At 44.8% G+C, this 141,434-nt stretch overlaps 4 protein-coding genes and 1 non-coding gene across 9 annotated transcripts; 4 read left to right on the top strand and 1 right to left on the bottom strand.

Annotated features, from left to right (window-relative positions):
- Positions 1–11,400: 11,400 nt before the first annotated feature.
- On the bottom strand, positions 11,401–12,763 carry FAM43A (family with sequence similarity 43 member A). The gene has a single exon (XM_026097505.2). It carries the CDS (start codon positions 12,636–12,638, stop codon positions 11,550–11,552), a length of 1,089 nt encoding a protein of 362 aa, XP_025953290.1. The 5' UTR covers positions 12,639–12,763; the 3' UTR covers positions 11,401–11,549.
- A 7,643-nt stretch (positions 12,764–20,406) lies between these two features.
- LSG1 (large 60S subunit nuclear export GTPase 1) lies at positions 20,407–33,907 on the top strand. 2 transcript variants are annotated; one of them, XM_026097542.2, is made up of 14 exons: positions 20,407–20,560; positions 20,670–20,787; positions 21,088–21,208; positions 21,812–21,898; positions 22,802–22,888; positions 25,015–25,075; positions 25,861–26,037; positions 27,122–27,544; positions 27,848–27,949; positions 28,797–28,940; positions 29,258–29,381; positions 30,082–30,161; positions 30,811–30,984; positions 32,320–33,907. In XM_026097542.2, exons 1-14 carry the CDS (start codon positions 20,480–20,482, stop codon positions 32,497–32,499), a joined length of 1,959 nt encoding a protein of 652 aa, XP_025953327.2. In that variant the 5' UTR covers positions 20,407–20,479; the 3' UTR covers positions 32,500–33,907. The 2 variants fall into 2 exon arrangements, with proteins under 2 accessions (XP_025953327.2, XP_064372886.1); XM_064516816.1 differs by lacking the exon at positions 28,797–28,940 and having other exon boundaries at positions 29,267–29,381.
- A 4,325-nt stretch (positions 33,908–38,232) lies between these two features.
- LOC112981706 (uncharacterized) lies at positions 38,233–47,470 on the top strand. Its single transcript, XR_010390488.1, has 4 exons — positions 38,233–38,811; positions 39,007–39,848; positions 40,303–40,461; positions 44,829–47,470. It is a non-coding gene; the product is annotated as an uncharacterized LOC112981706 (transcript).
- A 20,344-nt stretch (positions 47,471–67,814) lies between these two features.
- Positions 67,815–133,377, top strand: ATP13A3 (ATPase 13A3). 4 transcript variants are annotated; one of them, XM_064516810.1, is made up of 34 exons: positions 67,815–68,042; positions 69,602–69,655; positions 92,488–92,581; positions 94,542–94,715; positions 95,525–95,695; positions 96,022–96,092; positions 100,043–100,123; positions 101,948–102,017; positions 102,627–102,761; positions 103,645–103,717; positions 104,479–104,610; positions 105,621–105,800; positions 108,664–108,821; positions 109,503–109,691; positions 110,699–110,760; positions 111,360–111,510; positions 111,976–112,092; positions 112,969–112,986; positions 113,086–113,239; positions 113,351–113,471; positions 114,695–114,819; positions 115,802–115,980; positions 116,439–116,561; positions 116,648–116,727; positions 117,454–117,496; positions 117,594–117,703; positions 118,632–118,728; positions 119,635–119,707; positions 120,631–120,808; positions 121,953–122,140; positions 122,870–122,958; positions 123,422–123,502; positions 127,310–127,399; positions 128,994–133,377. In XM_064516810.1, exons 3-34 carry the CDS (start codon positions 92,531–92,533, stop codon positions 129,189–129,191), a joined length of 3,762 nt encoding a protein of 1,253 aa, XP_064372880.1. In that variant the 5' UTR covers positions 67,815–68,042; positions 69,602–69,655; positions 92,488–92,530; the 3' UTR covers positions 129,192–133,377. The 4 variants fall into 4 exon arrangements, with proteins under 4 accessions (XP_064372880.1, XP_064372882.1, XP_064372884.1 ...); XM_064516812.1 differs by having other exon boundaries at positions 67,815–68,068; XM_064516811.1 differs by lacking the exon at positions 67,815–68,042 and adding an exon at positions 68,612–68,781.
- An 88-nt stretch (positions 133,378–133,465) lies between these two features.
- GP5 (glycoprotein V platelet) lies at positions 133,466–139,238 on the top strand. Its single transcript, XM_064516815.1, has 2 exons — positions 133,466–134,153; positions 136,570–139,238. The coding sequence occupies exon 2, from the start codon at positions 136,596–136,598 to the stop codon at positions 138,543–138,545; it is 1,950 nt and encodes a 649-aa protein (XP_064372885.1). The 5' UTR covers positions 133,466–134,153; positions 136,570–136,595; the 3' UTR covers positions 138,546–139,238.
- The last annotated feature ends 2,196 nt before the right edge of the window (positions 139,239–141,434 follow it).

Below are 141,434 nucleotides of genomic sequence, written 5' to 3'. Positions count from 1 at the left end.
ACACGGGCATGTGAGGTGCCCTCAGCCCAGCAAAACTTTTGTTCCAGTGAGATCTTGAAAGCCTCAACATACGGCACGAGTACGCAAACTGCTGTTTGATTTTTTTTCTGTTGTGGCCCTACACTTCAGCTTCCTTGTTTTACATTCTTGCTGCACCGGGGACGGCTGCCCGAGTAGTAACAGCACAGCAAGCGCCATCACAGTCATCTCCTGTGGTGGTATCTCGTACGGATAGCATATGGTCCGTAACAACTTCAGAATTATTTCTCTTCTGGCAGTCTGAATTTTAGACTGCTCCAAAGCCTTCGCTTGAAAACGTGCAGCACAGAAGAGACTGCACGTTACATTATGCAATTTTCTGTTGCAAGACAAATAGAACAAGTTCTTCTTTTTAAAAATTACCAAACCACTTCAGTGAGCAATTTCACTGCCTTTGCACTGCATTTTCAGTTAGCCGTATTCCTGGGTGAGGGAAAGTACAGCTGTACTTCTGAGTGACTTACTGCTGCTGGTGGTATTACAGACGACTGTATAAACTTGCTTCAGTACCTAACTGCTGGAAACAGCTTCCTGTGACTTGCGTTAGAGCTGAACTCGGATGGGACTTGCTGGCATTGAAGATGGATGGTCACCAGGAGGATGCTCTCAGCCCGGCCCCTGGAGCCAGGTCTCCAGGCTTGCGGCTGCCTCTGCCAGTGCCGAGTCCGGGTGCTGGGCTCCAGCGCAGCGGGTTCAAACCCTGCGTTCACATTCCCCGTGTCGCTCTTGCTGCGGTCAGGGCTAGCCCAGAGCGAGCAGCTTGTAGGAGTGAGTGGTGCCAGCTCGTGGCTGGGTTTGCGACCACCCCTGCCTTTCCTGTGGGGTCTCCGCTCTCTCTGGGGCGCGGGGCAGGGTCCAGCCCCCGAAGAGCCTCGCAGGCCCTGAGAGCCGCGCTGAGCGGCTCTGCAGATGCAGCCGTCAGCGGGCAGCCGGAGCTGAGCAAGGAGCGTGTGCCCCGGCATCGCTCCGGGTTTCTGCCGCCGATGGGCTGGGCTCCTCCGGGGGCAACAAGCTCTGCAGCCCCTGGCGAGGGGGGGAGGACTTGGGCTGAGTCTTGGGCACACCAGGTCCGTGCATTCAGGTCCTGGATGGTCTGAATGTTGCAACGGTTACGTATATTTTTTTCCAGGGATCTTTCAATTCTTTTTGCAGAAATTCTGGCTCTCAGCTAATCCCAGCTCAGTTCACGGCTCCTTGAAACCCCGAAGGCGCAGAGGAAGCCTGAGCAGCCCCCGAGCAGCCCCCGGGCCCCGGCTGGCTCCAGGGCTGCCGGTGGCCGAGCGGTCCCTGCCGTGGCCCCCCGCCAGCAGCAGGCTCGCGCTGACCCCTCCGAACTTCCTTCATTTGTTTCGCTTCAGCTATTTGGGGGAAGCAACGGGTTGTTATGGCTTCAGCTCCGTGGCTATTTCGAGAATGATAATGCCGTTGTGGGGGACGACAATGAAAATATTGAATGACTGAAATTCTGTCTCTCACTATTTTGACTAACCTCTTTTTTTTTTTTTTTTTTCTCTTCAGATGGGTATTTCCTTGGAAGACCACAGGGATCCTGAGATTTGATGGGCCAGGAATCTGCATTGCCAGATGACGGCAAGAGTAACCCCATGGTGCCGTACAGCTCGATCCTGGAGCCCGGACGTGGAGGTGGTCTATGGGTAATGGTGGTGGTCTGTGGGGCAGTGGTGTGGGGTGTGTGGGGTGTGTTAACAGCACAACCCCAGACCCAGACTGAGCCCTGCTTTTTGTCCTGCTGCAGGCAGCTGAGTGCAGCCATGGCGTGTTTAGAGACAGCTCAAAGGAAGGTCAGGTCGCAAAAGTGGAGTGACCCCCTTGCAGGAGCCAGCCGTGCCAAGAGACTGCCATGGGAACCGGCAGTGGCAGAGGATGGCAGCCACCATCTCCTGATGGTTTCCAGGGCTATGTTTAGCCCTGGGCTTGCTCAGGGAACCCACATGAGCACCTGGGATGTCTTAATGTCATTGTTCCACTAGAGCTGGCTTTAGGGGACTTTTTTGCCTTACGGGATATAACTAATTAGACCTGACATCAGAGTGTGTCGTGTTGGGTCCTGAAATAGCTTTATGCATGGCATTACTTGCAGAGATGCTCTAAGGAGCAGCAGGTGTGAGTGTCCTCGGAGCTCTTTCACGGGCGCAGCACCCGGGACCAGGCTGCTGCAGGGCCATGCAGCGTGCTTGAGGACAGGGAATGTCCCGAGTCCCGGCAGCCTGAGGTGGGGAGCAGGACTGACTGCCTGCAGCCCAGCTCATGGACTCTGGGCTAGCCAAGAGGTCTGATAAGGACTCCCAGACTTTTTAACCACTGCACACTAATTCCTTGTGATACCTCCTGTGTCTGCAATAGTCCGCACTCCTCTGTGCTGCTGTCTGAGAGCTCTGGGTGATCTATTTTCTCGTTCCTTTCTCTCTAAAGCATGTGTTCATAAGCAGCAGGTTAAGCCCAGTTCAAAGCAGCAGTAACTCAAAAGGTCTCTATGGGATTGGGGCTGGGAGTCAGGAAACAGGAGGGCAGGGAAGTCCAATGGCCTTTTCTAGAAACAGCAATGTACATACTGCTTGCCTGGCCACCACCTCCAGCAGATCCTAGTGGGCCTTAGTGGATCTGTGCTGCAGGCTCTGCTAGAGATCTGCTGTGGGACCTCGGCCTGGAGCCAGTGGTCTTTGCAGCAGTCATACTTGTCGGATAGTTTAAATTTTGGTGCAGGGACTCTGCCTTGCCATACAAAGCTGTCTGTGCAGAGATGCTCCCTAAAGCTTGGCCATTGATTAAGAAAATAAAATTAGATTGGAGCATCACTAAGGATAAGTGGCTCAGGTCTCATCCCGCACATTGCAGGCGCAGGTGCGGCAGCCGGGAGGCAGGGCAGGGCACGGTGTCACCTGCAGGGACAGTGGCAGATGGCAGCCTACCCTGGGGGAGCCTGAGCCCATGGACCTGCCCAGCCTCACGCGGGTCAGGGCTGGATCTGTGCAGGTAGCAGGGGTGCTGGGGCGACATGGGGCACAGAAACGGATGTGCCCCCCTGCATCTCAGAGCGAGCCTCTCCGCCGTCTCTTTTTAGGGCTGGTTGCTTCCCCTAGAGCTTTCCGCACAGCAGATCCTGAGCTGCTCCTGTCCATATTCCAAGTCACGGCCTCTAACACTCAGCTTTAATTAGCTGTTTCTGTGAATGTCCCTGCCAGTAAATGCCTGGGGGCAGATTCTCCTCTTGCACCGGTCTCATCTCCTGTGGCACCGTGGACGTGGACGGAGCTGTTCCCGATTCACCCAGAGAGGGGCTGGTGGGGAAGCAGGGAACAGACTATGCACAGCCAAAGCAAATGCATGTCTGCCCCTCGGAAACAAATGTTTCCACACTATTTTTCTCTACTTTCAAGAGAAGAGGAGATGTGTTTGCATATAAGCAGGCTGTACTCACAGGATCCCATTGTCGATCCTGGAGCTCAAGTGTAAATCACTGTACCAGGCAGAAGGGAACGAGGCCTTTTGACTCCCAGAATGAGGCACGGGAGAAATAATACATCCTTACCTGCCATGGCAGTCCTCTGTCCCTGCAGGCTGCCTTGCCATCCCTGCAGAATTACTTGAAGCAGAAGAATGAAAAGTAGCTGGTGGGGAAAGCAGGCGGCTGCATTAACATTCTGCTCTATTGTTTTGTAATTATTAGCAGAGAGATTGAAAACGTAATTATGATAATTAAGCTAAATCACAATCTTCCTACAGGAGCAACCAAATTATTTATAACAACTTTTCATCCTAATTCCCTTAACTGTTCCCTGCCCAGAGCAGCAGGAGCCTTGCAGCTGTGGGCTGCCCGGTGCTGTGTGCCAACGCTGGCGATTCTCGCGGGCACTCGCTGGCGCCAGAACAGCAGCGAGCGGCGGCTCTGACTTGGCATGAAATTGGGATGGGAAAAGAGTCTGAGAGTGAGGTGGACAACTGTCCCGGAGGGCTGCTCCGGGGACGGGGAGCGGCGGCGAGGGGGGGCAGCTGTGGAGGAGGCTGCAGCCGTCGTGCGAGGCTGGGGAAGGCAGCGCCCACTGCAGGCAGGGCTGCCTGGAAAGGGCAGAGCACTGCGTGGCATCACGGGCAGCAGGATGCAGCCGCCAGGGCTGGATTTGGGCAGCAGGAGGGCACGTCAGGTCTCTCCCAGGCTGCCGATACTTCGCCTCAACTGCAGCCTCAGTGGGGTAGGAACTGAGCCGGAGCTGAGTCGTCCCAGGTTCGGAGGACGAGCTGCCACCACGGCCAGGGAAGCCAGGAGGGTGCATGGACCTTGCTTACAGCAAGGAGCTCTTTGCTCTGACACCTTCTATGGGTCGAGCCTGGACCTAGCACCAAGGGACAGTGACCCCCCCGCTGCCCACCAGCAGCCAGCCCATGCAGCCGCCGCAGGCGCTCCTGGGGTGCGCGGCTGTGGCAGCAATGCCATCTCTTTGGCACAGCATCATGCCACTAGCTGTACCCGCGTGGCTGTGGGAGCATGTGGCTCCCCTTCCCCACCAGGACCTGCTTTGCTCTCCCTGTCCCCTACGGCCTCTGGTGAGGCACCATGTGTCCCATCTCTCGGGGCCAGAGGGTGTCTCCAACACTGATTTTCGGAGCCGGGTGAGCACGGAGCTGAGCTTGGAGGGATGCGAGGGCCACGGCACGCACTGGCGGCACTGGCCAGCCCGGCCCGAGCCCTGTCCCCTGTGCAGGATTGCCTTCCCTCGGCAGCAGCGGCTCTGATGCTGCCGGCTGCCTCCAGGAGCAGTGTCAGCCATAATTAACATCACGTTTTAGCTTGCTCATGCGTCCGAGCAGACGGCGTGCCACTTCACAGTGCTGCAGCAGGATCGCTGCATGCCGCCCAGCAGCCCTTTGCTAGTGGCCCGGGGGTCGGCGGGCGGACAGGGGACAGGTCCCTTCACCGGGGTGAGTTCTCCAGGGCAGAGCTCACGTCCTTCACACGGCTTTGCCGCTTGCTGCCTGTTTCTTGCCTCCCCTCAACGCCTTGAACTTGCCTGCTGCTTTCCTGCCCATCTCTCCTGACATCCCGCCGGGGCCCCACAGGCAGGACCTGCAGCATGAGGGGCAGTGCACGTGCGCCATGGCCCCCCAGTCCCTGCCCCATGCCACCCCCCCTTCCTGGGCTGCTTGCAAGGACGTGTTCAAGGCATGGGGACAGACAGAGGGATGTAGCACGGCAGGCCACCACAGGGCCCAGGCTGGAGCACAGCAGCATGAAAGCCCGGACGCCTGCACCAAGTGAGGTCGATCCTGCCCGTTGGCTTTCGGGGCTGTGCCGGGGCCAGACCCTGCCCAGCTCTTGCCCTGAATTGGGCCTTGTCCCCCAAGGGCTTCCTCCTTGCCCCAGCCAGCGTCTCCCTGTGGCAAGGCAGTAATTAGGGAGGGTGGAGGTGGGAATATGCTGCTTAATTAGCAGGCCCTCCACCTATTTCTTGTGCAGCTTTGTGGGTGGGCAGCCCAAAGGGGGAAGGCTGTGCTGGGGCCCTGGTGGTCTCATCCTGCTCCCTCTGAGGGGTCTCTCTGTGGGAGCCTGGCATCGGCACCTGGGGCGACTCCCCATGTGGGTGCTGGAGAGACTCCCTGCAGAGTGGTGCTGTGAGTGTGGGGCAGGGGGTGTGTGGGGCGCGGATGCTGGGCTTTGCCTTACCGAGGCCTGAGCACAAGGGGCAGGCAGACACCTCTCAGAGCATCTCCCAGGTCAGCAAGGATCATTTTGCAGCCATTTTCCTGCCTCTACCCCTCACCAGCGCTGAGGAGCACAGTCCAGCTTATGGCTGAGGCCGGATCCTGGACGGTGCTGGGCAGCTCCAGCCTGGAGCGCTGAGCAGGGCAGGAGGGGCCCGCGTCCTTCATTATATAACCATTACTCCCGGTGTTTTTGTAGTGTTCAGCCTGCCTGCCGGGCAAAGCTCCCACCGGCAGCAGGGAATGGCATGTTTTTTGAGTGAAGAGCTTTGATTTCATGCTGGTTCATAGCGATGTCCAATCCTTCCCCCCCCCCCCCCCCGTCAGCTCATGCACCTTGCAGTGCATTAACCCCACGGTGATCTCTTCCCCTCCTCAAGCAGCCCCCAGGGGCCACCAGCAAGGCCACCGGCCAGTGGTGTCACCTTGCTGGGCTGGGCCGCGGAGGCGAGAGGTGGAGCGCAGCCCTGCGCGTGAACTGACCTTGCTGGGCTTCCCGTGGCCTGCTCGGCGTCCCTGCCGGCCTCCTCCTCGCATTCCTATCCCCGCACATCATCCGCCCCGCTGCCCACCAAAACAGCCCAGCCCGCCGGGGTCGGCAGGCTGCGGGGGGCCGGGGTCAGCGGGGGGAACCGCTCCCACAACAGGCGCCTGGGGAGGCAGGGGCTGGGGCTGCTCCTTGCCAAGGACATGCAGCTCTGCTCCCCTGCCTGCAGGAGAAGCAGGGGAAGGGAGACACAGCCGGAGTGAAGGAGGGACGCCTGGAAGAAAAGAGAAGTTTTGGATTGCTTTGTTCTAGTTTACACACAGAAATATTTCTAAAAGCCGCCATTCAAGAGCTTGTCCAACTCCAGGACCTGCTGCAGCACTGGAAAAATCAGACCTACCATCCGCAGGGACGGGAGCCCCCGGGACACATCCCTGGCTCTGCTCACCCCAGAGAGCTGCAAACTTCTGACTTCACCTCCTCCTTAGGAAGAGGCAGGAAGAGGTGCATACCCTGCTTTTGGAAACCCTGTGCCCCATCTCCCCTCTGGAGGAGGGTCCTGATCCCAGCGCGTGGCCAGACTGTGTGGCAGAGGCCAGGGGCACCCCCAGCCCCAAAGCCTCCAGGCGGCAAGGCAAGAGGAGAGATGAGGAGCAGCCACAGGGCCAGGCCAGCTGCCGTGCCCCAGCACACCTTCCTGCAGGGAATCCTGGCTCCCCCCCGCTTCGTTGCGGGAGTCTGTGTGCATGTGTTGAAGATGTTTTGTAGCTGGTCCAGGGGCTGGAGTTGTGCTTGATGCAGGTTACTGACTATGCCACAAAAAGTAATTGTGTTTCACCGCTGGCCTGGTGATGCAACGCTGTCCTGTTCAGCCAGGCCTTGCACCAGGGAGTTCGAAGCAGCCCCTCCGCCAGCAATGCTTGCAGCATCCCTCCTAGCGAGGCAAGCGGGCTATCCGCTTTACGGGGCATGTCAGCAAAATGAAATGCAAGCAGTCGTGAACCTAAATCAGTACCTCAGTCCATGCTATAAGTCATTTTAAGACCTGACTCTCACCACTTGACCACTGGCTAATTTTTCTGGTTATAAATGATGTATTTTCCTGTCGTGGATGAGGAAGCTCTAAAGACGGGGAAGGGCATGCTAAGGGCAGGGAGAAGCAAGAAGCTGCATGTGAGGTTCTGCAAACCCTTCCACATTTGTGTGGCTTTCCCCAGCTTCATTGATTTTGAGCAGAAGCAAGTCTAGATGAGAAGCAGCCAGTCTGCAGTACACCAGCAAATACACCAAGTCAACAAATGGCGCTAGCGATGAGTGCTCTTTTTGCCTGATCTCTTCACATTCTGGCAATCATCAGTGTTGCCTGGAGGAATATCACACTCTGAATAACCATAATACACTGGAAATCTCAGGCATCTGCTGTGGTTTCTAGGCTGGCTTGCCAAAGTATCAGTCCCTAGTGCCATATTCGGAAACTCTGTAGTGCCCACCTCTGCAGCACGCCATCTGAGCAGGAATGTTGTCTTTCCTGGTACTGTAACATTTGATACAGGGATTTTGGGGCCAATCATCACGTGCTGTCTCCTAGGTCAAAGCCGTGTGGAGTTCAAGTGGGCTCAGTGTTAAACTTTGCTGGGCTGGAAACCTCGAGAGCTGCCTGGACGGGGGGCAGCAAGCATGCCTTGCCAAGCCTGTGGCTGATGCGTCTGTGACCAGGGAGTGATTTATGCCGTGGGTTGACAGCAGTGACTGACCTGTAATTTTGCAAACATCTGTTCCCACTTTTGACTTCACCGCATGCAGCCCAAACATACCAGTATAGCAATTAGCCTGCATTTGCCCTGCCTTTGCATGCCAGGCCCTGGGAAACCGGTGCTGGGGACGGAGTTTCTGGCTGTTTGGGAGCAGATTTTCAGAGACGGCTTTGCTCTTTTCACAGCCCACATGCTTCAGCTGCCTCGGGGGCTGATTCACCACCCCAAGGGTAGAGCTGAGCTAGCGCTGAAGGATGGAGCATGATCGACAGGGGAACGTAAGCCTCCGCCGATAGCACGAGGGGGCTGTAACACATCTTGTAGGGTGCCTGCACTTCGTCCGATGGGCCCAGCGCCAGCGCTGGCTGCAGCAGAGGCCAGGCTGGGATGAACCCCAGCCCTGAGCAGACACCACAAACTAGTTTGTCCGCTACTGATTTAAGCGCTGCCAGCAACAGGAATGGTTACTCAGCAGTCAGTCCTGTCCCACGGAGGCTTTCCCACAGCCTCGCACCGGGACTATGTGTGTCCTCCCGGCCTGCCCGGGGCTGCTTCCCACGAGCAGGCGTCTGAGCTCGGAAGGAGGTCACTTGCTGCAAAGAAAAATCCCTAGCAGTTCAATCCTTTACCTGAGCCTATTGCGGAGAGGGCCTTTCTCCTCCTCCGCCCCTCACCCCAGAGAGATGCCCCTTCAGACTTGCTGTGCGGAGGATGCGGTGACCTTTTCCTGCTCACACGCTCTGTTCCGGCTTGCTGGCGTGCCGTGTGTGCCACCGCGGGAGGCGCCCAGGGGTTGAGCACGCATGGGTAACCTTGCACCGTGCTCTGGGGAGGCTCGCACGATTTTTTTTCAGTGCACTTTCGGTGGATGGTTCCAGTACCAAAATATCACAGCCACAAAGGGACTTGGGCCTGACATGGACAGCTAATGGTCTGTACGGGCCCCTCGCTCCTGAGGCAACCGCTTAAGACTGCGAGGGGAAATGCTTTAGGCCCTGGCGGCGGCGGCTGCTGCTCGGGGAATTCTCCTCTCAGCTCCAGCATGCGATAAAAATGTTTCCTTACTTTTGCAGACACAAAGGCCCTTCTGGAGAGGGGAAAGGCATTGATTGAGCTAATGCCATTAACTGCCTTTAAGCACACACAGAGGATGTAAAAGTAAACACGGCCTTGTCAGTCAGCAGCTGATGGTCGGTGGAAACAGACTGAATTCCCAGGTCGCTGCTGCGCTCCAGGGCCACCCTGACCCCCCGCCTGAGGAGGCACCGAGCTGCCATGTGCGGAGCGGCCGGGACAGCCCTGGGCTGCTCCACAGCTTGCAGCACACCGAGGTTACCGTGCTGAAAGCAAGGCACCCAGCGGCTTGCAGAGGGGGGAAAATAGTGTGGGGGGGGACTTTCCCTGGTATTTCATTTCGCCCTTGTCACCTGCCTCTCCCCTTGGACAGGGAGGTTTGAGCAGTGTGACACCCCTTAGGTGTTGGGGGCACCCTCTAAAGCGAGCTATTGCCCGTGCGGGTGGCAAGGCAGCAGCCGTGCTCACAGGGACGCCTCATTTCAGGGGAGTATGAACTGCCAGCTTCACTGCTCAAATCCAGTGGTGGCAACTGTCACCAGCTGCATCCCGCTGCCCTCACAGACTGGTGACGAGGGAAAAAGGTGCCCACTGGGATGGGTGTTCCCCCCCCCCGCCCGCCACCATGCCCGGGCAGTGCAGGCAGCCCCAGCGCACCTCCCTCCTCGGGCTGACTCACGCTGAGGCAATTTTAAAAGCTGCTCGCTGGTGCGGTGGCAGATTTTGCAATATGTTTTAATGAGGTATTTACAACTCTGGCGGCTGGCTCCTTGCACAAGGAGCATGCACTGGTCCCAGCAGTCTGGGGACACAGGAGTGGCCGGGCCTATTTGCCGGCGCTCCTGTGGCTCAGCTGACGGCAGCGCAGTCACCGCGGAAAACACGCGGCCATCAGAAATGCTGCCTTAATTATCTCCTAATTGATACCTCTGCGCGGGGACGAATGAAACCGGAACATCTCTGCTGCCCGGGGAGCTTGCCACTTACCAACAGATTTAGAGCTAAAAATAACGCGGCAGCCGTGTGGCTAAGCAACTTCCCTGACTCCCCGGGCGGCGTTATGAAATTGTCTCAGGCCGGCAGGGGAGGCGGTGCGGGACCGGCCATGGCCGCAGCGAGGGCTGTGCAGCCCCGTCCCCGCTGCTGCGGCTTGGGGGCTGCCTTGGGGGAGGCTGCAGGGGAGCCCCAAAGCACCCGCACGCTTACAGCCTTCCCCAGGCCTCCAACGCAGCCACGGCAGAGCAGATGCGAGGCATCAGGCACGTCCCTGTCATCCGGGACATGGACAGGCAACCTCGTGGCTGCGAGAGACCTGAAGCGCCCGGCGCGTTTCGCCACTGCGTCGGGTTTTCGCCCGGCCCAGGAATCGTGTTTGGTGCTGGCAAGGGCCCTCCTGCCCCGCGGCTCGCTGCAGCACCCCCGCAGGGGTCCCTCGCCCCTTCTCTACAGCAATACGCACAGAAGCCAAACCACCACAGCGACCCCAGCTCTTTTAAATTATTGTCATCTTTATTTTTTTTTCACATATGTGCAAACAGAGGAGATCGCAATGGTGGTGTTCTTAAAAATAACAAATGTATTTGCATACATTTCCCTATGTACAGGTGAACAGCCACAGGTAGAGTCGTCTTTTGCACAGCAAAAGATCTAGAGCATCGAGACCGGGGACAGGACCGGGGCCCAAAAAAGGGTCTAAATTAAAAATAATAATAATAATAAAAAAATCACGACAGTGCAAACCTCTCGGACACGACAGAACGATGGAGTGACTTTAATGTAGAAAACGGTGGGGCCCCCCTCTCCGGTGTGAATTTTCTAATTGTAAACAAGGCGCAACACCTCCCCCCCCCCCCCCCCCCCCCCCGGGAAAGCTATTCCAGGAATTTGGCAGATCTTCAAGGGCTGAGCCGGAGGTAAACAGCCCGCAGCCGCCTCCCGGCCGCGGCCCCGCTGCCACCGGCCCCGCCAGCGGCGCGGCTCTGCTGCGGGCCGCGGGGGACCGGAGCCCCGGAGGGACCGGGGCGGGGGGGGGCCGCGGCGCAGCTGGGAGGGGGGCCGCGGCGCAGCTGGGGGGGGGGCCGCGCAGTCCTGGCGGGGCCAGGGGGGCCGCGGCGCTCCCGGAGGGACCAGGGCGCACCGGCGGGGACCGTGCAGCCCCGGCGGGACCGGAGGGGACCCGGAGCGCTCCCGGAGCGGCCGTGCACCCCCGGCGGGACCGGAGGGGACCGCGCACCCCCGGCGGCACCGCGCAACCTCGGCAGGACCAGAGGGGACCGTGCGCTGCCGGCGGGACCGGAGGGACCCGGAGCGCTCCCGGCAGGTCCGTGCACCCCCGGTGGGACCGCGCACCGCCGGCGGGACCGGAGGGAACCGGAGCGCTCCCGGAGCGGCAGCGCACCCCCGGCGGGGGCCAGGGCGCTGCCGGCGGGGCCGCGCAGGCTTGGCGGGGCCGGAGCGCCGGCGGCGGGGCCGCGCGCTCAGCCGGTCTCGGGGTCGCCGGGGGGCGGCTGCTCGGCGCCGTTGCACGGCGGGGCGCCGCCGTCCTGCCCGTTGCTCTCGAGGGAGGACTCGCTGCCCGTGCTCTCGCCGGAGAGCAGCCGGCGGACGCGGAGGTCGGCGCGCAGCGAGCGCAGGTCGTTGCCGAGGCTGAGCTCGCCCAGGTCGCGGAGGAGCTGGCCCAGCTCCGGGCCCTCGCCGCGGCCGGCGCCGGCGCGCAGCAGCTCGCCCTCGGGCTCGCCCAGCGCCTCCAGGATGTCCTCGCAGTCGCAGAGCATGGCCCGCTCCTCCTGCTCCTCGCCCAGCAGGTCCTCGGTGATGGAGCCCAGCTTGGGCGCGCTGCGGCTCCGCTCCACCGGCGGCTTGTAGCAGCACTGCCCGTTGAGCAGCTTCCGCAGCGGCACCAGCGGGATGCTCTGCTCGCCCACCAGCTGCTGCTGCTGGTGCCGCGCGTCGTCCCGCTTCTTCAGCCGGCGGAACTCGGCCAGCGCCGTGGCCGAGGTCTGGTAGAGCAGCAGGGCCATGGCCTTCGCCTTCTCGGGCTTGGAGACGAGCACGGCGTGGCAGCGCAGCATCACCGCCTTGTGCTTCAGCTCGTGGCGGTAGATCCAGGCGAAGACGCGCGGCAGGCGCGGGTCGGCCACGCAGTAGGTGACGCGGTGCAGCAGGTAGAGGTGGCCGGGCCGGCGCAGCCCCTTGTCCTCGGCGTGGGCCATGCGGATGCCCTGCGCGCTGATGGTCAGCTTCATCTTGGTGCCCTGCCGGCCCGCCTCGCTCTTGCTCCAGATCTTGCAGACGGCCAGGTCGGTGCAGCCCTCGCCCTTGGACTGGATGGTGGTGGCGTTGCCCAGGTAGAGCACGGTGTACGTGGGGTCCTCGCTGGTCACGCGGAACTTCCTCCGCTTGGAGCGGAACATGCTGCCTACGCGGTGCAGGGCGCTCTCGGGGCAGGCGCGGGCCAGCGAGGTGAGCGCCGAGTAGTGCGCGCTCAGCGCGTAGCCCTTGGGCTTGCTCTGCCGCCGCGCCTCGCCCGCGATCAGCTCGAACTTGCTCCGCTTCCAGGGCAGCATCGCCCCGCGGGGCCGCGGCTAGGCGCCACGGGGACGGGCACGGGCACGGCTGCGGGCCGCGGGGCGCATGCCACGGCGGCGGCGGCTGCGCGGCCGCCCGCCTCACATCCTTGCGGGCGGCGGGCCGCCCCAGCCGTAGATATAGGCGGGCGCCGACCCTCCGCGGGCGCGCAGAGGGGAGGCCCCGCGCGCGCCGAGGGCGGAGCGGCCGCCGCCGCCGCCGCCCGGTGCCCGCGGCCCGCGGAGCCGCCGGCGCGCTGCTCGCCGCCCGCCGCCGCCGCTCTGCGCCGCCCGCCGCGGCGCCCCGGCTCCGGCCCCGCGCGGGAGGGCGGGCTGGGGGCGGGCCGGCCCCGGCGGGGCGGCCCCGGCCTCGCCGCCGCCGCCCCCGGCCCGCCCCGCGGCGTCGCCCTGGCGGGGGACGCGGGGCCGGGGCCGCGGGAGCCTCGCCGCGCTCTGCCTGCCGTGCGGGGCTCGCTGCGCGGGGGCGGTCGCCCACCCCGCGAGAGCTCCGCAGGGCCGGCCCGTCTCGCTCTGCAGCGGCTGCGGCTGCTCAGACGGTCTATCACATCCTCCGGCAGAGCGAAAACCCCCCGAGCGGCAGCAAGCAGCACCTCATCGTTATTTAAACAAATGAACTACAGAAGGGGAGCGATATTTACCGATGCAGTAGAGCACACACTTATATGTTTAAACTATTCCGCAAATCATCCATAGAGTCCAGATCAGTTAAAACAAATCCACGTATTATTATCATCGATATTATTATTATTGCATCGTGCCATCTAGCAGATTGCTCTGGAACTGCAAGTAACCACAGTGACCCGTGTCAGGTTATTCAAGGCATTCGACTATTTGCTTACAATTCAAAAACAACTGCTTATTGGAGGGAAGGTTTTCAAATGTGGTCCCTTGAGATTGAACCAGAGCTTCTGCAGCAGCTCTTGCCGGGACACACATGATATAGCATGTATCGCTTTCGGAGGCCGATAATGGGTGTGTATCTGTAACACATTGCATTTCCTGTCTTTGGTGGTTCTAGCAAAGCACTTTTGGAGCAGCAGAAAGGCTGCTGTCGTCCCTGCGGAGTGAACGCATTAACCCTTCATTTCTCGGCGGGAAAACTGAAACAGGAGAGCTTTAAGAGCCCTGGCCTGAAGAGCACTCGAGCACTTGCACAGTCCTGGGTAAACTGGCCAGACTAGTCATTGGCTTAAAGCCTGGCACCACTGAAATGCTCCTTTGGGCTGAGATCAGAGGGCTCAGCCCCTTGCTGAGCTGGGCCCTGTGCTGCTTGCACAGAGTTGCACCACGAGTCCGTAGGAGGGCAAGAGCGGGTCTCACATGTGCCCCTGCTCATGATGCCCAGCAGCAGGCTGCCCTCGCTCCGCGCCCCTCGCCGTGTCCGCCCGGCTGAGCGGGACCGGCGCCAGACCGGAGGCGCTGCCCCCATCCGGACCTTCCCGCCGAGCTCTGCCAGTGCAGTGGCAGGAGGGGCTATGTGCCAGACTGCAGCCCCCAGGTGTTACAGACTGCAGGATTATCCCGTGAGCCTGCGGGATAATCCTGCTGCACACCAGGGAGCTAAAGAGATTGCTTTATCCTGCTAATTCACTTTGTCTCCAGAATTGCTTTTCCTTTTTGTTCTGATGTCCGCAAGGTGAAAACCGAAGACACTTCTGTGTGCAGAGGTCCAGGGGCTTAGGGTGACGTGTGACATCCTTGCACACGGTGTGGCACTGGCCACATTCAGCAGAGAGCCGCTGTCTCCCCGTGTGGCACCCTGCTGAACCACCCGGGGCGGGAGCCGGTCACGCCTGAATTATTTCCAGTGGCTGCTTCATTTCTGAGCACGGCGGGATTGCTAACGCTCCTGCGATGGAAGAGCGCTTTGCAAATGTTAGTGGCCTGTGACAACGATTCCCAAACAGAATGCTGAACGTTCATAGTGCAGAGCTGGGCTGAGGAGCCATGTTTCAGCTCCCAGTTTGGTGGTGCTGGGTGTCCTTGTGAAGTCCAGGAGGCCTAACCGCGGGGACATTTCCGTGACGCTGGGTGCCACAGTGCATGCCCATCGGGAAGCTGGGACGCGGCGAGGCGGGGGCTGCCCTGCGGGGCGGGGGCGGGCTGCCGGCCCCCCCGTGAGCGCAAGGCCCATGCTGGGCAGGCAGCACGAGCTGCCTGGCCCTGCAGCCCGGGGCAGCAAAGCCGCCTGCTCTCCCGGCATGTAACACACTAGCAGCTGTGAATATCACCTGCCTCCATGCGCCAGCCTGCAGAGCTCGTGCAAGGCATGGGAAAGTCGGTGAGATACCATCTCTCCCTACTAGCCCAGCCTACCCCGCACGCCAGCCACGCAGCTAGTGTTACGCTTGGCCCTTGGCACAGCTCCCCACTTCTCGCCCCGCTCCACCCTCCTCCTCCTCCTTCCCTGCTGCCCCGTCTTACGCTGGAGGCCACAGCTGCACCAGCCGGGCTTGGCAGGGCTCCTGCGCGGAGCAGCCCTGCTCCTAGGATGCCCTTCGTGCCCCGCCACTGGAAACGGAGCTCAGGCCGGTCTCCATGGATGGGGGGAGTGGAGGGGAAAAGGCGCTATTTCTGCCTGAGCAGTATGCTCTTGGGAAACGCTGATATGGCAAGACCAAAATAATTCATGGGAATGGATTGATTTCATCAGCGTATGAAAACACTGAGGCTTTCTTTTCTCAGATGGCAATGGATCCCATCTTGCTGCAGCAGTTGAAGCGAGACAGTCAAAGTGAAACATTTCAAACAGGCATTTCAGTATTTCCAAAACAAAGTGTCTTAGAGCCTCCATACTGTGATAAATGATGAAGTTTCAACTCTGTTCTGAATCCGGCCAGAGGAGATGTTGAAATGTCAGGATTTCCCACAGAGCAGAAAGTCTGACTGGTGCCCAGCACCCTCGGGCAGTCGCCGCGGGGCACGGAGGGTGCCGAGCATCTCTGAGCCCCTGGTTGTGATCCAGCCCTCACCGGCACTGGCGGCAGGTTGCTTCCTACTGCTAGGTGCTCAGCGGCAGCACAGAATGAGTCAGCCGGGCAACAAGGCCACGCGAACCACTTGTGCTCTCAAGCAAGAGGGTCCCCAATTAATAGGTGCCTCACGCAGCCCCGGGCGGCCCTCCTGCTTCTCTGCACCATGAGGTGCCGCAGCAGCCCCGGCTCGGGCGCCCCAGGTCCCACCGCTGGGGCGGCCCGGGGGGGCCAGGGCTGCGCTGCTCGGCTTGGCCAGCTGGGGTGGCGGCGGTCGGTGGCACACCTCCTCCACGGGTGTTTTTCAGCCGCTGAGGGCGGGTACACCCTGCTTCCTGCACAGGCAGCGGCGGCGCTTCCTGCGCCCGCAGCTAAAATTAGAAGGGCTGCTGGAGGCCGGGGGTGCCGAGCCCCAGCTGCGCCCCCACGGCGGGCAAGCGGGGCCGGGCCAGGCACCCTGCGGCCGGGTGCTGCTCAGCAGCCCATGTGCAAGGGTACAAAGGCAGCACCAAGGCGGCACCTCCTGCCGTATGGCCCTGTGCCGGCTGGTGCAGTGCCGCAACGTCCGGCCCTGCGGCCCTCCAGCCTCGTGGAGCGGCAGACAGTGTGGGCGGCGGGGCTGGTGGGCAAGGAGGGAGGCAGGGATGTGGCGCGGCCGCCCGTGTGCGGGAGCAGTGGGCGCTGGAGAAGTCCCCACCAGCCTCCCGCCTGGCACTTTGCATCTCGAAAGACACATGCAATTCTCTCTAACCAACCTTCCCCTCCGCCCTGCCAGGCAGGAAGGTGATTTTATCTTCATACGGTTGGTAGAAAAGCGGAGTCTAAAAAACTTGCTTGGGGGCTCTGGCAGGGTGGAAGCCCGGCCTCCTCCCAGTGCCCTGCTGTAGAGGCTCACCAGAGGTGCCGGCTACTCCGAGGCAGAAGCGAGCCCTTCTCTGAAAGACCCCGTGGGCTCTGTGAGGCCCGGGAGTGATTCCCATGTCCTGGGCACAGAACCACTCCAGCAAAACCCCGAAGCCACTTCTGCCTGAGAGCACAGCCAGCCTCCAGGCTGCCAGGACTGAGCTACCCTCAAAGCTCCCAGCTTTATGGGGACGGAAGGTGTCTCTGGAGGAGGGACCGCCACTGTGTGTCCCCACCAGGGGACGGGGAGGAGGAGGCACAGGACATGACACATTCCCCCTTTCCCCATCAATCCCAGGCCACTTGCAGGAATGGCCTTTCCGAGTGTCCCCTCTCTCGCCAGCCCTGCTCCAGCTGCTCTCCACACCCTGTCAGGAATATGGTGTCCACAAGCCTGGCAGCAGCCCTCCTGGCTGAGACAAACTCTTCAAGTCCACCTTTTCTTATGCTCATGACACACTTCCATCTGCAGCTGAAAAGGTTGGCATTTTCCACAGAGCAAAATTGTTCTCAGGTTCCTTTAGAGGAGTGCTTCCAGCGGGGGTCTTAGCATATCTGCTCGTCAGGATCAGGCTGGTAATACTGCTGAATCAAGCCTTGTAAAACTGCATGAATAATGAATAGCCATCACATGAATATTTTAGAGACACAGTCCTGAGATCTCCCAGTGCTGCCTTAGAGGAAAATGGAGGAAAAGTTGTCCAGAAAGAACAATGTTTCCTTTAGGCAAAAATGCACCGGTGTCACTGGCTTTTGAAAATGAGCTGCTGCTACTAAATAATTCTCAGGATTTGCATCAGAAACTGGAGCAGTGGTTTTGCTCCAAGGCAAAAGAAGTTGGGAAGAGAGCCAGTCTCTTTGACATAAGAAGATGATTTCACCACACTAGAAGGAGAGCAGACTTTTACTTCATCTATACAATGGTGTTTGCAAGAAAAATCCCACACACTATGGCCACCTTGCAAAAAGCCGGCAGTACTTGGCACTCAATTAATGTAGTTCAAAGGAGCTGTGAGAAGTGCTGGTGATACACAGGCGGTGTTTTTTATCCTGGGACAGTGCTGTGCTCCAGCCCAAGCACAGGTCTGAAGGCTGCTGAAGGCTTTCTTAGAGTCATGAAAATAAGGCCCAGTAGCAAAACCTGCATTCACTTTGGACCATGGAGTAACTGCTGCTTCACGCGGGAGCTGTCTGCAAATCAACAAGTTCATTGAATTTATCGGCCACATACCTCTCTCCTCCGCGCTCTCGCCAGCTAAGCTCTTGACATGCGCACACATGTACCCTGGCCGCCTCTGTATGACTCTTGAGACAGTATCTCTTCTTCAGTGCCCATTTTCACACTGTGTGATAAATCCACACATGAATACATTCTAGGAGAAGCGGATTGTTGAGTTTGGGTAAAACCAGAAGAAACATTTCTTGCTCAGGTAGGCGCGACAGACTAATATGAGTGGGATGAGAGATGTTGCAATTAAGAATAGGCAATTAAGAATCTAACCGAGGCTCAGATGTCTCTATCACTCAGATCACCTAATCTATATCAGCTTCAGCATTGTTCTGCTCAAAGTAATCCTTGCTGACGCACTGTGTTGCTGGCATCAGCAAACAAAAATAATTCCTTAGGGTTTATGAAGCTCCTAGAAATATATCTGTTGCAAGAATGAGGGCAATTTGGGCATTTCTTCAGAGCTCCCACAAAGACAGTAGATAATATCCACAGTGACCAGTCCTGGAGCACTTAGGACTGGAAACGAGGAATTGTCACAAATTAACAATGCATGGGGAAAAAAATCCCAATCAAAATTCATAGATCTTCACTTTTCCATTTACCATACCCAGACCCCAGGATGCACAGAGTGTTGCAAACCATCCCTGGGCAGGCCGTAGGTAAACCATGAGCCTTGTTCTAACCAAACACCCTTTACCATCTCATTTTCCCATGGCTCCAGCTCAGCCTGTCTCTTCAACAGGCAGCTCGCCGGGCAGGCCTGGTGCTTGCCACACGTTTGCAAAAGGTGACGACCCTGGGTGAGGACGCTGGCCCCGTGGAAACGCTCGGAGGCCATAGACAGCTTGATCAGTGTCCCATGTTCTAACATCACCGGCCACGTGCTGCCCCCATCCCACGGGCATCTGTCAGAGAAGCGGGCAGCCGCCGGTGCTATCCGAGGCCGACGGCACTGCGCAGCCTGGGCTCGGCCGCTCTGCATTAATGGCAGGGTTGTTCATCAAGGAGCTGCAGTGCCAGGGCTGTGCGGAAAGGATTAAAAAGTTACCCGTCTCCTTGCCCAGCCTGGGAACGGCATCACGCGCGCCTTGGTGCCGGGTTAGAAGTGCTGCCAGACCCAACCGGTGGGGAAAGGCTGGGCTGTCTGGCTGTTCTGGTTGATGATTATGCAGTGTAGAAGGAAGGTAATTTTTAACTGAATTATTAAAGAAATATGATAATAAGTGCTTATATTGTTGCCTCTGTGCCTGCATAAAGACCTGAAATGGCTTTATTAAAGCCATGACTTGATTAAAAATGAATCTATTAAATCACTGTGTGCTGTCTGCAGCCCACCATCCTTCGATTGAAGCACCTCTCGTAAATGAAAATGCAAACACTGATTTCCCTTTCATCTTTCTCATTTGCCTTTTGGAAGAAGAGGAGAGACCAGGGCAGGTCATGTATGATGGGAGAGCTTGGATGAGCATGCCAGGGATTCAGACATGCTCTGGGAAAGTTATGCCATACAGTTGCCGACTCTGGAAAGGAGAATAAAGGAAGTGCTGCATCTTTATAACAAATGTTTATCATAGGGCGGCATCGTGTGTGTTAAGCATGAGAAAAGATCATTTCTACCCACCAGATTTTACATGTGGGCATGCTTTTGAAGATGAGCAACCACAGTTAAGAAACAGCTTTGCCTCTGAATGTAGGCAGTGCCTGTATATTCAGGGGGTTAGCTAGATTACTCTCCGATTACAACTAATACACATTACAAAGTTATAGTAAGACATGTCTGGCTTTAATCCAACACCCATAAAGGAGAAATGGTTCATAAACCAGTTTGCCTCAAAAGAACAAGTTGAGTTGTTTATTAATTTACCCTTCTCCTCCATTTTGACCTGGGCCTGTTGCAACGGCTGCTATCTGAACCCATTTGATGATTCCCTGGCTGGACAGGCAGTATCCTCTGTCCTGAAGATATGTGAAGGCTGGGTGTTGGCAGCTGTCTCTCAAAGCACTTTGCACATCTGCATCCCTGAATCTCTCTTTGTTACTGGCCCAGGAACAGGGAGATCATTGTATTTGGCTTCTTGAATGGAGCCTTGGACGAAGGTGGATCAGTAGCTTGGTCTTGCTTTGTGTTTCACACGGCAGAGAAGAGCTTTAAGTCATAGCTCTAGTTTGGCTCACAGAGTTGTTGTCCCTGTTGTTCTTCACGTCCACCATCTGCTGTTGGTGATGCCCAGGGACCCAGACCCCGGTGGCAGCGCTGGACAACACACGAGGGCCGGCAGCCTCCGTTGGGAAATGCACCGGCTCCCCCTGCGCCGGCGGCCGCAGCCGGGCTCCGCCGTCAGCCTGGCCGCTGGCGTGCGTGGCCGGCGCGGCGGGGGAGCGTGTCGGCGCTACATCAGGCGGAGGGGCAGAGCTGTGTGCAGGGCAGACGGACAGAGGGCAGACCCGAGGGCAGCCGGGGCCGTGCAAGGCCAGGCCAGGCCAGGCCAGGCGGGCGGCGAGGCCGGGCCGGGCCGCAGCGCCCCCCCGCGGCGGGCCGGGCAGGGCAGGGCGGCCCCGAAACGGCGCTGCCCGGAACCTTGTTCCGCGGCCCGCGCGGGGTGGCGGAGGGTTTAGCGCCGTCCCGCCGCGCCGCCGTCCCGAGGAAGCGACCGGGGGGGGGGGGAGGTCCCGCCCTTCCTGTTCCGGTCCCGGCGGCGGAGGCGGCGGGCCGCATGGGCAAGAAGAGGGGCGCGGGGCTGGGCCGCTGCCTGCTGCGGCAGCGCGGCCTGGAGCGCCGTGGCGCCGCCTCATGGGTAAGGGGGTCTGGGGCGGCCTAGCCTCGCGGCGGCGGGGGGCTCGGGGGAGGCCCGGCCCGGCCTGGCCTGGCCTGGCCTGGCCTCACGGCGGCGTGTCGTCCTGCAGCTGCACGCTAGCGAGGTGGGCGGCGAGCGCGGCGCGGAGCGGCGGTCGGCGGCCGAGCAGAGCCCACTGGAGGAGTTCCTGGCCACGGCTGAGCTGGCGGGCACCCGCTTCGTGGCCGGTGAGCGGGGCTGGGAGCGGGAGGGGGGGTCCAGGGACCGGGACGGGGGGTGGAGACCTGCGGCTGCCGGCCAGGACCGGTTCTGGCAGCAGAGAGGACCCGGGGCCAGGGAGAGGGGCTGGGATGGGTGTGGGGCTGCGATGGGGCGGGCAGGGGCTGGGGGTCCCGGGGCAGCAGTGGCTGTCGGCAGGGCCGGGGCGGTGACAGCAGCTGGGAGTTGATGATGGGAGCAGCGGGGCAGGGACGAGGACAGCAGGCTCTGCGGGTGACTGCTTCTGGTCTCTCTCGTCCTCCCCACAGAGCGACTGAACATCCAGTTCGTGTCCGCCCAGACCCGCACCGGCCTCCTCACGGCCCAAGAGGCCCAGCATGTCCGACAGCTGCAGGAGGAGAACCAGCAGTTCCTGCGCATCCCTCGGAGGCAAGTCCTGTTCCTCCTGTGTGCACCAGGAGTGGGGCTGGATTCAGCCTGGCTGTGCCGAGCAAGCTCAGCCCTTTGGTGGCTGTGACCTGGGGGACTGTCCTTTGCTCCCCAAACCCTATTTTTGGGGAAGCAGCTACCGGGTCTGCATGGCAGACCTACAGCCACAGGCGCCTGCTGGCTCTGCAGGCGTTGCCAGCCCCTCTGCACTGATAGTGTGGAGGCACTGCTGGAGCTGCCGCCTCTGTGCCCCAGGCTGTCCCCATCTGGCAGGCCTTCCCGCAGCTCTGTGCTTGGTGGGCAGAGAGGTGAATTCCTTGTCTTAAATGCCCTGCAGATGTTAGCTGGGGAAACCAGCTTTGTGAGCTCTTTTGTGTATGGAATAGCATCATATCGTTTTAGATAGCGGAGTTCAGAGGGAACAGGGAAACTAGGGATACTTAAAGCTGCTGAAAACAGGTGCATGCGCATGTAACTACAACCCTCTCAGTGTAGCTGAAATGTTTATTGCACGTGTTCTTTTTGGGTGCTTATTGCAGTGATGCTATTGGTATAACTGCACTAGAACTTCTGACCACTTCCTCTAAAATGCGATTGCTACAGGCCACACTGGGATAGGACAACGCGTGTGGAGGACCTGAAGCAAGCCGAGAGAGACAGCTTTCTGGAGTGGAGACGACAGCTTGCCCAGTGAGTATGCTGCTTGTGTCTGTGGTGAGTAGCCAGTGGGATTTGTAGACGAAAGGAGCAGGCGGTTGTATTTATGCTTACTGGAGCTATAAGGATAATCTTGTCAGCTGCTCCCTGTACTTTTTCTGAAAGTCTGGGCATCCCAGCCACATTGTTTTGCTGTGTGTACAAGTTCTTGCAGTGTTCACAGTCAAAATTCTTGTAGTACCTACCTGTACATGTTTACTTCTCCTTTTCTAAATTGTGTCATCTAAGTTGTTAAAGACAGTGCATTCAGCATTGCCGCTGTGATGACCTCATGTTCAGGGTGGGGTGTGATGTCCCCTAAATGTGTGTTCAAAGAGTAACAGTGCTGCTCTGAATTTCTAGAGTTTGGTGCTGGTGGCTCGTGCTGGTCCCACACTGCCTCTGCTGGCCTGGGAGGCTTTACCTGCACATACAGAGTGAACCCAAGCTGGCCCTGAGCGCTCTGGCTCTGGTAACAGTGGGTCAAAGCTTGTTTAGAGCCATTTCAACTAGTGTTTCCCAAATATTTCCTTTTTACCAGGTGGATCCTGACTGAATAATAACTGCTAGCATTTGGGATATCTCTTCTGATGTGGTTCAGTATTGTGTCTCTGAAATATCACAAGTAGTCCGTTGATGAGCTTTTGCCCTTTCCATCATTTATCATTTCTCCATTGGTATGGTAAGGAGCCATTATGTTACTATTGCACCAGTGACACTGGCTGTTTTACCTGGACATGTGATTTGTTTATAAAACCAGCAGAAATGGTATCAAGCGTTAGAGTCTGATTTTGACAGCTTCCTCTGGAAGGAAAGCCTTCTGGATCTAAGGAAGAACTGGTGTGATTACTGCCTGACATGGCCTGAATATGGTATCTTTTCTCTATTTTTCCATAGCCTTGAGGAAGAAAAAAATTTAATTCTAACCCCATTTGAACGAAACTTAGAATTTTGGCGTCAACTTTGGAGAGTCATTGAAAGAAGGTAATGGGTATCACTGTCTGCTTTTGAAAGTTACTGTTCAATGTTTTTTCTTGAATCGAACCAAAGCCTTTGAATCAAACATGAAGTGTCCAAGCACAGGAAAAATAAAGTACAGTTATTAATGTTTCATTATCAGCACTGAAGTGATTCTGTTTTGAAGTGATCAAAATATGCTGTTGGAAAGAGCAGCAAATGGTAGTGCAGTTCTGGCTCTCAGCGCTGCAGTTCTGCTCATAGGTCGCTGTGTGAATCTCTGCCGACTCTTCAGCAGCTGCAGCTCTGGCCTCCTCCAGTAACTCCGTGTGGGAGGCGCCTTTGAGAATGTCTTTTGCCAACATTAACACTTGCCCCTCTCTCAACCGCACAATCATACCCTGACATTTGAGGGCAAGAGACAAGAGAGAACAACTGAGTAACATTTGGAAAGAAAGAGCCTCTTGATCCTTGGCTGCTTGCCGTGCAGAGAGATTGCAGGAGCGTACAAAAGACAACAGCCTGTCATATCACAGAAATAGCTTTGTTTGCTGTACAGAGCTGTAATACAATAGGAGTGCTATCTGCTACTTTAATTTAACTGAGGCATTTCATTTCACTAGTAATTAAGTTTGAGATCATCTCTTCTGATTTTTGTTAAAATTGAAAAATACTTCACCAGTGAGATCATGATGAGCTGATCCTTTCACAGATGTGTCTTTGTATGGTCTCACTGGTGCTACTGGGGTTTTGGCTGGACGAAAGCTGGGTGAGGAGCATCCCCTGCTGTGTATCGTGATATGGAGTGTATTGTATGACTGGGACATGTTATTAACACCTTCCTGCTCTTATTGCAGCTCTTTATTTTTGGTAAGGTGAGGATGCAGTCTCGGAACAGAACAGGAAAGTCGTCCAGTCCCTTACCTTGCTAGTTAGATTTGATCAATTATCAGCCTTTTCTTGTGTTTGTTTCAGGCTAGTTCCCAACAGTGTGATTGTCATTTCTCTTTATCTCATCCCAGTACCATGGTGTTAGTTTTCTATCATATTGATCTTCAAATCTCTGTAACTGTTCAGTATCTCCTTGAACCCTTGTGGCCTATTAAACGATTCCCTTGGGGGTTTTATTGATATTTATGTGCAGCTATCTGCCTCTTGAGGCTTAAAATTCTTACAGTCTGCCCGTGTTGTTCTGAAGCTGTTCTGAGTCAACAGAAATCCCTGTCAAACAAATAGAATCAGCTTGTGACAACCAGTATTTTAAGTTATCCACCCTGAGAAGTTCTAGTGGAAGAGTATATGGTTAATTCTTTTCTCCCCTCTTTTTGAAAAGAGAAAGGACTCTATGGATGCCTCTGGTACCTGAAGCCAGTGCATTTAATTTGCATGTAGAAGGGATGAGTCTTGCTCATCTATATGATGGCACGCTGGTGCCTTGATTTGGGAAGATGGTTCCTAAAAGCATGCTTGCGAGGCCTCGTTTGCATGGGGAAACAACTGTTCTATTGAAATCTGAAACTAGTTTTTTGCAGTTCTATATTTTTAGTGACAAGAAGAGCACAAACAAAATTTTGAAGATGCCAGTCAAGAAAAGCTTAGTATCTGCAGGTCATTTTTGGGGGATTTTGTACATCTTCCTCCGTGCAAAGGGGACAACAGTGTTCTGGAACACCTTAGTGTGTAGGGAAAACCATCTCTTCTTCCTCTCTTTAGCCATTGGGTGGCAGTTTCGGTATGAGAATAGACTGAAATAAAGTTGCATTGTTACAGCTTTCAGTAACATGCTAAGTGATAGAAAACCAATACTCTGGTTCTTACCCGCTGAATATTTCTAAAGAACAGATGGTGAAACTCGCACACTTGCTTTTCCTGTGCCTGCCTTAAAGGAGAATTAGCCAAGCGAGACTAGCTGAAATATTGTACAACAATACTGACTTGTGGGATAAGCATGGCTCTGTTGGGGCATGTGGGGCACTGAGATGCTTTGTTAATTCAGTAAAGGTACTTAGCAGGATAATACAGTTGACAGTTAAAACAGTTAAGCAATTAAAATTCATGACAAACCTAAAAGCAAATGATACGCTGTGCCTTTTTGCCACCTTTGTGACTGTGCGAGAAAGAGTACTTAACGAGACTTTCTTTTATTTTTGCAGTGATATTGTAGTTCAGATAGTAGATGCTAGAAACCCCCTCCTGTTTAGATGCCAAGATCTGGTAGGTAAACCACCTTCTTGAATGTTACCTTCATTTTATTTCTGATAGTTCATGTGTGTAATTTTTGTTACAATGTGTTTAACCCACATAATAGCTTGAAGCTGTCCTGCTCTTTTGCCTAACTGGATGCCTTATTTATGCAAGTGTTCCAGCATCATCAAATTTATTTTTTTTCAAAGCTTTTTGATGCCTCACGCAAAATATAGTGGGTTTGGAGGAAGTTTTGCAGAAAAACTGACTTTTTTGTCCTCTTTCCTGTTTTGAGGAAGCTTCAGTCATAGCAGGATACCAGTCTTTTATTTCATCTAGCTTTGCTTCTCATTACCCTCTTGAAGTATCCACACTTAGAGGCAGTGTTCTGTTTAACAACATAATGGAATAAAAGTAGATGATTATTACTGTTCTGAAGGAGAAACGTCAAGAATTATTGAAGCGGCAGCCTTGTAATATAGACTATAAAACACTGCATCAATGAACTAGAAGTTTGCTCAAATAGTTAATCTTTAGACTTTCTGCTGTGAGGTCCTGGTTAATATCTTGACATAGATCTAAGCGGAGAATGTGTTTGTGCACATGGCCAGACATGACCTGTGTTATGGTAGATGCATGCTCCAATCTGTGCTTGTAGCTGTCTGCTGAACACCCGATCCATGTAGCCCAGCAAGCAGCAAGCTTAGCTGCACTCATATGTAGATCAATGAGGTTAACTTGCCTTGCTGCTTTAATATCACGTGGGGAGGAGCCCAAACCAGAGTACTAACTAATCCTTCTCTTTTTTTCTTCAGGAAAATTACGTTAAAGAAGTCAGCAGTGACAAGGAGAACATGATCCTGATAAACAAAGCAGATTTGCTGAGTGAAGAGCAGCGGGCTGCTTGGGCACGTTTCTTTGAGACAGAAGGTGTTAAGGTGGTGTTCTGGTCAGCCTTGGCAGAGTGCAAACGGCTAGCAGGAGAAGCTAAGGTACTGTAGATGACCGGTTCAAGCTGGGCATGTACTGACTGCCTCTGATAACTTGCTTTGCAATTATGCTCGTGATGTAATTGTGTTCCTTTCTAAGAAAGGCACAGCCCTTTTCTTAGGGATTACTCTGGGGACCTATGCAGCTGTAAAACAGCATTTTAATAGATTCAGAAACAAAAGTGAGGAGAGTAAAATGGTGAATAAAGTGATACACCCTTCAGTCACTGTTCATAGTGCTTGCAACTTCTCTTTCAAGGCTAAGGAAATGATAATAATATTGAACTAGAATGTAAACTTGGAGCTATTGCTGAATAGCTACAGAAACAGCCCTTGCAGATCTGTTGGCAAATTCTACCTCTTGTTTAATGAATTGGAATCTTTTCCAAGGGGGATGCTCTAGGGAACATGTATCTTGCACAGGGTTTTTCTTTCCCAGGGAGGGGTGGCATTTCTTAGAGAACCTAAAGTAACTATGAGAAACTCTCTTTGCCTAGTGGAACAAACTGTGCTACTGCCTCAAGTTACATGTTTATTAATAAATGCCAGTTTCAGGTTTTAGTGGTTTCATTTGTTAGAGCCATCACTATTCAGTTACGGAATATCCCCTATCTCTATCCAGACATACCTAGTCTGTACAGCTGGCTCACAATTCTTGGATAAAATATTTTTACAGACTGATTTTTAAAAACAAGACTGAAAGTGTTGGTTCTGTTGTTTTTTTAGGGGGAAAAGTCAAAATATTGTCATGAAGAGGTCTTTTTAAGTGTGAACTATTTGCAGGGAAAAAATGTAAAGAGTGGGTCTGAAAGCAAGACAACTTGGAAGAGTTTTAATGACATATTTTGACCTGAAACAAAATATTTTTGTTTTGAACTTTGTTTTTCTTTCATTCCTATTACTAAGAACAGTTGATAATTTAAAAAAAAATTGATGAGCTCTATTGCTGCTGTTTATAATGTTGCTCTGTGTGTGCGCACATTCACAGTTGTGCTTCTGGAGAAGACTTCTAACAACTTCACCATGAAGCTAATAATGGAAGCTAGTGTTGTCTTTGAATTTCATCTGTGAAATACTGTTCTCACAGGGACTAGACACAGAAGATGTAACAGAGGACCCAGGTGATTCTGAGTATGAAAGCTCCAGTCAAGAAGATGACATAACACAAGATAGTGCAGAAGGCGCATGCACAGACAATGCTTTCCAAACTGATAATGGAGTTCTGGTCAGTGATGATGACAGTAGTGATGAATATGAAGACTGTGAAGATGATGAAGAGGATGCCTGGCAAACCTGTTCTGAAGATGAAGGTGGGGGCAAAGTAAATACTACTGCCCCAAAAAGTATGGAAAACAGAACTGATGGTGCTGCAGTGCAGTGCATAGTGCAAGAGCAGAACAGGAACATCAGGAACTTCAGTCATCTAGTACAAAGAAATGAACTGCTGGAGATATTCAAAACCATGCACAATGGACCAAGGGTGAAGGCTGGGGAAGTAAACGTTGGGCTGGTGAGTTGGAGCTTGTGCTTAAAATGGGACTGGCTTTATAGGAGCTTTAATTCCATATGCCTTCCATTGGAAACATTCATCTTGTAGCCCATTTTTTTTTGTAAGGATAAAAAAACTATCGAATACAAATCACTGAGGATTTTGTGCATGGATTAATTCTGCAGGTTGTTGGAACTCAGTATTCCAGCACTGCTTGACTTGATTGGTTAGTACTTTAATAAAATACTTTTGTGTCAGAGCTCTGCAAGTCTTCTGGCATACCCTTGTCTAATATCATTGTTACTGTTCTACTCTGTCATATAGGTGGGTTACCCCAATGTTGGCAAAAGTTCAACTATCAACACAATCCTTGGAAATAAGAAGGTGTCAGTGTCTGCTACACCAGGCCGTACAAAGCACTTTCAGGTATTGCTAACAAAGAGGTTTTTGGTTTTCGTTTCTTTTCTTTTCTCCTCTCCATTTCTTAGTAGAAGAGAACTTAATTATGAGCTAGTTGCTACCATGTGGACTTGCTGAGAACTCTGCCAACCTAAACTCTGCCTGGTGGAGTTGGGTAGGAGAGGGCTGGACTTGGCGTAAATCATTTGAAACTTGAATTCTTGCTTTCAAACTGTTGCTGCAGTTTGAAAGTGGCTCATGAGAGGTGTTTTGCAATGGGAAATGTTTTCTGTGTCTTGTTTTCAGTTAAGTAGTTTGGGCTTCCTTTTCAACACTGCTCTTGAGGAGAGAACATTGGAAAACTGAGTGCTCCTCTGAAAAGCTAAAGGTCAAGATTTCAAACTATCCTCCTTGTCCACAGTTGGTGCTCTGAACAAGTTCAGGGTTATTGTTGCTGCTGTTGTCATACTGATCAAACTGTTAGTTTTGAGATGGCAAGTCCAGTGCTGTTATGAGCATTGGGGCATTTTTACTTGTGCAGTCTCTCACCCTTTTCAAAAGGTCCAATGCAAATAAGGTTTCTGGAGTGTTTATTCTTCTGATAGACAGGCTGTGGCCCATCAGACTAAACAGCTGAAGCTCTTGCTGCCCCCATCCGGACACCCTATTTATGAACCTCGGAAGTTTTGCTGTCTTCCACACAAGATTTCCTTAATTCACTGGTTGGGGCAAGCAGGGTGGATGTCTGTGTTGGTAAAGTTTCTGCTTATTCTCATCTGCACCTTTGTTTCATCTACACATTTGATCTTCTGTTCCTTTTTTCTCCATGGACACTGACTTGCTGTGGTGAACTCGCCTATTATTTATTGTGTAGACCCTGTATGTGGAGCCTGGCCTGTGCCTCTGTGATTGCCCTGGTCTGGTGATGCCATCTTTCATCTCTACCAAGGCAGAGATGATTTGTTCTGGAATTCTGCCTATAGACCAGATGAGGGACCATGTCCCACCCATTTCTCTAATATCCTTTGCATGGGATTTGTGAGGGTGTCTGATAGTGTTGGGTATGGAATATGCAACGTAGCATGTTCCAGCTCTGCTATACAAGCATGTGTGCTAATGTGTTCAAGGCAGTGGGAATGCACACTGGTTAAAACAGGCCTGCTGTGTTGGTCTTACTCCACCTCTTTCCGAGTTTATCCCATTATCAGATTTGCATCTTTTTTTCTGTTTGGTGACAAAATTCAAAAGTCACTCTTAGCACGTGCTTTTGGAGTTGTTAGGTCAAGATTACTTGTGTAGCAGAAAATCACCAGTTGGTTTCCTTCACTAGCTTATGTTTGCCAGCATATCCCACGAAACATTTTGGAAGCAACCTATGGAATAAATATCATAAGACCCAGGGAAGATGAGGATCCAGATCGAAAGCCAACAGCTGAAGAACTGCTAACGGCACATGGATGTGAGTGCTGATCCCTTTCAAACCTATTCCTTAAAATATGAATGGCTCCTGAACACAGACTTAGGAGAACTTTTTTTGTGTCAAGCCTGACTCAGGTTTGTCATGTGTTGAACTTCCCCATTAGGACTTAGGGGCTAATTACTGAGGGAAAGGTATTAACAGCTGATCTCATTTATGTGTTATGGTGGTGCTTTTCCGGTTTCATGTGACAGATGTAGTGATGGTGATCAGAATGTTAGTGAAAAGCCCTGCCTGTCTATGTGGTGTGATGCCCTATTCTTGAAGCTACCCGTGGTTCTGTGGCACTCGCATCCTTTTAGATACCTCCTGTTAACTGTACCTTGAATTAGACCTGGAAGAATGCAGAGAAGGTTTGTCCCTTGTCTCGTGCTCCGTTTGTCTTCTGAATTTTTATTCTGTGATGCAATTAATCCTTTCTGGCCTTAAAAACTAAAAAGCCGATGGGTTTGTGGAAGTATGGAGATGTTAGATCTCATCATTCCTTCTGGGCTAGGATGCTTCTACAGTCTGCCCAGAGTTAGCAGTGTTTCCTTTTCTTCCGTGCTTCCCCCTACTACAAGCCTCTTTCTGAAGGAGGTTGTGTGAGAAGGTATACAAATGTGTATTTGGGCAGTAGAGAAGTATGTGTTGATTCTCTTGCTGTGCTGACACAAAATGTGCTTTTGGATTTGACTTCCAGGTATGAGAGGCTTTATGACAGCTCATGGACAGCCAGACCAGCCAAGATCAGCTCGATATGTGTTAAAAGATTATGTCAATGTAAGTTCTTCCTATGTTTGGGTTTCCTTTCCTGATAGGAGGTGAATTGAAGGTTCCTCTAGAGCATGAAGGAGCAAAATAGTGAATTATGTTTCTTTGATAAGATTGCAGTATGTTAAAATATTCTTTAGGTTGGGCTATTTTTAAAGTTTAAAAAAACAAATGGGATGTCTGCTGCTGATTACTCTTAAGAAATTATATGAATTGTGCTAAAAGGAAGTACCAGCTAAATAAATTATTTCCTCTCTAAAACAGGCAGCACATGTCTCAAATTAACCCATTTTGACTAGCTGGGTCAGTATTTGATTAAGGACTGCAGTTCCACCCTGAGTGCTCTAACCCTGCATGCTTCTGCAGCACCTTTCAGCAACTTGTTGTTATTCTTCAGCACTCCTGAGAGTTTTGTAATGTACTTGTTTTGCAGCTGGATGAAGTGAAACAGTGCTCTCAGGCAGAATAGAGGGTGCTTTAACTTAGAACTGGAGCCAGTGATCTGACTGGGAACAGAACCCAGGTGTACTGACAGTTATCCACCAATGTGAGCCTCTGGACTTCGGGGCCCCTCTTAGCTTTGGAATTGATCTTTATTCTCTGGGTCTTTCTCTGAGTTTTTTGTGGTGGTAATAACTGTATCCCATTGCTTTCATAGGGGAAGCTGTTATATTGCCATCCACCTCCTGGTGTTGATCCAAATGATTTTCAGCACCAGCAAGAAAGATGCCCAGAGAGCGTAACTGTGCAGGCCAGCGAAAAGGTGAAGCCTGAGAAGAATACCAAAGCAAAACAAATCGAAAATGTGGTAGATAAAACATTTTTCCACCAGGTAAATTATGGGGGAATTTCTTCGGGAGCTGTTATGGCAGCACTGGCTTGTCATTGGGAAAAACAACTTTGGGGAAAGGGTGCTAGGTTGAGTTAATGTTGTTAGATCCTATGGGATCTGCACATAATTTCTACCCAAGAGCTCTGTTCTTTTTATTATCTCTAAAATCACTGGGAAAGTGCTAGGTGACTGAAAAATGGCTAAGGAGGTGTGCATAGTTGATTTTAGAAGGTCAGCAGGGTGACCCTTGTCATTATGGGCCTAACATCAATCTTGGACAAAACAGAAGAATGACTGGGAAGACAGAAAATCAAGGAGGGTGGTGTGATATAGCAACCAGCAAGGAATGTGGTTTTGGAGTAGCAGGTCCTTCAAACTAACTTTCCTTTTTTGAGAAGCTGGCATAATAAGCTTCTCTAAGACAATTGATTTAGTACACCATAAGTGTTTTGATTCAGAAACTGAAATCAGATGGAAAGAATAGAACATAAACTGATTTAAAACCCAATTGAAAAATTTCAAAATGCAGTGCAAACTGAGAATTTCTCTTGTAAGCTTCTCATAACGTCCCAGAGGGCCCCATTTTTGCCCCTATATTACTGAAAATCTTTATTAATGGCTTGGAGCAAAATGTCAAATCCATAACTGATTAAGTTTGCATAAATGACAAAGTTCAAAACAGTGTTTAACAATGAAGAAGATGGGTCACTGCTAGTGTGATCTGTTTTGCTGGATTAGCTGGACATGAACAGTATTTGTTTCAGCACGGATAAAGATAGTCATGCATTTAGGAACCAAGAATTCAGGCCCTTTTCACAAGCAATGGGCTGTTTCAGAAAACTATGATCTGAAAAGAATTTTTGGGATTACCAGACTCTTCCTCTGGCTGCACAGAGCACCAGCATGGTTGGCCGTGAGCCCCTACAGTACCACCCACGCTCCAGACTTGAGCAAGTTATTTTCATCCCTGGCTTTCACAGACGCCAGATTTATTTGCAAAGACAATTTGTTATGGGCAAAGCAGAGACTCTGAGACTCAATCCTAGAGCTGTAGCTAATGTCTGTTGAAAGTCAGTGTCTTGTATATGTTCCGCCTCTGCTTGCAGAGGTGAACATTGAGGACCTGGTGCAGTGGGGCATGGCTGCAGAGAGAGCTAGAAAGTACTGGCAGACTTTGACTCAACTGCACAGCATGACCTTTCCTACAGCTCTGGAGCTAGGGCCTGAACAGGTCTTGTAGGGTTTGAGCTTGCCTGTGTCTGGTTTTATTAGCATATTTGTTCCTTGTGATTGAATGTCTTTTCATTAGTTGTTGATGACTGTCTCCTCTTCCAGGAGAATGTTCGTGCTCTGATGAAAGGTGTCCGGGCTACAATGGGGTACCGGCCTGGCAGTGGCCTTGTGTCTGTGACTGCACCCAATTCTGAGAATGCTGTAGGAAAACCCTGGAAAAAACATGGAAACAGGAACAAGAAGGAGAAAGTTCGCAGGATCACTAAGCACCTGGAGGCCTAGCTGTGGTGCTGTTATCTGGTCTTCCCAGGTCAGGGACTGCACTGTCTTGCGTGCATGAATTGAGGAAGAAGAATAAGTGGGCATCACTAGTTCATCTGAACTCTGTGCCATGGATTGGCCCAGGCAGGGGATTGAGAACAGGCTCTGATACTTGGAGCTCATCCCATTTGAGAAGAAAAGAGACCTGGCCATTCGAGTCTTCTGGAGGTCAGCCAGCCCAGGCAGTTGACTGTTGCTGAAAAGCCCTTTCAGTGGGAGAAGAGAGAAGATGGCACGTCGGAATATTTTTTCTTCTATAAAGGATGTATTTTATAGCTGCTGAGATCAAACAAAGCCCTGTAAAACTGACTAAAATGTTTAAATAGTTGAATCTTAATGAGTGACACTTATTACATTTTGAGACACTATCACTAGTCTCGTTTTTTTAAACCTTGTTGACTTGACAGAACACTTTAGTATGTTGAAAATTGAAGTAAAAGGATCTTTATTGCCCTCTTCCCTCTGCTCTACCAATCCTACTCTGAAATCCCATACTGAAACCACATCCTGTCTCTCAGCCTAAGGCAGAGCACGGCACTGTGAACCATGATGTGACACTGCTAGTGCAATGGAAGTGCTGCTTTTATGTCCTTCACACTGAGCTGGTATCAGTTGTTTTTCTGTGTGACTTCCTGTTGGTATCTTAAAACACTAGCCCTGTGCGACTGGCAGAAAACCTGGTGCTAATTTGTCCTGAAACATTTGAGTTCCTATATGCGGTTGTGTTCTGTCTCACTGAACTCTTACACACTGATCTAATCACAGAAGTGTCATAATGCCACCTTTTTACATGTGCATCACTATTGGACACTAAAAAGACTGTACTGACTTGGGGGATGCACAGTCTTACAGGTTTAAGTGAGATTTACTCCATGGCTGCCATGCTGAGAAAATGTTTGTGTACTTGGTCAGTGCTGTTCATCCCCAGCCCAGCATAAGGAGTAATGATAGTATTGGAAAGGCTTGCAAGGTTGATTTGTACTTTGCTTTTAGGTGGTGAAGCAAAGTAACAGATGCAGGCACTCATCTCTGATACAAGGCAGTGTTCTGTCTCTTTTTTCTGTATTTTTTTTTTTTTTTTAATTACTTCTGTACTTTGCAGGAGATACCAAGGCAGCTACTAAATGGAGCCACAGCAGGCTTAGGGCATGCTGACAGGCTTTTTTTTGGCTTTGTGACCCTTTGTCTGCTTGCCCTGTACTACCAGTTTCACTGCACTGTGTATGTGAAGGGTCCCCCGACAGCAGAGCTCTCACCTTGGCTTCAGTTTCCTGTTGAATCCCTCCTCTGAAGTTCTTAATTACAACATTGGAGGGAAGGTATTTCCCTGCCAGCTGTAAAACTAAAGCATAATTTTATTGAACTAAAATGGTCAATGGCATTTCATGTTACTGTCCCCTAAAGGAAACTGGATTCTTGGAAGGGACTAGGTCTCTTGGAGAAGAGGATTTTTGCCTTTGTTTCCTGAAAAGATTGTGGTTTGACCAAATCAGTCTCTTATCAGACTTCCCCACCCTCCTCCTCATAGCGATGGTTTGTGCTTTTAACCCTAATATTACTTTAGGGACCTGTTTAGTTAGAGATGCCCCTCTCTTTTAGTCTTGCCCTTGTTGGGATCTTACCTGTCAAATTTAAGTTTATTGGGGTATCCTTTGTTGAAGTTATTTTAATATTTCTTTTGTTTCCCTCCTTTCAAAGCATTTTGAATTCTTAATTGATGTTGCACATAACTGAATTTTCTTCTTTTGCATTCTCAATCGGTTCCTCCCAGCTGGATAGAGTTAAATCTCCGTGAGCTTCTTGCTGGACAGTCTGTGTCCTGGTGTAGTCCCTTCTCAAATCTTTTTGTGAATAACTGGAATCCCCAGGGCCTGCTGCTTTGGATGATTGTGCTTGTTGCTTACAGAAACCTTTGGCCACAAGACCTGCCAAACCACTTGGGGTGTTTGCGTGTCTGAATGGAGGCTAGTGTAAATATCACTGAGCAAATACTGTTTGCTCAGCTCTGTTACATGTGAATTACTACTTGTGCTAGAAGACTCTTGCCTCAGTAGAAGGAGGATCATAAAGAAGAGTTCTGGACCCAAAGCCTCGTTAATATTTTATGCTGCTGTTGAGCAGTGGGCAAACTAGGTAAGTAGGCAAGGGAGATGGTGAAGTTAATGCTTTCCTGGGGTAGTTTGGTCTGTTGCTGAGCTGCAGCTGCCCTGCCTTTGCTGGGGAATGCCCAGCCAGCTGTGTTGACAGCTCAACATAGTTTCTAGGAGCAGCTGCCAAGCGTGAGGCAATGCGGGGACTACTCTATTGTCACTGGGCTGCACAAAGGCGGTGTTGTGCTCCGCTGCAGCCACCTGCTGAATGGGCCTCTGCTCCTGTCGCTGCCTGCTGTAGAAGTCACGTTTCCATTTTTGAGTGCTGTTTTCTTAAAGTGCCTTGTGCACGTAGAGGGAACGTGCTGGCTATAACCAGCTCCAGTCTGTTCTCAGGGATTTGCAGTGCTTTCAGCACTCTCTAGGGGTATGTCTCTCCTTTCTGGGGGCTTTGCCTTTAATGCCAGCAATTTATTTTCCTGGCTAACATTACTTGTTGCACTGATATCTGCAGCAGAAGCTGGGAGCCAGTTTGGGAATTTGGTTTGAAGCTTGGGCCAGAGATGGAGAACATAGGAAAAATGCTAATATTTCAATGGCTGTTTGATCCCCAAAGTAGAATACCTGGTCCCCCAGGCTGCCAAACTCCTGCCGGGTTTGGTGAGGTGCCATGGGGGTTGTGCCAGGGTGCTGCCCCCGTGTGGGGGATTGCACCACGGTCCTGCAGCCCTGCAATGGGGGTCTGCTCCTGGCGATGCTCGGTGCCGTACCTCCAGGCGCGGGTGGCGCTTGGTGCTGTACCCCGGGCGAAGGGCGGCGCGCTCGGCGCTATACCTGCGGGACGGTGCCGGCCAGCTTCTGCGGCGCTCCCTGCACAGGCACTACCGGGACGTAGGGACGTTCGGAGCTGGCCATGCAGGGGTCACCGGCTGCAGGGCAGAGCGGCGCTGCTGGCGCGGCTCACGCGGGCTGGCCGGCAGCTTGCCTGGCTGGGGAGCCGAGCTGCGTGTCCTGGGGGCTCTGGATGCTGGCTGCGCTGTGCTGGATCGCTGCCTGCTCGCTGTAACGGGCTGGGGCTGGGGCTGGGGTGGCAGCAGGGGGGCTGGGGGCCAGGGCAGTCCCCAGTGCCGCAGTGCTTAAGCATGGCTGGAGCAGCTCGTCCCTGTGTCCTAGGCTGTTCTGCGAGTGTCCAGGGCAGGGCCGGCCGGAGCGGTCCATCCTCTGCATCCTGCACAGCTTCTTGGGCCACGTGTGCCATGCGGTCGGGGCGCTGCTCACCAGCCAGCTCAGCATCCAGGTGGGCAAGGGCACCGCTGCAATAGGGTTGGGAAACTGCCCTATGGCCTGTCCCATGGGGCCTGTGGGGGGGGGGGGGGGGGAAGAACCTCAGGGAGGATTTTGGCAGGCCTGTGCCAAGGTGCATTGGCAGAGTAGATGTCTCCAAGCTGTGCTTTGCCTGCTGCCTGGCTCAGCGCCTGGTCTTGGAGATTTGGTCTTTGCTGGCACATTTGGAGGGTCCTGAGCTACCATGGTCTAGAGCTCCAGTAGGACACAGAGGCACCCCAAAGCGGAGAGGCACGGGTAGGGTCTTACTGCTGTCTTCAGCCTCCATTCCCCCAGCAGGTGCCAGTGTGTGCGGGGAGGCTGCAGGGCTGGGCTGTGCCTGGGAAGCCCAGAGAGAGCTGGGTTCCCAGGGTGGGACCTTGGCAAGTGCCAGTTCCCGGGGCAGCCAAGCAACTTTGGGCAAGACTGGCAGGTATCTGTGCCCCAGGGCATGGCAAACGCAGGCAGGCAGGGCTGCCGAGGTGCCCTGAGCTGCTGGTGTGGTGTTTTGCATCTCAGGGAGGTTTGGTTGTTTGTGCCCTGAATCTTCATGTGTCTCCCCAGATCCTCACAGGTGCGTACTTGGCTGCTGCCGACATTGTCTGCTTTCTGCTGGCCCTCTTTCCTATTTGCCCGTCCGAACCACAGGAGACAGCAGGTTTGTGCTCTGCAGGTTGCTCAGCCTGATCCTGATGGCAGCGGACTAGAGCAGGGCCCTGGGGAATAACCTGTTTTCCCGGGGAGGCTGGATGTGCCATCGTTTGTGTGCGCAGCTGATGGGCAATCCAGGGCAGGAGCCTGGGAACGAGGAGAGCTGGAGCCGCTGTCCTTTAGAAGGGCTGAAAAACCATGCTTGCATAGGGCACGGACTAAAGTGAGGAGTAGCGAGCAGGGCCGTGACTGCTCCTGCTGCGAAAACAGTGAGACTGTACCATGGTGTGCTTCCCCTCCCCTTTCCCTGCCCAGACGCTGCAGCAGAGATGCGTGTCCTGCCACGGTGCAGGGCCGCTGCAGGTGGGGACGGCTCGCATCCGCGCCGAGAGCCAAGCAGGAGCCCAGCAAGCCCCAGCTCCGTGGCCTGGCATGTGTCTAGGGTGTAACCGGCTTGTGCGTGGGGAGCCCTGGGCAGAGCTCGTTTCTGAGGAAGGCGTCGTGCAGTGCTGGGGCGCCCGGGACACGTCCCCAGCTGCCACCTCGGGGTGACGATTCCCAGCAGGCTCCTGCTGCGAGCGCCCCGTGTCCCCCGCAGGTCTGCCCCACAGGTGGAGGAGGCGGGTGCGGGACAGCCTGCTCGTCCTGGCCCTGCCGCTGGCGCTGGGCGCTGGGGGGCTCGTGACAGCGATGAGCCCCGGTTCCTCCTGGGAGGGTTTCCGCGGAGCGCAGCGGAGGCTGCTCGGCGTGGTCCTACAGGTAACCCGCACCCTGCTGCGTGTCCCTCGCGCGCTCCCGAGAGCCGGGGGACACAGCCCCGGCCTGAGAGAGGATGGGCCGGGGGCTCAGCCAGGGTCTCAGCACTGGTGGATTTGGTTTGTTCGGATTTTTTTTCCTGTAGTATCTCCGCACCGTGTCTCCCTTTGCTCTGCCTAGGTTGTTTTCTCGGCTTTCTGGTATTTTATGTCCCTGGGGCAGGTCCTGGAGGCCGTTTCTGGTTCTCCAGGTGTCACCCTGATCATGTCCTCAGCCCAGCTCCCTGCGCCGCTGGGAGGCGAGGGCTGGGGAAAGCAGGGTCCCGCAGGCCACGTCACCTCTGTTCTCAATCATCCAAATTGCAACGGGGAAGCTCAGACTGAGGAGGTGACGTCCCGGGTTTGTCACAGGGGCCTGGAGCTGGAGGCTCTCCCAGGACTCGGGGGGGCTTGGGGGATGGGACTGCTCTCCGGTCCCAGGGCACTGGCACCTGGGAGCCGTGCTGGCAGTGCGCAGTGGGCTCTCTCCAGGCCCTTCTCCGGGGGGGCTGTGATGGGAGGCATTCCCAGCTTTGGGATGCTCCAGTTTTTCTTCTTCGTCCCCTCAGGACAACAAGGAGGTGCTGGGCTTTGTCCTAGGGCTGCTCTCTGCCCTCGTCACCTTCACGGCCAGGATCCCCTCGCTGTCCAGAGCAGTAAGTGTTTGCCTGCCTTTGCGCCCTGCGCAGTCCCCCCGTGCTGCCTCTGCCTCCCAGCACTGGGCGCCCTGACAGGCTGCGCGGGGCTGCCCAGCCTTGCCTGGAGATGGTCAGGGCAGGGCTCGCCAGCCCCCCATCCCCAGGGCCTGGCACGGTGTTTGCTGTTGGGAGCAAACCCGCAGGTGTGCTCAGGTGGAGGTCAGACCAGGCTGGCTTTGCTCAGGCTGAGGCAGGTTTGTCTGGGCCCCCGTTTGCTAAAGATCCCCAGGGTCCTGGTGGCAGGGGTATTCCTGGGGGCTGCTCCTTTGGAGGCTGTGATGGTAGTGCCTGTATCCCATTGCAAAAGCCTCGGGAGGATTTCCTTGGTAACTGGAGCATGCACGGTGCCCTAGTTGTGTGCGGGACAGTGGGGGGTGCCAGTGGCCCCCCATCACAGTCCCCTGTGGCTGTGCAGTCCATGGGGAGCTGCAGGGGACAGCACAGCAACCCCCCTTCCCAGACGTGGGGAAGATCCCCGTGCCAGCTGCCGTGCTGTGCCTGGGCCGTGTGGTGGGCCTGGCACCAAACCAGGCTTGGGTGACCCAGTGCAGGGTAAAGCCACGTCTGCAGAGACAGCTGTGGGCCACCCTCTGCTCGGCCATGGCTGGCGTCTTATATGCAGCGGCGATCGTGACCCGCGACCAGCAGCCTGCACGCGTCCTGAGGGCCATGCCCTGGCTCCTGATCGCCCTGGGCTCGGCTACGCTGGACATGGCCGTATCCTTTCCCAGCTCCTCTCCCCAGACTTCTCAGCTCAGACACCAAGGGGGCACAGACACCAGCTCCTCTTGGCTGCAGTGCCCATGTGTCGCTGTGTGCCTGTCTGGCATTCCCTGTGTCACTGTGAGCTGTGGGACTGGTGTGGGGAGAGGGGCTCCAGAAATGCTGTCACCTCCTTAACCAGGGGCTCAGATCCCATTTGTTGCTTGTATGGTGAGAAACCAGAGGGACTGGCAGCTTGTGTCAGAGATTCCTGATGCCTGGCCGTTCCTGGCTGGAGAGGAAGAGGAAGATGATGAAGGAGCAGAGAAAGAAGAGGTTTTTCTCTCTCTGTGTGGCTGAAGGGCAGAGTGGAGTGCTGCCCTGCTTGGCAGTGTTGCTGCTTGGCCTTTCCAAGGAAGGTGGAGGGAGTATTGTGGGCCATGGCCCCATGGAAGAGTGGTATGTAGAGCCAGCATGCTGCAGGGCACTGCTGGCACTGGGAACGACAGCATCGCTCCAGGGCCTTGGCTACATGTATTTGCCTGCTAAGCTAACCTGAGAGCACCTCAAGACCAGTTTGCAGCTCTCAGATATTCCTCCTTGCTAAATTGTCCCTTTGCCCCAGCACCTGGGGTCAGTGCGAGAGGCAGAGTCTGGCAGGGGTCCCTTCCTGCTTTGCTCCATGTATGAGGAGGGGAAGGCCTGGCTGCAGGCTCTGAAGTGTCTAAAACACTGAGTGTTTGATCCTGCTTGCATCCAAGAATCTGTTCAGCACTGTCCCATGCTCACCCCAGGTCCTCAGTTCTTGGTGCCAGCTGGAGCAGTACTGCCATTTGGATGGAGGCAGGTGCTGTGCCAGGAGAAGGGTGCTGGGACCCCTTGCTGCAGGGGTTGGTGCTGACCCAGCTCTCTTGTTCATAGCTGATGTGGCTCGCTCTCCTCTACAGACTGCAAATTGGGCACCACTTAACGTGTTTCCAAAATGCAGATCCAGGCCCAGGACGGTGGCAGCCAGCCATTGCCTAGACGAGATGATCAGGCTGGTACAGCAGGTGAGAAGCAGCGCAGTGAGGGCTGAGCAGGCTTTGAGGGCTGGCAGGGTTTGGTGCAACCCGTGGAGCTGCTCTCCAGGGGCTGGTGTGCAGGTCGGCCTGGGGCAGGCTGACAGCACCGCTGGCAGGTTCTGCAGTGGGTCAGGGATGCTCTAGCCCCTCTAGCAGAGAATGGGCTCCTTGAGGTTGTGTGGTTGTGCAGTGTGTGCGTGGATGTATGCACATGGATGTGTATATATGTGAGGGGTAGTGCATGTATCTGCCTCGCTGTTGCCTACAGCATGGGCAGAACAGGGCTCCCCAGTTTGCTGTGCAGACAGGCCAGCAACTTGTAGATGCTGTTACAGTGGGACCCCCAAGGTTATGCACGCGTGTTGGGGCTGCTGCGTCTTGGTGCTGTTCCCAGTGAGGCCTCCCTTTGACATCCTCCTCTTGCTTTATGTCACATACCCAGACTGGCTGTAATGCAGCGAGGCTGCCTGGAGATGGACAGAGGAGTGCAACAGACCCTGCTCCACTGGACCACCCTGCTTGCTCCCCCATCCCGGCCCTACACGCTGGGCTCTCCTCCTCCAGCTCCTTGGATGCTGTGTCCGTTAACTCAGAGCTTGAGGTCAGTGCCTGTTCCTGGCTCTTTAGATGCTGTTTCTCCACTAATCCCCCTCCCCCTCCCCCCCACCTCTTGGGGGTCTGTCCTGCTGCAGCGTGAATGTTACGGTATCCGCCCTGCAGAGTGGCAGCCCAGGGACAGGTCACAGCTAGAGCTGTCCCTGCACAGCCCCAGAGCATCACAGCCAACGGGCACTTGGTAAGTCCTAGTTGGAAAATGCCAGGTTTTGCCTCTGCCTCTTAGTGTGGGCACTGAAATTAGTTTTGAATCTGCACTCTTACCAAGTTTTTCCTGGAATCCTTGGCATGGGATGGGTGTCCCTGGGAACACTGGGCTGTGCAGGGAAGGAGGCAGTATCTGTCCAGGCCCTTGCTGGGGGTCCTTGGTGTTGAGGGGTCCACAGCAAAGGGGCAGGAGGTCTAAAGTTAAGAAAGAAGAATCTTTTGAGTAAGACAGATGAGTACTGCCCTGGAGAAACGGCTCCTTCTCCTCCTCCTGCCACGTGGTCCCACAGGGAATGTGTGGGCATACCCTGGGCATCTTTGCAGTGAGCCAGAACAGGCCCCGAGCCTAAGCTTCCCTCAGGCCCCTTCCTCTTGCCAAAGGCCCTTGCACCCTGGGGAGCCAGCACTCCTGTACATTTTGGTATGGGCCCACCGAACTGTCAGACCTTTACGGGTTGCTCGATCCCAGAGCAGTGCCCAGCACGTTGCTGAGTCACACAGGCTGCTTGGCACACCAAAGCTGAGAAGAGGAGCATGGAGACTAGCTTACTGTGTAAAGGTGGAGGTGAAACACTGTAGGATCATATTGCATGGGCATCTCTGTTCGTGTCAGGCATTAGGTTCCTGCAGTGGTAACCTTACTGATGGCAAACCCCAGCTCTGCAGTGTTTGGCTCTGCAGACCTAACCGAGTCCTTTCACGCAGCTTTCTGTGTAATGACTGCACGCTTCCCATAGCCACAGTGTGCGCACGCAGGTGTATCCAGAGCTCTCAGACCTTTGCACAGATAGCGAGCGCTCTGTCGTCATAGCCCTGCTCAGAGCCTCGCCTGGCCATCTGGGGGTGAGTCTCTGTCCTTGGCCATTCCTGAAGAGGCCGTGCTGGCTCCGAGCCAGGCTGGAGCCAGGACAGACCTTCAGACTGTCCCAGACACTCTCTCAAAGGTCTTTTTACTCTGGCTGAGCTGTAGCTGGAACAGTCCTGGGGAAAAGTGACCGTGAAATGTGGGAATTTCACAGGGCTTCTATTATTACCATTACATTGGTCCTTCTCTTTTTTGTCTGCCTAACAGCTAATGGAGTTTTATTATCAGGAGAGGGGCAAGAATTCCATCTTTTTTGAGCCATTGCCTTCTGCTACTGTTGCAGAATTGTTTGAGGGCTTTTTCCACTCTGGTGCAATTTATGGCTTCAGTTCTGCCCTTGAGGTCCAGAAGGCTGGGCCTGTCCTCCATATATAGGACTTGCCACTGTATGTTGGATTGCTGCAGTCTAGGCCATCTGTCTACTAGAATGTGTACTTTGCAGGATCTGTTTTGGGGGCAGAGGAATATTGCTCACTTTATCCCTGAAAACAGAAGCACTGTGAGTGAGTGAGCATGGACACCAGTATGCATTCCCCGACTGCAAATCCCTGAGCCACTCTGGTTTTGGGTGATGAGGCTCTTCTAAGGCTGTGATTCATGGCAGGCGAGGTACTTCTCTCAGCTTTGCAGAGCCAGCATTACAGAAAAAAGTGATTTTTCCAATCACCCTGCAATGTTATCACACTGCACACCCCACCACGTGGTTGGTTAGGCTTAAGGCCAGGCCTTCTGTGATCTTTTCCTCATGTTCCAACACAAGGATTTGTGAGATGACAAATTTTGTGCCAGGGAGTCCTGCAGCAAGGTGGCCTCAACTGGTTTGCAGTCCTGCTACTGTGGAGCTGTGGATTTATAGAAAGGAAGGATGCATCAGTAGGCTGCAAACTCTCAAATCCTCTGCTTAACAGTACTAATAGCTTTGGGGATCTGGCTGGAAAACACTCTCCTCAGGGGATGCCATTCAAAAGCTACCCACATGGGTGAGCTGGCGTCAGGCTGAGATCACTGTATAGTCGCTGTCACTGCCTGTTCCAAAAATACTTGATTATTTCTCTGAAGGAGGCTGAAATCCTACTTTTCTGCCATTAGGGGACGGCCTTTCCAAGACTGAGAACAGCTCTGGCCACATAGGCACATAGTCCGCACAGCAGTAGTTTTCAGTGGTTATGGATCCCTGCAAAGCTTCTGGCAGAGGTCTGGGTCTCCAGGGACTTTCGATACATGTGTCACTGGAGAGCAGTACATGAGCTAGTTGTTTCTAGCCAGTTTCTTAGAAACCTCCTCAGACAGTCTTGGAGGAATAGCTCACAACTGGGAGTTGAAGACAACTGTGGTGGGCAAAGCAGCTCTTGCACTGGCCAAGTTAGGACCTGTGTCCTGGGCCTTGCAGGATGCTTCTTCCAAAGTTTAAGTGGTTCTTTCCCGATTGTGCTGAAACACCATGGCAGAACAGAGCATGTTTCTCTGCCCGCACACCCAGCCCTTCTGAAAGCGTGGTTATTTGCCTACGGTGACTCTTGTTCTTTCTGTATGCTGATTTGCATTTTTTTTAAAGTGCGCTTTTTTCCCCTCTGCTCACAGCTCCTTTCTGTTCCCAGCATGTTTCCTCTTCCCCACGTGTCAGTGAGGAGCAGCATTGCGCTCTGTCACCCTGCTCTTTGTCATGGCAGCTCTAGTCCAGCTCTTTTCCTGAGATCTTTTTTTCTTCTGCAGCAAAAATGTTGGGAAGCCTTAAACTCAGCACAGGTATGCAGAGCTGCTGATTTGCTCTGTGCTGGACTGCTGGAAGTGGGGCAGGGACCAGATCTCCAGGGTACATCAGAGTTTAATCTCTCAGTGCTACGTGCCTGAGGTGCCCAAGAGAGGCATTAGGAGAGGTTACAGTGAGGACAAGAGGAAAAGAAACCGTTCCTGAGTCAGAGGAACTCTTTGCCACAGTGGTGTTCTTGTTGCAGTTACAGGAAAGGGGCCTGCCTCTTGGGTGGTATCAGCATGGATGGTCTCCACTTGCTGAGTGCAGCAAAATTGGGCTTGTATTGCTGGAAAGGGAGCTGGAAATGCCCCCTCATGATTTCCAGCCCTTTGTTGCTTTGGAGTCAAAACAGTCAAGACAAAGAGAGAGAAACATTGTCATGTCCCTAATGGGAAGTTACCATATTCTAGAGATACTTTTGCTGCCTGCAGAGAAAAAAAGGAAGCTGAAAGTCTCTGCAGAGCTGTGTTCTGTTGGCCCAGGTTGGTGAACGAGGCTGAGCTTTATCTGGGGCTTCACAGGCTTCTCTCTCTCTCTCTCTCTCTCTCTCTCTCTCTCTCTCTCTCTCTCTCTCTCTCTCTCAAGCAACAGAGGCTTCTCCTATGAAGTGGGTGCACTTTTATGGAGCAGGGCTGGACAGCAGAGCTCTGCCTGCTCTGCTCAGTCCCTGTCCTGTGGCAGGTTGGGGATGTGGTGCTGCCTGGCGTCCTTGGGCCTGTTGACTGCACCCCTGCAAAGGGCTGGAGCCACCCCCTGTTACAGCAGCATGGAGATATTCCTGCCCTGAAAGCAGCAAGGCTTTTAGCTGCTTGCCAGCCACTTGTTCTGGGAGCCCCCTCGGGGGACAGGAGTCTGCTGTGCAGGGTTGTCCTGCGGGGTTGGCTGCAGCACTGCTCCTCCGTGAAGTAGCCAAGCCCTAAGCAGGGAATGGCTGCTTCCGGCCCTCTCGCTGCATTGGCTCTCTCGGGCTCACAGGGAGAGTGGCTCTGTCTGCAGCGCGGAGGTGTAGATGCTGCCAAGATCAGGCCAGGTGGGAATGGCCCTACAATGAGCCACTGCTGAAATGTGATCGGTGTCCCTGGGAGGGAAGGGGGCAGAGGGGGAAGGGGGCCATCTCTGCTTGGTAGCTCTCCGAACTGGCTGTGCTCATGGTGGTGCAGGCAGGTGCTCAGGAAACTTGGCTGTATGGGTCCCAAGAAAAGGGGATTCTCTCTATTGAAGCATCCCATGTTTCATTCAGCCACCTACTTTCTGTGTTCCTGAGCCCTTTCTTCATCTTAACTGGCAGGGAATATGGGAGGGTGTGAGAAAAATGGAAACTGAAAGTTGATCTACTTTGAGCTTTGCATGCATTGTGGAAGAGAAGAGGAGAAATGAGTGATTTCTAGTTTCAAATGTGGCAATTTCCCCTTTCTGGAAAGAGGTGGAGCAGGTCCTATAATGCCCATGTGCACTCAAGGGGAGCAGCGATCTCCTTAGGGCTCCTTCACACCTGGGTGCATAACTAGGTGATCCTTTCTCTTTGCAGTGGGACTTTGAAGACGTGACCGTGCAGTGGAGCCGGCCCAGCCCTGCTGTTCCGGCATCTCCCACTCCAGAACAGCTCAGTGCTGTGCCCAGACACCTTCAGACAACCTGCAGCCTCTCCAAGACTCCTCGAGCACCCAACTCCCTGGCAGAGCAAGCAGCAGGCAGTATGAGGAAATAGCAGAAGATGCTTCCTCGGGGGTCCCCTGGGAAACTTTGGGGCGCAATGCCAGGCTGCTGTGCCTTGCCCAGAGTACTGCCTGGGTGGAGCAGTGATGGCTCTTGGCATCTCGTTTTGCCCTTGTCCTGCTGCAGCAAGGTGCATGGCTCTCCCTTCCCTGGTGCTGTTTGCTACATCCCTGGGATTGGGCATGGGGGAGATACAGCCTCACAGCCGTGCTTAACCCCAGCAGTCTCCTTAGGCTGGGCTGGTGTTTTGCCCAGCATTTGGTATTACAAGCCCAGGCTAAGGAGAGCATCCCAGTAATGCTCTGCAGACTCTAGAATTGAAGGCTGCTGATCTGCCCAGCAAGGCAGTAGGTGGGGACAGTCCCTACCGCAGCCTCCCACAGGTCCCTGGGCTGCTAAACATTAGTGCTGAAAGCCAGGGATCAGTGAGAAACAAACCCATATTTGGGTTTGTATGGTAGTATGGTAGGTAGGTATGTAAGGTAGTATGTGCTTTAGGTGCTATATATGGGGGCATTGACATGGAGGGGCATGCTCACAGAGCATGGTCTACCTGGCAGGTACTGTCAGCTCCCACTGACAACCATAGCGACAGTGCTGCAGATGCCTTGAATGGGCAGGCAAATTACTGGTCAAAGCTGAACTTCGTGCCCTGAGATGATTTTTGTGCCTCCAGAGCAGTGTGGTGCAGACCAGAGGAAGCTGCAGAAACATAGGTGCCCAAGCAAAGGTCAGGAGGAAGCAGCCAGTTTGCATTCCTGGCGTTGGACCTGTTGGAGTGCCTTGGGGCCATGTGTGAGCTAGTGAGCAGCTGCAGTGTGTGGGACCCCCAGGACCCCATAGCCCACACTAATGCATTTGTTACACATGAAGTCCTGCCTTGTCTAGAACCTCATCTGTGTCTTTCAAAGCTGCAGCATGCCTTCCTGCCCCAGCCCCTGGGATGCTGGCAGGAGGAGCACAGGGCTTGCTGGACATTAGCTCTGAGCTGTCTGTGTCAGCAGAGGTGTACAGAAGGATCCAGGATGGGGATTCTAGAGCCTGCCTGGCTGCTGTTCTGTTCCTCTGTGTTACAGAGCATGGAGGAAGGGAAGAGCCTCATGCACACAGGAGAGATGGAGAACACAGCCAGGGCCAGCCCAAGGGCCATGACCCTTCTGTGCAGGCACCTCATGCACCACGTGAGCCATATCTACTGGCCAGCATGCATGCAACCTGCTGCTGGCCTCTGTGACTGCCCAGCTCCTGGCACAGCCTGCTGCCAGTTTAGCTGGAGCTTCACTCTTTGCTGGGAGCTCTCGAAGAGATGCCCCTGAGATAGGTAGTGGCAGCTCCTATGAGGAGTAACAGCAGGGAAAGAGCCTTCCCTGTAGCCCCGGTCTGATGGTGTCTCCCGTGGCCTTTTCTGAAGTGCCAGACACTGAGCTGTCCTTCTTTCCCAAAGGTACTCAGCCTGCCCTTCAGGCTCTGCTCATGCTAAAGAAACTGGAAGAAGGAAAGAAGGAAGTACTGTACAGCCAGAGACTGTGGCATTTCATTGCCATGATTTAATCTCAGCAGCGTGTCCTGCCTGGTGCTGCCTTTCCTCCAGGTGAATGGCTGAGCCAATGTCTGCCTTGGGCAGTGGAAAATGCACCGCTTGTTAACAGGGTGAGGGATGGCGAGCTGGGGTGGCCAGACCCTGCTTGGTTTGCCTGTAGCAGCAAAAGGAGACTTTGCAGAGCTCATGTTGATAAGAAGCCTCTGCATTCATGTTTCTAATGGCCTGAGCCGAACTGCTGAGTGCTCAGGCTTAGAAATCCAGACGCTAGACAATGGAAAGGCTGGAAACATAAAAGAAAGGAAATTCTTCTGCTGTATTGCCTTTCCTATGGCGATAAGATAACACAAAGTGAAACAAAAGTCTCTGCTGCAGACTGTGGGGTGGGCACCTCAGCTATTTTCTAAAGCAGCAGGAGCATGTCTGCACAAGCTGAGATCGCCAAAGCTGTTCAGGGTGCGCACAGTGTGTGTGGCATTCAGACAGATGCGCAATGGTCAACTGAATTTGCAGTGCTTTGCAACTCACCACCTCTTTGAGTCTCAAAGCAACAGGTAACTTGGAGTCCTCCTGCTCCATCACACAGGCAAGTCAGAGGTGGGAATCAACTCTCACCACTTTCCCACCCTTGTCTGTAGGCTTATGTGCTGTCCTTCAGAGCCTTTTGGAAGCCATAGGGACTCCAGGCAGCACTGGCTGGGCTGTGTCCTGCTTTCCCTCTGCTGGTTTTAAAGGGAGACAAATCATTGAGGGCAAATAATAAAGCATTTGGAGTTATGTACTTGCTTTGGGCTGCCTTTAGCTTTCTGTGTAGCTATGCCGCTGGCTGCTTGCCAGCTCCTGCCAAAGCCATCCATGTCCTTGACTTATGCACTGACAAGATAAACCAAATCATCAGTCACTGAAGAAACTAAGCTGTTGTGGTGTAAGCAGGTGTAAGTAAGTCTTGCCAATTAATAACTTGTTAAGAGGTAGGAATAAATGGTCAATTTTACAATGGAGTGGGGAGTAGACCTGCTTGATCATCATACCTCAATGGCTGGGAAGAGCTGAGAAAAGTGAGGTCACAAAATTTGCTAGTGATACGTGATTATTTGGTGTATTAAATCCCAAAGCTGGCAGCACAACATATTGAAAGGATTTTGTATTGCCGAGTGGCTGGGGGATAAAATGGCACATTATATTGCATGCCAGTACTTGCAAAATAATGTGGATGGGGATGGCCTGTGTGTCTTTGAAGGCTGCTGCCGCAGAGGAGGATGGTTGTGGGAGCGCAGTGAAGGCTGAGCTCAGTGCTGCTCTGCGGTCGAAGAGGCAGTGCTGTGTCAGGAGCTGCTAGGGAAGGGACTGCAAGCAAAACAGGGACTGGGGCTTTGTTGCTTTGCTAACCCATGCCATGCCATGGGTGTACAGTTCTGGGTGTCCCCCAAAAGCACCCAGAAGTACATAGACCATGAAGAGTGGAGCGAGGACAACAAGGCATGTGAATAGTGTCTGAGTAAGGAGAGACTAAATGGGGTGAGCCTCCAAATCGTTGCCCTTTTCACAAGAAGAGGGTGTGATGGAGTCGGTATCATCAAGAGAGTGGGAGAAAGGAAAGGATGGGTGACTTTGCTGCATCTCATAGCACAAGGACATGGAGATCTCAAATGAAACTGGCCAGAGACAAGTTCAAACCGCAGGCCGCACACTCAGAAAAGGCTCAAGTTAACTGCAGAAATCTTTGTGGGATATTTTGGGCAGTGAAACTCGAATGAATGATGAGATGAGTTCAAGGAGAAAGGCCAGAGCTGCAACCTTTGGCTCAGGAAGTCACCAGGCTGTGACTGCTGGAAGCAGGAGGGCATAATGCAGATGGGTCACTGTGCGTGCCCTGTTTTTAAGCTTTGTCCCTAAAGGTCCCATCCTAGCCACCGCCTGGCCCAGAATACTGAACAAGGTGAACCTTTGATCTGACCCAATGGCTGCTTTTGTGTCCTGTCATAATAAACTTCAGGCAACAGCAAGAAGGCTGCTGTGCCCAGCGGGGCAGGGCCTGTTCCCTTCTCATGGATAGTCCTGGGCCGGGAGCCATGGGACATTGCTGCCTGGTCAGTGCCGGAGGTTCGTGGGAGGGGCTGCAGCACTGCCGTGCTCAGTCGTGCAGTGCTCCACGGCATAAAGGAGGGCAGCGTGCAGAGCTTGGGCAAAAGCAACGCTGTTTGCTTTCCATTTGCTCTCCCTGCATCTCTAAGCAGCTTCGCACTGACCTGGGTGCTGGGCAGACAGGGCAGGAAAGGTCTTTTCCCAAGAGCTTGCAATGGAGGTGTCAGATAGGAAGCTCTTGAAACATGGTGGGTCAGTGTGTTGGGCAGTGAGTGTAGCACATCAGCAATGTGGCCATCGCCAGGTTTTCTGCAGGCAATGTGATGAAGAGCCATGAGAGGGATTTCAAAGAGCCCAGTGAGATGTTTGCGTGTGTTTGCTGGGCTCCCTTCCAACAGGGCAGACGGCACTGGTGTCCTTATTGGAAAACGTTACCTGTGGGTGAGGAAGGTGACCATGGGGGCTGGTAGAGATTGCTCCCAGCCCTGAGGTTGAGGGACACATGAGGGTGCCTCATTGAAATAGGGGGGTTCCCTTGGTATGATGGAGAAGGATGAGAGGGAGAGGTGTGACAGACCGGGACAGTGTCTTTGGGGGCTGTGAAGGGGCAAGATGGGATTTGTTTTGATGGAAAGGATGTTGCAGCCAGTAAGAGCCTGGATGAAAGGAGGAGCTGTGCGGGTGAGCATTAGGGCTTAAGTGTATCACAAGTTCCTAGGGTCTTTTGCAGCTCTCTGCCCTGGGGTGCAGTGGGGGAAATCAGCAGTCCTCTGCTATTTCAAGTTGGCAACCCCTGACTTGCATTTGGTCCGCCTGGATTTTTTCCCTTTGGTTTGGTACCAAAGGTCCAGCTCTGGAAAGTGCTGAGCTGTAGGTGCAGGGAGGCTTACAGGAAGATGGGCAGGAAGCAGGACAGCAACAGCTTTGGTTTGGATGGTGGCGATGGTTGCAGTACCTGACAGGCTCTGTCCCTTTCAGGACCCAGCAGCAGAGCGAAAAAGGGCACAAAGCACCAGAACAGAAGGCAGGTACTACATGTCAGTGCACTGTGGTTGGTTTGCTGTTACCTGTGATCCTTCCTACCCACTAACACCCTCAGTGGCGGCTTCTCTCCCCAGGCCTGCTTCTGCTGGTGTAGTTGGTGAGCTCACAGCAGAGCTAGTGCCTCTGATGGAGATCAGCCCACCAGTAACTAGAGTCATTCCCTGGAAGGGAGAAAAGTTCTCCCTGCTGAGACTGTGCCAGCTCCAGCCAGTTCCCAACACTGCTGCCAGGCCAGATCTGCCTGCAGCCACGTGTTGCACAAGCAGTCACACAATGAGGTTGTTGGCATGCATGTGGTACAGCCCGCCTGCTGTTAACCCTCCTTGCACACCTCTCCTGGGGTGGGTGACCTGAGTGGGCCAGGCAGATATCCCCATGGGACACTGCTGCAGGTTTGTGCTGTCCTGTGGGGTGTGAGCTCCAGCACTGAGCATAGACCTAACAGATGCCTCTTGGCTCTTGTCCTGCCCTGTGACTTGCAGGCAGAGGTGAGCCAAGCACCCGCTGCTCCCCCATCTGCCTGCGGATGTGGTTTGTGGGGTATCTGAATCTGCTCAAAAGGCTCTTTTGGCCCTCACAGCCCTGCTGAGGATGGGTCCCCGGGTGGCCCCTGCAGCAGCAGGGCTGGTGGTGCTGGGAGTGGAGAAGTGACATATTACCTTGCTTTTCTCTCTGCTGGGGTGGTTTCTGAGGGGAGCAGGGGGTGGATGGGCCCATGGGCTGCTCTTGGGCTTCCTGGCGAGAGGACGAAAGCTCTACAGCAGAGGATTCTCTCTGCCCCGGGACAGGGAATAGCATGCATCTTGTTGCAGCTGGTGTCACTGGGACACAGCTAGTTGTGCTAGGCTGGGAGGGGGTGAAGAGGGCCCTGCCTGCCCCCAGAGAGCTCCCCTGGGGGAGCATCCTGTGACAGCAGCACATGGGCTTGGCGTGGGCAGGGCAGCCTCTGGCCTTGTTGGGTGCCACGTGCTGTGGTGGAGGAGAAGGCAGCTGCCTTTGCTGTGCCCCGGGGCTGCTGAGGCGGGCGCTGTGCTGCCCCTCCAGGGTCTCCTCCACGCTCCCCTTCCAGGGTCTCCGCACCGCTGTAGGACAGGATCTGCGCAGCCATTGTGCTCGGCAAAACAACCGCTCCTGGCCGTGTCACAGGCTCAGGGGGTGGCTCTGCTTCCAGCCACTGCTGCCGAAGAGCCAGCACAGCCGTGCCAGAGCCCCTGATAACAATCTGCCATTGCAAAAGAGTTCAAGTCCCCGCTTCCCGGCCGATGATGTCACCTTATCAGCACTTGAAGGCTAGCGATAAAGGGATCAATCTGACTCAAACCGTGTCCCCCGACGCAGTGCGCCGTGGCTGCAAACACAATGTGGCAGGACGCAGCCAGCAGTGAGCGGTGGCCGGGACTCCGTGTGCTCCTTCACCCCGGGGAGGGTCGCGGCTCCCCGGACCCCGTGCGGCGGCGTGGCCGGGCTGGGAACAATAGTGGCTGTGGCCGTGCTGCGTCCAGGGGGACGATTCCTGATAATCACGTGCTTACCCCAGCCACGGCAGGGACAATTTGTCAAAGTCCCATTCTCATTTCCCTGATAAGATAGGGCTCGTGGAGTACAATAATGCTTTCCTGAGATACAATTGTGGCTCTTCTACCCTGCACACACACAGGGGAGTCTAATTTTGGCCTTGCTGGGCTGACAGGGAGTGAGCGGAGGCATCCCATTTGTGCCAGGGGGCTGTGATCCCAGAGCAGCAGAGCTCCCCAGGGACCAGGAGGTCCAGCACAGCCTGGATCCCCATGGGTGAGCTGGCAGCTCACATGGTCCCTGCCTCCCAGCTGCGGGTGGATGGGGTTGGCTTTTGGCAAGTGCCCCTGTGGCTTTGGAAAAGCTTCTCCCCATCTCTGCATCTTGTTTTCCCCATCTACAAAGGTTTGGTCATGTTGACTATCCTGAGCACATCAGGCTCCTCTGCTCTTCCCATGAAGGGATGCTGATGCCTCCAGCCTCCCCACTGGCGACAAGCCTGCTCCTGAAGGGTGCAATGGCTGCACAGGGAGCTGCTGTGACTGGCACAGCTTCATATGGTGGAGCAGATAGGGTATCATATGGAGACTACAGTCTGGGAGACTGCTGGTAAACTGTCTGCAGGATGGATCCAGAGCAACCAGACTTATCAGCTCACCCTTATTACCTGCAATAATCCATTTTCCATACCCAATATCTATAGCTTTACCCTGATGCCATCTTCCCTCCCAATGCTGTGGAAGAAGGTGAACATTATTCCACCTTAAGGATGCATGGTGACATGCGGCCAGAGGTTCTTGCCTTGGCTAACGACAGCTTCCCAGCTCCAGCTGTCTGCAGCTTGACTGCCCTGTCAAGCATAGGCTATGAGCAGGGTAGGCCTGCAGGAAGGTGTCCCAGCTGCCCCTCTGCCAAGTGCTGGCTGCAGCCCCCTCCACAGTCAGCTCTGCTTTGCTGGTGGAGGGACAATCACAGAGAAGTAAATGGCACCGTTAACACAATCAGACCCCCTCCCCACGCTATCGCCAGGCTCCCCTGAGAACTGTACCTTTTTAATGATAATACAGAGGGATTTTTGTGGGTGTTGGACCTTGCCTCTCTCAGGAGGGTAATGTGCAGGCTTGCTGCTGAGACACATTTCCATTTTGGCATGTTGCTTGGGATGCACTTTCTGCACAGTTTGAAATGTGAGCATAATACTATCTTCATGAACCATATTCACTAGACTGATAATGTGACCCGACAAAAGGTCAATGGAAAAGTTAATATAATTTATTGGCTGATTTAGAAAAAATCTAATCATCTGTTTTTCCTTTTTCCTGACCCCCCCCCACCCGCACCCAGCGCCCTGCTGACATTTTCCAGCTATTCCCAAAACAATGGCTAGGGTGGGAATACTCTGAGCAAGCAAAGCTTTAAATAAGGCTTTTTCTGAGGGGCTGCAGCCACATCTTTCTGCTCCCCCTCTGAGACGTGCAAGGGATGCTCTGGGTGAGCGAGGAGCAGCAAGCAGGGCTGGCACCAGGGTTCCCTGACGGAGGTGGGTTTGGACAGATCAAGTGACATCTGTGCATTTGCAGGGCGTCCTCTGCTCCACGAGGTGGCTTGAATTCAGCTCACTGGCTTTGGGCTTGAAGAGGGAAACCTCAGGCTACACAGTTAGAATTTACATCTGCTAATTGCCTTCAGTCTAATTGTCTTCTGCTAAATGGCCTTTTGTCTCCTTTCCTAGCAAGAGCTGTGGGTGAGCTGTAGGGGCTGGGTGTCGCATACTGCTGATGTGAGCAGGTTTCCTCCTGGCGGGGGCCTCTCTCTGGGCAGACCTTCCTGCAGGAGGGAGCAGCAGCATGGTGCAGGCACCGGGCCCTGGCGTAGGACCGGGGCTTGGGGAAGTGCCGCCAGTGCAGGTGCAGCTGGTGGCTCCCAGCTGTCGGCGGTGCCGCAGTCCAGTGCAGTGAGGCGCCGGGAAGGTGTGTGCAGTGCCTGCTCGGCCACCGCCAACCTCCTGGCCTGGCTCTGCTTCTCCTTCCCCCGCAGCCCTGGTGGCTTGGCTGCTGGCAGAGAATTGCTCCGCTTACACCAGCGAGGTGATTGTGCTGGTCTGCCTGGGCTGCCCAGGCACCAGCTGAACTTGTGTCCCATCAGCAACATACGGCACCAGCAGCTGGTTTCACAGCTAAGGATGGGAGGCAAGGAGAAAGGCTCTAAGTCCTGCTGGATAGTAGGGAAGATAGTGTGCTTCATGGTGTCTGATTTAACTAACCCAGTTTAAGCCTCTCTAGAATCCATACAGGTGGCACCTGCAACAACTCGCCCTGCTCAGACACTGACCCTGGCCGTGCCGAAGACTCAAAAAGGCACGTAGCCTGAGAGCAGGGCCTGGGGGTGTGCCACCTCGCACTCCAGGAGCACAGATGCTCCTGGTAAGGACACATCTTCCCCTCTTCCTGGGGCAGGAGGCCTTCCCTTGGGCAAGGCTGCTGGTCACAAACCACTGACAATCAAGCTGGGCCCATGTAACACACTTCTCCTTTCTTCCCTCCGTCCATGCAACTGAACAGCTTTGCTTTCGCTTTTACTGCCCCTTTGGGAAGGAAACTCTTGATCTGTGAGTCTTGCTGGCCAGTTTTGAGACATCCACATAAATATTAGAGTATAAAAATAGAGCTCTGACTCAGCAGTGCTTAGCATCTCCTGGACTCACTGCCGACTGAGATGCCACGTGTGTGTGCAGACATAAGATATTGTTGTGCAAGCACAGCTGCTCTTTGCACATTCCTCCCTTTGGGTTTCCCAGCCACCAAGAGCATGCTTCCACTTGCTCAGCCTAATATATGGGGTTGAAAGCAATAGGGAACAGCTGTTTCACCCCACAGCTATTTAACAACCCTTTGTCCCCTCATGCCCTGGTGTCTGTATAGTTTGCAGAGCCATAAGAGGTGTCTGGAGCAATCAAGCAGCCAGCTGGTTGTCAGGACATAACCTGTCCTGAGGAGGCAGATGAGCTTGCTTCATTAGGGTGTAGCTGCAGAAGTAATTAGTCATTTCTCATACTAATACTTTACAGATGCAAAAGAAAGGACCCCAGAGGGCAAGGGATGGTGGAAAGGATCCGACAACCTCTTGCTCAGCCTTAGCTGTTCCTTAGAAGTGGCAGCTTTGAATCTGCCACCCCACTGAGGCGTAGGAGGAAGATGACACCAGAGAAGCTGTCTTCTGGCATGGGCTTGAGGAAAGAGAAAGTCCAGAGCTGCCTGTTTCTGTACAGCAGGCTGTAGCATTGCTGAGCTCTGTCACAGTACTACTACGTGTCGGCTTCCAGTGAAGAACCCTGGCTCCCATCAGCAAGTGGTCGTCATCACTGGTTTCTTCACAGTGGTGTGTCTAGGCCTTGCTGTTGTCGAGAAAAGCCTCAAGAGACTGACTGAACCTGGCCAGTATGGCTCAGAAATCAGGAGGCAAAGAAAAAGCAGGTAATTCTTTAAAAACCTTTGTATGGATTCAGAAAAGCAAAACAAGCTTCAAATATGGTTTCTTTTTGTTTTTGTCACTGGTTCATGTGTGCTGACATGTGGGGCTGACCTTAGCTCAGGGACTCCCCTGCTGTGCACACTCTTCTTCCCAGGCTGTTTCCGCCTTGCACTTTGCTCTGCTGGGGTGCAGCTGCTGCGCAAGCAAGCCCAGCCTCAGAAGCATGGGGCAGCCCCACCTCGGAGGTGGGGACACTCTCAGGCCCGGCTTGGGGAGCTCAGGAAGGACAGGAGTTCCTTCCCAGGCTGACTAAGAGGGGTTCCCTGGTCAAGGCATGACTCTTCTCTCCCCATTTTATGGACAGGGAAAATTGAGACAAAAGAGGAGGGTTGGAAAAAGAACCCCAGAGCCTGGGCTTTTGTGGCCTCTGCTGTACAAGTGGTGGTGGATTTCTCCAAGCCTTTCACCAGCAAGAGCCTTTGGATGCTACTGTACCCAACAATGTGGAGATTAGCCTCTCCCTTCAGCAGCTTACCAGGTGTCTGTGCTCACGGCACACAAATAGACTTAGCCAAGATCAACAGCAGGGACCCTTCTTATGGAGCTGCTTGCATCTTGTTGCGCTGAAGTTACCAGAGTGTACTGCTTGTATTTCCAAGGCTTTTCACCTGTCCTAGAAACTGGTTTTCAGTGTCTTGCGGGTGAGCTGATCTTCTTTGGCCTTTGCACAAGATGTTCTTTGCCCATCAGCACATTTAGGTGAAGAACATCTAGCTCCTGCTCGCCATTCCAGCTGGTGTCAGGCCATGGCTGGGCTGGACACGCTGTTCCTGACAGTATCTATGTTGCATGTGCAGGGGGAAAGGAAAGCTGTGGGAGATGGTAGAGGGCATTGCAGCAGCTGTGTCTGTTTGCAGAGACAGCAAGTCTCTGAAGGGAGTTCGTCTGTGTTCAAAGCTGACAGACCAAAGTGGACATATCTGTGCCCTGGTTAGTCTATACAAAAAACTTGAGATAAAAAAAGCCAAACCAATTGATCTGAGTAGAAGTAATGAGAGTAGAAGTAATGGATCTTGACATGCCTGTGTGGTTTGATCCTTTGTCTTCCTCTCCCACCTTACCCTGCGGCCATACCCTGGTGTCTCCCATGTCACCAGACTGCCCCCCTGCTTTTTATCCTCCCACATCACTAGGGAGTTGACTCTGGGACATCACCAGCCCCCGGACTTAGCCAATGGCACTCTGTAATTGCCACCTCCCAGACCTTCTACTGGCCTTTCATGCCCTGCTGCCTGGGTGAACGATGATAAATGCTGGGAGCTGTCCAGATTTGTTCTTAAATGGATTGGCTTGCTGGTGCAAGTGTGCTATTTGGCCAGCTGGCCACAGTCAACACAAATATATGATCTTCTCTGTCTTTCTCTCATCTGGAGGCAGGGAGTACTGGCTCAGCTGTCTCTACTTCCCTGGAGATGTTAATTATCCTGTAAGTCCTCAGATTGTAATAAATCTGTGGATGTCACCCTTTAGTTTAAATGACAAAGAGATTAAAAAGTTATTAACGAGGATGACTGACAGTGAGCCAAGTGAACAGACAGCATGACTAGATCAGCCTCCTTTTCCAAGGAAGCATGCCAAGGAGAGTAGATGCTGGTGCCTTTCACGCTGAGACCTCCTCGTGCAGTTAGCAGTTGCAGTACCGTTGACAGTGGCTATTGCCCAGCTTTCCTCCTGAAAGCGTAAAACAGAAGCAAGGTTTCCCAGCCTTGTGCTTTGTTGTAACAGTGAGGACTGTCAGTCTGTAAAGCAGTTTCCCATGAGATGCTGTGAGAACAAGGTTGCATAAGTCATTTCGAATCAGAATGGCCAACGGACTGGAGAAAGCTCTGGGAAGGTGAACAGGCATGGGCAAAAGCTGGGAAAGGCAGGCTAGCCATGGTGATTCCACAGTCTTCTCACTGCATTAGCTTCGCAACCCTTTCTCCACCCTCTCTTTAATGCAGCTTAATTTAAGGTTGGATAGAGAATTTAGTCTGGGTAAAGCCACAAAAATGTTAGCTGCTGGGATCTGTTTGTGTCCTTTTGTAATTTCAGTTTAATTACTGCTAGTGAAAGAACATTGCCTTCTTGCCAAAGGCTTGCTTTCATCTTTGCTTAGACACCATGTATTTATTGTCTGGCCAAACTATGGAAACACCGCAAGTGTCCCATGGCAGAGAATATCTTGCACAGCAATTGAAAGGCTTCTGGCGTGGTGTGTACTTACATGGTTCAAATCTTTCTCCCAGTTTATACTTTCAGAATTGTTTCAGAAATTTTTGGATGTCAGGATAGAGAAAAAGAAACCAGTCTGTCTGGCTTGGTTCTCAGGCTTTACAGAAACACTTCACATTAGAGATAGGGCATTGTCTTGTGCTCATTGAACTCCAGTGCATTCTTTCCAATAAAATGGTGCAGGATTGCGCCTTGTCAAGTTAAAACTGTAATGAAGCCTAGAAAGTGAATAACGGACTGGGAGAAGTGAGCTCTGCTCTGATGCTGGCCTGCTGCAAAGAGGACGGAGGAGCTGCTGCAGCATGCTGCCCGGCTGACATGCGCTGCAAGGACATCTCCAGGAGCGGGCACTGAATAGGTGTGTATTATACAGTTGCAGGCAACACCTGAAAAATGAAGCATTTATCTCCCATTTTGTGTGTGCGTTTGTGTGCTTATACCCTCACACAGATGTGTACACACACTTTCTGAGGTAAACATGGGAATTTGCATTCAAAGGGGAGTGGGCAACATTAGCAGTGGAAACTGCATGTTTATTAATAGCTGTGATTATGGAGATCATTTGGAACAATCTCAGGATGCCAATATCTTTGTCTGTGTCCGCTGTAGCAAATAGCATGAACCCACAAGACCAGATAAATGCAGCAGAGGAGGTGCTGCAGTTGTATTTCAAAGCATTTTTTTTGTCTAGATCTAGGCTGGTGCTGGAGACTGAACAGCCATTAGCAGTTGCACCACATCAGGTAGGATCTTGGAGACCAACTTCTGGTTTAATTTCATCCAAAGGGAATCTTGTTTTTTTACTGCTTTGATGTAAAGCAAAGCATGATGATAATAGGGACAGTCAAGAGACCTGCTTCAAAAGCCCACTTATGGTCCAAACTAACACACTAATGTAGACATACCTGTTAGGCTACTGTGCTCTGTCAGACCTACTGAAAGAAAGATCTCCTATGGCTAGTGTCAAAACTACATCACTTGTAGAGCTGATGTGGTCTGAATAATATTCCACCTAAAATACAAATTAGGAAATCCACGAATCTGCAGTAATTTGGCATGTTCAAGAAGGAGAGAAATCTCCCCTTAACCTCAACAACTGCTGTTAGGATGTGAGCAATCTGACAAGATCGCAGAAAAGAATTGGCTTTCCACCAGGCAGGTAAGCCCACTCCCCATCCTCCTCCTCTAGCTTTGGTGCTGCACGGCAAACATAGGAGCAATACTGTGAGAACAGGGAGTCTGTTTCCACAAGTGCAAGATCAGTCGCTTCTCATTTATTGTTGCAAGGCAATACTGAGTGAGTATTGAATTGGAGAAAAAATTGTCTCTCCGGGGAGGTGGAGGTCACTGAGCAGCCCCTGCATGGGCGGGGGGTGACATTTGCACAACACCAGTGTCACCCCACGCAGGTCAGAGCCTGAGGACTCCTGGTATTTTCTACAGCCAGGGAGCTTGGCAAGCCCAGTAACGCAGCTCAGTGAGTTGCAGATGATGGAGCATGATGTAAACTGGTGCTTTGCACTCTGCAGGGAGATGGCAGAAGCAAAAGGAGCATCACAGGTTAATGTCCCTTCACGGTCAGTCCCTGAGCAGAGCCACGTGCTGATTTGCAAATACGGTGGTGCAGGAAGTCTGTTGGTGAGCGTGTGAAGGCAAGAGTGAAGGAGGTGGGGCCAAAGAACGCATTTCAGGTGTCTGGGTGCCCTATCAGGTGCTCATCAGAGAAGATTTGCTAGGCTAGCCTGGGCAAATCACTTGGACTGCACTCATACTGATACATAGAGTCCATTAGAAGATTACCCTCAAGCCCAAGGTTAAATTCAGCAGTTTAAGCTGACAGCCCTGTTGGCCTGTCTCTGCATACTGCTGCTCTCCAAAAGTGTGAGCTGCAAGCTGTCCGCTCACCGAGTGCCCTCTCTCCCTCCTCTGATCTGACCCCAGCCCCCTTTACATCAAAATGCAGCCCCCACTCTAGTCCCGGCTACGCGGGACCCTCTCGGACCTGCAGCTGTCCCTGGCGCATTGTGAGCCCTCCAGAGCTCTTCGGTTTTCTCCGCCGTGTGAGATGACCCAACTGCACACCGGCCCTTGGAAGAGCCCGGCAAGGTGCCATGGATGCCAGAGCACCCATGTGATGGAGCAGGCAGCTTTCAGGAGGGAGGAATAGGAGAAGATGAAAATCTGGTGTAGGGATGCTATCGTAAGAATAGCAATTTGCATGTACTTACTAGGGTGCTTTTTCAGTTTATGTTTATATGATAATTTTGCTGGGATTATAAGACTAGGCACAGTTATTACGGGTATTGCAGGAACAGCCTTTCTTGCTGTGGCCTGGGCCACGCTGTTAGAATCATGTCCTATGTCTAGCCACAGTAATGGTTAAGAGTTGCCATCTAACCTGTGAGAACAGGGATATTTTTGTTTCAGATCTGTGTTAAATTCTTGGAATCCACAAGTTATGCACTCAAAGGTCCTTGTACCTTGAGCACCTCCGTGAATTTCCCCCCTTTTCCCCCCACTACAGGCCCTGTTATTGTAGTAGTAAAAGGGAGATTTGTGTTTGGTTCCCTGATGGAAAGGTATGATAATCTTCTCCTCATCAGGAGTTTCGCTTCACTCAGAGCCTCGCTATATGCTTGCCCAAGTCTTGCAGGCATCACTGCTGGCTGCTGTTAGAGACAGGATCATGCGCTGGATGGACCTTTGGTCTGAGCCAGGTTGGTTGCAAGAGTTGCTACATCCATACAACTGATGTAGAAGGTCACAAGGTGTCATGTATGCTGTGAGATGGTTTTGTGTTTTCCTCAAAAAATCATTAAATTCTTTTTTTGTTTGTTTTTTTTGGTTCAGTAGGGAAATTTTTCTATGATGAATATGTCTCAGTAACTGCGAATCCAAGCAGCAGCAGTTCAAAGACATTTTTTCCACTGCTGCATATCTAAAACTGCTCATCACAAAATACCCCTTGTCCTGCTAACGGTAACAAGGATTGCATTCTTGCTTCGTGGTGAGGGTATGAAAGCAAGGCACTAATTCGCAGATCTTGAAGAATGTGTCAGTGGTATTTCAGTAGGTCTAATGCTCTGCAGCCTGTGAAGACTGCACGGTGACTGAGAGGAAATATCTTTGTCTTTATTCACTTGGCTCTATTCCTAATTCACTCTTTGATGCCATCAGCCTGGGATAATACATTTTCAGACATATGCTTGAAATTAAGGAAATGAGTCTGATTAAGTCCTCTAAACATACTTTGAGGGAGAAATGTACAACAATAGAGGTATTAAAGGCCCTATTTTCACGCAATTTTTATATGAAAACAAAACATCATGCTGTCAGACAGTGAGTTCCATGAGTGCTATGTGTGCACTCCTCGGCGGGAAGGGGTTTCTCCTCTTCCAGCTACGAAAGCTGGCAGATAGCTTGAATCTTTCCTCTGTGCCGAATGGGAAGAGAGAGGCAGATTGTTCATCTCACAATCACTTTACTTGCAGCCAAATAATAAATGTCAGAGCACTTAACTTCTGCCAAATGGCCTCTGTTAGGTAAAGTGATGATTCTGCAAGAGTGCTGCATACTCTAGGTTTGTCTGCAGTTTTTTGGTATGTCTGTGTTGGCTTGGGCTTCCCTGTCATGCTCAGTGATCACAGCTCTCTGCTCAGCTCCCTGGCTGCTTTGTTTTTCTTAGCTGGCATGGGATACTTTCCCTGTAAATAGTTACCTAATAATGCATTCATGCTGTCCATCTCTGCGGATGGAGCTTTTTTTTCCCCTCTCTCTCTCATTTATTAGAATACTTCTTGGTGAAATCAACAGCTATAGGTGCACCTGCTGGGTCCCCCTGGCAATTTTTCCATCTGTTGGGGGTTACTGCCATCTAACTCAACCTTTCTTCCATAGGAGAAGGTGCTAGTACATGCCTGCAGGCTGCGCTTCGCTGCACTGTCACTCGTGCTGCTGTGGTGCCCGGACACGTCAGCCAAGCCCAGAGGCTGGATGTGACAGGCCCTGTGCAAACCGTCAGGAAAAGTGTCCTCGGGGAGAGAGTCCATCAACGAGCTTTCAAGCAGTGTATGCTGCAAGTCAGCGTAAGAAATAACACAGCAGAGTTGTGCAAGCAGGTAAAGGCACTCGGATCCCACTCTTCCTTAGGTACAATGCAGGTTAGGCAGAGTCTGGCAGTCCCATTAGCTGAAAGACTTCTGATTATTAAAAAAAAAAAAAAGAGACAAATATCAGCGAAGTCCATGACATGTCAACTATCTACATGGTAATTCAGGTAAGGCAGCAGGGTGTCTTGAGAAGACAATAAATCCTAGAGAAGGAACGCACTCTGAAGGGCATGAGAAATAGCATGGAAACAAGACATGCCCTCGTTTACTGCTTTCCACAGCAGTCCTAGGGCTAGCAAAAGGAACAGGAAAGCACAATATTATTTATTCTATCGATAAAAAGTGACTATTTAAGATCTTGTTCTAATAAATGAAGCAGTGAATTCCCCTTTCACTGTGACTACTCCTGAAGACATGTGACCTATTAGATATGCCGCTGTTGTAATGGAAATAAGTAGCAAGACTATTTTAAACCAAGAACTGAATGTCTAGAGAAAGGAGGGGGGAAAAGGGATTGGGCAACACAGAAGAAGGGAAAGGCTTCGTCTGTGGCAATCTTGGGCATTTTGTACAAGTTACTTCTAAGCTGTTTCACAAGCTGTTCTGGCAGGGAATAATAAATTGTTTAACAGCTCAGGTTTGCCAATGTAGTTTAAGGAGCATTAAAAGGAAATTTTTAAGGACTTGTGTCTTTCACTGCATATGACTCATCTTGAACAGTAAGACTGTAATTGCAAATTACTAACCACCATTTCATGGGACAGTCACCATACCTATCTGTGCATTCATGTGCTCCAGCATTTGGTTTAAAAGTCAGATTTTCCCATGCAGACTTCGTGTGTGCTCGGGTGTCTTGGACAACGTACAACAACCCAGGCCACCTCTCTCGCAGCTTAGCACTGAGCACCACTGCTGCTGCCAACCTGCTGAACTTCAGAGCCTCAGCGGGCAGACTGTGCCACAGCCTGCCTTGCGCCCCAGCAATTGGGGTCAGCAGAAGCAAATAGCGGTAGGGTCAGATGATCCCTTCTTGTCTCTGGATGGGACCTGGCTGGTCCCTCCGTCTGCTCCACAGTAAGATGGTGTGTTTGCAGAGTCCGTGGCCAGATCTGGGCTAACCCAGAGCCTGTTCGGTTTGGAGGTGGGTCCATAACCCACTCTGAGTTAAGGCATTTATTTATACAATTGTACTAGAAAAGATAAGGTAGAATACACAATACATACATTAAAAAAGACTGAATAAATAAGCAGTAGGTTTTGGTTTATTTTCTCTACTACTTGGATATCATAGTTTTGGCAAAAGACAGACAGATTTTGTATTGAACGAAATCTCCAGTTAGGCTCATGTGTTTGCTGATTTAGAAATCCTGTACAGAGGAGAAAAACCTTGCAAATATTCTTAAAGCATAATGATTTTTATGCCCTGTAGCGGAGCATGTGGCCCCTGTGAGCTCAGTAATGTACAACAGGTAACAAAGAGATGTTTTCTGCCCTGAAGAGTTTACAGCCTAAGATGAGAAATAACGGTGGATACAGCCAGACTGGGAAACATAAAATATGATTAGTCAGCCTGAGAAAAGGCACCCAATAAAAGCCATACATCTAATTAGCATCATTCAACACATCTGTGCCTCCACCAGGTAAAATGCAGTGTTCTGTGCAGAAAAGCTGGACACTAAACCGCCCATTCCTGGTTCCCTGGGGAAGAGGCTGTGGAGGGAGCAGCCAGGAGAAGTCACGTGCCAAAAACTGAGGTGAGCCCTAGTTCCATTAGTGGGACCCGTACCCAGTCCAGATCATTCAGAAAACAGCTTCAGGTGGAATGCACATGGCCACGCAATCAAAGCTGTCATGGGAATCCTATTGAGAAAGGCTGCTGGGTTTCAGTTCAGCAGGCTGTTACAGCTACGTCCATCCTCAAGCTCCAAGCTGCTTGCCTGCTCCTGCATTACTGAGCAAAGTCTTGGGGAATTATAATGGCTGTGAATGGCCACAACATTTCCAAAAGAAGTGACAGCATTACACAGGGGCTTCTGGCTCATTTCTTCATGTTACTGAGTCTCACAAAGGTGAACCGAACTGAGGAAAACCCTGTCTACTCCCCCTGTAACGATTTTTTGCTTGGTTCTCCCAGACTGAACACCACACGCTTTAACAGAATCAAACACAATGATTTATTGGTAAGTCATAACTCCTTTGTCTTGTGAACTGTCCCTTTCCTCGAAAAGATGCAGCGAGCAATGCTGCAAGACAGCCAGACTTGCCAGTCTCCTCCAGTGTTACAAAACAGAATAATGCCAGAAGAACTGGAAAGCAGTTGAGAAAGGAGATGGGTAGAGGGAATATGCCAACCACAAAATTAATCTTTGAATTAATTAAAGCCTATATGGTCTGAGGTTTGTGAAGCAATAAACAAGTTGAAATTTGCCAGAGACTGAAAAAGAAAAGCAATTAGGTGTAAGGGAAACCTTCTAATGTGGACACAGATAATACATTAGAACATGCAACAGGTTGAAAAATATGATGAGAAATTAACCTTTAACTGAAAATGACTGAAGGAATTCTGATGAAGAACATATAAGCATATATGTGTCAAAGCAGTTCTTCTTACTCTTTTTACGAACAGTGAATACCAGAACAAGAGCTTCTGTTTAATAGCAGTAATAACTCCATAATGTTTTTCCTTTAAGCCAAAGGGTAGACTTTTTCCACCAGCCAATACTTATGCCCCGCCCCCAACCTCTTGTTGGCTTTTCCTCATCAAAGCCATGTTTCTGGGGCTGTATGGATTTCTGCTGCTTTCATTTACATGTTTTCATTCTGTTTTATCTCTTTCTATCCATATCCAGGCAGAACAGTACCCAATTAAATCTCCCTGCCTCTGTATGACTTCATTCTGGGCACTGGCGTATACCTGCGTCTTCCCCTGGGGGAGGCAATGGATTGCATAAGCGAACACTCACTATACGGACTGGGAACGGAGGGCAGCAATTACTCCTCAGCTGCTGTCCCGTTTCGCCAAGACAACAACAAAAAAAACCCACTTTGACTTCGTGCTGAGATGCAAGGGAGAGCTGTATAACAGTTTTAGGGTAAGTTATAAAGACAATGCAAACAACTACAAATGCACATATAGAATACAGCTTAGGGTAATGCTGTGCTAGACTTGTCCTGATAGGTGAAGAGAATTAATCCATGGAAGTGACCACAGTCTGGTCTACTTGCAGTGTACAGAGGGAACAGACTTCCATCAGGCAAAATGTGTTTAGGTATTTAGTGCCACAGAAGTGCCAGATTTGCAAGGCTGAAAACACACATGAGCAAAAGAGATCCTCAGGAAATACTGTGACACAATCCGAATGGAAATGGGGGGAATTCTTTACAAACCTGTTATTAGATGACTCAAATCTTCACAATTTCAGTGACACAAAAGGAGGCTTTTCTGGTTTAAAAAACAAAAAGAAATACCCTCTGCTTAAAAAGCAGCAATAAAGAATTGTATGCTGATGAAAATTCGGCAAGCTGATAGCAATGGACAGACCAACAGTTTGGAAGCAGAGACAACTAGGGAAATTTAGTGAAAAAAATCTATGGCCAATATGATTGATGACCACACAGGGGTGTTTCCTTCAGGCACAAAGAAAATCCTAACAATGATTTAGGTGGGATATTAGATGAAGACAGTAACACTTTAGTGAAAAAAAGGCTGAAATTATTCAGTAAATATTTCTCTTTTGCATTTGGAAAATGGATGGAATGATGAACCATACTTAATAGAGGTATGTTTCTCTTCCACCTGTAGCAAAGGTGAATGATAAACTAACAGCCATGGTTAAAACTAAGGCTGGAAAACTTGCACACGGAAGTATTTTTATAATTGTCTGAGAAGATCATCAAACCTTTAATACTGATTTCTCAGCAAATACTGTATCACTGTAGCATTGCCAGATAATCAGGGAAAATTACTGTTGAGTCAGTATGTAAAAACAGTAACTGATATGTCCCAGTTAAGCAGTAACCACAGCTTGGCTAATTTGATGCCAACCTTGGGCAAAAGCACTAAGGAGGCTGATAAAGAATGCAGTCAATACAGAATTAAACTGCAACGTTACTACAGACAGCACCTTAATGGAAAATAGATGTTGTCAAAGAACCTTTTTTACATTTTTTCAGTGAGGAGTTGAGGACGGTGACCGTTCTGACTCGACTCAGATCAGCTTGATGTTATGCCTAACGGATGGACTGTTGCCAGAAGAGGTGGTTTTGTTTCTCTTTTCCTTTTCCTCTCATTCCCTTTAATAGTGGTCACGTGCCTGCCTGGTGAATCAATTCAACTGTCTGAGCCAACAGAACACTATTCCTTTGCTATTTTTTATTGGCATAGTTTCCTGTAAGATCACCTTGCTGAACTGACTCATCCTGTGGCAGCGCAATCATTAGAGCAGATGCAAAGGACAGGGTGAGAGTGCACCGCCGGGGAATGAGCTGGTCCGTATGATGGACTTATCCCATGCCCTCAGAAGCAGCTGCCTTTGCACAAGATAAGATGCAATGCTGAACAACTCCCTTAATCTGGAATGACTATTTGGAAAAAAAATAGTGCTATGTGAAAATAAATATAGACCCTGTGAAATGGATTACAGTGCTGTTCAAAGTCTGATAAAATCTGAAAAATTAACCCATCATCCACTTAAGAGCATGTTTAGTGAAGACACGCAAGAGTCCCTTTTTTGCCCTACAATGTTTATTACACTTATATATGACCTAGAAAAAATCAAAATAATTTCTGGTATAGTGTGTGTGGGGAAAATGCATAAAACGATGGGACAGTAAGCGAAAGTGGGACAAGTCAGTTACCCTGACCCAGCTTGTTTACTTGGCTGGGCTCATTTGAGCACTGTACATTTTACAAAACTAAACACCTGGTTCTAGGAACTTAGGAAACAGCACACAGGTTTCAGTGGAGCATGTTGTAGAAAGCAGTGACATGGAAGAGGACTGCCGAGGAGGAAAAATCATAAGCAACTGAGTGCTAAGCATGTTGTTTCCTTAGACACCATTAAATTTCCAGGTAAGAGTTATCATTAGCTGACTGCAAATGCTGTTGACGTAAACAGGGTTAGGGACTGGGTTAATAAAAGCAAGCGTGCATTTTACAGCGGGGCGTGAAACAGGAGAAATTGGCTTTTGAACTCGTGTTGGGTTACGACACATCGGAGGCTGAGCAGTCTGTAGTTGACAACAATATTTTAAACCACTGGGATCTGGTTCTCCCATGACCCATACGGGGAATCTCTAATGTAGCCATTTTGCAAATGGTGCCTCTGCTGGGGTTTTCAAATATTCTCAGAAAGGACTATCGCCATCTCTTAATGGGAGATTTTCCATGAGCCACTTCCCCTCTCTCTCACCATTGTATAACATCCTTGCGGCAACAGATGCCTTTATGGAAAAATATTTGGAAAGTGGTTAGTGCAGTTTTAGATACTATCAGCTGAGTGTAACAGCTGGAAGCAAAGAAGTGCCAGACTCACAGGACCAGGCAGCTCTCTGCAACCTGCCAGCTGAAGCCCGAAGGAACAGGGTTTGGAGAGTACTTTAATTGAGTTTCTTCATTCATCTAACGCAGTGTGTTCTATGAATCAGGCGGTGAAAAAAGCAACACTGTACTCGCCTACTCTTCTGTGTGTCTTGGTTTATTGTCAAAACCACTACAGTGTGAAGACCTGTCCTGGATGGGTAGTAAATTCCTCCAAGAGAGGCTTAAAACGCCTCAGTCTAGCACGTCAACTTCTGCACTCTTTGCCATCTTACAAGTGGGGACCCTGGCAGCTAACGGCAGCCACGTAAAATCTGCACCCATGTGCCCCAGCCGTTCCCTCCAGCACCCGTTCCTCCAGCTCTCTCCTAGCAGCTGCTATTCCCAAGAAAAACCCTTGAGGAATCAGCCCCTAAATGCACAGATGTCTCCGTGCCCCATGTCTTCTAGGGGAAACGTCTAGCCTCACAACCCCCCCATCACCTGCAGGACACCCTGCTGCCTGCCCGCGGTCCCTGCTCGCTCCCAGGATACCTCCTGCCTGCTCACGTGAGCCTCCAGCGAGTGCCCTCAGCCTCGGCCTGCACCTCAACACCCCGATACCGCCCTGCGCTATCCCCAAAGCGTTCCTCCAGCCTCGGAGCCTATCCCAGCAACCCTGGAGGATTTCAGCACCCTTCCCTGAATGCAGTAACCCCAGAAACGCAAATCTTGTGCTGCCCCCGGAGGGGCTCTTGGCGCTGATGCGCCCCCTCCATTGTGCCCCAGACACCGCTCACAAGCCAGGCCCAGAAACACCGACCCCATCCTCGCTGGGACCCACGGTCCCCCTGGTGCCTCTGAGCCCCCTGCCCCCATAAGTAGCCCCCCTCGGCTGTCCACCACCACGAGATCCCCCCCTGAGATCCCCACCGACAACCACCTGCCTGCCCCACAGACCCCTCCACCCCCATGGCTTTCCCCTGCCCCAAGATCATGCACCCCCATCCTCCCCACGGCTCTCCCCTGCCCCACAGACCCCCCAGCCCCTGAGACCTACCATCCCACCCCTCCCACGGCGCTCCCCCTGCCCAAGGATCCCCCATCCTCCCCACGGCGCTCCTCCGCCCCACACACCGCCCAGCCCCACGGCTCTCCCCCCACCGCCCCCCGCCCAAGCCCCGCCCCTGATCAGGCCCCGCCCCGCCCTAGGGCCGCGGCGGGGCCGCGCCGTCCGCTCTTCCGGCGCGTGACGGGGGCGTGCCGCGGCGGCGTCACTTCCGCGCCCCCTCCCTGCCCCGCCCAGCGCGGCCGGCGCGTGGAGCCGGTTGGCGGCGGTTCCGGTGGCGCCTCGCGAGGCGGCCGCGGCGCGGCGCGGGGCGGGCGTGGGGTGGGGTGGGCGGGGGAGAGCCGGTCCCGCTCCCGGTCCCGCGCCCACCCCGGCGACATGGGGCTCAGCTGAGGGCGCCGGTGAGTGGGGCTGCGCGGCCGGGCAGGTGAGGGGTCCGCGGGCCGCGGCGGGGCTCCCGCCCGCAGCGCCCTGCCGCCGCCGCGGCCTCCTCGGCGGCGCCGTCGTGCCCGGGCCGGGGAGGGAGGGGTCGGCGGGGGGCCAGGGCGGTCCGCAACTGCGGCTTCGCGGCCTGGGCGGCCGCCGCTGCCGCCGCGCCCGGGCAGCCGAGGGGCGGCGAGCGCGAAGCCGGCGGCGCCGGGGTCGCCTGGCGGGGCCGCGCTCCCCCCGGCCCGCGCCCGTGCCGCCGTGGCCCTGCCCCGCGCCGGGGCCGCGTGCGGAGGCGGCGGGGGCTTCCTGTGGGTTCGCGCTGGGCGCGCCTCGAGCAGCGCGGGTAGCGGCCGTGTCGCGCCCTTCCGCCCGCGCTGCGTGCCGCGTCCCGGTTACCGGGCGTGACAGCGCGCGGTTAGGCAGAGCGCCTTACCGCCCGGGCGCGCCTGGGCTGCTCCGCAGTGGCTGCATCGTGTTTGTGCAGCAGCGCGAGACTCCCCGGCGAAGTTCCAGGAGTGGCCTCGGCACTTGTCGTACGGCTTTGAGCAGGGGAGTCAGCGTGCTGCGCTGCTCTTGAGAAAGGCTGTAGAGTCTTCTTCTGTCAGCTGAACTGTGGAGAGGGAGATCTCAGGCTGCAAACACCTCAGACATCACTGCCTCGTCCGAAAGAGGATGCCTATCTATGCTTGTTAAGCGCGAAACACCTATTAGGTGAATTAAACGCTGAGAAGTGAAACAGAATTGGTTAGGTGTTCCTTAAAAGCAACTGCCTTATTCAGACAGGTCTTCCATATTCCAGAAAATACCAGGGACTTGCCTTGCTAGAATAAAGGCAGTTAATAGCTTTACATTCGCCAGCCTGTTAAGTGCTTAGCATGGCTTACTGGCCTGTTGTCACATTTCTTATTTTTAATAACCAATCAATGATACTACCGTCCTCTTTAGGCTGCTTCTCTGCAGTCATGTTAACAGCTGAAATGAGGATTTTGCCTTCAAAATTCAGAGCAGTTAAAATTTAGTCTTACCTCTTTAAAGAGTATCTCCTTTTGTTTAAGTACAGCAGCATTTCATTGCAATGCATAAGATGAAAAGAAAGAACTTGAATATCTGCAGTGTTGGCTATAAAAGCTGACTACTGCCAATATGGTGCTTCCATGCTTCCGTGCTGGCCATCAAGCTGTATTTACCTGCAGGTCTTGTGGTTGGATGACTGCTTTCAATCCTGCTGGAGCAGTTCAAGAAGCTATTGTCTCACTCAGCTGAGATAGTGTAGCCTCCAGCTATAGGAGATGGTTAATGTCTAAGCTGTTCTAACTTAATCACAGGTGGTTGTCGGGCCAAGCTGCCTCTGTTTTCCCTTAATGTGATTGTTGAGAATTTTGATGTAGTGTTACAATTCTTTAAAGTACTTTCTTTGCTGTATTAATTTACCAGAACTACATGGTATATTCTTAGCTAGTGCAATTAAAGTTTTAAGTTTCACTTAGCCTATTTATTCCTCTGACTGCATATATATATTTTCTTATTGTAGGTGACTCAGCCATTGTTTGTATGAGATTTGTCCACACACTGCCTCTTCAGACAGGTAGCTATATTTTTCTGTGATCAGCTTGATTGTATCTGAAAACTCTGAAACTGAGTTTTATAAGACACTGTGTTATCTACTGCAGAATATTGAATCACTTGTACCTGTGGAGAAAGAGCTGGACATGCTTGCTTTCTTTCAGCGTTATTTAAGAATGCTACACAGTATAAATCAGACCTTCCAAAACTTAATGTCCATATAGCAATGTCACTGGTGACAGCAGCAGATCTTAGTTGCATGTGCACTGAGGGAAGAGTTGATTTGTCTTCATTTGTGTCACAACAGTAAGGGCTACATACTGCTATTACTTTAAACTGCCTTTGCTTGTTGACTAATTACAAATACAACTTTACAAAGTCTAATGGAGATGTACCATTTAAACTCTGAACTCTATAATTCAATTATGAATTTATTGATGCTGGTTTAAATCTCCTTTCCTGACTCCTGGGAAACACACTGTTAAGGTGGCTTGGTGAAGTTAACAATACGTTGTGTATTTTCAGTGTAGTCACCTGTGAGGAAGGACACTAGCTTTTAACAGCATGGAGTGTTCCAATGTGAGAGTCTAAGTCAGCTAGTGAAAAATTGCGATAAAAGTACTTATCTTTTAAAGTGCTTCAGAAAATGGGTAAGCGTTCCAGTTACAGATGGGATGCTGAGGTGAGGTGCAGAATGTAAATGGTTCAGAAGGCTCTATGTAAAGCATAGAGCAGAATGAAGGCCTTTTCTCAAGCGATTGCTCAGGCTGGTGGTGCTGCTGAAAATGAGTCTCTTGCCCTGGCCACGTTTTCTGCCACCTTGCTATGGCACCTTAAGTGTTCTGTGACTGTGTGCAGTCTAAACACAAGGCAGAAGGACTTAGCCTGTCACAGATAACTCGCGATCTAAGGTGTGTCACCGAAATTGGTCCTTGTAGAAGCTATACTTTTCTCTTAAGATTTTCAGAGCAAATAACTTTTCTAATGTATGACTGTTTAGCCTGTAGTGAGATGGTGGTCTGATTTGGTTTGGCTGTGAAATATGCAGATCGTACATTGCATGTAGCCATTGTAAATGTTGAGGGGTAGTAAATTGTGGGTTTTTTTCTCTAGTCAATGGCTAAAGTTCCAGTTCCTGCTGTTTGATGCCTCCAGCGAAAGTCAATTTCTAGCTTTCCAGTTACTTTCTTTTGCTTTACTTCCATATCTCTAATCTCTATCTCATATTTCCTGTTCTCAGTTAAACACTTCTGTTTAGTGTGTAACTTTTTATTAAATGTTTTTCCTTTTCAGTATGTCTCCCCTTTCTGTCTACTTTACTCTCTGATGAATTAAAATCAGTTTGTAGGCTAGACTGTTCAAACAGAAATGTTTTATTGTACTTCTGTGCCTTGATTTTTACTAGTTATACCTTTTGACTTCATGTTGCTTTGATTCCGAAAGTCCTCCTGTTACCATGGTAACTGACTGTCTCAGTTTTTTAGAACAACTCTTCCCAACTTCTGTGTGCATATACAGTATTAAATTTGAATTTAGCATGGTGAGCTATGCCCTTCCCTTTCTAGTCTTGTTTTTTCTCAGCTGTCATCTCCTTCAGAATTTCTTGCTGAGGTTATGACTGCACATCTTCCATCATCTTTTTGTTTGTACCCTCCCTATCCAAGTCCCACCAGGCACTGGTTAACTTCTTTCTGGCTTTGGCCAAAGCTGCCTGTCCATGCCAGCAGGAGGAGAAAGAAGCTTAATGAAGGGGATCCAAGCAACCTTGAGGACTGCATTTCCAGCAGAGCCACTGGACAGCATCCACTGACTTCCTGAATACCTTCCAGAAGTAGTGATGCTGTTCCAGGTGCTCTGCTTAGTGTCTTCCAGTGCCCTCTAGACTGATGTTTGAACTCATCATGCTCTCTCATGCCTTCTTTTTTTTTTCGTTTTTTTTAATGTTGTGTCCTAGAATTAGTTTCTGTTTCCATATTTCTTTTTCATTCAGCCCTTTTTTCTTCTGGAAAGTGCTCAGTGACTCACTCAGGCACTAAATCATCCCAAACCTAAAAGGGGAGGGACTAAAGGTCCAAGCTGCCCAGTCAGGCAGCATGCAACATCTGGCTAGAGGGGGGAAATGGGGAGGGAAGTTGCGTAATGGTAGCTGAGTATGATTGAGAAACTTAGTAATTCAGCCCTCTCTTGTTAGCATGCTATCTGAGAGGCATTGTGCATCAGACAAATAGTTTTGCTGCTGTCCTAACAAATTCTTTAAAAAAAAAAAAAAAGTCCTCTGAGGTCCTCAGATTAATTTTTCTTATTTGCGTCTAGGATGTAGCGTCCATACTATCTTCTGTGTGGAGGATAAAATGGACAATCAGCAAGACACGAACTTTCAATGATGTGGGGCCAAATTCTGCTTGTTCTGTGGGAATGAAATGGCATTTATTGTTAAAGCCAAGTATATGTGAATCAGCCAGGTCTAAGTGAGTCACCCAGGTCACAGAGTAAATCTGTACTGGAACGGGAGGGAGTTGACATGGAGAAAGCCAGGTTTTCATCAAGCATCTTAACCAGTGGCCCCTTTTTCTTTTTTGGGAAGCTTTCAGATGCTACTTGCTTTAGTTTGGTCAAATGTCAACAGTGGATTGCTTTAACTTGGCTTCTGTCAGGTTTAAGCCTGATGGTATTTGGGGTGGAGGGAAGAGATTATGTTCCTTTATATATTGTGCAAGAAAGTTCTTCAGGTAATTATTCTAAAATTCTAAGTTTCAGGAACTATAAGAAAGGACCTAATTACACTTCATTTATTTTGACCATTCCTCAATACATAAGCAGTATCTGTGTAGTGTGCAAATATATGCTCCTTCTATATATGTTTAGACTCATCTTTCAGATATCTTAGACTTGCTTACTCCATTCTCCAATGCGAGTGGGTGGAGGCCTTAAAGTGTATGCTTTTGGGAGCAGAGTTTACCTGTGTCCATAGCATGGTGTCTTGTGTGGCCAAGCCTGCTTTGGGCCTATAGGCATGTTGTTGTGCAAATTAGTAGGCTTTGTGTTCTTCTAGTGGAAAAAAATAACATTTTGACTAGAGCATGAATCTGGTCATGTCTGCAACGATAGTGTTCACACAAAAATATAGTTCAAAAATCCTAATTTTCTAATTGTACAATTTAAAAAATATTTTAAATAACAGTAACACTAAAGCGTTTCTCTGTCACTGTTATACAGTGTGATAAAAATAGTTTTCATTCATAAAAAGCTATTTACTTTGTTAAATAATCTGCTTAGAAGAAAACAAAAGTTCAGTTTTTGGTAAACTGTGTTTTTATTATAGCCTCAACTCTGACACATTTGTTCCTGGTTGAAATTAGATTGTAGTCTTTAATCTTTTGTAGCTGAAAAGCAGTCTTAAATAACAAAGGATAGGTGATTCAATAGTTACTGCTCAGGAGTTATGAATGTGACCTTATGCAAAAATCCTATGTACTGTGTGCTGCTGCTGCTTTTTTTTAAATATGAAACTTAAGGGGTCATAATCTAGCTGCTTGCTCTTAAAGGTGGTGAGGTATCATCCTGTTTGTAATTTTATCAGTTTTCAAAATGCAGATAGCTCTGTTAATTGTTCTTGCATAGGTCATGTATTTTTCCTTTTTAAAAGGAATTTAGCCCCTTTTCTCATTCTGGTTTATTAGATTTGTGGCATTGCATTGTTCATCTTAAAGCAGCTCTTAGGAAGAGGACTAGGTACTGGCATTTGTACAGGTACAAGCCCACTGCGTGTGGTCTTCCCCCCAGCTGGATTGAAATTTCATATATTTAAGACCAAAAGACAGTCCTTCAAAATCAAAATACCTAATTCTGTTTCCTTTTAGACTTTTATCAAGGTTTAGTAATGTGTTGCTGACTTTTTCAGTTAGAAGGTACATACAGCAGCAGAAATGGACACTCCTTGGGATTTTATTCTAACTAGTAGGGAGAAACAATGTGGAGGATATCAAAATGAAAGGTGACAGATGACAATGGCTATGAAATCAGAGTTTGCAATTCTTATACAGGGTGTAGGAGGTAGAACAGCAAAGTAAAAAGGGTTTCAAGAAATGAAGTAATAAAACTGACTTTGTTTTATGAGCTTTTACTGACTGCAGATGCAAGAAAGAACACATAGATCATATTGTAAAAAATGGTTATAAAGAATGTGTATAAAAGGACAGTGAGAATCAGTAGGGGCAGATATTGGAAAGACCAAAGTGCAAACTGAGGTGCAGCTAGCAAGAGACAAAGCCATCAAGGTTTCTATAAAAGTACATTAATAGTAGGAGGAGGGCTAAAATATGTGGCCTTTCTTTTAGTGGAGAAAGTATGTATCTACAGAAAGTGCAGCACATTTAAAGTGTTCAGTGCCTTTTTTGCTTGTCTTCTGTGAAAGATAATGTCATGTAGGTGACTGATTTTATTAATACATCTAACGAGGTAATATTTTGCATTAGAAAGTTCTTTGAACATTTCATACTTCGAACATGCAGAGTTGGCACTGATAAGCTTCATTGTAAAATTCTTAAAGCAGCTCAAACAGCTTAGAGGCTATTGCTGGACTCAAGTACTAGAAGACTAGCAAAGGGAAATCTTCAGTGTTATATGAAAGAGAGCTGAGGAAGAGGAGTTGGACGTTTGACAGTTCTTAATCTGAACTGCGGGTAAAAGATGAGATAAATAAGCAAGTATTCTATTTTCCAAGTACTCAGAAGATAACTGGGAGAAGAATGGCAACATGAATTGATTTATGAAAAACTAATTGCACCAGATAAGTCTATTATCTTTCTACTGCAGAGCAGCAGGCTCTATGGATAGGGCAGAAACAGTAGAGGTCTTGCCCCTTGATTTTTAATAAAGTTTTTTGAGGGCTGGGTATAGTTGTCTTTAATGAAAGCATCAGTCAGTTGGCTGATAGAATGTGCTTATTAAATTCTCAGGGAGTCTGTGTTGGAGGACATGATGGGAGTTCAAAATGATCTGAAAAACGGGGTGAAATTCAGTAGGGACAAATGCAGAGCACTGTACTTCGGCAAGAATTACCAACTGTTCAAATGCAGTATGAGAAATAACTGCTTAGGTACTAGAAAAAAGGACCTGGGGGTGTACTGGATCACAAGTTGAACATGAGTCAGTGTCATGCTGTTAGCAGAAAAGGCAAGTATCTCACTGGGATGTTTAAACAGGAGTATTGTCTGTGAAATGTGATGATTAAATCCTTTGGCTGTATTTACTGTTGGTATACTCTCAAAGTACGAAAAGTATCTGTTTTGGGTGCCAGAATTCAAGAACAATTTGGACCACTTGGGAAGAGTTCAGAGAAGAGAAATGGGAATGATCAGAGTCTGAGGAAACATAACTCCACAGAGATGGAGGAAAATTAGAGTTTGGCAAGAGACAAGAATGTTGAGGGGAATGTAAGAGACTTCAGGTATTTAAAAGATCTTGCAAGAGGGAATGCCGTTTTCCATGGCCGTGATGGACAGTTCGAAATAAGGTTAAGTTTCATCAATGAAAACACAGATTATACCTTAAACACAGACACTTTCTCACAGTAGAAAGTAGTACTTTAAGAACTCTTTTTATTGGTGACCATCAAGAGCAAGGTGATGCATTGAGAAAGAGAAGTATAGTTGATTTAGGTTGGAACAGACTAAGCTCCCCATTGATGCTAATTTTAGTCTGTGTTGGGCCAAGCAGGGGAAAAAAGCACAGAGTTGTTTTTGTCCACTGCTTGGTCATATTGTGTGAGTTTAGACGTTGCACAGGTGGAATAGGTTAGATTATGCTATGCATATTTGTTTAGAAAGATACTGTGTTCTGGATGTTAATCTTTCTCTCTCTCTGGGATTTTGCTTCTTGTGAATGAAGCATGTTCTCTGGTGCTGTAGGGAGATCCTAAAAACCTCCAAACGGTAGAAATTCTGTGATATGGGGTGTGTGTAACTTTAATGTAGTAGAGCATTGCTAAATTCTTGGTTAGTTTAGAAGTCTTAGTAGCTGCGGATTAGTGCTTTAGACTTGAGCGGTAATCCTGATGCTTCTTATCTGTGCTTAGGAAGGTCCACCTTGGGCTTTGAAGATCATTTTTGAAGGACGTATACTTCAGTGTAATAACTAGTATGAGGAACCTGGGTGAGGACAGCCAGATTTCAAACTGGAAAGTCCAGCTGTCAATATAGCACTGCTATTTCGCATATAATTATTTTCAGTACTCTTAAAGTTGATTTTGTGTGGTTGTAGTAGATTGTGTGACAAAACAGAGGACCCAACTATTCTTTCTATTTCAGTGGTAGATTAAGAAGATAACTGGAGCAAACGAAAAAATTAATCCTGTTTGTTTTTCTACTATACTATGCCTCCAGATCAATGAAGAAAAGTACAGTTGCCCTTGCGAACTCTGTCCTTTAGATCTGCCATAGTGATTAGCAACAACAATAGCAAGAGCTTATCTTCTGGAGGATACGTTTAACACTGTAGTAGATAGCAGGAGCTGAAAGTTCAATGATGTTGGCAAGGCTTGGCCTCTAATGCAGAGATTGTATGGTATGTTGCAGTTACATTGTATCACCTGCCTGAATTTACCTTCACCCTGTAATAGTATGTATTAAACTGTATATCTTTTGGATACAGGTGAATTTCCGGAAGTCCTATTACTATTGAATTGTTAGAGAATTTTTTTTTGTGAGCAGAGAGATAGGGTTTTTTACTTATGTTTCTCAAACAGAACAACTGTTTTTAGAAGAGCAGAGGAACCCTAACATACCTACCATTGTCAAAGCTGTGAAGGACAGTGAAGTCAAAGGGGTTCTGCTGGATTCAGCAGTCTTTCGTTGAGGGCGCTAGCATCTAAAACAGGTGCTTCTGCCACTGTAGCAGTAGTCCAGCTCTGACAAGCCAGCAAAATGTTCTTTTCAGACCTACTGAATAATTCAAACAGCTATGTAAAAGGGCTATCAAATAGACAGTCTTGGCAAGCGTGTTCTTTGGATTAACCCTCCCTTCATTTGGTCCATTTGCTGAAAACCCCCCAAAAGGTAAGTACTGTTTCAAGAGAGGGTCTTGACATTGCTTTTCTGCCTCATAGACAAATTTGATTGCTAGAGCCTTAATACTGGCAATATTGAAGACCTATGGTGTGAAAAGGAGTAATGATTTTTTTGGCACCTATTTGGGCAGCCAAGCTTTAAATGCCAATGGTGTATGGATGAAACAAAATTTCTGCCTATCTCTTGTTCTGTACAATTGTACTGCTACAACAGTTACCTAGCTGCTTGAGTGAGATCAGCCCGTGGATGAAGGGTGTGGGGCTGGAGCAGAGACAAATGTAATACCTCTGAGCAAATGGAAGCACTCTGAAATTGTTTAGCCTCCTTTGTTGAAGGCATGTTGAGGTCTCTGACTCTGTAAATTTCATTAGTTCATCTGCAAATTTTACTTCTCATTTGCAATACAAATTGTATTTTCTTATGACTGTGTCTTTTACAGCACAAGTACTTTATTAAGGAATGGCCAAAAATGTGCAAATGCACATAATGCTTTACTGCACAAATTGTATGCCCTTTGTGGGGAATGTGCAATGAAAAGTAACTTATGGTTTTGTCAGCTCTATGGAGTTGTTACTGTATAGCATGTTAGCGTAGGTATCTGCTTAGAGTTCTTCCCTTTTCCACATCTTATCCAACTACGTCACTTCCAGAGAAAGAAGAGTGCTCTTGTCAATAGTGAGGCAGTTAACGTAGTTGCATTCTGAGCATGGATTATGAAGAATTTTTGTGCTCCAAGCTGATACTGGTATGCTAGTAGCATTTGTGACACTGGTTCTTAGATTATAGTCATTTCTGTAGTGATTATCAGTACAGCATACGCTTTAAAGTGCTGCTGCTGCTTTGCTGGAGGCTGCTGGTCCTCATAATTGCATTGGTAGGATGGATCATATGAGTACTTCTCTCATGTTTCAATGCAAAGTAATTTGGATTTGCCTAGTCCCCAGCTTGAATGTGGAACAAATGTAGAGTGCTTCAGTTCATGCTGCTTGCTGTTTTCCTCCTATTGCATAAATGACGAGGAAGCAAGAGCATCTTAAATGCCGTAATTGTCTGTCCAGCTGAGGTCACCAATAACACTGTTGTAAAGTGCTTTTTGCCAAACATTGATCGGTATGGTAGGAGAAATAACAAAGACCAGTCAGACAGGGATTGTGCTCCTACCAGACTGATTAGCTCCTACCAGAAAAAGCTGTAGATATCAGGTTGAGAATATGTTGGTGTGTACCCTGTGAGAATTCTTTCTATTGACTTGTTGTTAAATAGTAGTTCAGCTTTTGTAAATCTCACTTTCCTTGGGGACCGTCATTCCCAATATTGTGGGCAGTCAGATATACCGACAGTTGTTTGGTAAGTTCATGTCGCAGTATTTTGCGGTCTGCTTAGTGTTTCCCTCTTTCCTCCCATCTTATCTTTGCTAGATACCTGAAGTCTGTTTTATATCTACGCTCTCCTCCATCAGGGAACCTCCTCATTCCTTGGAGGATGATTTGTTTTTTAGCTAGGTTAATGTTTCCTTATTTTGAAAGTCTGGTAGGGTATTCATTAAGTACAGGTGTGAAAATGGCCTTGTAGACATCCATAATATCAGCCTGAAGGACAGGAAAAATACACTAACTTGCATTTGATTCCCCTCTCAATGTTCTATTAAGGTAAGATAATATTCAGTGGCTCAGTTTGGGTTTTTACCTCTTGGTTGTTTTACTTTCATTTGGATGAAGGAGTTGCTTGTGGAGTTCCTTTTCTCTGTGCTTCAGCTAGGGAGAGGCCAGATCACACATTCATGCCCTTGTTACAACATAATCTAAGTTAGGTCTTGGCCAAGTTCTTCAGTTCTACCTGTATAAAGTAGGGCATTTTAAAGACTCCACGAGGAATTTCTAGATTGGAGTGTTTGCAGGCAAGGTGCGAATGAAGTTAATGTCTGTCAGGAAGCTGTACGTGTGAATTTCTAACTGCATTAATCACACTGGTTTGCTAGGTATCGTGGATAAAGCTTACTCCATCTGGAATCAGGTTACTCTTCTGTAGTTTCTATAAGAAGTATACAAATCCGAGGAATTTGCAGGGCTTTTACAAGGGGTTCAGTTGATGCTTAAGTATGATCTAGTTGAAGCTTCAGGGTGAGATGTCAGCTTTGAAAGAGCTGCCTGCAGTCACTGTTACGTAGACTCAGAGTGACCCCTCCTGCTCCTTTGTCTAGCTTGTTGGGAAAGCAAGACTAAAAAGCTGCTGCTTGCTTTGTGGCTCTTTAAGATGTTTTCAGGTATATAACATGCTTGGCCCTTGATCCCTTTACTGTGAGGTACTAAGCATCAGCCTGGGGGTGGGGGTTAGGGTGCTGGACACCTCTTGTTTCTCTTTGGGTGACTCTCTGGGAAGATCTGGAATAAAATTGTAGCTTTATACTATAAACCTGAGATCCAAGACCAGACTCATGCTCATCAGAAATGGCTGTGGGGACAGTCCTGGTGTTAACGTCTTATGTTCCAGAGGATATTTCAGAGATCTGGCAATTGACGATGAATTTAGTACCTTGCCAGTACTGGAACTGCCAGTTTTGTTAATTCCTTGATGATCTATAAAAAGTCATTAAATGTTTTTGTTTTAAATGATTTGTCTTGCAAGTCACCACTGTTTGAGTGTTCTTTTACAAAAATCTATTGGATATGTTAAATGGAATATTTTTTGTAATATATGTAATGGTATTTAACACTTATCCTATGTATGACTTTCCTTTTTTCACATCAGCACATAAAACCAGCAGGTGCTTCTGGGAATATGAGACTTCTGTTCAGTTTGCCTGTGACAACTGAGTATGCATGAGAGAAAACAGGCACTATTGTTTTTTCCAGCATTATTTTTAACCAATCTTGATTAGCTATTTGTGTACTTTATTTACTTTGTAATTTATTTGTGTTATTGACCATGCGCAAAATTTTGAGGGATGTAAAATCCCTCATATCGTAAGAAATATATATTAAAAAAAAAACCTGTAAAAGGTGCTGAAAAGGAGACAAGGATGATCAAAAGTGTGGAAAGACCTCTGTAAGACAAGCTATTGCAGTCATGTCTGCATGGCAAAGAGAGGACTGAAGGGAGAAGAGAACAGTTTATAAAAAATCACAGATGGCAAGGAGGGGGTAAATTGTGAATAACTTCTGCCCTTTCAGATACGAGAATTAGGAGGCTTTGGCTGAAACTAGCAGGTGGAGCAAAATAAGCAAAAATTCTTCCCTGTGGACTGTGGAATTCCTTGCTGCAGGATGCTGACATGTTTAAAATCTGTCCAGAACGTAATGAGAAAATTTAAGAAAAATCCATTTAGGAGCATTAAATGAGAAGGTGTAGCATTTAGCTCAGGAAGCCCTTGAATTGCAAGTCACTGTAATCAGGGAGAGTCTACAGGGAAGTGTCATTATACTAGTCTTCCCCTGGGGTTTGTTTGACTGCTGCTCTTCTAGATGCTGGGATAAATAGACATTTCATATGACGTTTCAGGGCTGTTCTTGTGTTGTTCTGTTAGCCTTCAGTTGGGGTTTTCATTCTTGGGTTACTTTTATTCAAAGGGTAGAGAGTAAAAGCTACTTAAGCATTTCATGTTTGGAGAGAGTGGTGGCAGTCATTATGGTGCTTTAAAAAGCTAGCCTCTAGTTTGACATGCTGCTTCTGAAAAAGCAAAGCAGATGGGGGAAATCTGAGTTGAGCATCAGGACCAGAGCTATCTGAAAAGAGTTTACTTCTGAATATTTGGGTAGATGCTGGTGGTGTTCTAGTTAGTGAGGTCCACACTTGAGGAAAGAGTGCTGCTTGATATGTTTAACATGCTAAATTACGACATTTCAGTTTTGGTTTTAAGAAAACTAACTTTGCTTGTTATTGCAGTGAAGACAGATACCATTCTATCTCATAGTCCTGTTAAGAAAGTTTCTACGCAGAGGAGGAAAATAATCTATCTAGAAATGGTAGTTCAAATAGCGAACATCAACTTACCCCAAACATGATTATGTTAAGGAGAATTTCTCCTTTTTGGTAAGTATGCTGGATGAAAAAATATAAATGGAGTGATAATAGCAAGCTATTGCTTATTGAAAGCAGTAGTTCTGCAGGTGATCTAAAGACCTTTGCTTACTGTCAGAATCAAGTGCTGAGCAGATTGCAGCTGTTAAAGGGAGATCAAGTGTCAGATTGTCGCAGAGTTTGTTTCCGTTTTACAGATGTCTCACACTGCTGATGCTATAGAAATCATTCCCAAGAGATACACAAGCACTACAAAGTATCATTTAGTCCGTGCTATTTAAAGGCGTGGATGGAATATGTTCTAGTAGGCTGCCGTGAGTTGATCTAATTTCACTGATTGTAGAAGCTCTTCTGTAAGGGATAATAATTTACTAAATAGCTAGAACACTACTGGATTTGTAGGACTGTCCTGAATGACCTGCATAGATTAGCTAAATGGACATGGACTGTAGTTTAAATTTACAGACATGAAGGAATTGGGCGTTAAACATTAGTCCTGTACTCCATTCTCTTCTTGTCTTTGTCCAACTTATGTTGGTGGATGTAGTGTGTAACTTTCTTCCCTCAGTTTTCTCATTTTATCTCATGTTTTTTTTAAGAGTATATTAATCATTTTAAGGAGCTAAGCTGTCAGGTCATATAAATTCTTGTGCATAAGACAATTGTCAGCAACGGCAATTTAATCTCTTAATGCAACTTGTTTAACAGGCTTTTTACATTGTTTAATGAGATTTATTTCAGTTATCATTAGAATTTAAACAAGACAAATACAAGCAGTCCTGCTTGACAAACATTTTAAATTTTGTTGAAATCTTTGATACAACCTTTTAACTTTCTTTGAATACTATAGGGCAAGGCTAAAAGCTCAATTTTTAATGGTTCCTCCCATTCATGCATAGTATTTATATTGATTGGAGGGCTGATGTATGCATGAGAAGAGCTCTTTCCATCAAGCATTGCTGATTGAGCTAAAGTCAATGTGGTACCTACTTCCGAGTCTCAATTTATGATGCTGTATTTTAAAAATTGTAATTTAAATCAACTATTAAAAAAAACAGGTTGAAGTGCTGGAGTTCAAGTATTTGCACCTGTATATCGTGACTTCTTATAAAATTTTTAAAGGTAGATGTAATTTGGTGCTGTTGTTGTTCTGGAAGATACAGTGTATACGCATTAGCACTCATATAGCTGAACTTTCTAAGGAATCGCTTAAGTTTTATACCACTACTTTAGAAAAGAATGAATAAACACAGCTCTCGGCCTGGTTCAAAATGCTCAGCAGAAAGCAGAAAGAAGTATTAAGTTGTGCTTGTAATATGAAAGAAATTAAGCAAGCAATTTTGCGTCTTTATAATGAATTTGGTTAGTTGTCTAGAATATGCTGTACTCATATGCAAACTATATATACTGTTGAAGAACCAAGGCTGAACTGTCTTTTAGAGGAAAGTTCATCTCTTGTGATTAACCTATTTTTGCTTGATAAACTACTTGTAGGCATACAGAAATTTGATTCAAGTGTTCTTATGTTAACCTTAAAAATATTTTCCAAGAATTTTAAGGGGGGGGGGGGATCCTTGCCTCCCATTATTGAGCATCCATACCACAAAAGCAAATATATCCCAGGAAGCAGATACTCTGCATCACACAATAAGGCGGCAGCCACACAGGAAAGGTTGGGCTCTTGGCACAGCCCCTGAGGGGAAATGCTTCCTTCAAAGGACACATTGTTGCTGTATCTGGGTCTTCAGGCTCCCAATTCTTGCTGTAGTACTTGCAGTTCTCTTGGTGCTGAGAAGGGGCACCTCTGCCATCTCCATTATCTACCCATAATAGTCTTGGTTATTTAATCGGTGTAGAAGGACTGAGTGAAGTTCATGCTTCATGGAAAACAAGGAGCTTCCTCCTCCTTTTGGATATGGTTTCAGTACTCAACTATTAAAGACTAAAGCTGAGTTTAGTGGCGCCATGCCTTACCAGAGATAATTAAAACTCTTTAACTTTCTCTTCCAAGAATAAATAAAACCTTTCATTGTCCTTGTTGTCAAAGTTTGAATTCTAACCCAAATGTCTAGTCGAAAATGTCTTCCAAAATAGGAAAGAAGCAATAAGCATGTAAAATAAATGTATGCTTTATTGGGTTCCCAGGCTGGGGAACAGAGACCTCCTTTCCCTTATGACAGTCAGGTGAAGGGTCCAGAAATCTAAAAAGGAAACAAGGAAGGATTGTATTTCTGCATGCCTGCGAGTGACAGAAAACATTGGCAATTTTCACTTTTGGTGCTTGATTTAGCCATTGAAAACTTTCATTAATATAAATATCTGCTACTTGAAGTAAGATAAATGGCATTCCAAGATTAAAGTGCTTGACTAAGTGTTCTCGATATGACTGACTGTTTTCCTAAATTCTCTTCTAACATATCTTCAGTTTGGACTTAATTGCGTTAGTAATGAACGCTAGTGACTTGAAAGTGAAGATCTGAAAACCACTTAGAAAGTGAGTTAGGAGTACAGTATTGGCTATTGAACTTAATTATCATGACAAATTACAATTCCGAGTTTATTGTTAGATGTAGAATTATCTTTCCTTAATGTAGCATGTATTTTACTATAAACATTGCAATTGCTATTGCAGCCTGCAAAAAGTATACTTTACAAAGAATACACTTTACAAATGTAAATACAATTTTGGTTTGGTGATTGTTGGATACAATGGTCTTCCTTAAGCCTAAACACAGAAACAAAAGCTTGCATTATAAGAGAAAGCCTAAGATGGGAAGTGATAAAATAGGTATTGAGTGGAGGGCTTTGTTAAAATTTAGCTCGTGTACTTGTAAAATTTCCACGTATTCATTAAACTATTATGTCATTCTTATTGTTAGAGCTTGGTTAGTTGACTGAAGTGTTAAGCTTTGTTTGTAGTACAAATTATAACCTTAACTCCCTTGAAAATATAGCTGGAAGATTTTTAGTTCTTCAGTAGTTCTTTCAGCTTGTATGTCCTATCCAAACATATATTGTACATTATGTGGCTAACTTGGTATTTAAAGATGCAGCCAGTAGCTACTGGCAAACTCTAAATGGCAAAAACTTTCATTCCTGTAAGGTGCATTTCTCCAATTAAAGGCACCTTTCAAGGAGAATCCCTCTGCTGTTTTAATCTGGTTTAGGATTGTGTATACATATGAAAAAATAACTAATACTGAAAGCTTTACAGGTGATTTTAAATTAACTCACTTAAGCTCATGTAGGGTATGTCGAAGTAAAATATGGTAGTCTTTTTATGGTCATAAGTCCCATTTTCAAACATGGTAGCTGCAGAATTTCGGTTAAGATGTGTAATAGGTACAGAGTGTGTGAACTCTGTTTCAGTTCTGATGTGATCCTTGAGTGACGTGCTTTTTTTAATGTGTTTCAGGGCAGGCAAAGACAGGGTCTTGTGCATGGCGTCAGGCATGTCAGGTGATGTGCTATGAGTCTGTAGCAGCCCAGGTACATTGTCCAGAGTGTAACGTAATCCTGCCTGCTGCAAGCCATGGCTGCTAGTGGTGCAGAAAATAAGTGCAGGTTGTCACTGTTGATGGGACATGAGTGGTGTGAAAATGCATGGTTTAGGTGCACCTGTGGTTGGTAGAAGTTTCCTGAAGACTCTGAGAAGCTATTAAAAGCCTTTGCAAGCTATTTCCTTTTGGGAGATACCCTGACTAATCAGTGGGAGGGATGGATCAATCCCGATGAAAGACTGTTTCTAGAGACAACATGTGAGAACGTAGGTTTCAGCAGAGCAATCTTACATATCCCTTAAACTCAAGTGCTAGCATTTGTAATTGCGAGTGAGTTTAAAAATGGTCATTTTTTTTCTTTTTCAGTGGCTGCAGGTTCTGCCAACCTTTTTGGAAGCAGCCAATGGAAAAAAATTAAGAAATAGTATGTTATTTTTGAATATAGTGAAATTGGACCTCTTACGTAAAGAAAAAGGACTGGAAAGTAAATTTTGAAAAGGTGTCCAAGCCTCTGTGTGTTGAAGGTTTGGTTTTAGTTCTTGAAAGTTTGAAGCGTTCTACTTAAGTTTGCCTTTTTGGGGTGGTATATTTTAAACATGCAGTATGTTATGTAATACAGTTGCAGAAAAGTGTGCTCCTAAACATTTTGTCTGTGTATTCCCCCCATCCTATTCCTTACAGTCGTCTTAGCCTTTATACCCTTCTCCATATATTTACTGGTACAGTGCATTCAGTGAACTCAGTGTTGCAGATTGAGCTCTTCAGGTATGGTATGTGGAAGTCATTAGACTTCTTGCATGGGCAGGAGCTGTGAGCTGATAAGACTTTTCCTCTGGTAATCTCTTGGTAAAATTTGCTGACATTCTCTTCTGCTGATATTCAGATATAGCCCATGCTGTGTTTTGATTTTTTTTTCTAAAAATGGGAATGTATTCTTTCAGAATTTCTGAAATTACATCTCCCTGGCTTGTTACTGCTGTTCCAGTTTGAGTTCTTCCTCCTTTTTGAATTTCATAACTGCTAATATGGCAGAGATTAAGCATTAGTTAATATTTTGTGTATGTAAACCAATTACTTACCTCCTGTAGGTCCATTGCATGGAACACTGAAAACCCTTACTGTAATGCAGGAAAAAATGTTCTAAATGAGTGGAAAATCACAGGCTACCGGAACAAGAATAAAATCTGGAAATAAATATTGCCTTTATAGGCTCTGTTAGCTTGGTAGGTTGTTCACATTGCTCCTCGTGACAAAGGGTTGGAAGTACGGCTCTAAAGTGCAGAAACTTTGAATTTCTGGGAGACTGAAATAACTCTCGGCTTTCTATTTTCAGAACAAAACAGGGGTTTTCTCTCTCTGTTTTTGACAGCTAGTCAAGGTGCGGTTAAATGAAATGACTACTATGCAGTAGGCACTATCTACAGTTAAGAATGACTGTTCAAGATATTTTCTAATTTAGGAATCTGAAAGACTTGTGATGACATCAGACTGTATAGAAACTTAATATTCAATTCCAAAGCTGTGAATTGTCTCTTAATGGAGAATATTTGTTGCTAATAGCTCTGGAAATGAATTTATAGTCTTTGACCTTTTAAAATAAGTAATACATTAGATAACTGTCATCTGTTACTGTTCTTCTTTCCCTGTCATTTTTCATGTGTCTTGGATTCCAGAGAATATGCATTTAAATAACCCTTAAAAATGCTAGTGCTGTAATGGATCCCTTTGGACCCAAGAAAGCCAGACTGATCACTTATTAGGACATTAGATTAGGTTTCAGGAAAATGGTTTGTGTTTGTGCTGTATCATGGTCTTTTTCTAGACAGATCAGTTCCCCCCTCCCCCTTAATCCTCTTGCTATAAGAATTCAAGGTTCTCAGTTTATTTAATAGAAGTCATTATGTAGGGAGCTGAGGAAGATTCCTCTGTTTAAGTTTCTAAACCTATGTGGTCTTTAAATTTGGACCTTTTCCTGCATATGTCTCAATACATAGCTTTACCTTTCCTTTGGCCCTTTAGCTTCTTATCAAAGCAGTGCCAGTTCATCCTTGTCTTGCACGGAAGAGTAACTTTACATATTTTTGCAGCATTCAAGTAGTGACTACATTTTGGTTTGTGGAACTTGATCTCTAAAAGTCTTCTAATTTGGTGTATGTGGTCACTTCATTATGCTCTGTGATAAATTATAAAATGTTTAGAACAAGAAATGTGTGCATTAGCCGCTGCCTTTAGCGTTGATTTGCTCCTTAAAATGAATTTTGTTGCCTCATAAAAATACTGAGTATGGTGCTGTTGTAAATAAGAGGAAGGGCTTGGTCAGAAGCGTATATGCTTTTAGCTATGCAGATAATATCAGGACTCGTGCATAGACCTGAAACTATGTCTCTAGGCTTCTCGTGAACCATTTGTGGTTTGAATAGAATGAGCTGTACCAGCAGTCTGATGCCTGGAAGCATATTCTCTATACTAGTCCAATTACAGTATTGCAATTGTTCATACACACTGAAAAAAACCCATCCCAAGCAGTGCCAAATTTTCTTTGATATGTTAATCTTTTGATAACAGTTTGAAAAGCCCTTGGAGACTTTTTTTAGATTTCAGACAAAATAGCTCATTTGTCAGGACTTCCCTTGTAGATAGGGTCTCAGTTATTAAGAACTGCCTCGCTACCTCATGATAACAAAAGCAAGTGCAGAGGACGGCTGCTAGACTGCTCGTTGGTAAGAGAAACTTTTAGTTACCTCAGTGTTTTTACAAGTGTCTGAAAACAATAAAATAGAGGATTTTTAAGATATGAGTTTATAAATGTAATTCTTCCTCTCTCTCTCTCTCTGTGTGTGTGTGTGTGTGTGTGTGTGTGTGTGTATATATATATATATATATATATATATATATAAATAAAAAGATGGTGAAGCATAAACAGACATATGTAATGCCTTAGAAGTTTTTACTTAAACATGCATGGATTTTACTAAAGACTTGAGCTGTCAAAGTTAAAACACTTTCATCCAAGAAACTGGTTATCTAAATTATCAAGTTACTGCAGGACATTTCAGAAGTTTCTTCTTTTATAGCTGTAGTCTTTTCCAGACCTTGAAATACTTCTATTATGATTAGGAAATACTAGTTAAACTGAAAAACTGGAAGAATAAACTGGCAACTATGTATGCTGCACCTGAATTAGTTTTTTTAAGGATTACAGACTTGGGACAAATTTTGAGGAGAACAGGGGATGATGTCTTTACTTCCCACAAATAATACTTAGAGTGAAAAATTTTAACTAAAATATTTTAACTATGCCAACTATTAGAAAACTGACTTCAGATAAGCTAGTGGTACTTACGGATTACGATTTGCAGAACTCTTTAGGTATACTGATTATTTGAGACTCTAGTTCTTCAATAACATTTTCCTAAACAACTATGCCATGAATTCACTTGCACCTTTTGTTCTGATGATACAAATGTTTATTGCCAGTAAATATTTTGGTGAAACTGCTGGACGCCCTGGTTGTTTAGTCAGAATAGATCAAGAAATAGGTATTATTGTAGTAATTCAGAATAAAATGCAACTCTTTCTTCACTACCAGCAATGCATGTAACTTTATAGGTCTGTGCAATGGCATAATTTTCCTGTGATCTAATTTGTGATTTACATTAGCTGTAAAGCATGACTGACTTAAATCTGAAACTGCAGGTTTCAGCCTCACCTTCGTTTTCATAAGGACCGAGGCAAATAGCAAATGCAGTTTAACTTAATTTTGACATATTTCTTTAAAGTTGCAGAATTACTGCTTAAGCTTATGATTCAAATGTGTTCTCTTGCAAGTATTTCAGAATTAAGGATTATTCAACTGGTCTCTATACTGTTTGTTATTTTATACTTATGTCTCTTGCTGTTCTAAAAATGTGAGTGATTTCATTCTTACTCTGAGTGGTGAATGGCAGTTCTTTTGCACTGACTTCTTTGGATGCTTCCTACTTTTTGACACGGGAGTATGCTTAGATAATACAATAGTAGCTCAGTGAACAAAAATTATGTAAGCATAAAAGCAGTGGAGGACAGTAACTCCAACTGTTTGCACTGGGTTTGGCCTTTCTTTGAAAGGGGAAAAAATACTGCTTCTATTGCTATGGTTTTTTAAATGGGGAGAGGAAGAAGGGAATTGTGGAGATAGACAAGAAAGAAGAGTTGAAGTGAATTTTAAAATCCATCTCTATGGAGCTGCAGGGAAAACTGCTGCTCAGCTGCCCCCTGGACTGATGTGGAGCGTGCGGAGACGGAAACTTGTTTCTCCACAGGGGTCTGTCTGCCGTGGGTGGGCTCAGGGTGCTGCTCTCCGTAGAAGGCTGATTTCTCCTGCACGAAATAGGGGTGACTAGAGCTCTTGCCCACAATATGGGGAAACTGGGTTCAGTTTGCTCTGCTTGCCAAAGAAATTAAAAAAAAAAAATCTAGTTCTAAAGAGAACACTTACCTGGCTGCAGGTTGGTGGTCTCACACCCTCCTTACTGAAGTTGATCATTGTTAGGAATATTAAGATTTTTTTTTTTTTTTGAGCCAAGCGGTAGAAAAAAAGAGTAAAAAGGACTTTAGCTATATGCTCCAGGGAATTTGTCTTGGGGAGAGGTTATTTGGCAGTCTCTGCATCAGAGGCACTTTCTAGTTGAATATGGCTAAGTCCGAATTGCTCCTTGTAAGTGGGTCTCGACCCCACTTTGTGTAACAGTAAGTTGTATTTTGAAAAGTCCCAGGCTTGTATTTAAATACTTACTTAAATATTTATTTAAATCATTAACATCTTTTATTTCCCATCATATTATGGGAAGAAGGAAGTAAAGAGTAAACACAGATTGCTGGTCTTTTCTGAACTGGTGAGACGCTGTCACCTCTTCCTTCAGTCTGACCCAGCAACCTGAAGTTCCACGCGAAGAAGGCAGCTCTGTGCCACCCATAGTGCCATAGTTCAACCATAAAACTTTCAACAGAGCAGTGAAAAACAAACCCAAGGCAGTTATGCGTTTGAATTCTTGATGATGAACTTGGACTGACAGCGTGCTGAAAGGGATGGGGTTTGAGAAGGAGCACTGTTCTTCTTTCCTGAGTTGCAATTTTCATAGTCCATCCACTAAGGAAAATATTTCTAATGATCTCTGAGGTTAGAGTTTTGAATTTGAGCTTAATATGGAAAACTAAGGCAGAATGTGAAACGTGAGGATTGTGTATGTTGGTGGAATGTTGCTCAGTAAATGAGCCTGTATCAAATAATGCAGATAGAGCTAATAATGTGAGTCAGAAATAGCCTTTGCAGGTTCCTCATGTGTTCCCTGTGTGATTCTACCCAGCTGTTCAGCAGAGCCTGTTAAGTCAGGAGAGTTGTTACTGGTAGCCTGAGTGCTGAGGTTCCCCTCTATGCTGCCTCAGACTGACACCTCGTGCTTCTCTGTGCAGGAACTGGTTTTGATGTTGCAGTACATAACACAGAAATGCATGTTTGTTGAAGAGCAAACTAGCTTATGTGTGGAAAATGTAGTAATTCTCTTGTGGAGCTGAGAACTCTGTTAGAACTGTAATTCAGTGAGTACATAAAGCTTTTCCAGTTATATGACTTCTAAAAAATGTGATTTGTGCTGTGCGCATAAAACTTTTTTACTTTGTTAGTTCAAAGATTGGCCTCATGAGCTTTCTTAGCGATCCTGCATAGATTTAGTACAGACATTTTAAATTGGTTTCCATATATATTTTTTCCCCTCAGATAAAAAGCTCTCTAGTGAAGATAAGTGGCAATTTAAACAAAAATGTTTTTTAGAACTTACATGACATATGTAATAGCTGAGGATTTATCAGTGGTGCACATCTTTTGTTTAATTCTCAAGTTAATCAACAATGTGAAAGGTATTCATAGTTCAGTATTGGGTAGTAATGAAAAAATACCAGTTTAATAAGGCAATGAGAGAGTGAGCTGGTGTTTCTATCAAGGGAGACAATTTTAACAAATTAGCTTCTTTTTGATACAGAACAAACTAGAAATTGTATTAGGCACTCAATTTGAGATGCTTTTTGACCTGTAACTGAGACCTTTGTGTTTTGATTCAATTCTTAATTTTGTGAGCATGTATTTCTCCCCTTGCAACCTCATTCAGTGCTGGGAATAGATTTCTGGGAAGATCCAGATTTACGTAGCAAAAGAAACCTTTTCTGTTGGATTCCTGCTTCATTCGTTGGGGTATTTAGAAGGGAGGTAATGGCTTGCTGAAACCATGCAAAGGGGTGATGGTGTTTAACTGCAGGAGTTGAGAGGAAAGACCTGCTGAATGTAAGTGTACAGAATCAGGGCCTTATTTTCAGAGTGCCTGACTTGAGATCTGGTGATTTGATTTGTGGAAGCGTTGAGGGCTTAATGACAAAAAAGTCCTTGGAGACAGTTGTGCTTTAATCATAATACTACATAATGCTGAGCATTTTGAATAGTTGTGTTCTAGTCTTCAGTGGGCAACTAAGAAGTTGTGTGGATGGCTTTCACTTTTTTGTGACAGCTTCTTGCCTGATAAATAGCCATTACTATAACCTTTTTACTGGTTGTGCTATGAATGTGAATCCTTAATATTTGAGGAGCACTTAAATACCGTGTTAACAAGTTCTGTCTTCAGAGATATTTGTATATGTGCAGTAAATTAAAGCAAGGGCCGCTCATGTCAATGCAGCAAATGATATTGAATCCCTGCTTTGGCAAGTAACACTGGCTGTTTTGTGTTTTGACTATGATGGGTGGTCCTGTGGAAATACGATACAAGTTCATTAATTAGAAACTTTATCTGATTGATTTGTGAAAGGGAACTAAATGAATAACCAAGTGAAGGTTAGATGGAGCTTTAATTTCAAAAATGTAGCTGTTCGGTTTGGCAACTTTCATTTTTTAACATGTTTATGTGACATTGAAAGAACTGATGAGCCTTTTAGTATGGTGGACCCTTTTGTTTATAGATTTTTTTAATTGGAATAGGGATCTGTGTGCCGTGTGTTCTCATAAATCTCATACATAATATCTCATACAGCTTCATACTTCTTCACACTCTTCTGTATTCTTGAAATTCTCGTGATCATAATCTATTCCTCAAAGTACCTCTCAAGATTTGTAGCTATGAGGGATGTCTTGTAAGAAGGGAACCCACTAACACACATTGAATAATAAAAGAATGGGAAAGAAGGGAAAAGAAGATTGTAGTTGACCATTGTGTGTGTCTTAATTTAGAAATATCAAACTGGGAACATGAAGACCATGTGATCTTTCTAGTGTTACCCTTATTTTCCTCTTTTTGTAACACATTCTTATTCTTCCCCTAAGGTGAGATGTGCATATCCCTGGGTGTACAATGCTTTTCGCTGCGGAGGAAATAGCTTCTAATAACATATGATTGGAACTACTACAGTATGAAACAATAGGAATGTGTGATCTTCAGCTATGTTTAAAGCTTTTTTTTTTGCAAGTTTAGTTTGCATTCCGTCATTAAATTTGTAGTGTGTGTGTGTATATGTGTATATATATGTGTGTATATATATACACACACACACACACACAACAAAAAAACCCTCTTTGCTGGCTACGTGTGGAACATAACAAAGTTAAAATGGTACAAGCTCCCCTCTTCCCTTCTTCAAAGCAGACTGTTTCTGCAGTGTGTTTCACTTGTATTCATCTGGTGGTCCATCTTAATACTTTTAACCCGAGCTCTTTGGTTTGTTGCTTCTGGAAACTAGTATGCTGCAAACTAAGATCTATAAATATACATCTTGTAAAGAAATGCCATCTGGCTTTCTGGCCAGAGTAATAGACTTTTGCAAGTCTAAGTTTGATCCTTGCTCTCCTTGATTTCCTGTGAGACTAAGCAAATCAATGCAATTTGCATAACTGCCAAACAAATAGTAAAATAGAGGTCTCCATGTTTCTCAAGAGTTTGGAGAATTAATTCATAACTGTAAAGGACGTATTCAGACAGCCGTGGCACAATGGCTGTTTGTTAAAGATTGTTGGAATTAGACTTGAAACTGGATAATGGAAAATAAATGCTTTTAATTCATGTTGTTTTCTCTGAGAGGTGAACTTTGAACAGCGGGACACTTTTGACCATTTGAGATACTTGCTGAGGTTTCACAAAGGCTAACAAGTTGTTACTGTATTTTGTGTATGCACTCACTATAAAAGAAAAAAAATTGTAAAACTTGAGTATAAAATCAATAATGCTGCTTCAATTTTTAATTGTTTATTAAAGGTCTTCCATATCTCAAGCTGAGAAGTTCCATATCACGCTAAACATGGAGAAAGAAGAAAAGAAGTTTGTCAATAAAGCAGAGGAGGATGAGATGGTAATTAATTCTATTGTCTAACTTGTTACAGTAAAACAACACATTTTTATTTGTTTTCTTCCTAGATGCGGCATATTACCTCAGGAAATGGACTGTCTCAATTTAAAATACCTTAGCAGTTTTACAAAAGTATCCTTGATGAACTTTTTTTTCTGGAATTATGAAACCTGGTACTGGGAAAGGGAACTTTTTTGTGGAAAGCCTTTGCAGAGATGCTAGGTTGGCTGCATTTTTGAGGTCAGCAGTCCCATAGATATCAGGTGTTGGTACTTGAAAACATTGTTTAAAGGAAAATGGCAGTGAAACGAGTTTTTCTGCAAATCCCAGAGCCTTTTTCTTGTGGCCGAAACCAGGCTAATTCTCTGTAATCCGACTGTGTTCTGTGCATGCTCTTGGTGAGTTTGTGCAGATGAGATTCCCCATTCCCTAAAACATGGAGAACAGTTTTATAGCTGTTTGGTAGCATTAAAACTTTGCTTCTTGCTATGGCAATGCCATCTCTTACTGTTCATCGTGGAAGTCACAGGAGTTAGCTTTGAGAGGAAAGCTGGCAGTCGATCTTTGAATTTCTAGGCCATTTTAGAGACAGCAGAGGATATATGGAATACTTTGGCATTTTCTTCCAGAGAAATGGCAAACTCCTGTGAATTGAATTCCTTGCTCTTCTTGCACACTCCTAGGAAAAGTTGCTCTTTATTAGGCTAGCTGTAAGATGGAGACTAGGCAAATAAGCCTTGCAACAAAAAACAAAGCTGAGCTGGTTAAGGTCCAGTCACTAAAATAAATGCTTTTCAAAGAAACTAATTTTGTGTTGCCTGAGAAGAAGCATTAACCTCTCCTACTTTCTTTCACCTCTCCTTTTTTAGTGGGAATGCATAAATGCTTTCTCCAGTGTTTTGGGGGTAAAAATGGGAGAGTGGGCTTTGTTACCACTTTTAATCAGCTGAGAAAGCTACAAAGCGAGCTTAAAGCCTTTTAGTAAAGTTATTTAAATGATTTCTAGTAGTCTTTAATGAAAACTACAAAAGATATTGCAAAAAGTCAGAGTTAATATGGATGATACAGGTGGGACTTAATGGGAGACTGTGCTGCTGTTTTGGAGCAGGAAATACAATCTAATGATATATTGTGAAACTCAGGAATGTAACACAGCATGTAGTAAGGCATTGAATTATTTTCTGTTCCTGGCTGTCATCAGGTTAAGTTGGTGTTTGCCTTTGACCAAGGTGTACTTGATACTATTTGGGTTTTTTAATGGGGGAAGAGGATTTTTTCCAGCTGGCAAGACATATAACCTTGAGAGTCTGCTTGGAGTCCCTTCATGTTTCTCACTATCATTTCTTGTTAAATGGCAGGCAGAATAATCTAGTTCTTCTACTAAAACATTTAAACACACTTGTTTAGAAAGTATTATGAAAATCTGCTAGCACCAGTAATTCAAAACTATGTATGCTAGCCAATCAAATGCTAGTATGTTAAAATCAACATTTGACAAAGCCAAACATGCTTTTGTTCTTAAATCCTGAGCTGGGTTTTCCTGTCTACTGTTCATGGTCATGGAGAAAAAATTTGGTTCTTCACTGAGAATTAGGGCAGGTTATACTGCAATCTAAGTCCTTAGGGAGCAGTCTAGAGAAGGGGCAGGTCTTGAACTGAACTATTTTAAATGGATGTGCCTGCTCTGCCTTTGTGAGGGTTTCATTAATCTTTGTACTTCTGACTGAGCAAAACAGTCTTCCTTTTTTTTCTTGCACCCTCCTCCCTGCCACGGAGCAATTTTTTTCTTACCTTCCTCCTCTTCCACCACCCCCCTCCCCAAAGGAAAAAAAAAGAAGAGTGGGGAGAAAATGGCTTTGAAATTTGACTCCTTTTGCCTACCACACTCTATAAAAAGCTCGTGTTGACTTCTGAGCCAGAGCAATCAAGAAGATCATTGTTACATGTTTCTCTTTCCTTACAGGAGATCTACGGTTATGATCTGTGCCGTTGGAAGCTCGTGCTAGTTTCTGTAGGAGTGATCTGTTCTGGAGGCCTTCTCCTTCTCCTCCTCTATTGGATGCCTAAGTGGCGTGTGAAAGCAACATGCAAAAGGACTATGCTTAAAGACTGCGAAGTGGTTCTGTTGAAAACAACTGTAAGTCTATATAAGAAAGCATTTTTGCGAGTCCAGAGTTTTCACGTCCCTCTTGCTGCTTGCTAAAATACACAATTTCTTGCCTGCTAGGGAGATTGATTTTACTTTATGGCATTGCAGAATTGTGCTCCTCTGTACTGTATATAGGTTTGCTGCTTATATGGGAGGGCTGACAGCTGTGTGCAGAGGACATGGTGAAAAGAAAAGGTCTTTGCTTTCAGTTTTTAAGGATAAAATAAAAAACTGCCATATCGTCATGAGTTACAAAGCGTATACCTTGTTCACATAACTTGATACTTGGTGGATCTCAGGTTTCTTCCCCAGATCCTTCTTGGTCAGCAAATGTAAAAGCTTAAACTTGCTGAGTTAATGTGAAACTGTGAATGCAAGTGTAGCTTGATATCAGGTGATACTCTTTCTACATAATTGCTGTGTGCAGTCACTGGTTATGATCTTATGTTCAGTCCTCAATTATTTGAGGTGGCAGGGTAGGTGCAGCCAGCTGAATGCACAGTAGTATCATAGTTCCTACTACAGAACAAATATGGTGTTTTGCAAAGGACTGAGGATTTCCAAGTTACGTACCAAGGTTCATTGCTTTAAAATCTTCTAGTGCAGAAAAGAAGTTTTTGTAATTGTGGAAAGAAATGTATTGTTAGGGTAACCAATACTAGTTTGGACCTATCATGTCTAGATATGTATAGACTCAGCTAGTCTGTCATCTGTTACTGACACATTGCTACAGCTACTGTAGTAAAACGCTGTTTAAATGTTGTTTTAACAACTCTTTTTTTTTTTCTTTTTTAAAGGATGAATTCAAGATATGGTTTTGTGCAAAGGTCCGTGTTATGCCTTCTTTGGGAGCCAGTCCTTTAGAGAGTCCTAAACCTAATATGCACAAGGTTTCAAATGGCCATGCTGTTCACTTCTGTGGGACTTCTGCAGAAGAGAGTAAAGATGATTTGAAAAAATATTTGCCCGTAAGTAGACCTGCAGTATCGGACTTGCTAATTTTCAAAGCATCTGCAAGTAGTATCTAGTATGAACACACACAATGCAGTACATGTGACTTAGTTTGACTAAAAGACTAACTGGTTCTTTGAGTGGAGCACAAATCTTTTGCTCAATAGCCTGTCTTTCAGGAAATTGTGAAATGCTTGAAAGATCCCTTTGAAAGTAAGCTATCTAGTTTTCTTGTCAGTGTATTTTTTTCTAAATTCACTTTCTATCACCATTCAAAATCTATTAAGTCAGAATAGGGTTTTAAGCAGTATCAATTTAATATCTGTGTCTGTTTTCCTTGCAGATTCGTTATTTCACACATCACAGCGTGAAGTATTTCTGGAATGATTCACTTCAAAGTTTTGAGGTTGTACGGTAAGGATGTGTTTTTTCCTTTTGCATTACACTTCAGACTGCATTTTTGGAAACATAACATGCCTGAAACAATTGTGAAAGTGTTACCTTATTCTGACCAGTCATTCTTGCTCGTTGCATCTTTCCCTGAACCATTGTGAGAGCAAGGAAATTTAACTTGGTGTAACTTTTAGAAAGATTTTTGGTTAATCTAACTTTACCTCTAACTTTACCAAGTGTGACTTTTATGGGGTGACAGACTACATGCCACTATAGGCTTATGTCTGGTTTTGGTGTGTTAAATAACGTAATTGTAGTATTTGTTGATAACTGCAAGTTCTCCTCTTAAACTCTCAAAAATGTTCTTTTTGATGGAATCCTTTACTCCTTTTGCGTTGCTGCTGAGCTAGACCCCGAAGGAGTATCTCAGAAGAGGGGAATCCACCAAGTAGCTAGTTGCACAAATTTGTATAGGTGTGTGCTGCTACATTTAATCCAGTTGAGTTGAAATTGATCCCTCTTTAGTAACCAAATGACACAGGGAAAGGTCTCTCACCTTGATGGAAAATAACTTTTAGTGGACACTACTAGTTGTACTCATTGAATGCCAAGATCTGTATTATTTCTCTTATCCAGCAATAACGTACATGGCATCAAGATTGAAGTTCTGTTTTCTGATGCTACTGATAAGGCCTTCCTACACTACTAAACAAATGCGTAGCCAAACATCTTCATTTTTGACAACTGCTTATTAAAATGGGAAGTTTAGATCAAAAATATAACCTCTCTCTTAACTGAAATCAGTGTTCTCTGCATTGAACCATCAAGTGGAAATGTAAGTCCAAGCACTAACTATAGAACAAAATCAATGACTAGTGACAGAAGAAAAAATAACCAAAGTTGCATTAAGAAGAGTGTAGTCTGCAAATATTTCTTGCTTTTCAAAAAAAAAGAAAGAAAATAGTATGAAAAGTTACCAGTAATTTAAAGAAACTAACTGCTCATAGTACAAGCAGTTACAAAACAGAGAACCCTTCCTGTGGGAGGGTGGAAATGTCTCAGTTCATCTGTAAATAATTGAAAGCCTTGTATGCATTTTTAATGTTAAGCCTCCCATGAATTAGAGGAGTGCGGGTATTGATGGTTGTCATTTTGCATTACAGGGTCTTGTTGTCATCCTTATAGTGTTGCTAACTTTAAACTGTTCAAATGAAGTATTTCCAGCAGAGGAGTTTAAAAATATAAAGGAAAAGCTACTCCTTTTGCTAAGAACTGGTATAGGGAAAATCCATATGAATCAGCATGTTTAATGTTAACGACCAGCTTTTTTTTTTTTCCCCCAAAAGTAATGACTTGAAATTTGGCATTTGTTAGTGTTTGACTGTCTTTTGATGTTGTTGTGATAACTCAGCCAAGTTATAAGCCCTTGAAAAATCTCAGATATGCCTGTGAAGTTATGTGAGCATGTAGCCAATCTCATTCCTGCTAAAATGCCAAATTTTCACTTGCTTGTGTTAGCAACCTTTGAGCCTGACCACTTGTTTAGTCAGGTACTGTAGCTGAGCTGGAAGCCAGTATTTAGCAGATAGATAATAAAGAGGAGCCATATCTGAGACATACCTGATACTGGGACAGTACTATGTCACTCTTGCACACAGTCAAATAAAAGTGAAAGTTTTTAACTTTTCTCTAAAGTGAATTAGAGGTGGTCATGTAGTAAAGTATTAGATATCATCTGGGAAATAGCTGAACTTATGGGTGGTAAGTATTCTGAAAAAACAGGTCATGAAAGCTTTCAAACTAGATGCCTCCATTGAGATAATTTTCATTCATTTGCTCTTCAGTTCTTTATATGGAAAAGAAATTGATATTGCTTCACTTAACATGGTTGTGAAAATCATGTTGTAGATTTTTTTTTATAGAGATGGGATAGGCTTTGTAGTAAAATCCACAAGAAAAGAGATACAGCTGTGGTTGTGGCATAAGTACAATGCTGTGTGATGAAGGTAATTGCAAAGTTCACTTTGTGCAGTGAATTATGCAAGTATTCAAATGGCAAAATAGTTTGATAACATAATTGAAGACTTATCACAATACAAGAGGGAAGCAAATTAAGTTTTTCTGGGCAGCTAATTCAGTTATGAGAGCTTGAGTTTCATGATCATTTTCTTTTTATAATATTTCAACATTAAGACCACTATTTTAAACACAGGAAATGTAAGTGTAATTGTTCTTAAATTAAATTTGACTTGCTTATATAGCCAAAAAGGATGCAACTTTGACCCTGTATGTCTGTTTTATTTTAACTAGCATCAACTGAATCTGAGTGAGCTGATGAGTACTTCATGTAATAAATTATGTGCACACAGGGATTTTCAGAAATGCCTTGGGAATTCAGTACTATAATGCTTATGTGGAGAGATGCTAATTCCTCTCATTGTGAACTGAAAATTAAATTTTTTTCTTTTGCAGGTGAAAATTAGAAGAGAGGTTCTGAAAAATACTACAGTAGAAAGTAAATAGAATAGAAGGCAGCTCTGGGTCTCTATCAGACAGTGAAAGGTTGAGGAAGAGATAAGGCCTATGCTGAGAACTACAGCTAGGGACTGATGTCTGATATAACACACAGACAACTTAGCCTGCTAAAAGCATTTCATTAGCATGACTATTACACAGGTATGCATATTTGCATGTGAAGCATTTAGTTTTAGGAGCTCTCCTTAAACTCACTGTTAGTTTTCTTTCAGTCAGGAAAAAAGAAAATTGAATTATCAATTGGGATAGAATGGGAGGAAAGGCACTGTTGAATTGCAAGAGAAAGTTGTACATTTTTGATTTAAAAGCATAACTTTAAAATTCTTAAACTTAAAATATATTTAGGGAAACCTTGCATTTAAAAAAAAAAAAAAAAAAAAAAAACCCTCCTGTGGCCAGACACCAATTTCTGTTTCTTAAAACTTTCACATTCTATTTTTATATGCTTTTAGCAGAATTTGACAGGAACGTGATCCTAGCCTTTGCAATAGTGAGGATGTCTAGCTCTTTCCCCATGTTCTAGTGAATGCAAATAGCTTTTACTATGCACAGTAAATGTTTTTTCTTCACTGGGACCTAAATCCTTTTCAGTAGATAACTTAACAAATATCCAATATAAAAAGACTTACCTGGAATAGTACTAGTTTTGTTGTGTCATCTGTAAAAGCCTTTTGGATGGTAATGGAGAATTCTTGTGCATCCACACTATTTCAGTCAGAAAATGCCTGGACATTGGGCATGTCCAATTTAGTGAGTCTGGTGGCTGAAATGGTCCCATAGCTGCAGAACACAATAATACATATTTCAAATGCACTCTCTTGTCTATTGATCTTGTAAATTATAGCATTTGCTTTCATATCCTCTAGAAGTTACACATAGATGATAGCCTTCCAGTGCTGAGAAAGTACTTGAAATGCAGACTGTACCTTATCTGCTTATGAATCAAGTTCTAAAAGTAAGATGCTACCAAATAGCTTCAGTATAGAGCTGTTTGGTAAATGGATTTTTTTAGTGCTTCTGAAATGCTTCCAGTACTTGTTAGAGGCAAATGAAACAAATAATTTGGAATATTAATCCATAATGCTTTCATATAATATTATGTAAAATTTGTTCACTTTTTCTCTAGCCTTGAATGCCAGTTATGCTAGAATTTTCTTCCTTTCTGAAATTTATTTGCATTTGGATTGAAATAAAAATAAAAGATCACTATCCTACAGAGCAAGACATGCCAATGAGAAGACCGCTTTTAACGTCTCCCTGACATCTACAGTTATGTGACAAAAACAGCCAGAAAAGCAATGATCAGTAGGCTGACTTTGTTCTTTCATAACACAACGCAAAAAAGTTAGGCCTCTGTCATGAGTTAAATTACTGAATACTTCATTTTACATTCCCGGTTTCTTAAATAACCCATTGATCTCTCTCATTTTTTTTAGAGGGCTAGATGAATCTACATTCTGTTCTTCAATTCATAATGAACACAGCACAGGACTGACAAAGGTGATACATGATTACAGGTAATGGTACAGTATTTGAGGAAAAACTGTTTTCATGCTATTATCTGTATTCCTAAAGTTTTACCAAAAGTAGAAGAAAATGAGGAGTGATTAATGTATAAACTGTTTAGCTGTTAAACTTTCCTCAGAAAAACCTGTCGGTAGGTCTACCTTGGAAACTAAACCAAAACTAAAAAAAGATAAGAAATGCAAAGATTTTTTTTTCCCTGTATATGTTGGATAGGAACCAGTCTCTGAAGTTGTGTTGGATTACTTTTCTCATGATGTTACTACAGTGAACAAGGGAATTGGAACTGTTTGAAGCTAATAGCAGAATGTGTCTATGACACTTTATTTTACTCTGCTTCTTAAAATAAAACTTTGAAATAAAATCTATACAAAAGTAGGAATACTAAGCAGTTATTTGCTGTTGTCCTCAACATTGGCAGGTATTCAGTCAAATTTGCCAGGAGATATAAAACAGAATTAAGTGTTTTTCCACATAACTTGTCTTTAAGTGGTAGAAACCGTTGCCACAACAAATGGTCATTGTTGAAAAGTGTGTATGGGTTCAAAGGCAAATAGACTGATTCACAGTAGAAAAGTCCATCAAGGACTGTTTAAATGGAAAGATCACATTTGTCTCAAGCTGTACATAACTGAAGGCTTGAAGGGAATGCCAGGGGAGATTACTCTCTTTCTTGCTTTCCTTCGAATCACTGGCTAATAGTTGCTATGACAGAGGGGGCAGTGTACTAGACAGGTTATAAAGAATTATTTTCAGAAGATAAGCCTAAAACTTCCCAGCTTGCAGGAGTTTGGGTTTCATTCTGAAAGCTTAGTTAGCTGCAGAGGAGTGCTCCATAGCTTGTATGAATCTGACCGTGGTTGGTTGGGGCTAAATGTCACCCACTTTTTAAATTCTGGTTGGCAAGAAGTAACTGAAATTCATTTTTAATTTTTTTTTGTTTGTTTTGTTTTAAACTTACTGTGTGAGCATTCGTGTTGAAGAGCAGAACTTAAGTACATAGAGAACTTAGTCTGAGAAATCTTTTGTGTGTGGCTTTAACGGTGCATAACATAGAGATTTCTTGTTTTTCAAACATGAACTGCAGGCTAGGATATATATTGTGAAAATGTAAATATGTCCTGAATTATTGCTGAATTATTTATTATCACATTAACAAAATTAGAATGGCTTGATTTCTGTTGCATTCCTAGCAGTTTTTTTGCAAATGAGATGTTCTTAGAGTTTAGAAACTGGAAGCCCCTGCTTGTTCTTTATTCCATTTTATGCCAATTTGTGGCTCTTTCTATAAGCCCTTAAGAACACCCTTTGAGGGGCTGCATCACGTCAATGTCATTTAATCAGCTCAGATACCATCAGAGGTTAGTTTCTTGCTCCCTCTTTCATGATTTGCCTTTGTTCCTGTGAAGAATAAAACCTTAAGATACAGAACCATGGGAAAACATGATCTTGCCCTTTTTGCAGGGTAAGAGTTAACATTCGTTTGAGCTTAAGTTAATGAGAGAAACAGATACTGGTTTTTAGAATGACAAGTTTAATAACACTGGAACTATACATAGTTTATAGGGAAATCTTATTGTGAATAACATTAAATATTAAGTTACAATTTAAACTGAACTTCAGAAATAATTATCTTCCTATTGGAAATGTGTAGTGTCTTACTAGATAGACTTTTTATTTTGATAGATTCCTTTTGAAACAATAAATGTGATAATTAAAAGGGTCACAGATTACATAACATTTTACTTTCTCATATTTATGGAATTATTTCAAAATGAGTAAGTCTTAAGTGTCTTTTTTGATCTTCCTTAATGCAGAAAAATATTCTATGGAGTAAATGAAATTGCTGTGAAAGTGCCTTCTGTTTTTAAGCTTCTGATTAAGGAGGTAAGATCTCTCTCTCTCTTCCTCCCCCCCCCCCCCCCCCCCCCTTGTTGATTTCAAATATGCAACCACTGGCTGTGTTCTCTCTCTGTTACTAGCCCAGGGAATATGCCTGAGAACATATTCATTGCATCAGATGGGTTCTCGCATATACTCTGCTTGACCTGTTCTATTTTCCTTGTATTGTATGGATTTGAATAACTGACTCGTTATCCATATGGTATAATAATAAATGGTACAACCTTTTGAACTAAGAAACCCTCCAACCTGACCTTATGGTGTAAGAATTTGAAATGTCAGTGCATTTATTAATGAGAAATACAAATAACATCCAGATTAAGTTAAGAATCATAACTCAAGTTGCATCAAATCCTCCTATAATTTTGCTTTGAGGTGTAGGGGAAAATGTTACAGTCTTAAAAGTGTGCGCTTATGTGCTGCTCTAGTGAGAACTGCTTTTGGGGAAGGTTGAGCAAGTAGTGAGAGGGAGCAGTTCAGGAAAACAAAATTATGTGTAAAGAACTGAAATCCTCCTCCTCCATGGAAGAGGAAGATTCTGACTGAGATTGCATATTACCTTTTGGTCTAACTTTAATATTCTATCATTTCTAGGTTCTCAACCCTTTTTACGTTTTTCAGTTGTTCAGTGTGATACTGTGGGTCGTTGATGAGTATCACTACTATGCATTAGCAATTGTGATTATGTCTGTAATATCCATTGTTAGCTCACTCTACACCATCAAAAAGGTAAGTTCAAAGCAAAAAAGTGCATATTCTCAGCTCTTTATTTACCACTTTATTTTGATTTGAAACTGGCTACAAATCTTTAAGAGTTTTTCAAAAGTATATATGTAGAATCTCGTTACGAGTTCTCCCTCTCCAAGTTGAAAGAACTTGGATCTAGGGTTCTGTTTGGGACCCATCTCTGCTGACTTTCCATGCTGTTGAGTCAGTAGCTTTGCCTGCCTCTTCACAGAAACACCACCTCACGTAAGTAAAACTTGGGGACAGAAATTTATGTACCTAGTTGTATTGGCAGTAGGGATTCCATCTTGCATTATTTTTTTTTCAAAAAGAAATGAACAAAGAGTTGAGTGCCAGCCGCACTTGTACGTTGTTAAATTGGTGATGCATTTTCTGTCTAGACTTAGGAGCTGTAGCTGGTGGAAATTAGTGGTATTTATTTTTAAACCGTAGACTCTGAATTCAAACTAGAAAAAGGGGGGGGGGGGGGGAGCGAGCTGCCTCTGAGTCATTAAAAGTAAGCCTCCGAAATTTGTTTTAAAACTGTTAAAACTCATACAAATTCATACAAATACTGCAATTTTTGTTTATGTGAATAAACAAGCAAGCATTTTTATAAATGTGTGGCAGTGTATATTTGCTCCCAGAATGCTTGTAAGAACAGGAACCTGTACAGGCTGGTACACATGAACTTTGACTGCAAAAGTTTCTTAAACTATTTTCAAGAGAATGTTTTCAAGTAATATTTTGTTGTGAAAGAATCTTAGTAAAGAATTTCATATATATATGTGTGTGTGTGTGTGTGTGTATATGATATAGAATTAGAATGTGTGTTTAGAAGATAAGCTGTGCTTTTAAATAATGAACTATTTTCTCTCCTTTGCAGCAATATGTTATGTTACATGACATGGTAGCAGCTCACAGCATTGTCAGAGTTTCCATCTGCAGAGGAAACCAAGGTAAGTTGCACAGGCAGTTTGAAAGGTTGAACTGTTCATAAAGTGCAAGTGTAAAAGTTGTTACACATCAGTTCGTTCTTTGATCAGCTTGAAATAACTGTATTTCTTAGCAAATTGGAAAGGAAAAGGAGAAATTGAAGTAGAACTGAGATAGGATAATAATCTGTTTAGAAATATCCTTCTAGATGGTCTTTTAGCCAGTATCAGGTTTGATCTAGATGAGGTGCTTTTCTGTTCGTGTTTCTCATATTTACCCCTCCCTGTATGTAGTTGTCATTGCAGTTTCTTTCTTGACTTAAAGATGCACATGCCTCTGACTTTTTTTCCATTATAACTTAATACCCAGCAGGAGCTGCAAGGTGATCCTTGGATACTACTGTGGTATCATTAGGGTACCACAGTAGTTGAAGATGTTTGAGTTCTGGTGTGTGACAAATTGTTGTGTAAAATATGCATTTGTTGGACCTATGCCTTTATACTGAACTTGAGTTAATTGTAAACATATTTTGTATAAACTTGACTCCTTACATGTGTTATGAGAAACTAAATCCATATGCTTCAGAGAATTTAATCTGTGGTGGAACTGGGTTACTGTTTATCAATAGTTTTCTTGTATCTTTTCAGCAACTTTTAGTAATACCACTAATAAAATGGAACAACATCTTAATTGTCACTGCTTGGATCTTAGCTGTGAAGCTCTTTGTGGGATTCTGTAGATGGTGGCTATTTTCAGGTAAAGTTGTTTGTGTTTTAACACTCAGAAATAGAAGAAATCCTTTCCACCGACCTTGTGCCTGGAGATGTCATCCTGATTCCATCTAATGGGATAGTTATGCCCTGTGATGCAGTACTTCTCAGTGGTACTTGCATTGTAAATGAAAGTATGTTAACAGGTAAAGTAAACTTGATAGTCTTTGTTCTGTGCAGATGAAAATGCTAGTTTATACCTTTGTGCATGCTTTAACATGCATCATGCTCTAACAGAAGTGGATATGTTTATTTTGCTTGAAATATGTATCTTCTTGCAATTACATGTTTCTGCTTATCTGCAATTGCTGCCTAGTACTACTTGACAACTCAGAAAATGAGTTTCTTGTTGGAAAGCTTTCTTGATAGTTTGTTATATTGCCTTTTGGCCTGATGGTGTTACTGGGAACAGGGCTGACTGAGTTCCACAGTATGTTTCTTTGGAAAAAATTTTGCCCAATTTTAATTGCTTCCAAGAATGAAGGTAGTGAGTAGAATGTCCTACTGTGTTTGAAAAACAGAAGAGATTATCTCAGGTTTGTGCCTGCATACCCTGAAACCAGGGACCAGAAGTAGCTGAAGGATAGCTACTGTACGTAGGATAGACCTTTTGTTATTCCTAGGAAAATCTGTCCGAACCTGGCGGCATGTAGAAAATCATAGTTACAATACTCCCAGTTACTGTGTTTTGTCAGATTACTTTCTTTGAATATACTTGCTGCTGGTAGTAACTGATAAAATTGTTTGCTGCCGTAGCCTTCAGTCACCAAAGGAGCTGAAAATAATTTCCTTAGGCTTCTAGTTATTCTGAGTGACAAGGTGAAGCATTGCAGCAAGAGAAAGCTTGTCTTGTTAAATGAGCTATATTTTTTACCTATCTGGTATGAGGGTAAAAGGCAGAAAGTCTGTATTGGAGAATAATGAAAGAATAGCAATTAGGATTTGGACAAGGAATCTAGTGAGTTGAGGGTGATAGGTCTCTCCTTGTAGCTTGTTGGTCACTGCCTTATAACTTGTTGACTGGAAGATGACTTCTTCCTTAACTCTGCTTCTGTGCTAGTAAAGTGGGGTTACATTGTGCTACTGAAGTGTTCCTGAAATTGCGAAGGAAAGTGACTATTCTTATTGATCTTAGAGATTCTTTTTTTTATTTAAGGTGAAAGTGTTCCTGTCACAAAGATTAATCTACCAAATCCTTCAGAAGATCCAAAAGCGATGGGAGATGAAATATACAGTCCAGAAGCGCATAAACGGCATACTTTGTTCTGTGGAACCAATGTAATTCAAACCCGTTTTTATACTGGAGAATTAGTCAAAGCTCTAGTAGTGAGAACAGGTATAGATTTTAACTTTATCACTTGTTAATGTACTATCCAGTTTTGTAGGTATATTTCACAGTGTGGTACTGAATGTTGCTAAGCTTGAGGAAATGACTACATCTCAAATAATTTGGTAAATAATGTCTCTTACAACAGTAAGAGAACTAGATAATGGCCTGGAGAGCATCAGTTGGCAAATGGGAAAGTGAATCAGTCTTTAGCCTCAATTTAAAACCTAATTGGATGCATTTTTGACTCTTTAGATGCGTTTACAGTGTTTTGGTTGAACTATGTATGCTATTCAAAGGTTTAGCACATCACTTAATTGCATGTGGGTGGTGGCGGAGAACCTCTTATTTACTAGAGTCACTGACAGTGCAAAGTGCTTTTCTTGGTCTCTAGTTTTGTCAAAGTAAATATCAATGTTTGCTTAAAAATCTGATTTGTATAGTCCTTTTCACAGCAATGCTTATATATACTGATATTTTAAAGGTTTTGTATTAGATTAGTACAGATGTTCTATTAAAAATAATTGCATGGACTAAAGTAGTTGAGGTATACTGTTTTACAAAGATGGTCTTCAGAAAATCACCATAAAATAGATGGATGTACATAAACTGTAATCCAGTAATCCAAGCTGCAGGAGAATTGGACTTAACTTTGCATTGAATAACATATTTTTAAAGCAATTTTCCAGTACCATTGTGGAATTACTAAAAAACATGTTGTCATGATTAAATGTTTGATTAGCTTTCTGCTACTTACTTAGATAAGTAACATCATCATAACTAGCCTCTTCTGTCTGTGATGTCTTCTCTTAACCTTAAATGTCATCTGTGTTCCCTATAACTTTTATTTTTCAAATATGAAGTTTTATGTACCCAACCTGCCATGGGTGTAAATATATATAGATAGGCTGTCCAGAGTGGTTACAGAAATGGACTGCTGAAGACTCATGTTACTTTTACTCTGCAGGGAGGTTTGTGTTTTTAAGTCTACTATCATAGTCTGGAACCCACAAGGAGGCAAACCAAGATGTCAAGGATGCCTTGACATCTGACGTCTCTTTAAAATCTGCTCTTTGCCCAGGACAGGTCAGAGTTTGCCCCTGTGCTATAAAAACGATGATGTTAGCCTTGTGGGCCTTGTTCAGATTTTGTGTATGGACAAGTGCACTTTTCCTAGTATGGCTATATAGAGAGGAGCAAAGGGCTATAAAATCCTTTCTGTTCGCCTGCCTGGTTTACATGGATAGCTGTTATGCAAATAGGGAATTCCCCACTCCGCAGAATTGCATAGGAGATACAAGTACTGGGACATCTCAGTCCAAAGATGTCTGATGTGAAGTAATTCTTAACTAGAGACACACAAGTAAAAATGCCTTCCTTTGAGGAAAGGGGAGACCCTGAAGAATGAAGGTATTCCAGAATTAAGTCCTTGGAAGGCTTCTTGGAGAGCATAACTCCGTATGCTTATGTGCAAAGATGTATGGTCTTAATCTTGTCTTAAATCAGGATTTAGAATCAGCCTACTGGAATTGTGGTTTCACAGTACTCTTTAGAATTAAGCCTTTAATATGATATGTATGACAATACAGGTGAAGAATGCACAAAATACTAATGAACTAAATTTATTCACTTTTAATTCTTTGCTCCTGAAACTCAGTTCATGGATGTGCTAATGTACTTCTCATTGTGTCTCCTCTTGTAAATGAATGCAAAACTGCTACTTTTTATAGAACAGAAGTGTTCACTGAAGCCATCTGTATGTCCAGTGCTTACTCAAGGCATCACATAAGGTTTTCATTTACTATTTTACCCTTGTGTGCTCTTAGCTTAGCCTGTATGGCTTAAGATTCTTCTATAAAACTGTTGGAAAATCAAAAGTAGTTCTTATTTTTCACTGCCATACTGAATTACAAAGCCTTCATTGCTAACTACTCAATTGACAACATATTGAACTTCTCTACATAGATCCCTAATTTGTCTTCTGCAATAGCAAATTCAAAGTTCGGAGGCTTCAAGCCTTAGTCTTGTGATGAACTCATCCCCTTTAAAACTCATGCACTAGCTGCTTTGTTCTGTTAGATTCTCATATGCCAAATATCAGCACAAGTGACTTGGCCTGTGCTGCGATGGCTTGCCGATTGAGAGGAGTTACCAAGGAGCTGTCGGTAGTGCCAGCAGACCCAGCATTGATACTGAGATTGTAGCAGTAGAGTCTGAAGTCTAAGCATATACAAAATGTTCAGACACTGGCCTTGGTCACTTCAGGTGTTGAGGCAAAGGTTCAAGGAGAATCCCAGGTATCTATTGATCATCTGCCTCCAAGATGCTTAAAAGTGTCTTGTTCCTAGCTTAGGTGACGTAATGGGAGCAAGAGAACGGTCCTCCAAAAGGGGATTCAGAGCACTGTATTTTTTTCCCCCCGAATCCTTTTTTTTCCCTGACTGTCAGAGGAGCCTATACAGACTTGATGTTTAAATGCTTAAAGTTGGACTCTGTTAATGAACTTTGTTTTCTTTTCACAAAGACTGGCACAATTAGACATCCAATAAATATACCCACTGGCTCTGCACTATAAGGGGCAGAGCAGAAGCAAAATGCTGTACAACCAATTCTGCCAGCCCAAACTGTTTGGATACTGCATCTGTAAAAGAAGGGTTGGTTTGTATCAGCAATATGTTCTTTCCATAATACAGAAGTACTTAGTGCCACATACACCTATGTTTTTGAAGCACCTTAATTACAGCATTTCAAAATATGTTATTGTATATTGAGAAACTATCCTAATGAAATAAGTAACTTAAGGTTTTTTGATGTATTTGAATAGTTTTGCTGCTGTTTATACTTTTAATAACTTATTCCTTGTTATTTATAGGCTTTAGCACGGCTAAAGGACAACTTGTTCGTTCCATACTGTATCCAAAGCCAACTGATTTTAAACTCTATAGAGATGCCTCTTTGTTTCTCCTGTCTCTGGTAGTGGTGGCAGGCATTGGCTTTCTTTACACAATTGTCAATAGCATCTTACAGGAGGTATGTTTTCGTTTCACTGTGTTCTTGTCCACAACTGCTTCATCTTAAAAAAGGGTTGATCATGATTTCCAACACACTTCTTCAGAGGTCGAGAAACAATTATGTGGAAATGCTTGATTTCTAAGTGAAAAATTCTTGTCTTTATTTTCTATCAATGCTGGGGGGGAAAAAAGCTTAGTGAGAGCAAGATTCAGTAGAAGAGCAGAATTTGACTATATTACAGTGAAATCTGAGTTTGTTGCCTCAATTTCCACTGACCCAATTTCTAGATTTTATCTTTATTTTATATGAGTACCATGTGACTGATATCCAGTTGGAGAAAATTGGATATGGAAAATGTAAAGCATGATGCAGGGGAAAAAAATACAGAAATCAAAGTATTTGACAATTTCATAATTCTTTTCTCTCTGAAGAATTGTATATTACTTAGTCTCTCTTTAAATAATGTATTTGCAAGGGTGAAGAGTGAAAACTTAGTTATGGGTTATGGATGTTTCATGACTGGATTGTCATGGCTGCTTATCGGTGAAGATTGTGTTAGGTTCTGGGCACTCCAGAACCTGCTATGCTGGGGAAAGCGATGCATGGATTTTTACCTTTAACAATGATGTAACACTTCAGTGAGACAGTGAATTGTTTAAATAGCAGATTCTTGTTCATTAACTTTGATCTTTATTGCAGGTTCCAGCCCATACCATCATCATCGAGTCTCTTGACATTATCACTATCACAGTGCCTCCAGCACTCCCTGCTGCCATGACTGCTGGCATTGTTTATGCGCAGAAACGGTTGAAAAAAATTGGCATCTTCTGCATCAGCCCACAAAGGATAAATATTTGTGGCCAGTTGAATCTTGTGTGTTTTGATAAGGTTGGTTGAATTTTGAAACTTTGGTACCTGAAAGGTGGAATGTGCAGTAAAAAGAAATCCAAAAAGAGTAGTAACTGCAGTGAAATTCATTACCTTGGAATAAGTTATATAAGTTTTGTTAGTTTGGGGTCTTCAGTATTTGCTGTCAGTTAATTTGCTTAATTTAGAGTCTACTCTAAAAGTTTTTAAAATATGAAGCTCCTTTCTTATCTTAAGACTCCAAGTCCTAATGTATTAGTGGCACCCCAAAAATGTGAGAGTAGGAGACTCTGAGGTTTGTTTTGCACATAGACTTCTAGAAAATTTCAGGTTTAAGTCTGAGGTCAGACTTGTTTCTCATTTTCATTTATTTCGAATTAAGAGCCAAACAAGTTTACTTCAGTCATGTTTCTGCTAAGAAATAATAAAAGCCATTAATACCACTACTCAGAATCCTTTTCTTTTAGCTAATTCTAGAATAAGATTTCCTTTCCTTCTTAGAATTTATCTAAGATTTTAAGTATCCACACTAAATGTATTATTTCCCTGGTACATATGTTCCAACTGCTGTTCTTAACTATGTAAGTAACTAGTACGAAGGGTTTAGTGTTTGTTTTTCCCCCAGCATGGGCTGTTTGCCCTTTTGTCCTTTTTCTGTTTCAGAAGGTAATGTAAAACACTTTCATAGATTACGCATGCGCACACACCAGCCCTCAGAGTACAGAGGGGATGAGCTCTCACCTTTGGACTTAAGGGCCTGTCTCCCTTGTCCTGTCCCCAAGCAAGGACATGATTTTTTTGAGTGTTTTTTTAAAAAGTACTTCACAAAACTGGAACTTATTTATTAGTAAAAAGCCAAGGAGATGCTTGAATTTTCTGTTCTAAAATTTCCTTTTTAACGTGAAAGTGAAATAAAATGTATTGTTCAGCTGTAGTTTGGGTTGTTACCTGTTAATTTTTGCTTTACATGAGGATAACTTGGTTCTGAAAGCTTTTTCTCTTTCAACTCCCTTTGATATCTTTTTCAGACTGGCACACTTACTGAGGATGGCTTGGATCTTTGGGGAGTTCAACGGGTGGAAAGTGCTCGGTAAGAATAAATGAGAATTAATAACAAATATGATACCTGATTGTGCTTGAACAGCTTCTGCCAAATAGAATAGAAGACTCAGTGTGAGCTCAAATGTTTGCATTTGTAATGGGCTATAAGAATGCAAGTGAAAATATGGTTTAGAAGTAATGAAAAGTTAATAACTCTTTTTTAGCAGTCTGTGAACTAGAATTTAACTGGTTAAAGTCTGAGACCCCGTTAGGCTCATAATGCAGAGATGATGCCATTTAAATTTGGCATGTTTCCTTAATTCTGCCCTCTAAAGTGATGCCTCTTTGGGTGGCTAAAATGAAATGGCATAGCTAATTGAGTGACATGCAAAGCGGTAAGAGGCCTCTGTGGAAGGAAATCTAACCAGAGAGTGAATTAAGACAGAATTTTTGAAGAAACCAAAAGAAGTTGTGACTGTATTTCTGAAGATTCCAGCCCAGAGTCTTAATCTGTTTTCTGTGATGTGTGAAAATACATATAAAGAGACTTGTGCAGTCAATTTTCTTCTGTTAATCTAAACAAACCATTTGAATTGGCTCCTAATAAATAATTATAGTGCTAAGTATATTATAACTTCATTGTTTTAGTTTCCTTTTGCCGGAAGAGAGGGCTTGCAGTGAGAGCTTGCTGAAGTCTGAGTTTGTTGCTTGCATGGCGACTTGTCATTCCCTTACAAAAATTGAAGGGGTACTTTCTGGGGACCCACTTGATTTGAAGATGTTTGAAGCAATAGGATGGGTAAGTGTTTGCTTGTTTCAAGAAAAGCAACATTTGTAAGTTCAGTAATATGAAGCTTCCTACACCATGATGTACAAGATACACCATTATATGCCAGTTCAAGTTGTAACTTTAAAATGGTAAATTTGTGACAATGCTTATGTGTCACTGTAAAAAGGAAGTCTTAATATGAAAGTGTTTCTAAAACGTATTTGATGCAACAATTCATAAAACGTAGAGAATTTAAACATCTAATTTACTGCTTTCTGATGCTGAAGTATGTGTGGCAAGGTTTTAATGTATGCAATACAAATTTAAAATTGCTAATCAGATCTTATGTTAACTGCTAAAAATCTTGTTTAGAAAGGTCGTTGCATCTTGGGCTGACTTCCAGGGTTTTTCTGACAACTACATTATGAGAAAACCTAAGTTAATGAATGTATTAATTTAGTTGATTATATATATATATTTTTTTAAAAAATACAGATTTTAGAAGAAGCAACTGAAGAAGAAACAGCGCTTCATAATCGAATCATGCCAACAGTGGTTCGCCCTTCAAAACAGCCTTTTCCAGAATCCAAGCAGGCAACAAATCAAGAAATGGTATAAAATTCAAAACAATTCTTTGAATTAAACAAATCCGAGTTTAACGAGTACATTTTGCAATATGCTGCGGTCCTGGCTGGTATAATTCAAACAAGATCAGAATTGTGTTTTTAAAAGGCAAATATAAAGAAGTCATGTTTAAACTATTGTTGAAGGTAGTGGTTCAGTAGATGCCACTTTCAAGATAACCAGATTGATTGCCAGCATTGTTACCCCTACAGATTGATTGTCAAGTACTGTAATGCTTTTTAAGCCTAGGCATTTTAAAGTTAGTGTCATTACCAAATTCTTACTGGGCTACTGAAGTGTTTCAGTCTGCTCACCTTGGAGTTTCCATTATGTAGATTATTACAGGGAAGGTAGCAGGAGGGTGCAGCAGGTTGGTTGCTGTATGTTCCTCCACAGTGGGTAAAGCTTTTCTTTTGTTCAGAACTTGGTGTGATTATGTGCATAACAGTAATTGCTGTGGAGGAGATGACAGGTTAGAAACACTCTGGAAACTTACTACAGGATTTGTTTTGTGCTGTGATGCAGTAATCATGGCTTCGTTCTGAAACAATTTGTTACACTCATTTGGCTAGGCTAAACTGACACAGAAATTAGACTGAGAAAAGTCTTGCAGGTAGACTGTAACAGAAAACAGTACACTATTTATCTTTGTTCATGTCTTTCTAGTATTAAAAATCAAGTATGGTGTCTTATTTAAGTAAAAGATACTAAATATGCAGTATTCATATTCAGTTATGAAATCATTTGCAAATATAGTGTGACTTTAGACTGAGAATGCTGTCTAGATTCGTTTGCAAATATTTTGATATCTGAAAACATAAATTCAAAATCAAGATTTAGAATAAATGTCTTTTTCTTTTTTAGGAATTATTTGAGCTTTCGGTAAGTATGATTTCTTTTTTTTTTCACATAAACACCCACCTTTCTTCAAGCCTTAATGGGGATGTAACCTTTTTTCCTCTTCTGTCCTGTATTATACAGACCAGCTATGAGATTGGAATTGTGCGCCAGTTTCCGTTTTCTTCAGTTTTACAACGCATGTGTGTAATAGCCAGAGTTCTGGGGGAGAAGAGAATGGATGCTTACATGAAAGGTGCCCCTGAGGTGATCGCCAGTTTGTGTAAGCAGGAAACAGGTAAAGGAGAAAACTGATCTTTTTTCTTTTTTTCCTCTCATGTAGCTAAGCTGTAATATGAACAATTTTAGTAACTCTGAACTCAATTTTTTTCTCTTTTTTTCTTTTAAGTTCCTGTTGACTTTGAGAGTGTCCTGGAAGAATATACTAAGCAAGGCTTCCGAGTTATTGCTCTTGCTCACAGAAAATTGGAGGCTAAGCTTACATGGCACAAAGTCCAGACTATTAATAGGTAAGAGTGACTTCACTTTTTTAATAAGTAACAGATTTTAAAAGCTGCGTGGTTTAGATTAATTATGATGTTTACTTTGGTTTAAATCAGTTACAACTCCTGTTCATCTTTTTCTGTCTTGGTGTACATGGTCCTGTGCATTCTTTATTTGTACCTTGGACAATACATGAGAAATTTAAGATAAGCAAGTTTTTCTGTAATAGAGTGAATTTTGAGGAACAGCCCTGAGCTTCAAATGTACTGTAATAATAGTTTGTGGTGTTTAATTTGTGTTAACATGGCATAGAATCTCACCTGATTTTTCTGCAACTTGCACATATGTATATCACCTGTCTTGTAAAGATAACGGTATCTCATGGAAACCCTTCTGTGTATGTTTGATTTAGTTTCTTCATCTGTTGTGGGCAGGGTGACCATTTTCTCATTAGAAAACTTGTTGGTAGATAGAGCTTTTCTTTTTCTTGCAAAACTAGAATTTTCTGTTAATTATTTTTCACATGGTCCTAGTTTTGTGGATAATGCTATTTTTTCCATAGAGTTTGAGGTGCAGCATTATTATGAAAATGTTGACCTTGACTCTGTAGTTTTGTAGCAGTTCTGTATATAAGATGAATTTTGCCAAAACAATACAAAGTAGAGAAACAAGTTTCCAGTTTCAGATGTGAAAATCTACAGTAGTAGTAGAATAGCAAAGCCCCGTGGATTCTGACTTTCCTGCAAAACAAACAAAATCTCAAGTTGATTAGTCATTTTATTTAATCTCTAATCTCTTTAGCTTTGGGAACAAAATTTGGTAGCTTGTAAGTTAAGGTTCAGCTAATTTGGAAAAGAAACTCTAGCTGTGCATTCTAAATAAAATAAAAAATGGCTCTGCAGTCAGTTTCAGAGCATTTTTTTCAGGAATTACCTTTCTTTTTGAGAATGCAATTGGTTGTAGAAAGAGTTCTTGTGGAAGAAAACCAAACAGTTGTACTTGAGAGGAAACGGCGTTTTTTCATACTGATTCATGTTTTTATTTTAAACTTAAACAAAGGAAATAAGTATAAATGAATGAGAATGATAATATCTCTTGGGGTCACTTTTTATAGAGCTAATTCTTCACACTTTTCATAGTTAAAAATAATTATTTCCCTTTACTTTGATAAACAGAAAAATTGGGCTTTTCAAGCTCTAGCTAGTAATTGCAATTCTTCTGAAGTTTTCTGTTGCTTCTTTATCTACAGAGATGCTATCGAAAGCAACATGGATTTTATGGGGTTAATTATAATGCAGAACAAGCTGAAGCAAGAAACCCCTGCTGTACTTGAAGATTTGCATAAAGCCAACATTCGCACTGTCATGGTTACAGGTTAGCATGTAAACACATTTATATTGAAAAAATAAAATCCGTGTTTTTTGGTCTGAGTTATATATTAATATAAGTGAAGTATTAAGTAAAATTTTAGTGGGATTTTACTGTATTTATAGCAAGAAGCATAGCATTTGCATTAGATTATAGAATAGTGTTTAGGTTAGATATAGATTTAGAGCATAGAAAATGTTCTGAAACTATTCAGACATCAATCTATTTCATTTTGGATGAAAGGTGTGAGCCTGAAATCAGTATTAGGATTACTCTACTTTCTACATTCCTTTCTTCAGCACCATGCATAAGTTACTTTGTATTGGACTTGGAGGATGGAAAACCTTGGGGTTTTTCAAGATCAGACTGGATAACGTCCTGGCCTGATCTCAACTGACCCTGCTTTGAGCAGGAGGTTGGACTAGGTGTGACCTCCTGAGAGTGCCTACCAGCCTGAGTTATCCTATGGCAAGTCACTTTGAATTTTTTGTGAGAATGACTACGTATGTCCCCATAAGCAAGGCTGGGTTTGTATGTAAGTGTGCTGAGTTTTCCATACAGGGCATTTGCTTTTTAGTCACCAGGGTAACTTTGGAGGAATGTTTTGATTGGCTAGTAATAGAACTCAGTGTTGGTCCTGCATGATCTATGACCGTGTTTAAAAAAAAAAAAAGGGGGGGGGAAAAAGTGTACTTCAAATGGCTGCATGCTTTCTGCCTGGTCTTCAATATGTATTAAGGTTGTGTCATAAGAAATCTTTGTGATTGAAAGAAGCAAACAATTTCTAGTGATGTTAGTGCAGTAGGTGATGTTTACAGAGCTAAACTTTGACTACTGTAGACTTGTACTGTGCTGAAGGTGACACGTCACTTACACAGTCCTCCTGCTTAAAAACTGGCTTTGTTAGCATGTCTCTTCAGTTGAATGTCAGTGCATGCCACTTATCCTTTTTTAATTGAAACTTTTTTTAAATGCAATTGTTTAACAGGGGATAACATGTTAACTGCTATCTCTGTGGCCAGAGACTGTGGAATGATTCTACCTCAGGATAAGGTCATTATTGCTGAAGCACTACCTCCAAAGGATGGGCAGGCTGCCAGGATCAACTGGCATTATGCAGATACCCTTGCAAAATGCACTAGTTCATCACCAGCCATAAACTCAGAGGTAACTTGAGCATTTTTTTTCCCTAGAATGTTATCAGTTAGATTTGCTCTTAAGCTTGTTTCTTTCTTTTTTGAATTATTTCATTAAGCACCTTGGCAAATCGAAATTGAGTTATTAGTTAACTTTCAGGTAGTAAAATACAAAAGAGTGATAAAATAGCTCGGAGCTGCTTTTTCAACTTTGATCTATGTGAGATTTGGCATTTTAGCTGTGCAGGAGGCATTTTTGCTATGTTTAAGTCTTAAGACTGCCCCAGATCCTTGTAACTGAAACATGGTAAGCCACATGTTCTTTTTACCAAATAGGTGTTTTCATCATATGAGGTTGTTTTTCAATTAAAATTTTCCCAGGCCTATACTAGTGTGGTATGTCCAGAAATACTGCTTGAGTGTTAGTTTGAAATTACACAGTATCTATATAAATAAATTGCATTTAGAGAATTAAAATACTTTTGATAGGATATTCCAGTTAAATTGGTCCATGAAAGCCTTGAGGATCTCCAGATGACCAAATACCATTTTGCAATGAATGGAAAGTCATTTGCAGTTATTTTGGAGCATTTCCAGGACCTGGTACCCAAGGTGAGTAGTTCACTTGAGTATGCACTGTTTTGATGATGGACAGACTTTGTTCTGTGATGAATAGTAAGAATTTTCCTGTTTTCCAGCTTGTATTACATGGCACTGTGTTTGCTCGCATGAGGCCTGATCAGAAAACTCAGCTGGTGGAAGCTTTACAAAATGTAGAGTAAGTATTTGCTTAATTGTATAAAGGGCATGTGGGGATTGACAGGGTGTTCAGTGTGTTAGGAAAAAATCTCCCTATGCATGCTATAAGCTGTTGCACCAAATGAAAAAAGCTTTCTTGAGTTGGTAAATTGGACCATTAGCCAAACTGGAATGAGAATAGTACCATCTGCTGGTCAGTTGTGAATATCTTAATTTATGAAAGTCTAGTGATTAGTAGCTAAACTGACTAGCATATTTCTAAATCTGGTTAGTTGGCATAGTAAAAAAATGTATTGGATGTCTTTTGTTTATTAAAGAAGTATTAAAGTGATGATTTCTAGTCATTTATCTATCAGATCCTGTGATGTGATTACTTTTTTTTCTGCATGTTTTTTTCTGAAGTTTGATCATCCTGATGCTTTTAGGATTATCTTTTTAAAAACTCTGTAACAATACCAAATGCTACAAAAGTCTGCCCTTCCTAGAGCAAAGATGCTTTAGACCTTGGAATGACAGAAGGATGGTAATCATTATTGATTTGATTGACCTGAATAAGTCATGTTACTTTTCTGTCTGCTTCTTTATGTATATAATGGGAATAGTAATTACTTTCTTTATCAAGGATCACTTCTGTCTCTTCATGTCCTGAATATGTCAAGTAATATAAAATTATTTCGGGAAATGAATTAAATAGACTGTGATTAGGGAATGGTGCAGAATGTTGACATCTGTTTGGTTTTTATAGTTACTATGTGGGCATGTGTGGAGATGGTGCAAATGATTGTGGAGTAAGTATATTTTTATTTTACATACAGAACTGTTTGGTTAAATTTTACAGCTGAAAGAATGTTTTAAAATGGTCTCTATTTTAATGCTAACTGGCAGGCACTAAAGAGGGCACATGGTGGTATATCTTTGTCTGAACTTGAGGCTTCTGTGGCATCACCATTCACTTCCAGGACACCTAGTATTTCCTGCGTGCCAAAGCTGATCAGGTAATACCACTTGCTGTGCTCTTAACAATTACTTTACTGCATTTATATGCAGTTAACAGTGTTCAAAACAGTATTTTATAGACTAGCGGTAAGCTGAAGCAATACATGTATCTATGTAACTCGTTCTGCATACTCTGTCTTAGTACATTTGACATTATAGGAAACCCATTTGAATTAAAGCACAAACGATAAGTTTTTAGTAGTTTGTGTTTCTTTCCTAAAAGTACTCTGAATAAGGACTTGCCGTGGCAGAGTTTAGCATTTTGTTTTATTTACCTTTTGTCCATGTAAACGGCACTTCTTTGTGTGACAGCTTCTAAACATTAGTGCTTAATTTCATGTCTTATGGCCTATTTTACTTTCCATGAAGGTTGTGTGTAATTCTAAGGGGTAAAGTTCTTTGGATAACTTCAGTCCTCAGCACTATCATAGGTAGAAACCAAATTTCCCAAATAGGTTTTGACAAACTTGCAATTCTAGAATTGGAACTTAGATAACAGTTTTGCATAAAGGTCAGACGAAGAAGAATCTAGTTTTATTTGTGTGGAACTAGTGGAAGTAATGGGTAATCAGAAACATCTCTGAAGGCAGCAATCGACTGACTGCATGCTCATTCAGTCTGTGTAGTAAACTTGTGCGGGATAGATGCTTTTTCAAGCAGAAATGCATTTAAAAATCCTTATTAGAAAACCACGTAAAGTTGAAGAATGCTGAAATTAGGTGGTGGTCTGTTCATGCTCTCAGCTTTAATATACTTGGAACTGTATCATTCTTACCCCTTTCTTTCTCCATGTGTCTCTGCTCTGTCTCCAGCATAACGTGTCTCAAAGGGTTCGATATGTTTAATCTTAGCTAACATTTTGCTAAGCAGAGTATAACTGCTTGCACAGAAAACTTTCTAGTTACAAAAGTGTGTTTGTTTTGACAGGGAAGGCCGTGCTGCTTTAGTAACTTCCTTCTGTGTATTTAAGTTCATGGCATTATACAGCATTATCCAGTACATCAGTGTTACTCTGCTGTATTCTGTAAGTACTTAAGTGTTGTGGTTAAGCAATATTAATATAATTCAGAGATTTAAAAGTTGATAAATACTTATACCAAATTGTTGCAAGTCTCTTTGAGTACAAATAAATAACATACATATTCTAAAAACTTTGTCTTTGGATTAAAGGTAGTGCTAATTGTAGTTTTTTGGGGGTGTATTTTATACTGGTGGTATGAAAATCATGGTAGCATCCATTTAAAAAAAGGCATTAATTAATCCCTGCAGTTAGAAAGTCTCTACAATGGGAAGTCCAAATAAGTATAGAAACAGAATAAAAAATATGATTTTCTATTATTTAAAGACTGTCAGCATTTAAAACATCCTAACTTAATTTAAAGGCAGTGCATTCCCTTTATGTAAGGATTGAAAAGAGCAACTACAAGGATTGAGTTAGGAGGTAGGGGGGAAAGTGGAGCATTTTCTGTTAATAAGATTGGACTCACTATAGTGGCATGTGGTGGAAATCCTGTGCTTTAATTTGTATGTATAACTTACCAAAATACAAAGTACTAAAGGAACTTTGAGATGGAAATTCTGACAACTGTATGACTACATAGTGGGTCTGTGGTGTTGAGAGCTGTGGGCTTAAGCTTTTATTGAATGGGTTTGTAAGATCCCTAATAAAAGTTTTCATTAAGCACAACTTTCAATTAACAGCTTAAGTGTTTTGAACCTGAAACAAATTGTTTTATACCTTTCTGTTTCAAGATTTGATCTCTGAACTGTAGAATACTCAAGGCTTTATCAGATTTAAGGCAGTCTCTTGCCAAACTGGCTCCCTTCTTTATAGAGTAAAGCTTGAAGAATTAATGCAGTAAAATTGTTACTGTAAAATGTTTCCTGGTGTGAAGAAATTACCAATGTTTCAATCATGATTTCTGCCTAGATTCTGAGCAATCTGGGAGATTTCCAGTTTCTCTTCATTGATTTGGCAATCATTTTGGTGGTTGTCTTCACTAGTAAGTATTGTGCTGAATTATTGCTACTGGCTTCTGTACCATTCAACTGTCTTGCAACTATGAACAATGAAGCAGTTCTTACATGGTCAGATTATCTTTAACACCTTTATTACCTGCTGTTGGTTGGAAGGAGCACCATGCCATACAGTTAAGATGTTAGAATTGTTGCAGTATATGAATAAACAGCAGCTCTGTACTGAATCAGAATCAGCTCAGGTTTGTGAGAAGTCCTCATACAAAAAAACAGGTCATGGGTATGATCTTATAAATGCAATTCCTCACAAAATGGGGAGGCAAAAATTTGTCCTGAAATGAGGAAGCTGCTGTTGGAATCAAAACCTTGCTTCCTACAACATACTGTTTCTCTAATGTCTTTCATTTCTTGCATTTTTAGTTGGACTTCTGTCCATGAAAGATTACATTTGCTTGCAACCTACTGTCTAGTGAAGTATTTAATTCCACATATGAAAGTAGTGATCAGTTTACAGGCTAACAGTAGAATTCCATTTTCCAAGATTTAAAGAAATGAGTTCTTCAAAGCCATGGGAGACCAAAACTGAAGAGTGGATCTGTAAGTGCTTGTGCCAGAAAAATGGGAAGTTCAGCTTAGTCTTAAGACAGCCACATCTGGAATTTGGCAAAACATGCTACTAATTCCTTTAGCCTTGTGGCTGCTGTTACTGTCCTCTTTCATCCTGTGCTGCCAGAGGTAACCAACCTATAGGAGGCACTGTGACAGTCTGGTGAGATAGTCTTTTTCAGGTGGTTTCGCAGTGGTGGTTCTGAACCATGCAGGCAAGTTCGTAAAGTGCAATGCTCGAGAGGTCACGAGCAGGCTGTTCTAATTCCATAGAATGTGAAGAGGGTAACTCTTGAGAGCCATAACAATTCAATGTGTAACTTACTTTTCTTTCTCTTTGCAGTGAGTTTGAACCCTGCTTGGAAGGAACTTGTTGCGCGAAGGCCTCCATCAGGTCTTATCTCAGGTCCACTTCTGTGTTCCGTTTTGTCTCAGATCATCATCTGCTTTGCTTTCCAAATCTTTGGGTTTTTTTGGGTCAAGCAACAGTCCTGGTATGAGCAGTGGACAATAAATTCTGAGTAAGTGTTTCAGTGGCTCTGTACTGGATATACTAATGACTGAATGGGAATAGTCAATAATTGCTCTTTTCTTTATCCACCCCCTTTGGGGACTAAAGCTTCTGTATGGCAGCTTGTTAGTATGCTGAACTAGGCTAATGGCCGTTCCTCACTAGAGGAGTTGGACTTCTGGCAGCAGTCCTGGCAGAGACTTTTGTCTAGTGAATCTGAAATTTTGCTCCCAGATTTCTTGAGAGAACCTATTGATTTTTCTCTTCCTTTTGCCCAGAGCATGCCTGGGCAGAGATCAGTAGATAAGTGGGCTGCTCCATCTGTAGTATGTGGGGAAAAACTGCAATAGGAAAGAGGGTACTATTAAGTGAGGTAGGAATGTGAAGTGCTGGTGGTTCTTACAGAAAACGCAGTCTAATGCTTGATGTGGGGAAAGAAGAATCTTGGGGGAAATGTATAATACAAATGGAAATTATGATTAGGCAGCAAGAACAATAGGTATTTTCTTTATCTGCATGTAGGCATTTTCCAAAAAGATGGAGATAATCTACTGGGAGAATTTTCGCAGGTTTGATTTCCAGGGGGAGGGAAGGACAAGAAGAAACAAATAATGACTGATTATGGGATAATATTTTGTTAAAAGCGTATTGATACATAAGAGTTATTCAATGGCTGAAATGAAAAATTGAGTCAGTCAGACTACAAGATCTGAGTATTTTTCAGCTCTGGGACAATTGAGATCCAGATCTGAAATTCATTGTTCAGACCTATTTTAATTCTTAGAATACAAAGTCGTGTAGTCCTGTTGTAGTTCCAATAAATCAAATTCAAATTTCTGAAAACAGAGCTGTTTGTATCTTAGTTTGCAGTATTTTCTTACCTTGTCATCAAAAGGCATCTATGATGATAATTCCTAAACAGTTCATGTAGGGAAACTTACAGACTGGATGCATATGAGAACTTGAAGCTCAGAATTCACAAAACTTGTTACCTCCTTACTCCAGTTTTGATTTACTACCTGTATTAGATTTTCAAGAATATGCTTATTTTAACTACTGTAGCAATCGGTGGCCATCGCTTTTTTTTAGCAATAGGTTTTAGCCTTATTTGCATTTCTCCTTAACTCAGTTTTAAATGTTTTTTTGTATTGTAGTGCGTGTCACACATTGGATGCCACAAACACCAGCTCTGCCCACTATGAGAACGAGACTGTTTATGATGAACATAACATTAAAAATTATGAGAACACGACTTTGTTTTTTATCTCCAGCTTTCAGTATCTCATAGTGGCAGTTGTCTTTTCTAAAGGAAAGCCCTTTAGACAACCATGCTACAAAAATTGTAAGTCCTTTCTTTATATGTACAGTTCCAAGTAAAACTCCAAATTACTTATCCACATACCTATCCATAGTTTGCTTGCAATCCTGTTGTGCTCCTTCAGCACAAAAGAAATTATGGAAATTATGGAAAACGGCTTGGTGGAAAGCTGTGTGCTTAGTTATGCCCTACTAAGCAGACTGTTTGCTGTTTCAGTGATTGGTTTTGTTTCTTGTTGCATAAATATAGATATTAGATATTATTAGATACAGATATTGCATAAATATAGATATATTATAAGGCTGCCATGTTTCTAGCAGCAGAGAGGCAAAGGTCTTTGGGAGAGGAATGATACAGGTCCTCAGCTGAGTTTGCTGTGAATTTATTCCTAAATCATTCTGTTTTGGTGGTCTTAACCTTTCTTTTTTTAAGCTTCTGCAAGTAGCTGCTTCTAAATTGTTTTCACTGTCCAGTGTGCTCATTGGATGCTATGGCTGATTGGGCCAGCCTGCTCTTTTGGGACTGTACTTCTGTAGGTGAGCCAGTGAGACTCTGGCCTTTTGTCTCTTCATTGCTGTTGTCAATGCAGCACAATTTGTATTATCAAAAATCTGCCTAGATGGGGTTTAGAGGGCAAAAAAGGGTATTTCCAGGGAATAATGAACCTGAGATATATGCAAAACTTATCTAAATTCTTTGACTGGGAGATGGCCTGATTTTTTTTTTTTTTTTTTTTTTTTTTTTTTTTTACAGTTCTGTTTGTTATATCTGTGATAGTTCTCTATGTCTTCATATTTTTCATCATGTTGCATCCAGTTGAATCTATTGACACATTTCTTGAGGTAAGATTCAATAGATATGCACAGACTTCTGTACTTCCTTGGATAACTGGTTAGCTTCCTTTTGGGTGTACTTGACCCTTTAGAGCTGATACTTCTCATCTGTGGGGGGAGGAGCAGGGGAACTTGAACAAAATTAGTATTTCAGTTGTGTCTCTACAAGTACATGCTTAATTTAGTGTCCCTTTTTTTTGCCAAAAGCTTTGCACTGAATTTACAACTGGACCAATGATTAAAGCCCTTAAGCTTTCTCAGGGAGCTGCTTTGAATGAGAGAGAATATTACCTAATGCACTCTGCAATAAGTGTTGTTAAGCTCTAGCATTTAGGTTTCTAGGCGTATAGACTTGTGTATTTATAGTGTGTGTGTGTGTGTGTGAGTTTATAACTACCAATCTGTTTTGAATGTTTGTATCATTTTACTTTGTGTGCATGTTGTTAACCTCTGGCAACTTTTTTTCTCACAGCTCGTGTGTGTGCCATATGAGTGGCGTCTGAGAATTCTCATCATTGTTATTGTCAATGCAATTGTATCCGTGTTGGTGGAGGTAAGAAATTCAAATGGAAAAAATACTTGTCTATTTAGTGTTTTTTCAGATACAGGTTTGTCTTGTGTTTAGAAGGTCTCTGTTGAGAACACATCTGTGGAAATGGAGCACTGTTTTATTTCTAAGTTTATGCTTCTACAAATGTACTTCTAGGATAGATTTAAGGTGTCAAGGTTTTCTGTGTTAAAGGTGTGACTTTAAAAACATTTTTTATTCAAAGAAGAGGGAATGGGAAATTGAAAGGTTTAAATGTAGAAGGTATTGTCCTAAGAAATAGCTGAAATTTATCTACTGTAATAATTCAGTTCAGAATAACATACCATAGTAAAGAACTAAATGTTGCAGAACACTTATATATAATCCTTAGGGGAGCCCATCTTTATTCTGTTGAATCGCATATATAGCTTATTGTTTGGAATACTGTAAGTCTGTATAATTTGTTCATCTAATCTGATTCAAACAGTTTGCTCAAGTCCAGAAGTAGAGATGTCTGCGCAGATCTGCTTTTTTCTGGCCCTTAGCTTGTTGACATGCAGTCAGTTTGGATATCGACCTCTTCTGCTGTGATTCCACAGTTAGTGTGGGCAGAAACACCCTCTATCTTTCATCCAGATACCCCTATGTTATTTTCAAGAACAGAGACGTGTCTTCCGGAAAAAGTCAGAATTCACAGGCAGTCATTTATTGCTGTGGTTAGTTCTTCTCCCTTATAAAATGACGTTCTTTCCAACCTAAATATGTTGGGCTTAGCTACTGTTTTTTTCCTGCAGGATGAAAAAGCCTTTTAGCACTATCTAGTGCTTATGCAGTACAATCATCCTTTTTACTATATAACATTTTCTGCAGCTTTTAGGTAATATTTCCATTACTATGTGAGGAATTCATATCAAGATAGCCAGCATAGTGCTTGTTTGCATCATACTGTTCTGGCCTTTGAATACTGCTACAACATTAATACCCTTTCCAGTTGACTTAAGTTTCCCCTTTTATTCACAACTTAAAAATGGTAGTTGCTTGTGGTGTTTTTTAGTTAGAATTTTAATTTTTAATTAAAGTTACAAAGGATTTGAATTCAAAACGTTGTTCCAAATGGAACAACGTTCTATTATATTCCCGCCTTTTGGAACATGTATTTCAGCATTTTCACATGTAGAACCTGTGTCTGTGTTCCCACCGCCCCCAGAAACACAGAGTAGATATTAAGTTCTTGGGCCTTTGCATTGTTAACAGATTTATCCCCTCCTAAAGATCCTGTGCCTTGCTAAGTTTGTTCTGTATTTTAACCCTGCTTGTCATGGAGCTTTCACTTTTGTCCTTAATTCTTTCATATTTTTGAACTACTAAATTCTTAATTTTTTGACTACCTTTTTATTTGTTAGAAGTTAAATTTTATATATATTGCTTTCTTTACTACTGACCCAGAATAGTTGTTCTGAGCCTGCAGAGTCATGGGGGTTTTTTGTTTTGTTTTAATAAAAAATTTAAAACAAAGCTTCTAGATTAAAATATTTTTCCTGTTTGCTTTTTCTCTTCAGTCAGGTTTGATGTTTTTATTACAACAATCCCTGGAAATCAACTTTTTTGAAGCACTAAGAAATTACTGTTTGGGACTGACTTTTGTGTAGATATACAGAGCATAAAAAGGTGGTGATTACAATTTTCAGTTCACTGATAAACTCTGAGAGAAAGAAGTTTTAAACCTTCTGTTGGAAAAATTACTTTGTTACTCAGATAATGCTCTTCCTAACTTTTAGACATTTGGGTAATGTCTCAGTACTAGAAGCATTTCTGGCAGAAGGTCTACTTGAGCACAGCGTGTCAGTCTGCATATCAGCACATGTCTTGAGGACAAAATTCTGTCTTAATTTTGGTATTTTTAAGATTCTACCCCTGGGCCTTGGTTGCCACATCAATCTGTAAACTTCTGAGTTTTCAGTAAGCATAACCTAAGTAACACTTACTGCAAAGCATTGGCCTTCACCCAGTATTTCAATCCCACATTCATTCTTCCTATACAGGTTATAATTAGTGTCTTTTAGCACTTCAGTCACTTGTCATTACCAGAACTGGTGGGATGATTTGTCGCATTCCTTTTAGACAGGCTTTCCTATTTGTCTTGTTGCCCACACTTTAGTAGTGGAATAGAAGCAATTACAGAATTCAGTTTTCTTGACGTGTACTGGTTGGGACATACAGCATTTGACTTAAAACTAATTCTTCCACTTTCACTGTTGAATGATGTGCTTTGTTTAGACAGAGATAAGTTGTCCTATTATACAATGAGTTTGCAATAGGAGCATTGCCCAATGATCCTCAAATCCCAAACCTTGTTTTACAATATACATTTTCACCTTGCAGTTTGACCTTCTGTCCCACCCTTTGCACTGTAGTTGTCCAACTCTGGTAATACTATTCCAGGATCCCTGAAGCTTTTTCATGCAGTGCCAACTCATTAGTTCTAGCGTGTTGTGGAGGAATCACAAGCTATTTTATTCATTCACTTCCAGTGCAGGTTTTCAGTAAGCAGCATTTCAGTAAGTGTCACCCTTATGTCCTTGTGCACCTGGCTGGACACTGTCCTCAGACTTTGCACTACAGAGTTACCAAGTACAGCAGTTCACATTCTTAGCATCTAGGAAAAGCTGCTGGTGGCATCGACTTAATTCTTTCAACAAGGTGCTCTTGTAGGTATATAATCCGTAGTTTGTTTGTTCTGCTGAGACAAATTCTTAAGTATTGCTGCTAAGTGCCTCATAACGATGTGATAAGCGGAGAAATTGGACCACTCTTAATTTGTCACACTTGTCAGTTCGACACTTTTGTCCCCACTGCCATCTAATTTCTTAATAACAGGAATAAGTTGTGAATATGTTTGTCCAAAATGTGTTTTCTGAAATGCTGCAAAGCTTTTGCTCTGTCCGTGGGGGTGCCAGACTAGTTTTGTAAATCTCATGTATGCTTTCTTCTAGATGGTAGAGAACATAGCGTAACAAAGGGAAATCTTAGCAGTTGTTTCTCCTCATTTCAAATGCCTGATACAGACGTACTTAAACCAGAAGGAACCAGACCTCCTTCAAAAATGAGCTTTTAACAAGCTCGGGGCTTGTTTGGCAAATGCTTTGTATTCAAGTCTGGTTGATCAGCTCCCCTTTTTCAATGGCGGAGATTAGTCAGGTGTTAAATGCCAAATCTGTTCAAAGATCAGAGGGTCATAGGCTTAAGGCCTTGGGAGATACAGGTTCACATCTGTTTTGCCCGATTTGTTCAAGGCTCTGTAGTCCGCTCACACAGCCTGATAAGAATAACCAGATGTATGGACCATAATGCACATCTGTCCTCTTTTCCAAAATCAGGCACAGCAGCTAAGGCCTTCAGAATTCCTTTTGGTGGCTCAGGCTTGCCACCCCATGCAAGCTTTTCTGTGAATGTCACTGGTTTAAAAAAACAAATAACTACAGTATGAAGTACACAATAATGTTAAAGATAGTTTCAGAAAATGTTGCTTTAAGCACTAATGTATGCAGTGCTTCAGCTTTTTTAAAAAGTATTGAAACATTATGTATATTTGTAATTTTTATCTGTACTGATGGATGCAGTTTTGATCATATTGCAGTTGATTTTAAAGTACATGTTCATATTCTTAAACCTCATGTGAGCACTTAAGAAGTGAAAATGTTTATCACTTAAGTACTGACAAATAATGTAAGCTCTCTGTTGTGCCTGGCACTGAATTAGTTATGCCTAACACACTATTTCAAATTTTCATTAGTTTCTTTAATTCTTCCCACTCACTGCAATGTCTCACAGAATGTCCTCCTTGATATGATCCTTTGGAAGGTTGTGTTCAATCGAGACAAACAAGGAGAATATCGCCTCACCATACCCCAGCCGCCTCAGGTTGGAGACTAGTATTTTGCTGTCATCATTTGAGTGCATGCAAATTAATTCAGTTTTGTGCCTTTTTACGGTCTAAAAAAGTGTCTTTTGTCTTAAGCTTAAAACTGTTTAAACTGGATTTCTGTAACTTGAATATTGAAAGGAATGGCTTTTGGTTTTGCATTTCTCTCCTTGTTGGCACCTGCATGCTAAAGAACTTAGCTGCCTATACAAGACCTGAGAAACAAACCCAGCAGATTGCTTTTGAGACTTTTCTCACTTTATCTGCAATTTGCATATTAGCAAGTTTCACTTGCATTGTAGCAGCAAATTAGCATAATAGGACCAGGAATACCTTGATTTACTTGGAAGCAGAATTGCTGACTCTGGTTCTAATCCAGTCCTAGATTAAATGAACTTGATTTGGGACTTTGGAGCATTATCTGTGAAAGCAGTAATTTATAGCACATACAAATGAAATGAAAGGAAATGGCAAGCGAAAGTACATTATTACTAATTCAGGTGGTTTAAGAGACTCTGAACTTTAGCTTCTTCTCTGCAGGTGACCATGAATTTTAGTCTGGTCTGCCCCTCTGTCATTAGTCTATGAAGGAAGTCTATATGCATCCCATGGAAAGTAGATTTTTTTTTAAGCCATTTGACTTATTGCTTTTAGGTGTGTGTATACTAAGAATACTTTCTACGATGCTTTATTTGTTGGTAGTAAATTTTATTAAATATATTCACTTTGGAGTTGCATTTGCCCTTTTGAGGATGTTCAAGAACAAATTGCTTTGTATTCACTGAAGAGTGGAACTTGTGGCTAAGGCTCATGTTGAGTTCTGTTTACCCATGCATAGAAATTGAGAGCATGAATAAACCTGTGTAGTATGTATCTCCATCAGAATGTCAGCCATACAAAATACAGGTGCTCTCTGAGAAATGAGAGGAATCCAATACTTTGAGAATAGTGAGTGGTATTTCTCTTCTCCAACTAGTTAAGTTGCATGTATTTAGGACTGGGAGAAGAGAAATGGAACAGAAGGTTTTAGTTCAATGCTTTGTGTCTGTTCTAGTAAGTGTCTATCCTGCCTGCCTATAGGACTTATTTCCCGTCATGGAATGCAGTTAGGTCTCTCACAATGGTTAAGTTCTGTCACTTGTGGTTCGTTGGATGCCTTCAGCTAAACAATTCATTGCAAAAAGTTTCATTCATTCACTGAGAATCTCTGGGAATTTGGCAATTTCACTGCTTTTTCTAGACCAAGCTGTTACTCTTCAATAGCAGAAACATTTAATGGTGCCTGTTATACCTACATAAAAAAACTGTTAAGATGTACATGAAATTTGTTGGTGATCTTTTGTGTTACTGTGATGTAAAATACTTGTTTTTTCTTAGCAGTTTTTTTTAAATGTCATTGCTACCATGGTATAGAAGAGACGACCTTACAGAAAAACTTCTGTGCTGTTCTTTCTAGATCTAACATGACAATGACACAGTAAATTAGAAACTAAAATGTTAGATTTTGCCCTAGTGGCTTACTGTATGGTTTGTTATATTAACTAGTTCTGCTTTTGGTGATCCAATTTTTAAATCTGTTTACTTCTTCTACAGGAGGCTGTGGATCACTGGGGAGCTTGTCTCCTTTCTTCGCTGTTTGGTTTTAGAAAGAAGACACCAAAAGCCAAGTATATGCATCTAGCTCAGGAACTGCTGGTTGATCCAGAATGGCCACCAAAACCCAGAACAACTACAGAAGCTAAAGTACCATCTCAAGAAAATGGTTCATATCAAATCATCACTTTAACGTAACAGTGGATCTTGGTGGCATGCGTCTTCAGTAGAATTCAGAAGAATGTAATTTTCAGGCTTTATTTGAAATTACAGTATACTAAATGTCAAATTCTGATACAGATACTTCCAACTGTTTTTGTCTGTCTGAATACAGAATTCAGAGCCAGACATTTTATGGCTATACATTTTAAAAATGTAGGTTACCTTAGGCAGAACAAAACTGGTCATCTTTTCTTCCACCTTCTTCTAACTTAAAAATATCATTATTGCAAAATGAGATGTATTTGAAGATTTAAACTGCAGGGCAGTTGAACAGGTTCACTTTATTTGCCTGGGATATCTTAATCATTGTTCTAACCTGTTTACCAGGGCACATGTTAATGTAAGCTCTATGATGTAATGCTTTCATGGTAGTACTAGAGGCACATAATGACTTTTTCGGGAGGGGTGAGGGGCTGTTTCTTTTTTTTTTTTTTTAATTTTCACTGTTGAAAAGCTTTGTGCCTCAGAATGGTTCTAAAGTTTTGGTGAGTGTACCTCTAAGTTTATCTCCACTAGCAAGGAGTGTTTGCAGGTGTAAAAGTTTGTATTTTAAGTTTAGTTCCTTAGTCTGCCACAGCAGGAATTGGGAACGCTATAGAAGCAATATGCTTTGTCCCTAAGCGGAAAGCACATTGTTCTCAAGTGTGTGCTTAGTGTCTCTTCTGGCTAACCCTGAAAAGGTGAAGACAGACTTCAGTGAAGGAAGTGTTAGGCTACACCTTAACCTTTTTGGAGAAGGAGGGCTGGAGAACCTAATGTTTTCTTCCCCATCTCACTTTTATTGCATTTAACTCTATATAACTCTACAGACCTTGCTTTTTCCAACAGAAGGATCAGTTTTATTTTTACATCTTAAGAGAATTTTATTATATGCCTTGAAGTAGCAAGGCCAAAGTTACTGCTGCAAGCAGAGGGTGGGGGGAGATATTTTCACAAGCCCACACTTGGGACTTTTGCATGTTAAGAACATATGCATTTCAAAGAGTCTGCCAATGTCTTAAGCACTATATGTAGCTGTATGAAGCAAAACTATGAGAAAATAGATGAGCTAAAATCTTGTCTTGCTGTAGAACTAAGGCTTATCTGGATTTTTTTTATTAACTTGCATCACCAGTAATGCTACTTAAGTACTTGGGTCAGCAATGCATGGTTTTGCCATTAGGTGGTGTCAAAGAAAACCCAAGACCTCTAGAAAAGTAGATCAGCAAAGATGTAGGGGCAGGCGTTGTCTTCACAAGCAGAGCTTAAAGAAGAGGGTGGGGTTTTTGTTTTGTTTTAGTCCACGAGAAAAAACCTCAAGCTGCTTATCTTCAAACCATCTCCAACTTGCCGCACTTCAGAAAAACTTCTTTGGGTCTTTGGGAAGATAACAAAAATGTTGGCTTTTGATCTGCCTTTTTTTAACCAGGTGAAACTGACTGACTCAGATGCCTCTGAACTTTGAGGAAGGCATCTAAGATCCAGAGCTGCCCTTTAGAGAGGACTCATGTGAGGAGTGGAGGGAGGGCCCCACACCAGCTGGGATTTTTGATGTGTTTGTATTCTGATGTCAAAATTTGAAATGGTGGGATCTTTTTTTGTTTGCTTTTCAAATTCCTGTGGGGACTATTCCATTCCAAAATTGTTTGAGTAAGTGGAATTTTTCCAGGCCAGGCCTAATTTCCTTGTGCTTTTTTGTAAGGCAGGCTGTGGCAGTATCCCCCACTGTTCATTTTAGGATTTTTGCACTGTTGAATATACTGTGCCAATGGTGAATTTAAAAGTGGTGCTAAATGGTTTGGAAGATGTTTTTCGAGAACTTGAGGGTCAGTAGATAATAACATTTGCTCCTCAGAAATAGTATGCTTATGGTATACTATCTTCCAGTCCAGCTGTCAGCTCTTTTCCTGATTTTTTTTCTATCTTTTTGGGGGGTGGGGTGGGGAGCAGGGGAAAGAACAAAGTTGTTTTATTAGCAGTCATTCAGCAGAGCAGTGTGAAAGTCTAACCTGCCTTCTTCTGGTCATGAATATCAGATGACACTGGTAGCTTCTAAAGGGTCTGAAATTGTGAACTAGGATGAATTTGCTCATCGTGAACTTGAATCAGTTGGCTAATTTCTCCCAATGTTGATTTCATACAATCTTTGTAGCATGGAATAACTGAAGAATAATTCTTAGATGAGTAAGTACTATTCCAAAATCTAAAGAAAAATTATATTGAAAAATATTGTGAAGCTATGCATCTTGGACCTAGGAGCTGTGACGTATCCTTAAACAAATGAGCTTTGTTTTCCATTTCATTGATCATTTTAGCTTGCTTGTTCCATCAGAAGTGAAAGAAGAAAATGTTTGCATTTTTCTCTTATGTGCTTTTGCTTAGTACTTTCTCTAAACTGCTAATTTTTCTCAGCTTGTTTGGGTTCTAAAGCTAGTCTTTCAATCATTTTTCTAGTGTATTAGACTTAACTGGTTTCCTCCTCACTTTCTAGATATTAAGGTGGGCTTTTCTTCAGAGAACTTTTATGGAATTTTTCTTATTAAAACTGAAATAGCCCAGTGTCTCCATTTGTTAAAATTGATGATTAATGGGGCTAATCGTTAATTAGGGTCATAAGTGTATTAGACTTGAAAATTCTGCCAACACGTTTTTCAAGTGGGAATTAGTTTCCTCAAGATAAGCATTCAGAATTAGTAAATGTTTCTGAAGTTGCATGCGTGAACTCTGACCTATTTGCTTTCAACATATAGTTAAGAATAATAAATCAACATTTCTGAGAGAATATTTCTTCTTTTGTTCAGCCACAAAATAAGCATTTTCATCTCGTGCAGTTATTGGGGAGTTATGCCTTTCTACCCAAGAGCCAGGTTTGGCCACCTATAATTTTTCTAATTTTGAACAATTTAGTTTTTCAGGCTTTCAGAAATACAGCAAACTAGATCTGAACTAGTGTATTCAGTTCATGCTTTGAAGTAAGAATTCAGTTTATAGTGAAAAATTGTTATCTTGGAAGTCTGAATTCAGGCGAACAGACCAATTTAGTGAGTTCCACTAGATACTTGGTAGACACATTCTTTCTGCTGTATATTTTGGCCTTACATTGAGAAGTTTGATTGAATTATTATTAAATTATTTGTGTATGCAGACTTTAAATTTAATCTGTACGTATTTTACTTTGATGTATTAGGATCTGTAAATATTACTGATTTTTAAATATTATTTATGCACATACTCAAAGGACTGGTCTACCCAGAAAAAAATTGCTAAATAATAAATGTTACTTTTTAAAAATAAATTGTGAGATCATTAAATTGTGAGATCATTAAATTGTATATCCCTCAGGGTTATTTTAAAAGTTTTTTCTTCCCTTCAGATTTAATTAGCAGTAACTCTAGTTTCATGTGCTATAAAACTAAATCTACTGGAAAAAAAAACCTGCAAATAATGCTTGAGCTGAAACAATTAAAACATCCACAAAACTGTCCATATTCATTGTAACTTTAAATTGGAAACTTCTGCTGTTGCACTTTAAAGGAGGAAAAAAAAAAAAAGGAAAAAAAAAAGTTGGGTTTTTAATTCTATTTATTTTTCTTCATGAAGGTTGTGCTGAACAGTCATCCCAAATTGGGTAAATGACTTATACTGTATATGTATATACAGTATAATACTAAGCAGATGTGGAGTCCTTTTTTTATGCTGCAAGTTTTTAACACTTATGTTGGTCATCACAAAATGCAAGAGTTAAAGTTATGTAGGATTTCTCCCACGAAATTCTGCATTGTAAACTTAGGTTTTTGTATGTTTAAGGGAAAGCTGTGGGGTTTTGACAGTTTTTAGTCTTGAATATGTTGATTTTATACAGTAAAGCTTCAGGTTTTTACAGCTATTTTCAACAAACTGCAGCTTGTTTGATAATTATGTGAACCAGAAACTACTCACTCTGTGAATTCCTCAATCCTAACAGATTAAAAGGCATTACAGTGCTCTCTAGAAGCTCAGCTTCCTTTTTATTTTTAAATCCAAAATGATAATATGTCTTTGTATTTAAAACATGCATTGCTGCTCTAGAATGGTACCCTGTTGTCAAAAGGCATACGTAAATAACTGTACAATAGAATTGTAAATAGTCTTGTAAATCATTTTTGTGACTGAAGCTCTTTGAAATAAAATTAAAATGAACAGATTCTATTTTAACTCTTTTCATTGGTTTCATGAAATTATTTTTAATCACTCTTCATACAATTAGATCTGATCCAAAGCTTGTTGAAGAATATAAACTTACTCTGGCTGATGTCATGGGTATCTTGTTCAGTCCCTGTATTTGAAGGTGGAGGCAGAGAAGCATGCATGCAGTGTGTGTTTGCAATGCATATGTAGCACTGCTGTTCTGGAATAGAGTAACAGTGACCTTACTGTCACCTGATGGTTAATGAAAGCCAGTTTAAAGCAACACCTTTCATCCTGAATAGAGACTTTTTTCCAGCTTTTGTTATCCAGATACTCTGATGCTTGGGAAGCAGTCTTGAGATGACTCTCCTGAGGGAATGCTCCTGGTTGCGAGTGTTACTGTTGTCACAGTCATCTTTAGAAAAATCACACAGAAATAAAGACAGCTTTTCCATCTTTCAGATCAGCTTCTTTCTAAGTATTTTTTTGTTAGAGCCCATTGTTTTAAACTTGAAGACAAGATGTTTGAAATGCCTGGTAAACAAACAACTTCATTACAAAACCTTGGAGTCTTGCAATTTCAAACTAATGTTTCAATAAAGTTTTTCTCTCTTCAGGATCTTCTGGACTTTAGGTTTTGTTGGTCTGTGACTACAGAAGACTTGGAGGAAAAACAGGAAGCCAAATGTGTCGTCTGGATTCCTTAGTCAAAGCATTAAGTAGACAGCTGTTCATTCCTTAAGTTGCTTTGACTCATCCTGCGTGAAAGGAAAAGTCAGAACAGCCTTGAAGGTTCATATCACTCAAGTATTTAAAATTGATGTGTCCATTCCTACAAAATCTAATGCCTCTGTATCAGACTGCTGTATAACTGAGCGTCTAACAACAAATTTGAAACTTCTCTTTCCAATTCTAATTTGTGCTGAAAGACACAAGTTTCTGGCTCTAACCAACCAGATTTGCGTTGGGCTGGTTGGTGCACATACTCCAGCACCACTGTTGGAAGCTACAAGTGTGTCTTTTGTGCCATTGCATGTATGACTTGAATTTTTCTCCTGTTTTGTGAGTGGTCTTGAATTTTATTGTTGATAGTATTGCATACAACCTATGGAAACCGGTTTCTTTTACAACTAAAAGTAGGCAAAATCTGCTATGAAGCTTAACATATTCTTTGATGTGAGTAAAGTAGTGTTATCTAGAGGATGCGTTTGGCTGTTTTTCTTCCCATTTAAAGTGCAGAATCATGGTGAAGCCTGATTGCCTGCTGTGTTCCTATTAAGTTCCTCTAAAAAGCAGATAAGCTTCTAAGGTGTCAATTTGCATAGTATGAAACAGCGGGGTGGAAAAGCAGATAAATGCTTGCCACTGCCTGTTTGTGGGCTAGCCCAGATCTGGTGCTGTAGTCGCTGTTGCTACTGGGATACCTGAAAAATCCAAGGTTGGGACCTCCTGAGCTACACAGGAATAGTTCGTGTTTTCTTGGTTTGTGATTCTGTGACACTTTCATGTCATCTGAGAATTCCTGGATTCTGTGGTGGATTCTTATGTAACATGGAAAAGTCCTTTGGAAGTGTGAAGTCCCAAGGTGGTGGTGGTGGTGGTTGTTGCTGACTTATTGTCTCATTTGAAGAATTCTAAGCCCAATTCTGGAATTCAAAGGCCCAGTAAGAGCTTGCTTTAGAGTATCTGTGTTGCCACTTGTTACTGCTAGTCCTTTAATTACCTAGGAAGGGATGCTGATTTTACCAATTTTCAGTTCTCTGAAGCTAACCTAGGATTGTGTGTGGGTTTGGGGTTGGTTTTTTTTTTTTTTTTTTTTTTTTGGGTTTGTTTGTTTGTTTAGTGTAATCTTGGCTTCTGCTTTTTTGGCAGAGCAGCTGTTTTTGATCTGTGGTAGTATACTCTTGTCAGCAGTTCAGGTGTTTGAGAAATTCAGCTGTCCTACCTGAGCCTGACTTGGTTCTTTTTAAATAATCAGTTTTGTACCCATTTCTCTGTCATGTTGGTTTGGGAGAATTTCATCCTTGCTACTGGAAAGAAGTATGTTGGGATAAAGTCCTCCATGTCCCCCAGGGTTCTCAGTACTGAAGACTGAAACAGGCAGTTTTAACTATTCCAGTTATGTCTACACCAGTCCAGGCTGCTGCTTCTCCTACTGATCAGCCAATTCCTTGACTTTCAGGGTTCTGGTTTCTGATATGCTTGGACTTTTTGATTTCACTAAGGACAGATTCCTAAACTGGAAAGATTTCTGTTTGATATGGCTTTTAAATATTGGCCTTATAGTTACAATAGTTTAATGGTTGCTTTCCTCTTCCTTTTTAGTTTCGGAAGATATGCAACTTTTGGACCGAGTGGTACATTTCTTGCAGATCTAAGGATTTAATGTCCTTTACTGGTACAGCTTTCTAGCTAACGTTATAGCATTTTATTCCTCTCACTTAATTTCACGGTATTTTTAATACCTCTGACAACGTAGTGTTGTGTTAAGCTGCTGAAACAAGACATTGTTTGTTATCAGAGGCTCACTACTGTCCTTTGCTGAATTAGCTCTTGTGTGTTATTTCAGGCTACATTGAAAAGAGCCTGTTTCTTCTTGTGTGTTCTTGAGCTGTTCCAAGAAGTGATCGCTTGCAAATGCTGAGAAATGGTTTAACAGAACTGTGCTGTTTTGTATGTGGCCACTTAAAATATTACAGGAGTTACAGGGCACTTTCTTCTACCTCATTATCAATTTTTACATGTTACTACTTTTATCCCTTACCAGTAAAGCTTTTTTGCCATGCTGTAGCTTGTATCAAAACAATAAGAACAATGCTCTAAAACTCTATACATTTAAATTCCTAAATTTTAGATAAGCCACAATAAAAAGAAATATTGTGGCATAATGTTTTTATTTTCAAATAAATATATACCTTATGACTATTTAGTAGTGGTCTTGTAACCTGTATATGCTTTTGTTGACTAGTACAAATATATAACAAGTAGCACTAGAATTATAAAAGAGCCTTATCTGTACTTCTCAGTGTAAGCAGAGAACCTCAGAAATGCTTGCATTCATTAGTAAGAGATTTTGAAGTTTGCTTTCAAGCCAAATAATTTCTTACATATTTACCGTTTCCTTGATACATTCACCTAATTTTGTCTGCTGCCGCTAAGTTATTAAATACTTATAATCAAACCCTGACACTCTTATCTCTTGTAACAGCTAATATTTCTGGTGTTTCGACGAGGATGTTGGTGTTTCTTTTGTCAGTGATGATGAAGCTTTTCCTGCAGTTGGATGCATCTGTTTGTCCTGAGGAGTGCGACTGCTCTTTGAAAAACGGAATTCGTTGTTCTGGTCCCCATATAAAAGACTTGGAATCATTAAATCTGCCTTGCAACATGACAGAAATTCACATAATGAACACTAATATAACATACTTGCAGGATGCTTTTTCTAGGATGTTGGAGCTACAGCATCTCATCTTAACTTCAAATAATATCTCTATGATTTCACCAACGGCTTTTAAAGGCTTGAGTAGGCTAAAAGTCCTCAAACTGCAAGATAACAAGCTGGTTGAGCTTCCTGCAGAAGTGTTTGATGACATGGAATGCCTTCAGCAATTGGTCATTGAAAATAACAGGTTGAATCGCATAGAAGAGAATCTGTTTGACAGACTCGTCAGTTTGGAGGAGCTTTTTTTGAACAAAAACCAACTAACAGCGCTTCCTAGTGGCATACTAAAGAAACTTGCCAAACTCAAAGTACTGAACTTGTCGAGAAACTCTTTGGCAGCACTGCCTAGGACTATATTTAGTGCATTGACAGGACTTCAGAAGCTGATGCTGTATTTTAACCAGCTCCCTTCAATTGAGTCTGGTTCGTTCAATAGCTTGAAGGAGCTGCTAGAACTCTTCCTGCATTCCAATAACATCCAGTCAATTGCCCCTGATGCATTTCACTGTCTCCATAAACTGAAAATCCTAACGCTCTCCAGAAACAAGCTTGAGCTTTTGCCTCCTGGGCTTTTTCTGCACTTGCATAACTTGTCTAAATTGACCTTGTACAGGAATCCACTGAAGTCTCTTCCAGAAGTATTGTTTGGAGAAATGAGGAATCTTGGTAGCCTGTGGTTGTATCACACAAAGATCTCAACTCTACCAGATTTTGTGTTCAGTAACTTGACAAATTTAGAGCTTCTCGTGCTGAGTTTCAATCCAGAACTTAGTGTTCTTCCTAAGAATGTGTTCAGTGGTCTGAATGAACTGCGGGGCCTGTCTCTGCATACAAGTAATATTTCCAGTCTGCCAGAGGACATCTTCCTGAGCCTTCCGAAGCTGCAGAATATTTCCATTTTTGATTCAAGGCTTGAGTTCTTTCCTAGTAACCTCTTTCATAATCTCAAGCACCTTCAGAAAGTTTACCTCAATAATACTAAGCTGCAGTCTCTTCCTGGAGAATTTTTTACCACTTTACCTGAGCTGCAAGAAGTCTTCCTTGATAACAACCCTTGGAAATGTGATTGCCAAATTCTTGGCTTCCAGGAATGGCTCCAAAAGAGCACTGATATAGTAAGGAAAGCACAGTCTCTGGTGTGTGACAGCCCACTGGCACTGAAGAATATTCCTCTTGTGGCTCTAACAGATCATCACCTGAAATGCCTGCCATCCACAACCACTGTATACCAGACACTGAGGAGCTCAGCTCATTCCCAAATTTCAACTTCCCTGGTGACAGAAGAGCTGAAATCAACTTTGGCGGCCACTATAACACCGGTGCCCAGCACAGATACTAATGCACCCACGTCGATGCCCCTTGCAACTCTAGATTTTACCTATTCACGTGTTCAGAGTGTTGGACAGTCTCATTTCTCAGATGTTCCAAACCAAACTTCTCCCAGCATCATAGTAGAAACAAACAGTGTAAGAGGAACAGATTTAACTACTCTTGCCTCGCGGGAGGAGTTGCCAGCCGGCATGAGTGCTGAGCCGTATTTTAATACTAGAGTTGCCTATTGTCAGTTCTTCTTGTGTCTTCATAGTTTGATTTTAGCAGTCCAAATTGCAACTGTTGTGATCACTCTGTATGTGATGTGTAAAATTAGGCAAATCTTACACTCTAAAGATATTCCTGCTCAGCCTGTTGTTTTGATAAAAATTATTAAAAAAGTAGAGAATATTAGCCAAGGAAGGGATTAGAAACATTATTTTGGATGCAGGTCTTGCATTTGGGTGTTTCCTGCTTGATTCAGATACGGATTACAAATCTTACATAGCAAAAACCATAAATGCCTTGTCTTTACAGCATATTGAAAATGTGCTTTTATGTAGCTTACAGTATTTTCCAAAAGTGATTGTAATCACTGTATATTGTTGCAATACACAGTGCAAGGGAGAGAGAGCTAGAAGGAAATCTTGTGGTCGCCTCTTCATGCAGCTGAGGCCTGTGGCTCATTGCAGTTGTGTTCCTGGTGAACGCTGTATATAAAGTGCTGCTTGCTGTTGTGCTCAGGCTGCTGAAAGAGGGAGAGCACTTCTGAATGACCCGTGTGCTCTACTGGGCTCTGTGTTTGGAAGAAAAAAAGGCAGCCAAGTAGGGAAGCAGACACAGGGAACACCGATGTGTTTTAACCATTGCTTAAAGGTTGCCTATAGCACTCTATATACTTTCCAGGGCATGGGAGGGAGAAGGTGGTATTAAGCATACCCAAAGAAAAGACTATTTAATAAAGTTAACAGCAACTTCCTCTAGCCTAACCAGAGAAGGCTAAATAAGATGCTGAAATGGAAAAGTATAATCTTAATGTATTTTGTTTCTTTCTTTTTTTTTCTGAAGCTTTGTAATAATTCATACAAATATGAATTTCAAGTAAATACTCTTTCATCTTTAAATTTTTGAATAGTGGTCTGCCAAGCAAGGTGTTTCTCAGTGGATGTTGCAATGAATCATGAAACTGGAGTGCTGGGCACATACCCAGGCCTGAAGTTCAGCCCTGCAGGAGTGCGGAGTGCGGCTGGATGCCCCTTCGTGAAGCAGCACGGGTGGCTGGAGAGTTGGTACTGACAGGGCTGGGGGAGGGAAGGGCTGCTTTCTCCTGGGAATGGCTAGGCAAAGCTCAGCATGCAGCAAAATGGCAGGGAGCCTGCCTGAGCTGAGGGCCCTGAAATGTCACCTCAATTTTTAAGTTGGTGGGGGAACATCAATATCTTTGTGTTAGATTTCGGTTTGCAGTAGCTGTTGGTTTGGCTTTATGGAAAGGCAGAACTGACCTGCGCTTAGTTATGCAAAGCAGAGGAATGTGAAGAGCGTATTAGTTATTTTTGCCTCAGTAGTTTTTACCTTGTCCTATTACATAGTACACTCCCTGACTTCCAGCCCCTTGAATGGTTAATATGCAAAGGCAATTTTAAAGGGCAGTACTGAGGGATTTGGTCTTCATACTGAAATACTACAGATATTTTGAATGATATGAATATTTTAGTGTGAGAGTAGACTAGGGTAGCTGTCAGACTGACTGTTTTTGATAGCTTTTGGGCTTAACTGTTAATTTTTTTGTGACCTGTTTTGTTCTTACAAGCCCTGCTCTCGTGCTGAGGAGGTAGGGCTGGATTAAGGAGCTCTTGGATGTGGTTTCCTGGCTAGGGCATGGGAGCCTACGCTCCAGGAGCCAAGATGGTCCCTTTGAGTGAGGCCATCATACTGGCTTTCTAACTATAGAGAGAGCTTTCCTGGATGGCCTTGAAATGGCACTTTACAAGCCTGAGGTGAAAGAAATTGCATTTACTGCAAGTTTGTAGCAATAGTTGTGTCTCCGTGTTGTTTGCAGCTCTAGGCAACGAGAATAAATTACTTACTGCTTTGCCTCACAGTATTCTGCTGCTGGACTTAAATTTCTTTTCTAGCCTACAGAAAGAGGCAATGTGCTTCTGTTACATTAAATAACCGTCATCTTGCTTGTGAGCTTTACTGAAGTTTAGCAAGTCTGGTAATAGAGCCATCTGTAAAGCAGAACTGTGACTTCTTACAGCTAGTAAGAAGTACCCTGGGACTGGGTTCATAGACAAGCACCAGAATATTTGTTGTAATCTATTTAAATGAGAAAAAGACAACATGAAGATTTCTTGGTGGTTTTTCTGGGTTGTTGCATGCAAGCACTTAAAAGTAGGTAATTGGTATAAATTTAGGTTCTTGGACAAATGTAAGGACCATATGGTGTTCTGCCAACTCCAGTTTTGGTTGTATCAGCGCCACACATGTCTGCCTACAGCAGGCAGGAAATCAGCATAATCCGGACTCCTGCAGAAATTGTTTTACAAACTCTGTGCTGGTTACTGTTTTGCCTAGTGAGGTACTGGAGAAATGCACTCGCAGCCGAAGGGACTTCGACTCAAATTGTCAGATTTTTTTTTTTTTTTTTTTTTTAGAAAAGCAATAGTTATCCCCATATCCACGTATAACAGATACTCTACATGACTGACCTATGCAAGAGATGTCCTGTGCTGGCAGAAGGCACCAAGAACAGCAGTTGAGCAGAAGCTGCTGTCTTCCTGAAGCTCCTCTTGGCTGCCCTGGCCCTGCAGGCAGGCCAGCTCCCTCTCGGCACTTTTCTGGCTCATTTGCTGCAGTCCCTGAACTTTGGCACGTGGGGGCTTTGGCATGCGGCTGTGTACAGTCAAGTGCTAAGAGAAGGATGATTTGTCTTTACATGCTGTCACTGGGCTTTCCCACTCCTGAGCCAGACAGAGGAAGTGAAGTCAGCAGAGAACAAAAGGCTGGAGCAATAAGGGCTTGAGGTGTTTTACTAACTCTTCCTCTCCCCCATGACTGGGATGTCATGTTTTGTGTTGCCTCTGACTCACTGCTTGTTGCCCAGCGTAGCTCAGCCCTTCTTGGAAAACTCCTCTGGCTTGGGAAATGCAGGGATATACTTGTATCCCATCTCCACTCATCCTGGAGAAGGGACTGTCTTCTGGGTCAACCTGACAGCTCAGGGCAGGACAGGAGGCAGCAGTGAGTGCTGCTTCAGTAAAGTGCAATTGCATCTTGCATTCTTTCTCAGAGGGAAGCAGTGCCTTGCTTGTCAAGTG

The sequence above is a fragment of the Dromaius novaehollandiae genome, chromosome 9 (assembly GCF_036370855.1).
Source record: "Dromaius novaehollandiae isolate bDroNov1 chromosome 9, bDroNov1.hap1, whole genome shotgun sequence".
Classification (NCBI taxonomy): domain Eukaryota; kingdom Metazoa; phylum Chordata; class Aves; order Casuariiformes; family Dromaiidae; genus Dromaius; species Dromaius novaehollandiae.
The sequence above is the reverse complement of the archived record's forward strand: the minus strand, read 5'-3'. Positions and strand labels throughout refer to the sequence as shown.

Bases quoted from the DNA above. Each gene is read 5' to 3' on its own strand.
- FAM43A (XM_026097505.2), bottom strand. From the start codon at position 12,638: ATGCTGCCCTGGAAGCGGAGCAAGTTCGAGCTGATCGCGGGCGAGGCG.
- LSG1 (XM_026097542.2), top strand. From the start codon at position 20,480: ATGGGCAAGAAGAGGGGCGCGGGGCTGGGCCGCTGCCTGCTGCGGCAG. The intron at 21,209-21,811 runs GCAAGTCCTGTT...CGATTGCTACAG, and splicing joins TTCCTGCGCATCCCTCGGAG to GCCACACTGGGATAGGACAA. The intron at 25,076-25,860 runs GTAGGTAAACCA...TTTTTTCTTCAG, and splicing joins TGTTTAGATGCCAAGATCTG to GAAAATTACGTTAAAGAAGT.
- ATP13A3 (XM_064516810.1), top strand. From the start codon at position 92,531: ATGGAGAAAGAAGAAAAGAAGTTTGTCAATAAAGCAGAGGAGGATGAG. The intron at 94,716-95,524 runs GTAAGTCTATAT...TCTTTTTTAAAG, and splicing joins TGGTTCTGTTGAAAACAACT to GATGAATTCAAGATATGGTT. The intron at 114,820-115,801 runs GTTAGCATGTAA...ATTGTTTAACAG, and splicing joins TCGCACTGTCATGGTTACAG to GGGATAACATGTTAACTGCT.
- GP5 (XM_064516815.1), top strand. From the start codon at position 136,596: ATGTTGGTGTTTCTTTTGTCAGTGATGATGAAGCTTTTCCTGCAGTTG.